The following is a 144,179-nucleotide window of genomic DNA, read 5'->3' on the forward strand; positions in this document are numbered from 1 at the left end:
CAGTTAAAGCAGTATCATCTATAATAAGCCCAAGCTTGTCACGTGTTATTAACAACACGCTGTAGACTGGTACATTTCCGGGTTATTTCAAAATTGAGAGGGTTAGCTCAGTATACATAGGGGAGAATAAACATTATCTAAAAAACTACCGACAAATATCGTTTTTTTTTATTTTTTTTTAATATATGAGTTCGTAGTAACCATCAGGTTGCAAAAAATTGTTTACTAAATATAAACACACACAATTCAAATGTGGCTATTAATCACAAAATCCCAATGTGGCTTCCAAAAATAAAAAAGAAATCAGCGGAATTAGTTCTCAGAGATAAGAAGGACAACATTTTAACCAACATAGAAAATAGACTATTCACGTTTGGTCTTTTCCACGATCTCAGTAAGGCATTTGGCTCAAAACAGCACGAATTTGACTTTTTAGGCTACAGTCATGCCGTGTACGTGGGTAGCAACTACTCTAATCCAATCGTAAATGTCTAATAGAAACACCTTGTTTGTATCAACAAAAATAACTTCTCAGATATTAGAAGTAAAATATGGTGTGCCTCAAGGTTCCATATAAAGGCTACTGTTATTTATTATACATATATATATATATATATATATATATATATATATATATATATATATATATATATATATATATATATACATATATATATATATATATATATATATATATACATATATATATATATATATATATATATATATATATATATACATATATATATATATATAATACATAACAACTATCCCCAACCCTTCCCATATGGCGATGTACGCTGACGATACAAACATTGCTTTCAATGTCATATCAAAAATAACTTTCAAGGCCAATGATTGCTTAGAACTCTCAAGTTGGCTCGACAAAAATCAACTTCAACTTAATTTCAACAAAACAAAATACATTATATTTAGCCCCACCAATGAGCAGAATAAACCCCCTATACAACGGCCAATTTATTATTATCCCCATATCTCAAGTACTAGAGCAGGAGTTATTAATGTTTAGTTAAGTGAGCAGTTGACCTGGACAACTCATGTAACTAAGCTAAAAGTGAATTATCCGAATCTGTCTGGTGTGTGCGCAGGATATAGAATTTAGATCCAACTGCCTTAAGAAGAAACCTATATTATTCACCGTTTTAAACGAATTTTTTTTTTTTTGTTGAACTCTTGAGTGGGAAACAACAGCAATGACAAACTATAGTAAAGTACATAAACTTCCAAAAATGGTCTTGTGCATGTTTCATAACTATTATGGCAATGTTCGAAATTTTCACGTTAGCCAATATCTTAAAAATTTTGAATTACTCAAAGCACACCACATGTATTACTTCAACCAGATGCAAGTAATTTACGAACAGAAGCTTCATTGAATAGATGGAGCCCCTATACAACAACACTATGAATTAGCCAATACAAAGTGAAAAAACGCCAAAGGTATGAACAAATTACGGAAAACAATAATTTATTTATCAAGTTCCTTCACTGCTAAATATATTTAACGTACATGCCAAATTTTCTCGATCATTTTATCAATGAATGAACCAAATAAAAAACACTCTTATTAACAACGAAATATGTTTTATGAAGCAAACATTTTGAACTTTTGTGATGTCAAAGATTTTTACACTGAACATATGCCAACTGCTCTGGTGCCATCATCAAGAATTTTTGTATTATTAATAAGAGTAACAATTTAAAATATTTTTCCGACAGTCTTTTTTTTTTTTTTTGCCTTAGCGTCAGCGTATCTAAACAAATTTTGTGTGCCTCGATGTTGAGACCAGTGTTTAGTTCTTTGTGCCCCAATGACCAGTAAAGTATTTATTGTGATTCAACAAATTATGCCTTTAACCTGACAATATTTTCCATAATTGTGGAATGAATACACCGTGTCCTATGTTTTTTGCAGATCTAAAAAAACGAGACGATGTCCATTTTTTCAAAATATTTAAAAGTGCTTTAGATAAGTGGTTATATTTATTACGCATGAATGTGTAAAGTGCATATAATGTTTCTCTTGTGTATTTTCTTCTATAATTATGTACTTATTGTATTCTACGTATACTCGTAGAGGGGTAGAGGCCTCGGTCACGCGGAAATGCCTTCTGTCTCTACCTCGCTGCCGGGCTTGACCCGTGAGAATTTGTTTTTAGAATTAAAAACACTTGTGTATGTCAGGGGTCTCAAACTCGCAGCCCTCGGGCCGCATGCGGCCCGCGACTCGCTGGGACATGGCCCGCAGGCAACCGGCTACAAGACCCGGGTCCCATTTCTCGAGTGTTAGAAATGGCGTGCGCCATAGACATCTCACCTTGTCGATTTATTTCCGCTCAAAAGTAGCTCTGCTGTTTTAACGTATGCACATAGCTTTTGCATATTTGTGCAAATTTTCCAAATGTTTTGCTTTATTTTTATTTTATTTGTTTCTCTTTGCTTGACAGGTTATTTTATTATGTACAGCAATTCCGCTACTAGGCTTGAAGTGGGAGTTATTCGTTGGAGGATGCCACTCGACTGTGCGAACTCTCGATCAGTAGGAACAAAGGCCAAAGATGAAGCAAGGACCTCGGGATTCTCGACTTTAAAAATTGATCCCCATTAAAAGACAAGTATTTTCTCAGAGTGTAGCAATACAAATCGTCAGAAAAGCAAGAACTGTCAAATTAGTTAATTCTTTTTTTTAGAGGCAGGCTGAGCTTGGTTCATTCCTAAATGAACTGAGCAACTTGAGCGACAGCATACTTGCTCTCTTGTTTCATCAAAATGGCAGACTGTTGGTAGGCTGTGTCACTTTAATTCTTGTTATCACACCAGGTCAGGGCCCAAAGCAGTCATATAAACAAATCTCATCTAAATATGTCACTGCCAAAATTATGAGTTTACGAAAAGCATAGAGCACAACGTCTCTTTTTTTTTAAGATCTTTGGACCCCCTCTTTTTTCCTCTTTTATGTTGTTACTCGAGCTTTCCAGTGTGTGATATCCCGCCCCAACGCTGAAATGAGTTTCAGGCTGGTTAGAGGGAACAGATGACGTCACAATAATTGATGCCACGTGACCTATTCACAAATTCAATTTCCCCCAAAATTTAGCGGGAAAATCGACGTCAAGTGTCCTGCACATAAATTTATTTCACCCACCAAACTTAGCGGGAAAATTGACGTCACCTGGCCTCAATACCAATCCAGTTTCCCCGCTAAGTTTAGCGGAAAAGATGACGTCGCATGACTTCGTGTTATGTGACCAATACACAAATTTTGTTTCTTCCGCTAGATTTGGCAGAAAAAGCAACATCACATGAACTCAACCTGAATTCAATTCCCCAAAAACCTTTGGGGGGAAAAGTGGTGTCACATGACTGCATGGAACCTGACCTAACACAAATTCAGTTTCCCTGCTAAGACTTGGGAAATCGATTGTGTGGATAGGAGTGAGTGGAGTTAATCTGGTGGAGAGGAGTGCAGACACCTGGAGGTGCAGCTCGAGAATAATGCTTGGAGTTTGCCAGCGCTAAACGAAGAACGTTTCATGTCGCAACACAATTGCAGGGCAATTTTTTTGTATCAGCCCTTTCTATATGGCCTCTGTTGTAACGTATTCAACGTTAGCATTATGTCATACAAATGTTTACAAAAATACGAAGGCGCCTCTCTTCTTTTTTCCTAGTCAACCTCTTTTTTTTTAACTATCTACTACAAAAATATCTTCTAGCCCTCGGTACGCATATATTTTTAAATTTTCGTTTGCTGAGGGCGAATTTAAGTTTTTGTCAGCTGTATCGCATATAAGCTTGTTGTGAAATGGGGGCTTTAGAAGTATTATTTATTGAGTTCTTTCGTCCACCTACCTTTCGGAAGTAAAAAACTAAAATGCAATGAGAGTTGAAAATTTATACTTCCCCTTCAAGTACGATATAAGTCCACTTTCTAAATGTCTGAAGGTTTGTTTACACAATCTTTCTAAATTATGTATAGTGACACACGAAATAATATATATTTCTAAGCTCTAAAAAACTCGATTAAAGGCAGTATTTAAATGTAATCCTTCCGCATCAACATTAAGCTTCTTTTTTACAAACATACAGTTATAAAGGAAAACGTACCTTAAGGCGCTTAAACATTTTGAAAACTGTAACTAAAAAAATGAAAGATGTTTACACCTCCCTGTAATGCCGAATTAGATCGCAGCTCTTGAGGACGAGGAAGGGAGGGTACAGAGGGGACGGTAAGCCCCTCCTCATCCGTACTTCTCCTCCGCCCTCTTTCTCTTCCTCCTCCCTCCCCCGTCCCGTGCGGTGCATTATGGGAAATGTGCCATACTGCAACGCGCGCGTCACCGCGAAGCATTATGGGACGTTTCCCGTAATGCACAGCGCGATTACGCCGACGCGTTACGGTTACGGCGACGCCGACGCGTTACGGTTACGTCAATTGCAACGGCGACGCCAACGCCGCTCAAACCGGAAACGGACGCCTAAGAGCTGCGCTCTAAAACCTATAAAGGCGCAAATATGAACAAATACGCAGGACTCTTCGTATGCAGATAAGCGTGGTCCACGCATGCAACTCCGTTCCCTGTGGTCTATGCAAAGTCTTACTAAAAGTACCAACGCGCTCGTAAAATTGGCTTCCCCTCGTAAAAACCAATAGCGCGGTGAAGCACGCTCTACAGGACGAGCACATCTCTGACGCCACTTTCGCTTTTAGAGTTTTTTAATACGCAGGTTTTATCGGGAGATACGACAGCTTCCTCATCTAAGATTGTTGACGGCCTTTTAGAAGACGAAGCACGCTATTTTGCATTGTGTGTTTTAGGACATGAGATATACAGCACACAAATAACGGAAAAGGGGGCCGACTGCACCCATATTAACAATCTCGGCTGCGGCTGTGGTCACTTCGCGGACAATAACATTGCGGAATTCGCCGAAAGAACGCTCAAGATCTAATCACGAAACATGGAGCGATGACATAATAAGCAACACCCATCGTTGATTAAATTGTCAGCGACTATACTTGGCGTAGAGAGGAAAAGAAGACAAGTTTCGATGAATAAAAAAGGTTCCAGAAACATTACACACGTAGATTCGTTTCAATGGCACAATAATAATAATAATAATAATAATAATAACTTTTTCTTCGTATTTTAGCAGTTTATAATTAAACCAGAAATCAAGTACAAAATAATTGAACCCGTAGGGGTGAAGGGAGAGTGATTGAATTGGCACATTTTGTTTTCCAACGAGCCAGGAGTATTTGTTTAAAGTATACAGGGCACCTTGTATGCTGAATTTCCCACTAATGACTGACTCGGTATCTTCGTCTGACGAGTAAAACACAAAACGAAACGAAATCATGCTTCACCGCGTTTCCGTTCTGGACAATTAGATGCCGTCTTTTTGAAAACAAAATATCGTCGCCATTACTTTCTGTTTTGTTTTTCACGACATTCACATTCTTGGGTTGCGAAGAAGCAATCTCATAAAATACAAATAATAAGAAAAAAACACCACCCGGACTACAATTAAAGACTTGCACGTAGATGGGGAAGCTTTGGAGGAGAAGGAGAAGCAAAAGAAGAAGCAATTTTGAAAACAGAGAAGAGCACTCAGTCAGGACCACTCCCCCAATTAAACCGAATTCGGCGCGGTCGTGCGCTGACAGTCGGGTTTCATCTTCCCATTTGTAACTCGCGCTTGTAAAGCAAACACAGAAATCGCAATCTAAAAAGAAATGCCCCACATTCCAGTATTATATAACGAGAAATTTAAGATGCAATACCTAGGCTTGTATTGGATATTATAAATAATGATAATAAGCAAACATACTCAGCTGAAATCATTAGTACAAGATGAAAAGGTGGGAAAAAGAAAAAAAAGCAAAGGCACAAAACCACAAAGGGGTCAATAAAACTCGCACACACCACTCTCTGAGAAATCGAGGCCCTTGTACGGACGCTTGCCAAAACCAAGGCGCACGACTGCGGCGAAAACCAACGTCCAGGAACGGACATTGACAGAAAACAAACATAGCACAGTGCTGAAAAAACAAAACAAAAAAAACTAGGTTTTCAAAGACGGTTATAAAAAGCAAACAAGAAACATCGGAAACGTAGAAAGGAACATCTCACAATGGCCGCGACGCGACGACGAACATGATCGAAGAATTTTCCAGCGTCGGAATCTCTCCGGAAGATCACATGAGAAAGAGTGTTTGGATTATTTTTTTTCTCTTTCTAACTCTCTCTCTTTCTTTCTCTCTCTCCTCTTTCTTTCTTTTCTGCTCTTCTTGCCCTCTCTTGTGCTTGCTCTTTGTTACCAGGCCTTTTTTCTCTGGCGTGCTGTTCGCCCATGAACGAAACTATTGTTCAACTACTCCATAACACGCGACGCGGTGATTGCTTGAAAGGCAGGCTCCATTCCACTCCATTGAAGGAGCGCAATATGACGTTGAAATTAATGTGTTTACTATACTCGAGACTTGGAACGTCGAAATCAAAGTTTGGTTAGAAAGAACTTAAAAAAAACGCAATTGACCCCGACTTTGCACAGTTCGCTTTATTTGTCTGTTAGCAGTTGAAGTATCATTATAATTAGTGATACGCAATACAAGAAAATGTGTTATATAATCGTAAGCAATAAGCTTTTGTATATTAATCAGGCGCGATTGAATGTAGATAAAAGATCATAAATTACGACAAGTATTTCATTCAAAGAAAATATTTCAAAATGGGTCAAGTAACCATCAGTAAAACAAACAAAAGTGTAATAATAAAGTTAATAAATATACAGCGATAAATAGGGAAATTTCTCCAATTACAGTTTCTCACGCAAAAAAAAAATTGGGTTACACATGTGAAAAATATAAGGGTTTACGGACAATCAAGAAGAAGTCAAACTGCATTTAGACCTGATTTGTTATATGATATTACTCTGCATTGGTTTTAAGGGCGTTTGTTCGAATAAAACGTCAAACACATTGAGAACATGCAGCTAAACTTTTTTCCATCTTTATACGCTTTTTTCTAACGAAGCGCTTGCAGCTTCAAGGCTGGTGACGCTACCCAGCAGAAAAGGTGACGGACGAAAGTAGGCAGATTGTGCGTATTCAAATACCCAAACAAACCCAAGACAACCTGATGGCTAAAGTATAACACGTAAGAACAAGAAGTAAATGCACAATATTCAATTTGCGAATAGTGGTTCATTTTCGAATCTTTAAAAAAAAATAAGACATGGCCAAACCTACCTGAACCTACAAGATTAACGTTGTTTATATAGTTTAAGTGAATGTTTCTTACCTGTTCCATATCTAGCGTTTAAGCGCGCTCCGCTTAAGCGCTAGAAAAAAAACAGTTTTTTTCTAAAAAAAAAGTTTTTTGGAGACAAATTTGGGCCTTATTGTGCGCTATTTCATAAATACTCCAATAATGCATTCATAATTATTATGTTAAACAAACCAGAGCAAAATTTTTTGTCTCTATTGCAACTGCCCGCTACTTCACTGGTCCTGGAAAACGGGTAATGTTCTCGTCATACATACTAAGGTTGACGACGGCCCCAAGGCAAGAAACCCTCTCATAAAACGAATTATGTTACGAAACTCAGTTTTGGCACCGGTAAGTCATTCATTAGGCGAAACTTTTCTGAGCCTTTTCTTTCCCGTAAAGCAGGGGACAGACCAGTCACGGAATTACGGGAGCATAAATATAGTAAATACGGAAGTACTGAAGCATAAGCAAAAACAACCTCTTCATGGGACAATGTGTATTGCGTTTCGTTTCCTATTTGCCCGTAGCGAATTTCCGTTTTAAAGTAAAACAACGCTTGCACCCGTTTATCCCTCTGTACGTGTTCTGTAAAAAGCCCTCACTGGGAGTTTTGTGAATAAGTGGAAGCACAGGAACGTTTTAGAGTGTAACGTTCAGTGCAACCCAGGGTGCAAACCAGGAGCAACAAGCGTTCTTGGAATAACTAGACGAACAGGTTTCTTTCAAGAGTATAATATTTACAGCAACCCAGGGTGCAACAGCTTTTTCGAAATAAGTAGACGCACAATTTTTTTCTTACAGTGCAATCTTCAGTGCAACCTAAGGTGCAACTCAGGTACAACAAGTGTTCTTGGATTAAGTAGACGAACAAGATTTTCTGAGAGAGTGTCACGATTGTGGACCAGAGAAAAGAAACCAAAAATATGGCAAGATAAACAACGTGTGATGTGCGGCGAAGAAAGGAAGAAGAAGGAGGGACCGAGGCAAAAAGAAGTGATGAGGAAAGGTTGATTCCATGGGGGAAAGAGGCCACCTCGTCTACGCTCCAGAGGAAGTCCAGCCGTAGCCCGCTCCCGAGAATCCGCCGTGAACCAACGAGCGTCCGCTGTCGACAAGCAATGGGGACAATTATCATCGGAAAACGAACAAGCGCGACTACAAGAAGGGACACCGCGAGGTACCGAGTGTACCGAGCTGAACTCTTCGTCTAGGAGACTAAGACTATACTGTGATATCTTTCTTGCCTCCCGCTTTGTTTACTTATAGAAATATAAGCTTACACGTTTGAATTTTGTAATCTCTTTGTCCTATTTCACTGATTTCGGGGTCCGTCGCAGTCTAAAACGTGGCAGAGCGTAATCTTTAATGCAACCCAGGCTGCTACCCAGGTGCAACCAGCCTTCTTGGAGTAAGTATACACACATGATTTATAGAGCATAATCTTCAGTGCAAGTTGCAACCCTGGTCACCCAAAATTCATCTTCCCTCTCCTGTTGCAAGCGCCACATCTAAAAGCCATTATTGCATTAAACATCTACAAAAATTGCGAAAGATCAGTTACATTCTGCATTGAGCAGAATGAACATAATAATAAAGCTATTCGGACTTTTTCATCAACAATGTGTACCCGGGTTGTGTGAATTCAGGCCGACACTAGAAGTGCACCTCTAAGCTTACTACAACATTTAACTCAGAATAATGTATGTGTGTGTGTGTGCGTGCATGCGTGTGTGTGCGTGTGCTTGCGTGCGTGCATGCATGTGTGTGTGTGTCGGTGTAAGTGTTCTTTTCTTTTTTGCTCTTTTGAGCCGCAACGCCGACAACAAGACTGATGCATAAAAGAGCCTGTGCCCCACGTTAAAGTCGTAAAATACCTTGTTCGTTTACGAGCACCCATCATCTTAAGTTTTTTTTCGACAAAAAATAGCGAGATGTGAGCGCTGGCACTGAGAATAAACAAAGAACGCGTTTCAGGGGAGACTTGATACCCACCCTTAGACATAATTCCTTGGGCAGGCTCGTAACAAAAGAAGACTTTACTGCGCCGAACATCGGAAGCGCATTGGCGGATGACAGAAAAAAATAAAAGGCGTCGAAGGCTTTTAAACTTTGAGGCGCCTGCGCTTGTACCTACGTAATTTTCTATCCTGTTACGCCATTCGGAGCGTGAAAGACACACTATCTATGACTAACGCTTAACCGTAAACGCACTCGGGCAGATGTGCAAACAAAACACGCGGTCGTCTCAAGTAGAAATCAAAAACAACAAGAAGAAGAATTAATCTTTTTCATAAGAATACATTGAAAAAACGCAATACAGAACATCGCGTTCGTTGTTTGTTTTTTTGCAATTTATTTACTTATTTATTTTTTGCTTTAGCGTCCGGGTGATTAGCCGCGTAGAATGTGTACCGGCTCGCCGATGTCATCGCTTACAAGGGGTTCGCATGTTCTGTCGAATCTGTCTACAAAATTGTAAGCCAAAAAGTGCCTGTTCGAGCCCTTAGCGAGGTCTAGCCGTTGTTACAGAAAATCTAAACAAGTAAAACGTCCTTGACCAAAGTTGGGAATCCCCAGGACAAAAGCTGGCTTTTCCGGAATATTTTTTTCTTAAAGCTCTACGCGCAAAAAGTGAGAGTGAAAGAGAGAGAGGGAGAGAAAGAGATAGTAGGAGAATGCGTGGGTCGCGCGAGGACGTCAAAACAGCCAGCTCTGCTTGGAATGATTAGTGGGAAGACAGAACTAGCTGCCTTTGTCTATACTCCCTGTTCGAACGCGCTCGAACGCAAACGCTGAACACCGGACGCTGGCGTTCGACATACGAACGCCTTCGAAGAATGATTAGAAACAAAGGAAGCTAGCTTTGCACCTACCCACTAATTATATACATATACATATATATATATATATATATATATATATATATATATATATATATATATATATATATATATATATATATAAAGGATGAAGAAGGTACCCCAGACTGCTACAAAAGGAAAGGAAGGAATGCTCCCCAGGATTTTTTTTTTGTTCGATACCAAAAAAGTTAATGCATATACGAGGAGTGCATCTCGTATTCAAACAATGACCCTCGCTTAGGCTGCGTTCGGATCCTGTAGGTGCTGGGTTAAATTATCCTTATAGTATATGCGCAATCATGGAGAAAATAAAGTTTTCGATATTTGACGTGGCCAGTAATATATATGTCGGATGAGTTTTAAGGTTATGCAAATTTTACTTTATGATTGTCATCTGGTGAACATAAATTTGTCAAAAGATATGATTCCAAAGTTTGCTCTCAGGCAATCCAAACAGTGAAAGCGTTCGTACAGCGTGCACTATTTGGTTCCAGATTTCCTTTCCTAGTTGTACGGTGCTGGTTGTCTTTGAATATAATTTCATTTTAAAAGAGACAAATCATAAATTGCGCGCCCAAAAGATACCTTCGTGATCAAGATAAAAAAAAAAAAGTGAAAGATAATTTGTAACCCAGCGTAGATCACCGGTTTTAAATATTCTTGTTTGAACGCATCCAATCCTAACCCATGCATCTGACGGTTTTCTTTCCTTCAAGAACATTCTTTACGAACGTAACAAATTTTAATCCATCTTCGCTGTAACGAATGTCAGGTGCATATTCATCCATAAAACACGATTAAATGAAGGGCTAAAAATAAGGTTATAACAAGAAAAAAATACACACACCAAGATACATAACGAAGGTATTTATTCCCTGCAGGATTTCAAGAACTTAAAGGTTTCTTATTTTTTTTTCAATTTTAGAAAACAAAACAAAATATTCCAATGAATTATCTCTTTACACTGCGATACGCGGGTGAGCTCGTTTTATGCATCCTTGCCTGATTCAAAATATTAAAAGTATAATTCTCATTTTCCCAACGCCATCGCAAAACCTAGAAGCCGGGTCGACATACGGGCAACTCAAACTGAAATTGCTCTACACTTTATATGAACTTTTGAGACAATCTCAAATCACCTTGCAAATTTACGTTGACTCAAAAATCCTTACACGCACAAGCTTTGCGAATCCGTACGAAAGGTCGCTCAGCAACGTTAGCGTTTTAAACAAAGCCCTCCTTGATCCTGTGTAATGAAAACACCCCGGCATGATAACATTGATTTAATCATTCACGTAATTTTAATTACTAGCACGACACGATTGCAGCCTCGATCTTCGACCCATCAGACCGGCGCGCTCCAATGCACGGAATAATTGCGTTCCTTGCTCCGAGGTACGGCGCTGCTGCCGAAAGCCCGAACAACAGCAACAACCGGCCACGGGTAAACAAATACACCAACACAAACGAACGCACCTCTCTTCCTCCCAAAATTCCCTTACTCCTTAAAGGTACAGCGTGGAACAGTCCCGAAATCTGAGCGATGCCGCCCTCAGCCGAAAAGCCTTCTGACAGAATGCCAAGGATGATGATTCCAAAAAGAATAAAATAATAATAAGATGAGGAACGATCGCCGTAAAAAGGGGAATGGGTGGATGGAAAGAAACTGCTATTTGGGGACGAAAAAAAAAAGAGAAAAGAGGGGAAAGAGTACATTCTTGGAGATTGCCTTCTACATCCGCCTCGCAAAAGGCCCGAGCGTCGACACTATATATCGATTGCTTCTTTGGCCAGATGAACGAACGGACGCTAGCACGAAAATAAGCGTCTTTGCCGTTATCTGCGAGACACGAGCAAAAAAGGAGGCGACCCCGAAATATCTCTTAAAGGAAAACAAAAACTAAAAAAAAAAAAATATTCCGCTGTCTTTCGTGGACCAAAAACTACAAGCTACCACGCGAAGGAAAATTTTCGTCCCGTTTTTCGAGTGATTTGCCCCGCAGTGCTCGGCAAAGCATTTCGAGGCTTGTACAGATCGAACCTCTCTTTGCCCAAATAAAAAGCGAATGCTTCCGACCTGACAGAACGGCGGAAATTAGAAAAACAGAAACGACAAGCAAACCGTTACCGACAACCGCGAACAAAAACATCTGCATCGCGCGTGAGACGACAAGACCTTAGACTTGGCGAAGCACCATCACGCGCACGCTCGGTGCCCGGTGCGAGAAAGACCGCTCACCTGTTATCCGAGACGTTGTCGGTCCTGTTCGTGTCACTGCTGCAGCCGCCGCTCAAGGCGAGCTGCAGATGTTCCGACGTCCGACTCTGTGGTCCATCAACGCGCGGCGGAGCGCCGTTGCCCTTTCCGTCGCTGGTCGAGCACGCAGGGCGCAAAAACATGGTCTCGATCGAGGACCACGGCCTCCGAGCGGCCTACCGTCCAGTCCGCCGAGGAATCGCCGCCGCGGGTAGCCATAAACGTCCGGCCTAGGCCCGGCTCGCGCAGCTCTCCAGGGCCAGTCGCCCTTCGGCACGGACGAGGGAAAAACCGCGGTGCCGGCGTGCTGCTGGTGCGGCCTTCGGGAGAGGAGGGCGCCGACTGGGGAGGAGAGGGCGAGGGAACGGGGCACGGAGGATGTGACGTCGGGGACGGCGCATGCGCGGCGGGAATTGGGGAAGTCGAGGGCTTCCGGTGGCGTGACGATCGGTCGCTTGCCGTCGCCCGGCGGCGCGCGGGCGTCGCTCTTCTCGACTCATTTTTTCTCGTTTTATTTTGCGGAGAGAAATTTGATTTCTGGAGAAGAAAGCGCACTATTTTTATCTGAAACTCTTCGTGTCTAGCAAATTCAGTACGTTACCCTCGGGATTATTTGCGCCCTTCGACTGCCGGTTGACACTGAGTAAATTGCAGATTGAGTAGCATGTTTGCCCAACTAATTTAAAAAATAAAATTTCCCGTCTTTAAAAAAAAAATTCCAAAGGCATTGTTCAGTTTCATTGTCTGGAACGTGCAGTTTAACCAAATTTTAAAATTAATTTCATGTGAACTGGAATCAAGCATTCGCTAGCATTCTTATTACAACTGGAAGCTTCAAGTTGAAAATTTTGAGCAAAAAATGAGACCTCATTTAAACATATCCTTCCATCGGAGTTCATAAACTAAATATGTCGTGCAACCTATCCGATTGATTTTTGCTTTTATTTTTTTTTTACAAAGTACATTATTCGCAGGATTACGGTACGTTAACCTAAGAGTAAAAGCCTTATATAATGTTTTACGCAGCGACTTTCAACTATTATAAATAAAGGGAACAACATAAGAAACAAGGACAGACAAAACGTTTCCCAACTGGCAGCAAGCGTTTAATGTCACTCCGGCAACTCCGACGGGCCAGGTCTTTTTTTTTTTTCCGAGGGAGCAGGAAGATGGACGCCCTATCAGGGAAAAGGGGAAGGAACAGAAGTAATCAAAATCGCATGGATGGCTCCCCATTTCAAATGGACTACCAGATCATTGTGCGTGTTGCGTTTTTTATTCCAAGCGCTTAATTTTTTTTAGAAAGAAACTGGAAATATCCTGTTTATCACTATCCGACGTCCCAGATTTTTTTAAAGTTATTTTGCAGTCCGAAATGAGCCACTGGCATATTTGTGCATGTGGCAAATTTTACGTGCGAGAGATCCTTACGAAAAAGTGAACTGTTATCAGGATAAAAACTAAAACAAAGCTATTTGTGACACCTGCAGCAAGAAAAGTTGTATTTTTTTCTCTAAAAAATTCGCTCGACAAAATTTTGTTTAAAACTATTATTAGGTTACGAACTGGTGATTTCTGCGAGCGCATTGGAGAACATGTAAGAACGAAAATAAAAGCTATAGATGAAAGAAGGACGAATATAAACATGCACCGTTTTCATCACTTCATTTACATGTCTATTTCCGTCCTACTCCCTTACATCTTTATCGCTTCCAGTTTCCTCTTTGTGTGATTTATAGATGTGTTTCGCGTTCTGGCAATTCCTGATTGACAAAGCGTCTAATATGCTGAACTTAAGCTCAGAAGAGGTAGGCTCAATAATTTTTTTTTTGTTACCAGGCATTCCTTTTCAGCAAAGCTGTATATGACTCTTTGATCAGTTTTTCGTGTCGGCGTCCTTACGAAAGAAACCATCAGCGACAGAGGCGAAAGGTTCACACATCATTTATGCAACACACAGCCCACAGGGGTTCTAAACTCCTCAAATAGAAAGTTGGGGCCGAAGTGCTCGGAGCGCACTGATTGGACTATCACGACAATGACTTCGCGCTTTTGTCGCCGCCGTTCAATCGGCGCGCTTAGCGAACTTGAGGCTTCAACTTTGTGTTTGACAAGTTGACGGCCCCTGCATTCGTTTCAATAAAGAACAAGCACAAAAGAAGCATCCGAACCACATAATATATGGTAAGGCGCTCCTGTCAACAATGCGAAGCATGTAGGGCTCGCTGCATAGGTTTCTTGATAAAGATTGCTGTCGCGCAAGCTGCCGTAGCCACGGAAGCTTGCGACGTGGGAAGTGACGTCACCAGCTTTCATATAAAAAAAGGAGAGCCCGCCTATACTCAATTTCACCTTAAGTCCGGACGCAGCGGACGGTACGAGCTAACCTAGCCAATCCTGTTCAATGAACGTAGCCCGTGACACGCTTTCCACGCGTCGCTGCGCTCCCTCTCCAAGGTCACGTGACACTTAGACGGCCTTGGATTGGCTCCGATGGCTCGTAACGTCCGCTGCGGTGGGACGGAGTATAGCAACTGATTTTATTGTTGTTGCAGCATCGCTATGGGTAGGCAACGCATGGTTTGGACTCCCGAGGAGCGGCGTGAATACAAGGAGCGGCAACGGGAAAAGAAACGGCAATGCGACCAGCTGCGGTATCTGGTATAGTGCAATGGGAAATCGTTGTAGGTGATACCACAGCTTCGCTGGCCAACTACCCTCACAGCGTAGATTAGAGCCCTAAAAATATACGAAGGAGTCAGACGAAGAGGACAGACAGGACAAACATCTTTCGATGTTTGTCCTGTCCGTCCTCTGCGTCTTACTCTTTCGTATATTTTTGAATTTATTACCAACGCGCTCAATCCAAGTTTAGAGAACTAACTTTTTAATATTTTAGTTACTTAGCGAAGTATATATGCTTCTTTATATATATATATATATATATATAGAAAACGAAGAGGGGAGAAGGTGATTATTGAATTTATTGCATTAAAGTTAGGGAAAGCCGCATGTCGGAAATAGCGCGGGCCTTAAATCAGCAACGGTTGTCGTCTACCCAGTTAAGCGAATTCGAAACTTAACAGTACACAGAGAGCTGGTCGGAAATTGAGTCCGCCGAAACCAGTGGCCAGGATGGTCTAATCGGTTAAGGCGTCGCCCCGGTCAGGCGAAGGTTGCGGGTTCAATCCCCGCTCCTGGCCCAATTTTTCGCCAGCTCTCTTTCCCTTTCCCTTTCCCTAACTTTAATGCAATAAATTCAATAATCACCTTCTCCCCTCTTCGTTCTCAATATTACTACGGCTGCACTTGTCAATCTTCATTGAATCCCATTATATATATATATATATATATATATATATATAATCAAATATTTGCATCATCACTTCGACCCGTGCAACGAGCAATCATCTGCCTTCCTTTCCCAACCAGGAGCAAGCATCTCTTGGACTTCGTGCCCGGGGTGCCAACCGCCTCATCCTGCACATGGGGAACAATGACCTCGCCACTGCCAGGGTCTCTTTAGCGTTGACCAGACACCGTAACCTGTTGGAACTGGTTTGTGAGCAACGTTCGAACATCGTAAACGTGTATGCAACCCTGGTTTTGCCACGTGCTCCTAACCGACGCTGCGTCTCTTCGAACAAAAGCTTGGTGGCTAGATTCAATTTTAAGGCTAAGGGCTTTAACGGTGGCCTCAGCCACCTGTGTTACCAGGCACAGAATACATCTTTCCTGGACCACAGCTTCGGCCGTCTTCCTGCGCCTCGTCATGGCGGTGGATAGCGTGCACGCGAGTTTCACTGGCGTGTCTTACCTGGCGTGGAACGGCCACCGACTACTCGGGCAATGTTGCCGTCGGGGCACCCATGCGTGGCGAGACCATGTCTCCTCTCGAGAGCTTATGAACGACCCCGGCTTGGAGACAGCCACAGGCTCCCTACAAGATGCCGCTCCTTCGGACGACTGCGCCCTTACACCTTGCACCTTCAGGCCCCGTCCCGGCGGACATGCTGGATCCCGGATTCGCCGGCGGTCTCGCAGAGTTCCCGACACTCCCGCTTTCGACGATTGCTCCCGAGTCGCCGGACCATGCACTTGCCTGGAGCTATTCGCGAAAACCACTCCTCCGCCGTCGGCAGACATCCCCAAGCGTCTAGACAGGAAGACCCGCCCTACAAAGCCCGTGAATCGCATCCCCAAGCCCACACTTCCACCCCGATATAACCTGCGCAAGTCGTTCAGCGACGTTGTACGCCCCCGGCGGGATTGACGACCACCACGCAACACATTAGGAGCTCCCCCTGTTCGGAGTGAGACCCACGCAGACCGCGACAACTTGTCTTGAACCTTTTTACAACTAAGAAATTTAGCTGACACAACAGTAAGCCACAATTAGCAGGCAGCATACCTTAATAATTACCTTGACGCGCGCATCGACCCTAAGGGTTTACGAAGTACCTAAAAACCTAGAATGAGTGCGGTGCCTCTGAGCGAACTGAAAGGGGGAAATACCGTTTTCACTAACGCGTCTCTCGAGTTGGTGAGGATACCTGATGGGCATTACGCAACAACTTCAACCGCGGTCAGACAAGCCGAACGTAATTCACGCCGCGATCATGATTTAGCACTGCATGAAACCGTGGCTTTAAACTGTTTGAAGATAGGAAACGGAGAATGCTCAGTGAGGTAAAGTAAAACAAGCTGGTTAGGGACAATGTTGAACCTCCTCTGATGAGAGTATGTGAACGAAACGTGCAGAGCTGCGCAGCCGAATCCCGTGACGCAGTTTACTCACCAAACGTAGAACTGCCCACTCGGGATCCACCGACGAGGGTGTGTGAACGAGAAACGCAGAATCGTATTGCCGAATCCACTAATATAGCTAACTTATCAAACATAGAACTGTCCGCCCACGAGTAGTCGCCCCTCTCGCGGGAGCTGAACTCCTGCCCCACAACATTCCGATATGACGAATTTTCTTCGCTCTAAGACCTAAATAATTTTGCCCGAAACCTTCGACTTCGGGAGTTCTTTTTTGAGATGTCCCGCGAAGGCGCGCCTACTCTTCCACCCACGTTGACTGGTCGGACTCCCAAAACTGTCAGAGACAAGCATGTAGACGTATTTATTAATGAAGTTCAGAGATATCGTAGCGGCATTCCGAAAACAGCATCTCAATCATTACAACCTTTCCGCTCCGGAACGAAAGGCACTGATGTTCCTTAGCGAAAGAGACGACATTGTGATAAAACCTGCCGACAAATGGGGCGCCATAGTCATTCTTAACACCAGCGATTTGTTTACATGAAGGCAAGAGAAAACTCAACGACGCAAAATGTTATTGTCATCTCAAAAACGATCCAACTCGGCAGCATGCCGACACTATACGGAGGCAGCTGGGCCAGCTAAAACAGCAGCGGAAAATTACCAAAAATAAGTCAAAGGCATTAACGGCTAAGAACACTGTGCCAGGTCGATTTTACACGTACGAAAAATTCATAAAGAAGGGAACCCAGGCCGTCTCATTATATCTGGATCGAGAACCCTCACCGAACCAAAATCTGGTTACATTGATAACTTAATAAAGAACATCCCACTCAGCTTCCTATCAGGACACGAACTACTTGCTTAGAGAAATTTATAAAATTAAAAATCCTATAAATGCTTTTCTTGTTAGTGTGGACGTGTCGTCTTTATATACGAACATCCCTCACAATGATGATATAGAGGTCCTTGTGAATGCGTTCGACGCTCAAAGGAGTGATGATTTATCAGATAACCATGTCCTGGCTACCCTCTCGCAAACTGCTGCTTGAGTTAAATAGCTTTGAATTTGATTGAAGTTTCTTCCTTGAAACTAGCGCTGCTACAATTTGAACGAAGATGGCAAAGAACAACCTATACTTTTTATGATAAATTTAGAATCCAACTTTTTTCATCCTGTTCACTCAAACCACTCTTCTGTAAAAGGTATATTCCCGATATATTTCTTATCTGGTCGCATTCGAAAGATGAGCTTCTCGAGTTCATTAGAGCATTTAATTTATCGCACCCCCCCCCCCCCCAATTTGTTTTACACATGGTTATTTAAAAAGGTGATATTACCTTTCTAGACAGAAGAGTGCTAATTAATAACTCTAAATCGGCCATTCAACTGCACGGAAAACCGACGGCTCGTAAGAAATATTTGCACTACGACAGCTGCCAGCCACGGCTCTGCAAAAATAGCACAAATAACAGCCAGGCTGCTAGGTTTAAACGTATACGTTGAAACAACGCCGATTTTAAAACAAACACCGATCAATTACGGCAAGTCCTGAAGGAGCAGAAGTATCCGACAGGATTATAGACTATGCGATCAATAAGGCACAGGCCCTTGATCGTGGCCTCTTGCTAAGTGAGCGTAGCCCCCACACAGAGGAGCGTCGGGCGAACCTCGTACTAACTTTTAACAATATGTCTCCGAATGTCGCACACATATCAAGAAAACATTTTCCTATTTTACAGCAAAGTGAACGCCACGCAAGAATTATCTCCTCCGTTCTCCGAGTAGTCTACAGAAGCTCACGCAATCTTAGGGACGCCACTGAAAGCAGTGACAGTCGTTTTTTTGCGGAAGACAATATTCTGAGGTGTATCAACAAGTGACACCCAAAACCATAATAGAGAGTACGAATGCCAATTTCACCTACATAATTCACGGAAACTTAAACCTCGGCACAAGTAATGTGATATTCCTCCACACTTTTAGCACCTGCGGCAAACAATTCGTGGGCCAGACCAGCACACCTTTTCGATCAATGATCTATCAATCACAGAGCACATGTGAAATCATTGCCCAAACTACTCCCCGTTTCAAAACATAGGATTTCACCCAACCACACATTTGACAAACTGGATGTTACATTCTTACAATCCAATTTCAAAAGCAACCGTGATCGCCAGAGTAGAGAATCCTATCCTATTTACACATTTAATTCAATCCGACCCGGAATCGATGAAGGTTACGGTATTATGTCATCTATGCATGCAATAATCACACTCGATCTACCTGTAACAGAGTGAATGCAGCTAGTTTAATCCTATCAGTTCAACCCCTGCATTTTCCCGTGTACCTTTCCGTATTACCCGTCGACGCCTTAGTATCAAGGAGTCAACGGGCCATGACCTTGGACAGCCATTTGCCACCTGCTGCTACTTTTTGGATGTTCTGAGACTGTCATCTAGACTATTGACTGTGCGCGCTTTTCCTTTTTCTTTTCTTTTTTTGAAGCAGGGAGGTTATTGATGCGCGATGGCAGAGTGTTTCCTCGGCTTACTGTATGCAGTTTTGTTTGGTTTTAAGTAGAGAAATTTTTTTGAGCGTTACCGAGCGTAATGACTTCCCGTCGACTGCGCCCCGTTTTGCCTTTCGTCCTGCCCCGGTGGACTTTGCGGGCCATCCGATCGAATCCAGCTTTGTGAACGTGACGGCACTTCGTTTCAAATATCACGAGAAACTGACACGGCCTTCGGTTGCCTTCGATGGTTCGTAGCGTCTGCTTCGGCCGGACGTGAGGTGGGGCAGAGTATAGCATTGTTGTTAATTTAGGCAGTTTGACACGTGATGTTACACGTGATGTTACTCAGGTGAGCAAACCGAAAACAACTCTGTAACTGAGTTCGGTAACCAGTCCTTAAGAAGGCTTGTCTCATGCGGAAACGACGACCCACTAAATAAAACACCAACAACGCTTCGAAGCGCGACTTCGTTACGTTATATATATATATATATATATATATATATATATATATATATATATATATATATATATATATATATATATATATATATATTGTGAGGGCGCTTCTGCGTAGCACTGCCCACGGACATCGTCGTCGTCATTTTTGGCTGTGGGTGGCCCGATCGGCATCGACAGCTGATTAGTGGCACCAATTTTGAAACGTTCGATAGCTATCAGACTCTGATAAAAACCGTCATCTGACCGACCTGTCTCTGTCTCACAATATATATATATATATATATATATATATATATATATATATATATATATATATATGTCATAACTTTGAAGAAAATAAAAAAAGATGGTAGTCTAGTAGGACATCATCATTCTGACCGTGACCTGTCCCTGTCGGAATCTTATTCACAAAAAGTAACAATAAAATAAATAATAAACGCTGAATAGTCAATCAATTTCTCGGCGCTTTTTTTTTTTTTTTTTGCCACAGACACGCAGCTTTTTTTTTTTTTTTGCTTTTTTTTTTTTTGGCGCATAATCATCAACGTTTTTCTGGCGATACCGGAACACAAAAAGCTGCCATCTGCTGAAGACGAGACCTCTTTCACTAGCGTGCTTGAATTTATTCAAAAGTTTTTGTTTTGTTTTTAGTAGCAACTTAGTACGTAAGCTTTCTTCCTTCGCATTAGATCCAACTAAAGAAAGACAAAATTTATCGGCCCCAAGACGGATTGCTGCCAAGTGTAAAGGAGGTTCCTAGGTAAAAATATGGACCACGGTAAGGTTTCTTCATAAAATTCACAGCTGAGAATTGGGTAGTCGGCTTAAAACTATTTGTTCTTCGGAGCATTGAGTACAGCCAGTTAGTGAATCTGCGGAATCGATATGCCTCCTCTCCCTGCCTTGCAATTAGGGTCAACATTCACAACAAAAGCAAAATATATTTTTAAAAAATAGTGTGAAAATAAATCGTTTTTTAAAGAACCATGTTATATCTGATACACTTAGTAATGTTAGGCCAATCGAATGCGATAGGAAATTGGGCTAGTTGGTTAGTTCTGGTGCTTTAACAACGTTCGAAAACACAAGAAAACAGAAACGAGGTGAACACGAACAAAGTGCTAACTGGCAACTATTTCCCATAAATGACACCTACGCCAAAATTTTACATGAACAGAAAAATATATCTTCTCGCACTTGTCCAGACGTGTAGAACGCACATTTAAACGCTATTTTTTTTAGATAGAACATATTGCAACCAATGGCGAAAAACCGATCACCGTTCTTTGAAGTTGATCGATCGTTCTCCGAACTCCCGAGCTTGCGTGTACATCCTCTGCAACTGCGTGTTAAGATGAGTTCCGCACACACCTAAGACAAATTTACGAGGTATAAAAAGAGCGTAAGCCTGAGATATACAGTCCCCGGCAATCTAAAGGACCCATTCGCCTCTTCAGATTCTGCGTTGGTGTTAAGCCCACACATGCCAGACACATCCAATTTTGAGAGAGAGGGGAAAAAAAGAGAAATTTATTTTGTCGTACTAAGAAATGTTGCCCTTGTCAAAGCGAATTCTGCAGATCCGCCTTAAAATGCATCCTCTAATGGGTCTCTTATATTTCTGGGGTGTGTACCGCCCACCTTTTTCTCAAAATGTGTCTCAATATTAGAGAAGTAGAGCAATGTTAGTATCTAATTCCGGAACACAGTGTTTGCAAACAAGCCCTTGTTTACCCGCACCGGAAGTGGGCGCTGCATGCGCGCAGAAACCAGATCCGGAAAGAGTGATGCGTCTGCCCGTGCGCAGTGCCGACAGCAGCGCCGCCGCAGTGAAGTGACCTCAGAGAGTTGAGTTGGTCTACTATCGATGATCCGCTCAACTTTAAGTCCGAGAGCAGCGTATACGCTTAAACGATCCAACGGATGCAAGTAAGCAGCGCCAAAAAAGGGTCATTGTCACAGCGATCGTTTTCGTTCTGTGGGTTCGCAGTCGCTGGCCAAACTTAAGAGTGTCTGAATGTGCACTCAGAGCTATAAATTTCATTCAGTCCGCTTACCGCAAGTGAATCTTGCGAGTTCCAGTTCTGATCTGGAGGTTCAGCCCGTGGCGGAAGTTATCAGTCGACCATTTAGGGGGTATGGGCCCGAAACAAAACAAAAAAGCTTATATAAAACAGACCCGCGTTACCACGAGTACGCACACGTATCGTTGAGTTAGGACCGAACGAAAGATGCGTTAATTTTATCTTTCAGAGCGCAGCTCTTAGGCGCCAGTTTCCGGCTTGAGCGGCGTCGCCGTCGCCGTCGGCGAACCGTGAGAACCCGTGACTCCTGTGAGATCGCGTGACCCCGGTGACGTCACGTGACCCCATGAAGTCACGTGACCCGGGTGACCGCAAGTGACCCCGTGAGGTCACGCGACGTCACGAAGGTCACGTGACCACACGGTTACGCCGACGGCGACGCCGACGCCGCTCGGAGGGAGGAGTAGCAGGCAGGATGAGGAGGTGAGGGGGTGGGAGGAAGGGTATAACCTCCCTCAGTACCCTTCCCTCCTCCTCCTCAAGATCTGCGCTCTAATTGGGCGTTAGAGGGAGTTGTAAACGGCTCTCATTTTTTTGTTTTAATGTGAAAGCATTGACTGGTCTCATGGAGTGAGCTGACGTCATCAGTTTGTAGCGTGAAAACGGCTCCTTGCTTCCGCGATCGCCTTCGGTTCCATTGGCTGGCGCGCGTCGACGGGGCTCCCATTGGCCGCTGCCTGCGCCATGAGATCCCGAAGCGCGCGCGCGCTAGTACGCAGCAGACAAAAAATTAAGCGGACGAGCGGCTTGCATGCTTTCGCATTCACAACTCATAAGAAGTGCTTAGGTGCACCTTCAGCTTTTTGTTTTCGTAATACATATTAGGACACCACTAATTTTTTCGCCAAAAAAAAAATTTACCGGCTCGTTTGCTCGCTCCGGTTGCGCTGGTGCTGCATCTCAAACACTTCGTCTCAAATGCCCAGCCTAACACTCGGCTTGGATGTGTTTCAAGGCGAGAGAGAGATAGATAGAGAGGAGACCGCGAGGAGCAAGTCACGCACCGCTCGGTACGAAGGAAAGAACTTTAATAAAACAAAGGCAGTGTTGCCACAGACCGGGAAAGTAGATTGAAGAGCTCACACGAGGACGACCGCTACACAGTACGCGCTTCGCTTCGACAGCAAAGGGCAGAGCCATATTGGGGATTGGGTTGGAGCGCGACTGCTGCTCCGCCACTCGGTTCTGAAACGAAGCTGGGGAGCTTCAGTACTCTGGAAAAATCAGCAACTCTAGCTAAATCGATCTCTCACAACAACACCAAAAAAATAAAAAAAAATCGCAGCATTGCGGCGCATTCCTCGCGCGGGATTGGCTTTATCGACGATTGCAAACGCACAAAGACAATGCGCGCCGCGACGCCGCACTTTTCCCGCCGCTTGATTGGATCCGTCGCATTATGACGTCGGTTGTGGTCGGACTTTGAGTTAAACGGAGTATGAACATAGAGTAATATAGTAAACCTAAAGAGAGGACACAGGAGCGGATTCGCGGCCCAGATAGTGCGTTTAATACCCTCCGCTACGTGGCGCTTTTCTGCAATTTGGTTAAAATTAATTAAAACTCTTTCTGTAAAAAGTATTTATTTTTTAAATGGCAATGCTTTAAAATTGTTTAAAGTACTTAAAACGACTAAATAGTTTAAATCAAATACGTCACAAAAACCACGTGATGAATGGCGCCTGCCATGGGCTGCCTGCCTGCACGCCGTCGCCTCTGCATCATTCTGCATGGCCTCTGCTCGTCCCTGCGTCGTTCGTCTGTGCCGTGCGTGCCGTCCATCTGTGCTTTCTGCTGAATCATGTTCGGTCGACTTTGCATCAATCAAGGTGACGCATGACCACCCGCGTGCTCGCATGCTCGGCGTGAATTCGTGGAGCCGATCGGTTCGAGCTTCTCGCGCTGTTGTTTCTGCCGGACTGTCTGGCTGTACTTGAACGTGTGTGCATATTGACTTTCGATGAGATTGTTTTAAAAAAAGAATTTAACTTACGACCCTGCACACGACATTGTCCATGGGTTTACAGATGACGGTGTTGAACGAACCTCTAGCATTGCAGATAGAGCCTTGGTTGTTATGCTGTCTGAAATTTCCTGCAGGTGCGTTTAGCCCCTTGCATACCCTGTTGTGCACACTCCAACAACGTCTTCTGTTTAACGCAGTCTCCTCACTTCTCTCATTCGGGAGCTTAAGACTGTTGGCTTCACAGTAAAGGCTGTGGTCTGTGGTTAGGGGGCTTCAAACGTAAGCTTGGTGTGTGTGGTAATAAGCCATTTTTTTTAAGTTGACAACGAACACGTTTTGCTTTGTCTTTGATGTTCCGCACCTTCCCAAAACAACCAAGAGCAATCTCCAAGCCCACAAACTTTGCATTGGAAATTAAGTCATTGAGTGGTCTTCTATTGTTGAACTTTATTGTTGTATCCATGAGATGAGCTTGCAATTGGCTCCGAAACCACTGAGAGACACATTTTTTCAAGAACCTTTCTGTAACGTGGAAGAAAATTGTGCCTCACAGGTACTGAGTGCCTCACTCTTTCTTGCAATAATATCCCTTGTTTATGCCAAGGAACTTCCTGAGGCAGCCATGGCTACAGCCTATTTCTGTGATAGGATGTGCATACTTTTTGATTGTCTAAATAGCTAAAAAATTCAAGAAGACAGGGCAGAATTTGCATCATGCCATTCTGAAGGGAGAATCTGAAATACTTGATTTTCTTCACCAGTAACTCGGATGGATTTCAGCATGGCAGTTCCAAAGTAGGAGGCAGCCATAAGCCATCATTGGGTGGCAAGTTACTATAAAAAGTGTCCTCATGCTCTGGGATGAGCTTTCAAGCAGCCATGACTTGAAGTTCTTACTTACACGACGCCTGCAGCAAGACACACTTGAGAACGTTTTTGGAGCTATATACGACAAATGCTGGGCTGCAACACAAACCCAAAATGTGCATCAGTTCACCTCAGGACTAAAACACCTCTGGATAAAGAAACTGTTCAAACTGTCGGAGAATGAAAATGTAGAGGTTGACAAGGCTGACCTCCTAAAAGAGTTTCAAATATCTTCGCAACATGAAAGTTTAATTTCAGACATTGTAGAACGTCTTCCAATTGATAACTTCCCGCCGCTAGAGGATATTTCTGAGCTGGCATCAGGCATAAGGTCTAACATAATTGATGACTCGTCCACTTTTTTATTACGTTTGGGGCTATTTGATCAAGCTTTTGCTTGAACAGACAACTTACAGCTGTGGCTGTTCCCAGCTGCTATCGGATGAGTCTAATAACTTGACCAGGCCTCACCAGTACTGTCTTGTTCTTAAAGCAAACCACGTGTCTGGAAAAGTCTTCGGGAACTTAGTAGTACCATCACAGGCTGCCTTTCATTTCATTCAGCAACTAGAAAATCACTTTCTTCCCATAATAGAGAGTGTGACACATGTTCGAGGAGTGTGTGCCGCCTTGTATAGCACACTTTGAGGTCTGGGTGGATTTAGCCTTTGCCCAGAGGAGTACCACAAAGGGTTTTTAAAATTTTGCAGAATACGCTTGTGTTGACATGTTTGATTTCTTAACCGGGATTTGGCCAAGTTCGGTTGCACTCTTCAGTGGCTAGTAAGAACGAGACAGGTTTAACTGTTAATAGTGTATTAACAGAGGCGGTTGCCAAACCAAAAACAAAAAGTGCTTATTAAGTGGGCGGTGCAGCTTGCTCTCCAAATATTTGTTTCCCCTTTTTCCAGCGAATGTGTATCACGGCTCCCTAACAAAAATATTTGTCCACTTTCTACAAAATGTCGATAGAAGATAGTGTATAGAGGCCAAAAATATTTGGAAGAAAATGTATCCACTTTTGTGTCCACTGTCCATAGTTTTTTTAGCCGCTTTTTTCTGAAGCCATATTTCTTTTCTGAACAATTTCGGGAAATGTTTATTGACGTTGACTCTTGTCAGAATTCGAATAGATTTCTCATTGTTTGGTAATGGCTGACCCGCAGTGAGTTTGAGGCTATGCAAATTGGTGTTTTTTTTTTTTTATATTTGCCGGAAATCGGGAATTTGTACTATCCGGCGTGTGCTTCGCACTGTTATTATACTCTTATGACTGGTAATGATAGCGAGGTCTTATTTATTTTTGCACTTACTTCCCGTACCCGAGTCGGCGTGAAAGTGAATGTATCATACAGCATGTTCTCCCTGGAAAGGTTTTGTTAACTTGGTTCCGCTAAGAATCTAGTGTACGATATGCCGAAGTCCTTCATATTCATTTATTTTTGTGAGTATCGATCTCTTTCGTATAAAACATACAGAGCTTCTGAAGTGAATCAGGTATACATAAATGTGGTCCAATAAAATGTGTTCGAACTACTTACTGTTGTTTACCCCAAAATGCTCCACCAGCCAGGAGTCAATGCGGCGATTGTGCAACTTCAATGCTTTACAATAGAAAAAGAACAAGAAATATATATACTTCTGCTTTGTGAAGTAAGTTGAAATATTGTTTGACACATTTTGCACGGACTCTATTGTAAAAAATAAAGCAAAAGTGCGTCAGTATTAAAAAAAAAACAAAAAAAAAAACACCGGCTTCGGGAGTTAAGGAGCTCTCGAGAGCCGAGCGAGGCGGGGAGGAAAGAGAGAGAGAAGGGTAGTAGAGAACCGGAGCAGAAACGCCCAAACCGAAACCGAAACTAACTTGACCGGAAACGGAATCAGATTATACTTAATACCGCCCGCTAGGAGCAATACCTGTCACTGGTCTATCTGGGCCGCTGGGGCATATGACAGTGTCCGCTCTTTACCTTGTGTATATTACGCTATGGTATGAATGCCCTCGATGAAAACTGGGGAGACGACGGCAAGAAATGAACCCGCGAGGACGCGGCAGGAGAGTTGGACACGTGACTACGCACACAAATTACCCCCCTTCGGCGGAAAGAGCGGTGGACGTGCCAGCGCTCAAAAATACCGGATGACACGGGGGCAAGCGAAAAGCCGAGTGTTTGTGAGCACCCTACGCCAACCGCGACCATTTAAATCGTCGCCTACTTGGCCGTGGAAAGCGTTCCGAGCATGCGCAGTAGCTCTTTTCTGCGAAAAATCGAAAGCCACGCGTGCGCCCACTGCCTAGTGACTCTGCACTCTTTTTGCCCAGAGTAATAATCTCGAGGAAGAAGTATAGACCGTTAAAATACTCGTCTTCCGTGTTCTGCCGTCTTGGTTCGCTGGCGCCACTAGAGGTCCACATATAAACTTCCTAGATAAGAGCTTCCTACAAGCAGCGACATTTTTCGAACCGCCGACTGCGTGACGGTGCAGGTTTTAGGAAACGAATGGCAGTGTGCAGCAGGTGCCAGAACTGAATGATGCCATTTTGTTCCAGCGGAATGCACTTTTTCATTTGTATTAGTTGCCGTCACTTGTAAAGAGAAGGACCGAGGGACTCCTTTCAAGTCAGCTGTGGCGAGAACAAACATTCACAACTCGGCCTTTTTTTACGCAACGTTTAGTTGACCTGGCTGAACGCTGCGCAGGCACTTGGCTGGTACTAGTCTTAAATCAGTGAAGCACAAATTTAAAGTAAGTTTGAAACGAATACTGACGCAGCACACGCGTGCAATTTATGCTCCGTGCTCTTTCGAGGTAGGTAGCGTAAGAATTCTATGCTGCCTGGAACGCAGCTCCGACCTTGCTCCGACTAGTGTATTGAACCATGGTTAAAAGCGCTAAAAAGACGGACACAATATAGAAGAGAAACACGGGCGCTACTCACAACTGTATTGGGAAAGGAAGATCTAAGTACATATATATATATAAGCATTTGATACACTTATCGTCACCCAGGCTACGCATGCGCGAGATACAAGAGCATAAACCCCTTTACATATATTTATCGAAAAAATGAATCTCAGCATTACACAATGATATTGACGTGTCGCTGACGCACTGGGGTCCAGTCTTCTTGATAAAATATGCCTCTTGCTGTTTGCGTGCTCTTTGAATTCTGTTTCTACCGAGAGTCTTGGTATCGCCGAAGCGTTGCTCGCATTTGCAGGCGCTACAGTGCGTGGGCAAATGTGCCCCGTCATTTTTCTTCAAATTTTGTGCGTGCTCTCTTAAACGGTCATTCGTGCATCTTCCCGTTTGTCCAACGTAAGATTTAAACACATTAGAGGGATTTCATACACGACCCCTGTGACGTATGCGATGTACGGCCTGGCGTGCTTCGTGCCACATCCTCGCTCGTTCCTGCTTTCTTTAGCAATACGAGGTAAATTCGAGGGGTTTTTCAATAAATATATGTAAACGGGTTTATGCTCTTGTATTTCGCGCATGTATAGCCCGGGTGATGATAAGTGTATCAGATATATATATTTCAGCGCGCCCAGCTGGCCAAATTGACAGCGCGCGAGTGGCCTAACGGCTATCGTACCTGCCTCTCACGCGAAAAGGCAGGGTTTGATTACTGGGAGCGGCGTGTCTTTTGTTTATCCCTGCAACTTAGTGTTCTGGTAATTTCGAGAACCCTTGTGCTTGTTCGAGGTCCGAATGTTCTATGCGTCGAACTTTCTGCGCCGATTATTCCAGAAGCCCACTCGTGTACATGGGGCTTCGCGTAGCGAGCCAGGGTCAGTTTCGCCACCCAGCGTTCGACTCTGCTCTTCCGCCGACTTCGACGCCCGCGACGCTCTGCTGTAATCTTCTGTTTCCTTTTTTTTGTTTTTTTTTGGCACAAGTTCGTCCCCATTACACTTTTCAGTTTCCCCAGTTATTCTTTGATTCACCTTGTCATTCGTGACATTTTGGTGGAGGTGCGGGGTACCGCATGTCTGTGCAGCGTAGCCCTCCGAGTTCCCGCAGTACAAGTCCGAACCTTAACTCCCGAAGACCCAACGAAGACCAGATCGAGACCCGATCGAGTCGCCGCATCCAAGGTCTACACCCGGAACACGGACTTCTGCCACCCAGGACCAAGCAGCCAACGAGGCCGACAATGGACGACCAGCAGTCGCAGACCCCGGCCGCTTCTACCATCATTTACCTGCCCGTCGCACCCCGGACTCCGACGCCTTTCCACGGGGAGATCGACGAAAACGTTGAGGATTGGCTACAACATTACGAACGAGTGGCCCGCCATAACTGATGCACACCGGAGCAGTGCCTTCAGAATGTCTACCTCGCTCTGGAAGGCACGGCACGCACCTGGTTCGAGAACCACGAAGCGTCGATTTCGTCGTGGGAAAAATTCCAGGCCGAGCTGCGACGGACCTTTGCCAACCAGCAGCGACGACAGCGTGCCGAAGAGCTTCTCCAAGCAAGACACCAAGGGCCAAACGAGAGCCTCACAAGCTTCGTCGAAGACGTTCTCCGCCTCATGAACCGCGTCGCGAAATGCTCCCGAAGAGAAAAAGTTGCGGGTCCTAATGCGGGGCGTGAAAGAAAACATTTTCGGGGGCCTCGTGCGGAGCCCGCCTACAACCGTCAAAGGTTTCATCACTGAGGCCACCAGCATCGAACGTGCCCTTCACGCACGGGCCTCACAATACCAGAGCCTTCCCAGCTTCGCTGACCTCTCGCCGTCCAGCTGCAGCATCCCTGATATCCGCGACATCATCCGGGACGTCTTCCGGGAGGAAATCAAGAAGTTCCTGCCTGCTGCCCACCAGCCTAGTTCGCTGTCAATAGCCGAAGTTGTCCGCGAGGAAGTTCAGCGGGCATTCCAACCTGAGGCTCCTGCCAGCGCAGCAGTACCCGAGGAGCCTTCTCTGACCTACGCCGCGGTAGCTCAGAGACCGGCTCCAGCTGCCCGGGAGTATTCGGCGCCATCTCGACGTGACCTACCAGAGCCGCAGACTTTCCGACGTCGGGAAGGGCAACCCCAGCTCGTCCGCACTGAACAACCGGCGCCTAGGAAGACAGATGTCTGGCGCACGGCCGATCGACGACCGCTGTGTTACCACTGCGGCGAGGCCGATCACGTCTACCGGAGGTGCCGGTACCGACAAATGGCCTGCGAGGCTTCGTGCCAAGCGACCCGCGACCTCGTCTTGAGAGCGACCAAGAGACATCGAAGAGTACCTCCGACGACCCCTGTCCCCGGTGCCGACTCCACCCCGCGGGCTCCCGTTCGCCTTCGCCTCGACGTGCGCTTTCGCCCTTCCGCCGCTCTCGTCGGGACAGCCTGTCCCCCCTATCTCGTCGGGAAAACTAAGTGCGGCAACACCTGGAGGTGGCGTTGCCGAAGACGACCAAAGTAAAGAGCCTCCAAGAACGCCGCAGCGCTCCCACTCTCCCGACGCCACGCATCGCAACGAAGCCCCTGCTACGGTGTCCAACAACCTAAACGTTGTTATCGACGGCTGTGGTTATCGACGGCACCGGAGCAGACTACTCAGTCATGAATGGGAGGCTCTCTCGCCGCCTGCGAGAAGTTACGACGCCCTGGGGAGGACCACAAATCCGAACCCCCGGAGGACACCTTATCACGTCTGTCGGAAGTCGCACTGCTCGCGTCGAAATTCACGGCGAAACGTGCCCTGCGAAATTCGTCGTTCTGCAAGACTGTTCCAGAAATGTCTTCTCGGCATATACTTTCTGTGCGAATACGGCGCCGTCATCGACCTGGGTGAGGACAGATTGACGCTGCGGAAGCCTGTTCCGCCTTCAGAGAAACCCCAAACGGCGTCACCCGCCGTCCGAGTCGCCGCCGAACAAGTGAACCTTCCACCGCGATCAAGTGTTTTCGTACCCGTCGTGGCCGATACAGCTACCTGCGGTGAAGTTGTCCTGGAAGGCAGCCTTCAATTGCTCCTGGGAAGAGGAATAGGCGTCGCAAGAGGAGTAGCTGAACTTCAGGATGGGCGGACTGTGGTCTTCGTGACGAACTTCCGAAATGAAACGCAACACCCACGAAAGGTGCAGCCGTCGGTCACGTCGAGGAACTTCGAAACACCGCCAAAATCGCCGTGACTACTGACGAAACCTTGCTACCTCAGCCAAACAGTACGTCTCCAGCGCAGCTCAATATTGACCCTAAGTTTCCGGGCCCGAAACGACGGCAGCTGCTTAACCTCCTCGCCAAATACCGCGTCTGCTTTGCGACGTCGTTGAAGGTACGCCAAACCGCCGTTGCGAAGCACCGCATATTTACCGTGGACGACGCGCGCCCTGTGCATCGATCGCCGTACCGAGTCTCCGTTAAAGAAAGGGAGGTAATCCAGGAGCAAGTTCAAGTGATGCTGAGAGACGACATGATCCAACCTTCAAATGGTCCGTGAGCCTCTTCAGTCGTGCTGGTTAAGAAGAAGGACGGAACGCTTAGGTTCTGCGTGGGCTGCCGGTAGCTGAACGCGGTGACGAAGAAAGACGTCTACCCACTCCCCCGCATCAACGACACTTTAGACCGGCTGCGCCATTTTCGATATTTCTCATCAATGGACCTGAACAGCGGCTACTCGCAGATCGATGTCGACGAATGGGACCGAGAAAGACAGCCTTCGTCAGGCCGGATGGACTGCACGAGTTCAAAGTGATGCCTTTCGGACTATGCACGGCGCCAGCAACGTTCCAGCCTGTCATGGACACTTTACTGGCAGGGCTGAAGTGGCAGAGCTGTCTCGTCTACCTTGACGACGTCGTAGAGTTTTGAACTGACTTTGACGAGCACTTGCGACGACTCCAAGGTGTTTCCAAGCCATGCAGACCTGCGGGCTCACCCTCAAGGCGTCAAAGTGCCGGTTCGCCTATGACGAACTGAAGTTCCAAGGCCACGTGGTTAGTAACAAAGGCGTCCGCCAAAACCCCGAGAAGACTCGCGCCGTCGCGGCATTCCCGGCGCCGAAAGGCTATAAGGCCGTGCGAAGATTCCTCGGACTTTGTGCCTACTATCGACACTTCGGGATTTCGCAAGGATTTCCGCACCGCTCACAAACCTCATGAAGCACGCCGATGAGTTCGAATGGGCCGAGGAACAGCAGCAGGCATTCGACGAGCTAAAGCGAAGATTCCAGACTCCTCCTGTCCTATGACACTTTGATCAGGATGCGGAAACCAAGATTTACATGGACGCTAGTAATGCAGGACTTGGAGCGGTACTGGTTCAAGTGCAAGAAGGCACCGAGCGAGTCATCGCTTAGGCAAGTCGGACGCTGTCCAAACAGGAGAGAAATTATTCCACGACTGAAAAGGAGTGTCTTGCGGTCGTCTGGGCAATAACGAAGTTTCGTCCGTACTTGCACGGGAGCCCGTTCCGTGTAGTCACGGACCACCACTCGCTCTGCTGGCTTGCGAAGCTGAAGGACCCGTCAGGACGCCTCGCTCGATGGAGTCTTCGACTACAAGAGTTCAACATGACTGTAGTCTACAAGTCAGGCCACAGGCACAGGGACGTCGACTGCTTGTCCAGGGCCCCTGTCGAAACACCTTCCGGCAGCAGCGGCGAAAATGACGACGAGTGCTTCCTAGGATTAGTGACCACCGACGACCTGCCACGACGTCAACGAAATGATCCTGAGCTGCGCGCATTAAATCAGCACCTGGAAGGGCGCGGGAGTACCGTGCCCCGTGTTTCCTCACGAACCCTGCCGACCTTCGCCATTCGACAAGGTGTACTCTGCAAAGAGAACTTTGGGGACAGCAACTCGTCGTGACTGCTGGTAATCCCGGCCGACCTTCGAGAGGAGGTCTTTCAAGCATGTCACGACGACCCTACGTCCGGACACCTTGGTTACAGCCGGACACTGGCCCGTATTCCCGAAAAGTATTACTGGCCCAATCTCCCCAAACCCGTCCACCTCTACACCCGACCCTGACACGAGTGCCAGCGTCGCAAGAAACCGCCAACGAAGCCGGCAGGTCTGCTGCAGCCAATTCCTCCGCCAACTGCACCTTTCCAGCAGATCGCAATGGATCTACTTGGTCCTTTTTCGCCGTCGACCCTGGGAAACCGGTGGATAGTCGTCGCCACAGATTATCTCACGCGGTACGCAGAAACGAAAGCCCTTCCTTCAGGGACTGCTGTTGAAGTCGCCAAGTTTTTCATCGAGTCCATCGTCCTCCGGCACGGCGCTCCCAAAGTTTTGATTACAGATCGCGGATCATCGTTCATGGCACAGCTGACCCAAGAAATCCTCCGGCTCAGTCACACCAGCCATCGTCGTACAACTGCGTACCACCCGCAGACCAACGAGCTGACAGAGCGGCTCAACGAGACAGTCGCCGACATGATCTCCATGCACGTCGACGTGGAGCAGAAGACATGGGGCGAGGTTTTGCCGTACATCACATTTGCCTACAACACGGCCGTGCAAACGGCCACCGGAAGGACACCCTTTCAGCTCGATCATGGTCGCAAAGTAGCGGCAATGCTAGACACGATGTTACCCCATGAACCGGCTGTCGACGGAAGCGACGACGCCCAGGTGGTTGCCCAACGGGCAGAAGAAGTCCGTCAGCTCGCCAGACACCGGATTAAAGCCCAGCAATGTGTTGACACGGGCCGCTTCAACCTTCGTCGTCGAACCCATACTCTGTCTGGGTATGGGTCTGGACACCGATTCGCCGGCGTGGATAATATATATGTACTTCCATCTTCCTTCCCCATACAGCTGTGAGTAGCGCCAGTAGCGCACGTGTTTGTCTTCTATCTTGTGTACGTCTTTTTAGCGCTTTTGACCACGGTTCAATACAGTCAACACGAACTAGCCCAACAACAAGTTCTTTTCCAACTAGTGTATTTGCCGCGTAAAAAAAAAGAAAAGAAAGAAGCGGTTTCTTGATTTTCGCCTGATGACGTCATTAAAGTGGCACGCTGTAGCCGGCTGCGATCCTGGCGGCGTCACAGCAGTGCTAGTGAATGTGGCCGACGCCTCTTGTGCCGCAGGTTGCTCACCAGCTTCACAGACCGCGGAAGCTACGCCAACCATGTGTTCAGACGCCGCGGAGACAGCGACGCTCGTGTTCGCTCGTGCTTTTCGCCGGCATTTCTAGGACCAACCGCCAGGATCGCGACATCCGTCAGAGTGACACTCCGACTTCTGTGACGTCATTTTGTTGCCACTTCGGGACTCCTTTCGGTGCACGAGGGGAATGGGATTGTAAAGACACCAGTCTGAGACGCGTTACAGGCAGCGTATTAATACAGCACATTAGCCTCGTGAATAGGGAGTTTTAGAGAACCGTTTTTTTCACATCCCATACGGTGCGATGGGCCGTCCGGGACGAACTGCGCATGTGCGAGCCTTATGCGTTCGCACATGCGCAGTTCTTACCGGACGGCCCATCGTACCGTATCGGTGTGTGCAAAAATGGTTCCCTAAAACTCTCAACTATATACGAAATATCGTAGGCCACGTATGCGTCCACAGCCCAGTGACTTGGCATTTTTCTTCCACTGTTTGATAACCGTCATAGTCACTGAGAACTTAAGAAACCCAGGGTGGTTGCGAGTCGCGATCATCTGAAATTCACCCCGCAACCGATCAGAGCGTCGAATACGCCGATACGAATTTCGGAATGGGCGAGTGACTAAACAAAAATTGCCGACGATGGGCCATGCCCCACGTTTTTTACGCTGTCCGTAAATACATAATCGCTAAATTGTCGGCTTTGAAAAAAAGATATTAGTTTTTATTTTATTTATTAGCGCCAAATATTAAAACGTGCAACTGATAATGGCTTTAATAGACGGTGTGGTGGGTGGATGTCATCCGCTGCGTTGAATGCAAAGAATGGAAGACAATTTTTCTTGGCAGCGCGAACGCACTTGCCAAATGATCGCCGACAGCGACACGTCCTTGCTAGCCTAAACTATAAACGTTTAAGCTCGGAGCTCAGGGTGCTCCAAAGTCCAAACGCGCCGTCCTAGAGACCCGGGAATGGAGTTCCTTCACACGTGTTATTGTCGCGGCTCTGTTTCATTGCATCTCTTTGTAGTACATGTTTCCTAAAGGGATGCTGATCCGAAATTTGGAGCTCACAAAACAAGGATGGAGAGATAGGCGGCACGCTGCAAAACCCAAAAACCTCACTCATACAGCGGCATCTCTAACAGAGGGTTGTAGTTAAGTGCGCTGTTGAACGATACTGACGTCGCCGACAATACCTGTGACGTCGTGATTGTTATTTTCCCTCCCTTTCGCTTCGTCCCGACCAGCAGGTGAACCGAAGTGAGGGGGAGAGAAGCGAGCCCGCTTCCCCTCATTCTTAACTATTTGAAGAAAATCGTGACGTCACATTCCTCGCTTGATCGCGCTCTCCTTTTACAAGAATACGGCCGTCCGTTTGGGCCATCGATGTATGAGTGATGTTATTGAGTTCACAGCGCCCCGTTCAACGCTTCTGCGGTCTTATTTCGCGAAAATCAAATTTCGGTTCAGTATCTCAGTAGCGTTCTTTTTTTCACTGGATTGACAAGTTTTGTTTTAACCAAGGATATTTTTTAAGTGTTTTTCAATACGTTTTATTTTTGTGTCTTTATAAGCAGTATTTTGTCTCTATTTTGTGGGTCGCCTACCAATATCGCCCGATCAGGCCGAGTTCCACTCGCTCCGAGGAAGTCACACGGGGAGCGCTATCATGGAGAAACACTTTATCAATACTCAAGTTGTGCGTCGGATGCTTCGGAAGGCCAAGGCTGCCTTGTAGTTCGGGTCTTCTGTTGAGGTGGCTGTCCCGGCACCGGCTCTTCTGTTCGTCACTGCCCTTGGAACTGTCTGTCCTCGCGCCCGCCACGAGCCTCGCCCTTTTCTTCTTCTCCCTCCTCTATCTTCCACAGTTTACAGAACATTAAGCGCCAAGCGCCGACACGGCAATGCATACTTGGTTTCTAAGGTAGAATAGTTCGTTTGTCATACTGTCACGGTGTCTCCTGCAACGCGTCTTCGACTGGTCTGTTTAGAGTCATACTCTGCACATACATCACAAGTTGTCATACAGTGGAAAAAAATGACGTCACATAAATGACGTCACGCTGTCGGATGTCGCGATTCTGGCGGTTGATTCTAGACGTTCCGGTAGGAAGTACAATTAAACGCAAATATCGCTTTCGTCGCGGCGTTTATAATCCCTATTCGCCGAAGTTTCCATGGACCGACCTGTAGCAGAAAAAGCCTCTGCCACATCCACAATCGCTGCTCTGACACCGGCAGGATCGTGGTCGGCGAGAGCGTGACACTTCCATAACTTCAACAGGTGGAAATCGAGGAACCACTTTTTAGGACGCGGTAAACGCACCAGTTGGGGACGCGTTCCAGTCACCGTAGATAACGCCTCTCAAGACTGACTCCCTTATCTTCAATCATAAACGCATGTTTTGCATTGAGGTAGGAAGCTCGTGACATGACGCCACCAGAGGTGAAGCCAGAACTGTGTAGGGATACGCACCCAACAGTGACCAAAATCACAGCTGTTTTGGACATCGTTGTGGTTGTGTCCCACTACACTTCTGGCTTTACATATGGTATCGCCACGCCGCCTCCGGAAGTTTCCTTTCACTATGAATGTTTGAACAACATTTCACCCGTCCAGATCGTTGCCGAACTCTCGGAAACCAAAACTTCTGTGAGTTAATTGACGATTCCAAGTCAAATTTTTTTCTTATTTGTCTTTTTATTTGCAGAGCGGAGACAAAAGGTAAAAGGACATTGATGTTGCTTGACTAGCCTCTATTTATTCTACAGTAGCGGAGAAGAAAATAATAACATGCACGATAATCCTAACGTTTCTTCATCATGGCTATGGCCCCTGACAGCTTAAAAAGCGCACGGCTTTACGAGTTCCAAGCATCTTATTATTGCTACGAGGCTAATCAGATTGCAAGATTAGTCGATGACAACGCCGAAGCCACTCCCTGCGTGTCTTGAGTTGTCGGTGGCGATATAATGTCGTACAGTAATGCCGCATTTCCGCAGTTTGTTCTCATTGACCCTATTCTTGGGAAAACCGTTATGTGCCTAATGCGGAACTGCCGCCGCAGGGTGCCGTTTTGACGAAGTGGTATACGAGAAAGAAGAAAAAAAAAATGTAACAGCCGCCGACACACGTCACTCGATGAAACAATAACTATCCTCAAAACTGAATAACCATCTAAAACCTAAAGACAAAATCGGGTTCGCGTAACAAACATCGGAGCGACGCGAAGCAGACGCTGACTGCATTTCGCAGCTTCTAAAAGAAAACAGTTTCGATATTTCTCTCCCTTCAGCAAATGTCCAACACGGGTTTTTTTTTTTTAATTTTTTAGTCGGTTAATGGGAAGTTGTCCTGCAATGCTTCACAGACAAAGCGCCAAATTGTGCCAGGGGGTGGCCACCAAAACTTTAGCTGTAAGGACCTCTCTCATAAACAAGATATATCTAGTGCGTTATGCGAATTATTGTGTAATTTAGATAAGAACGACAAAAGTAGTTCGTCCCCTTCTGAGTTACTACGTGCATCTACGGCAATATGAGCTAACACATTCAATTTGAACTCTTCGTATGTTTCCACAAGCTCGATTATGGCGCATTCACACTGGCGGTTGAGCTGCGTTGGCGAGGTGATTGCCGATGCCGTTTGCGAGCGACCCCGTTCCTACACACCAATACGCGGTTGGCGTTTTCTCGGCGATCCCGCGTGATCTTTTGAGATTTGCGTTTTGCAATCCTCAATCTAAACTCCACTTTGATCCACAATCCAAAGCCAAAATTGAGCTATTTTGTCACTCTGAAAAATAAGCACCTGCCTGTTTGCACACATCACGAGTTAAGGCACCGAAACGAGAGACATGGACCCGCACAACCCGCCTGCGATTCCCTCGACTTCGTCCACAAGCAAAGCCCAGCTAGGCGCGCCGTGCTAACTCCGAAGAAAATGCCCCCGACCCTTTCATCGACGTGGACACTTCCCGCATGAATAGCTGACGTTGTTTTCAAGACAGAGAGACAGTTTTGCCCCCTTGTCGTTCGCTTTTAGTAGGGAGTCTAAAGGCCCGTTCACACTCCTGCGACCGAGTACGACTGAGAGAGACGAGATCTCTTACAACTTCTTAAATGTTTCTAGAATGAGGAAACACACTGACATTGTGGCGCCATCTATGCGGTGACCCTGGAACTGCATTTCGCAAGAGCGAAGGTTTTGCGGGATTTTCGAGGTCAAATGTGCGTAATACCCATAGAAAGGCTCGTTTATAACATTAACAAAGGTTTTTCGAGCCAAGAAAGAAAGGATAATGCTCGAGAAATAAAAAAAATATGCCGGACCGCCGAGTTTACACTGCTTCCCAATAGATGGCGCCAGTGTGTTTTCTGGTTTAACAAGTTTTAAGGAACCCAGGTTTAAGAGGTCGCAAGAGTGTGAACGGGCCTTTAGAGCGCAGCTCTTAGGCGCCCGTTTCCGGCTTGAGCGGCGTCGCCGTCGGTGTAACCAAGGTCACCCCGAGGTCACGTGACCCCCCAAGGTCACCCCAAGGTCACGTGACCCCCAAGGTCACGTGACCCCTCCCAAGGTCACGTGACCCCTTCTAAAGTCACCTCAAGGTCATGTGACCCCAAGGTGACCCCCACGTGACCCCCAAGGTCACGTGACCCCTCCCAAGGTCACCCTAAGGTCACGTGACCCCCAGGTCACCCATGGTCACGTGACCCCGATGCCACGTGACCCCTCCCAAAGTCACGTGACCCCAGGTCACTTCACCCCTTCCAAGGTCACCTCAAGGTCACGTGACCCCCAGGTTACGTGACCCCCGAGGTCACGTGGCCCCCTTCCCGAGGTCACGTGACCCCCCTCCCCCCTCGAAGTCACGCGACACCCCCCTCCCCCCGAGGTCGCGTGACCCCCTCCCCCCGAGGTCAGGTGACCCCCCGGAGCATATTAAAGAGTGAGAAGAGGAGGAGGGGTCTACCCTCCCCTCAGTACCCTTCCCTCCTCCTCCTCAAGAGCTGCGCTCCGATTCGGCGTTACAGGGAGTTGTAAACGGCTTTCACTTTTTATAGACCGCGTCTCCCACTACGCGAAGCCCTCTACAACGGAGACGCTACTGCGAATGCGCGCCGATAGCCTTGACTTCAAAGTTCCGGGTATCGTAGCGGGTTGCGGAGAGCGTTGCCGGACAGCGAAAACGATCTACGAAAACTCCCTATTATTTTAGGTGTAGTGAGCGGCACTGGTGGAGCGTGGTGCGGGAAATGTGTTCGGTGCTAGCCGGTCGTGGCTTCGTTAGTGGCGGGCTCTCCTGTCATCTACTGTTTGTTTGACATGAAGCTCTAAAAAACGTTGTATGGATTACCTAAGCATTGTTTGGTAGGTACGTTTTGTTTCTCGAGTAGGTTCCCTTTATTCATTGTGATAGTAGTAAACGAAAAGGTTGAGCTATCGCAGCTACCCTGCCAGCTCCGCGGAAGTGTTCGTCACGGCATCTATGTCGGCCTTCGAGGTGCACATGCACGGTGTCCTAAGATTTTTAGTTGTTCACACGACTGTCCTAGTGGGTACAAAAGCTGTAATTTAGGTCGATGAAGAGCGGGCTCCGACGGTCTGCGGGCAAAGACTAACAAGGCAGTGAGCGACGGGTTTTGGCAGACCGATGAATAAACGAACTCTTAACCGCACAAAATCACCGGAGCGAAGCTCGTAAAAATTGCGAGTCAATTCTTTTCGTGGCGGATTCAAGTGACGGACGTGAGCATCACGTTTCTACGTTGATCTGTTTGCAGCAATGTTGGGACTACAGCGCCTAGGACGTCTGAGCAGCAACAAATTCCATCTTGTTTTGAAAGCCACCGACGTCACGTCAGTGTCGCGTTGCGATTAGTTGCCGCTTGGCGGTTCGCAAAAAGCTGTTGGAAGAAATCGGTCTCGAAGCGGTTGGCAAAAACGCGCCCCAAACGCTCGATTTCAGCCGCTTTGCGGTTGAGAACGCGTGGATCCGCTTAGCGCTTTGTGCTCCACTTGCAGTGTGAACGCTCCATTAGGGAGTTTCAGAAAAGGGCGCCCCCAAGCTTTGGGTCCTCCGAGATGTTAAATTTAAGGGACCGAAAGCGTAGGGACCTCTTTTTCTAAAACTCTGTTTTACCTTTTTAAAGTATGAAAGATTTGGAAGCTTACGTTCCAACGCAAGTTATCACTAAAGCTTCTTTAAAAAGACTGACAGGTAAGCCGAAGAACAATAGAGGGATGTTTCAGCTTATATTGTCAGCGGTAGTACTTCAGATATTACGCACTATACTTAACTTCAGCTTAAGTCCAGACGCAGCCGACGCTACGAGCTAATGGGGCCAATAAAGCAGCCTCAAAAGCGCAAGTCACTATACTCCGCGACAACTTTTCTTGGCAATGCAGTGGAAGGTACGTCCCGCGTCCCCTCTCCCATATTGAGTGTACGGAGGCTCTCCTCTCCCGTTTCCGGGGAGAGGAGGAGAGCCTTCGTACACTCAAAATGGGAGAGGGGACGCGGGCCGTACTTTCTACTGCATTGCCAAGAAAAGTTGTCGCGGAGTATAGGCCTTTTTACGGCGACAGATGTTAGTGGCCCGTTCCACGGTTTTTTGACGGCGTGAGCGTAAACGCCGTCAGATTCCCCGCTTAAAAGACCTTTTGCAAAATCCCCCAAGCGCCCCGGCCCGCGCGCGAGGAATTGTGGGAGAGACTGTCCCTCGCCTGGCCGCTCTGCCTTGAGATCGCATCGCCTCTGTTTTTCGATTCCATTACCTATTTTTACCTATTCCAGTGTATCTTTTATTGCTTCAAAGTGTTTCTATTTTCTTCTGCGCGCGGTATTTTTTGTATATAGTATTTGTGTCTTTATTTTGCTTTTTTCGACAGGAGTGCCGACGGACAACACGCCGCTTCGCGCGTCGTTCCCCGGGTGAGCACCGTTGCTACCGCTTCATATCGCGCTGTTAGCTGTTCATTTTGGTTCATTTGACCCGTGTGCAGTCAAGAGGAGCCGTTTATGAACACCCGCGCACATGTTATAGGGGTAGGCAGAGCTCTGAATCAGCAATCACGACGCGAGAGCCGAGTGCGACGGCAAAAACCGTAACTCTTAATGACGGAGCTGCACGTGATGTGCGACGACGGAAATCGTTCCGGCATCGAAAATTAGCTGGCGTGTTGTCCGTAACTTGCAACGGCAAAAAATCGTAAATCTCAATCACTAAGGTGTACGTGATGCGCGACGGCAGGAATCCTTCCGACATACAAAATTAGCTGGCGTATTGTCCACACCTTGCAGCGACTGCCAGAGCCTGTTGAACTGCTAGCTGCAGTGACTTAACAAAACGGACGTCTCAGTGAACAATACAGCATTTTACTGCTATATTCATTGTTCACTGAGATGTCCCTTTTGTTAAATCACTGCAGCTAGCAGTTCAACAGGCTCTGTCCGTCGCTGCAAGGTGTGGACAACACGCCAGATAATTTTGTATGTAGGAACGATTCCTGGTCGTCGCGCATGACGTGCAGCTCAGTGATCGAGAGTTACAGCTTTCTGCCGCCGCAAGTTACAGACAACATAATATCTAATTTTTGACGCGGGAACAATTCAAATTAAATATCTAGTGCCCACGGAATGTGACTAGTCTGTGTGCCCAAGTTACTTTCTGGAGTTAATGCCAGCTGCGCATCCCAGAGGTTAACAGCTGCTTAAACACTGTGTTAGAAATTTCAAGGAAGTGCACACAAGATACAGCATCAATTAAAATATGTTCATACCTTTATTCTTAAGAAATATTATGTAGGCCATGTCCAGCTTTCGTGTGGAAGGCAATCTCTAATTTCCAGAGTAATTAAGTCCATAAGAAGAATTACCAGAACCTGAAAAACAAAACAAAAAAAATGTGGAAGGTGGTTAGGTTATGAACAGAATGTGATGACAGAATAAACCTCCCGATTCTCGCAAACTATAAGTTGCATGTAAGCGCATTGAAGGAGCCTTAGCTTAAAGGGGTGATGCAACATTTTTTGTACTTTGCCCAAATACCGCTTAAAACGGATCCCTAACGGTAATGACCTATAAAACACGCGTTCGTTCTTCACCCCACGCAATAGAAGTCCCAGATAAAAATTGAAGAAAAACGAGCAGCGTTCACCCCCCTCAACTCGCAGCGAAAACAAACGGCCACGTGATCTGGAGCCGGTTATATGATCATAGCCACGCGCTGGGGTTGGCAAAGCACAGGACACGCGCTGAGTTCCAGACATTGTTATGGCTCGGCTATGGTCGTCGTTGCAGCGATTGGACACGGGCCACTACCCGAATGCTTCTCGAGCTAGTAATTATCACGAGCCCAAATCCTGTTCCCACGCATTGCTCGGGTCCAACCTAGAAACCGCATTCAAATATCGTCATCGGGGTGTACTGCGCTCCCCACGTTACGTCATCAAATTTTGCAAAGGAGAAATTCAATGAAAATGATCGCTTTTGTTCTTGAAAGTACACCGCAACAAATAAGTTTCTTGGCCAGTGGCGTTGCCTCCGAGTATCCTTGAGCCCCACTAGTGCCAGTAAGCTCGTGTAAAGTGAAAAATATTCCAATTGAATATCGTTGCAGCGCTCCTTTAAAGGAGCTGTGCAACGATATTCAGTTGGAATGTTTTTCACTTGACACGAGCTTACTAGCACTACTGGGGCTCAAGGATACTCGGAGGCAACGCCACTGGCCAAGAAACTCCTTTGTTGCGGTGTAATTCCAAGGACAAAAGCTATCATTTTCATTCAATCTCTCCTTTGCAAAATTGGATGACGTAACGTGGGGATCGCAGTACACCCAAGTGACGATATTTGAATGCGGTTCATAGATTGGACCCGAGCATTGCGTGGGCACTTGATTTGGGCTCGTGATAATTGCTAGCTCGAGAAGCATTCGGGTAGTGGCCCGTGTCCAATCGCTGCAACGACGACAACTGCCGAGCCATAACAATGTCTGGAACTCAGCGCGTGTCCTGCGCTTTGCCAACCCCAGCGCGTGGCTATGATCAACACTGGCGGCATATAATCGGCTATAGATCACGTGGCCGCTTGTTCTGGCTGTGAGTTGAGGGGGTCAACGCGGTTCGTTTTTCTTTAATTTTTTTCTGGGACTTCTAGTTCGTGGGGTGAAAAATGAAGGCGTGTTTCATAGGTCATTAACGTTAGGGATCCGTTTTAAGCGGTATTTGCGCAAAGTACAAAAATTGTTGCATCGCTCCTTTAACTCTGGCGGGCACTAAACAGTGAAACCAGCTTGTGACTTATGATACGAAACAATTTAAACAAGGGAAGTTCGAAAAATGCCTTTCAAGACAGAATTGCCGCGTCCAATGAGTTACTTCGAGCTTGTTGTCACGAGTTGATTTCAGAAGCTACTGCCAACTGTGCCTCCCAGAGATAATTAAACACGGTGTTAGTAGGGTTGTGCAAATATTCGGAATTTCGAACAGTAGTTTCGAAGAATACACTATTCTATATTCGCTTTGAGAAGAACTGCACTGTTCGTGTTTTTCGAAGTTTTGGTTGCGGCGGGCTAGTCCCGTTGAGTGCCCTTCTTACCGGGCACTGTTGCACTGCGGAAAAGCAATAACCGCGGAAGCGAGCTCTGCGGGTGTTGCTTCTCTGCATTACATCGGTGCTCGGTAAGAAGCGCACTCCACAGGATAACCCGCCACGATAAACACTTGGAAAAGTAGAAATATCGCAATTGCGTGCTTGGAAGAAAAGCATACATTGAAAGCGGGATGGTGCATGCGTGCCAGCTGTATTTGAAAATAAATGGAAACTTTGTGGATATGTATATCTACTTTCTAGTAAAAGTTTCAAAAATAAACTGACTGTTATGCAAGAGTATACTATGTTAGACAGAGATCTCCTTACAACCTGCGTTCCTCATGCGCGATTCATTCTTTTTGAGCGCAGCTCTTAGGCACCTGTTTCTGGCTTAAGCGGCGTCGCCGTCGGCGTAACCGCGCGTCGCATTATGGGAAGTTTCTCATAATGACGTAACGAGGGTTACCCTCGTGAGGGTTACGAGGGTTATCCTCACGAGGGTTACCCTCTCGAGGGTCACGAGCGTTACTTTCACGAGGGTTGCGAGAGTTAGTTACTATGGAAAGAGTTACACTCACGAAGGTCACGAGGGTTATAACAGTTACCCTCACGACGGTCACGAGGGTTGCCCCCTGAGGTCACGTGACCCCCCTTGATGTCCCGTGACCCCCTGAGGTCACGTGACCTCAGGAAGTCACCCATCCCTCAGTATCCTTCCATCCTATCCCTCCGTACCCTTGCATCCTCCTCTTCAAGAGCTGCGCTCTAATCCGGCGATACAGGGAATTGTAAACGGCTTTAGTGTTTTAACTCAAATTAAAGAAGGATTATTTGTAAATTCACTCAACTGGGTATAGTTGGCCATCTCTATAGAATTCATTTTATGTCAAATCCACCACTTACTTGCCATCCCAAGACATCAGAACTTCTGAGATCACTGTTCATAAATATAGATAAAAATACTTGGCTTAAAAACGAAAAAGTGGAACAACCTTCACGAGTTTAGCTGGGTTTTCCTCTTATCATTGTGCAATGATAGCAAAGGGCGTGGAAAAACTAATCGGTATTCTAATAAAAAATATTCGGTCAATACCTCTATTCGCTTCGAATTCAAAATCTAGTATTCGCACAAAACTACGTTTCAATAAAAATTTCAAGCAAGTGCACGTAAGATGCAGTGCGAAGTGAAACATGTTCATACCTTTATATTTGAGAAATAATTAGTGGGCCACGTCCAGCTTTCATTTGGAAGGCAATCTAACTGCCAGAGCAATGAAGCCCACATGGAGAACTACAGAACCTGAAAAACAAAAACAAAAAATAATGTAGAATGTGATTAGGTTATGAACAGAATGCGATGACAGAAGAAACCTCCCAATTTCTGCAAACGTGTTACGCGTAAGCGCATTGCAGGAGTCTCATCTTAATTCTGGCGGGCACTAAACAGTGAAACCAACTTGTGACTTATGACACAAAACCATTTTAACAAGGGAAGTTCGAAAAATGTCTTAGAAGATGGAATTTCCGCATCCAATGAGTTTCTTCAAGCCTGTTGTCACGAGTTAATTTCAGAAGTTTCTGCCAACTCTGCCTTCCAGAGAAAATTAAACACCGTGTTTGTGAGAAATTTCAAGCAAGTGCACGTAAGATGCAGTACGAAGTGACACATGTTCATACCTTTATATTTGATAAATATTTAGTGGGTCACGTCCAGCTTTCACGTGGAAAGCAATCTCTAACTTCCTGAGCAATCAAGTCCATATGAACAACTACAAAACCTGGAAAAAAATGTGGAATGTGGTTATGTCCTGAATAGAATGCGACGACAAACTAAACCTACCGATATCTGCAAACTATGAGTTACACGTAAGTGCACTGCAGGTGCCAGTGTGATTTAAGAAAGCTGTAAACCCAAATGAAATTACTCGAAAGGGGCATGGACACAGAAATCAGGAAAGTTAGAGTATCTGTTACATGACAGCATTATAGGTTACTGGACATACACGAAACATTTCAGAATATTTAAAACTCCAATAATTACAAAATTATTTTTGTAATATGTGTCGTTTTTATCTGGTGACCAAGATACCTTGACACAACTCCTACTGTGGCGACGGCAGCTCGTCCATGAACCACGTGACTCTGATTGAGACGTTGAATACAGTCTCTTTCGTTGTTCTCTACCCGCGTTCGCCACGCCACGCATGTCCGTTGCTCAGACTCTGTACCTGTTTCTTCCTCTGTCGTCTCCCTCCAAAAGTAACGTTGAATTTTAAGCAGCAAGCTGTGACAGATATTCCAACTGCCAAAACTTGAGAGGAAAAAGCGGGATAAAGGAGCACGTTGGGGCAAAGGATGCCTGGGCGCCTTCTGATCTATGCCTGGAAGTGTATACAAGAGATCTACGAGTGGCACCGCCTCGCCGCTTGGGACTGACTAGGGACACTAGAGGGACAAGGCAGATGTTGTCACCGACGCCTGCAAAGATGGCTGGCTCGCTGAACAGGTGGATCTGAGGGTCCCGCAACAACTAAATAGAATTTTTGTGTGAAACTGATGCGTTCTTTCATAAACAAATTTGGCAGTTTTATAGTAACATGTAATGGGCTTCAGTGACATACTTAGATGTCATTTTTTCCATTCCTGAAAAGTCTAGAACCAGTTGAATGCTAAAATAATTTCTACAGCTGTTTTTTTTTTGTTTTACACGTACACATAAACAATTGTTTATGTGTACGTGAAATTAATGCTTAATTTATTTATTATGTTGTTATTGCCGCTATGAATCCTTGTTTCCCTTTCATATAATGCATTCCACGAGAATGCCCTTGAGGATAATCAACCTGAACTTGAGTTGAAGTAACTCCCATGAAACATAGTGTGGATTTTTATGGTGCTCCAACAACCAAAACAGAGCCACAAATGATCCTATTTCTCAATATAATTAGGATAAAAATCCATGATGACTAAAATTGTAGTTTGGCTTGTTGATATGTCACAAAGGAAACATAAAAAACAGGTACGGATAGAAGTGACTCGGCCAACAAAAGGATCACTCTCATTGGAGGTTTGCAACCAGGAATTAAAAATAAAACACAAAACAGAGAAGACAACTTAAATTATATGGCACCACCTACCCCACATGGATATCAGTTTGTGTACTAACCAGAGAAGGGGAGCGAAAAAAAAAAAAAAACGTTGGAAGAGGAGACACCTCTAGGTGCATTGTGTGGTTCGAACAATATATGATCCGCTTTTGCATAGCCTATTCAGGTCAAGCAAAGCCCTATATCTCAAAAACAGCCCTCGGTGTCGTGTGAACATTTGGCAGTACAGTTACCAGATGCGGTTGCATGACAGAGCTCAATAAGATCAAATAACTGCAGGCTATTAGGATAGAATTACAAGGGTATGTGGAAGCTGGTGAGATTTCGGCTCGTGACAACGACAACTGCTTCCTCATCCGGTCCATCCCTTTGTTTAAAAAAAAATATCGAGATTAACTTCAACCAATAAACAAAAGCAAGCATCCTCAGCATTCACATCAAGTAGGTGGCACAGGGTGATTACTTGTGTACTACGTGCCATAGAAATAAACCAGAGAGGCAAATGGTGAACTGTAACTTAGAAATAATGTGTCACTTCAGTCTTCTTTTTTTGTTCTTTTTTTTTAAATCAAATTATTTACAGGCTTTTGTTATCTGAGCCACTTATATACAGCTGAAAATGGCGGGAACCAGATTTGTGAACACACGGAAAAAAAATGTATTTTCCTTGTACCGAACCACACTCCAAGTACAAATCTTAGCTTATAGAGTAGCCTACAATTGAAATAAAGTAGTGCTGTATCCTGCATGCCAAAAGATGCAAAAAGGCACTTACTTGCCCAGTATGATGCAGATGGGCGCTGTGGGAAGCTCTTAGAGTTCAACATTGGAGATGCGTGTTGCATTCTAAAAGTAAACAATGATGCAGTTGAACTTCAAACCATATCATTACCTGAGAATGTTTCAAAGGCTGGAAAGCGCAAGTGGCTAATGTTTTCATGCATTAACAAACAAAATGTAATCATCAGTGGTAAAACTTACGAAAGAACTGCTTGTAGCAGTTTTTGTAGCAAAAACATGGCTTTTGTAGCACGGATTTCATTTCATTTATTTCACACTGCAAACTTAAGGACACGAAGTCCCGAAACCAAGAGCACACGCGACGAACACGGCACAACCAAGCACTGGGGCAGGATGCCACTAGCAGACAATAGTTGCTTGAACAACGGCCAGCTGAAATATTCAAATAACGAAATTGCAGCAAATACATGTCCGAGCGCTCCATCATGGCTGTGGTAGCGAGCCTCGAATGACTGGCGTGGCATAGCGGCTTGTGTAGGGGCATCGTAGCTGAATACCAGTGTTGGCAGGCTCCTAATGCTCCCAACTTGAAATTCACCAAGATGGGTCCCAGGAGCCACTGCTTTCCCGTGTATAGCTCCAGAACGATCAATTCCGTGGCGTCCCGTGGTTCGTCCAGCATATGGGACCCGTCATTGCTGGCGATGCTCGGAAGTATAATCTGCAGCAAAAAGATACGTAAGTGCTTCATCACGGCTGTGGTAGCGTATCCCCCACATTTGAACTTTTGTAGCAGGTGATTCCGGTTTACCACATTGTAGAAAGCGATGCAAGTACTATAGAAATTCCCGCAGTTCCTCAAAGTGCCATAAAAACTATTATAACTGCAATTATAACACAGACAATTATTTGCAGCAAAAAGATTGTTGTTGGAAGTGTTGTAATAAGCAAAAACACAGAACTTTGGCAAGGACCTCATTGCCTTTAAATCTCGATGCAAGTACTAAATCAGCCCCAGCTTCCATAACTGCAAAGCAACAAAAGCATTTTAGTATAGCGAATAAACCACACATGTCAAAACATGCATTTTTCCCTAAAATGAAAATAATGGGAGGAAGATTCATACGAGTCTTCCTCAAGTAATCGGTGCCACCGGAAAAATAATTGACACCGCTCTTCCTCCCACGCAAGGCCTCAATAATCGTTCCAGCCAATGAGAAGCTACTATAAAAGGGAAACTAAGGGTTGGACACTCTTCTAAGAAAGTGGCCACTTTTTGCTTGAGAACACAATTTAAATCGCTTTTACGTGTGCAAATATAAGCGAGTAACTCGAGGTTCCTCAATATCTTGAAAGAACAAAATTGTCAATAAATCATAGCGGCAAAAGCAGGTGGCATGTCGTCGTCTGCTTCCAGCCAGCATGTAATAGAGAGCCTCAAGTAGGAGTGTGTTAAACTGCTAGATCGGGGCATGTGTTTATAGGCGCCATTAAATTGCAAAATTTTGCTGTGGGTTTAAGGGGCTACGGGTGATTTTTTAACCTAAATCCGGTTATCAACACATGCTTGAAGATTTTACGCGAAGAATAAAATAACAATTTTCTATAGACACCATTTTTGTTCCGATAGGATAGGCATTTTATACACACAAAAAAGTGTATAATCCGCCATCTCTAACGCCGCCAATAAATTGCAAACGCTCTCCATGGTTTAAGTTGAACGCACTCTTACTTGAGGCTCTCTAGCATCTAATGACGTCGGTAGTGCCATCCCGTGGTATGTTACGCACGCACGGCCGTCGTTCGCCCGGTAGGCCTACCTCACTGATCTCTGATATAGGGGCCTGGAAGGCGCTTAGCCTCGCTCCGAGTCGGGCGCGAGTGAAGCCATCGGAAGTTCGATGCTTGTCCCGGAAGTCGAGTGTTTGTCGGGTTTTATAGTGCATTTAGTTAATGTTTTGGTTCACGCTTTCTTGCATTTTCACGTGGGTTTTAATAATCCCTTTTAGTAATCAATTTTGAGAATGAGGCATTTGAACTTGGAGCATGTACACTTTATCAACCAGAATCTCGAAATTCTCAGGCATCAAATGGCTTCCAAGAAGACTCCTCGGGCCTGCATGAACTGTTATCGCGCTACAAGCAGGCTCCCTTGATATAACAAAAGCGAATCAAGCGCCTTGGACAGTGTTTGGACCACCGCTCGTAAGAGTGGGAAAGCATGTCAAGCGCTCACTTCCGGGACAAGCCGCTTACTTACGGTGGCTTCGTACATGTTTGCTCAATGCGCCATCCAGTCCTCTAGTGGAGATTAGTGGCGTACTACGAAACAAACTGCCATAGACAATAACTTTTTTACACGTACCTCTCCCCCCCTCCCCTTTTCCGTCGCCACTTCGTTACAAATGCAGTCGTCAGAGTAAAGTAAAACGCTGCTCCAGAGGCACAGACGGCTTCAGGCACATTGCACTCGCAAAACACATCCACACGGTGTCGATTCTTGACCGGCATCCAAGCGTGCGAAGGCATAGAGATGCAGCCCTTCGGCGTGCCAAGGAAGCTTCGACCACGCTGCGAGACCGGCGAAACTTGCTTTCGACGAGTTGTGCCTTTTTTTGGCAACACTGCGCTTCCGTAAAAATTGTCAGGTGTTCTCAACGGCAAGTCTAGCTCACGTCTTACATAGGGTCTTAAAGAACTTATTCGGTGAATGACGACGAACGAGTAGAAACCGTGTCTTTAGCACGCTGCCGCCAGCCTCCGCAACGCTCCAAAAGCGCGATTTCTCAACATGCAGGATTGCCGTCCGGTGGCCGCACTCGGGCTGCAGCGATCAAGCGGCGATACGCGATCCAGCAATTGTCCCAAACATCAGTGTATAAACTAGAGAAAACACGACATGCTTCCTTAAATTCAGTATGCCAGAGCGCTCATTATAATTATTCAACGAGCGCGGTTCAATGTTTCATGTAAAATTTGATTTCTCCGGTTCTTACCGCGCACGAAAGCGAAAGGGTGACGGCGCCTGAAAGCAAAAAAAAAGGTACGAACAGAAAGAGTTCGGGAGAGCCCACTCAGCCCAGAGCAAACCAAAGACCCATGGCATTGAGCCCTGTGCACTGCCTGCACACGTCCATCGAGTAGAGTCTGATGCGTGGATACTAGTGGTGCAAAACTATCGATAGTACTATCGATAGTCGACTATCGAAAAACTATCGATAGTACTATTGATAGTCGGCTATCGGAAAATTCTTGTTCATCGACTATTAGAAAACTATCAATAGTCGACTATCGTAAACCTATCGATAGTACTGTCGGCAGTTTACTATCGATAGTTTTACGACACTAGTAGTTTCCGTCATTCCCTCTTCTCTTTTTCTCGCTTTATTTTTTGAAATGGGACACCAACTAGCCCAAGCACTTACCATCCCAACTTTGGTTCAGCTTTCAGGGATAACGAAGACTGGATTTTGGGCGAAGAGAGGAAAAAGGGAGGCGAGCGGCGGTGCGGCAACTGTGTTCGCTCTAGTGGTACAAAACTATCGATAGTACTATCGATAGTCTCCATAGCCGCCAAAAATCTGACTACCGATAGTAAAAAAACTATCGATAGTACTACCGATAGTCGACTATCGAAAAACTATCAATAGTACTATCGATAGTCGACTATCGAAAAACTATCTATAGTACTATCGATAGTCGACTATCGATAAACTGTCGATAGTACTATCGATAGTCGACTATCGATAGTTCCGCGATACTATCGATAGTTTTTTCAAAACTATCGATAGTATCGATAGTCGATTTATCAATAGTTTCGCATCACTAGTGGATGCGTTTCCCTCGTGCAACTGAGTCGGGAAGCTAAAGCAAAATATTTAGCGCGTTTTCTTACTCAGCCCGCGCTATTGCGTTAAGTTGCGTTAAGTTACGCCTCTTTGATTCCTTCTGCACTTCGGTTATCTCGCAAGGCGCATGCGAGAATCAGCTAGCTTACCTTTTTAGGGCGGTTGAATGGTGACAGACGATCGCGGCGACAACCAAGAGAGCTGTCGCCCTCACCGCCTGTGGTGGTTCACGCGCGAGCGAGCGTACGGAGACCGGGCGCAGCAAGTAAACATCACGTGACGGACGGTCGCTCCTGGTCGCTCCTGCTCGCTCCTCTCGCTCGCATGTCGTCGTCCGCGAGCTGAGTGCGCCGGCTTTGGGGTAAGTCTCCCTCCGCCGCTCCCCAAAGTGATTTTCCTATTCGCACGAATGGCACGTTACATGAGACATCTGCCAACAAGAAAACTGTCCCTAGAGGAAACGTGGCGGGTGTTATGTGTTTTTACTTGAAAGAAAAGGGAACACAGATCAAACTAAGAAATATGAGAAGCCATACATTTACTGACTCGTGCCGTCATGTTGCCTCTATGGCGTTTTGCCCGTGCGCGACTCTCACGGCGCTTTCCAGTTTTGAAAAAGGCTGTTAACTTACGGTTTTTTTTTTTTTTTTACAGTGTAGTATATCTTTCTGAAATCGAGGGGGGCTGTTGCGATCGCCCCTACCCTTCCACCTTTATGCGCCTTGCCCTTTCTTTCGATGCCATTGGGGGAAGGGGGGGGGGGGGGGGGGGGGGGGCGCGGGACGTGCACTCCTCTTCGTTCCCGTGCTTCGACGCTCCTGCTTATAGACGTTCCAACTGCGCGATAACAATGAACAGCACAAGGTGCATTTTTTCTCGAAATAACGGCTCTAGTGGTTCTGGAATTAAAATGGTTCGCGTTCAATCAGCTCACGAGCGGCCATGGCAGACTCTCAAGAGAGAGGCTCGTAGTGTACAGGCGCGTTCGGTGGCGTCCTTCGGAAGTTTTTATACTCTTGACGTCAGAGCCAGGATTATTAGTTGTGATCGACACAATCAATGGTTCGTGTTCGAATCGACGGTGACAAGTTCGATGGTGTTCGATTGAGTCTTAGGGTCATCGTGTTCTTAAAACATTACTGTCAATATTGACAACCTGACACTACTCTTAATTCCGTTCATGAAAACAAAATTAATCAGTTTTGCTAATCTTCGAAAGCCGACCACACCAACGCTTTTGCTTGCATACGTGGCCAATATGTAGTCCTCAATTAGAAGAAAGCAGTAAAATAATTTTATCCCGCCGATGGGAGGGACAGCTGCCCGGAGGCGAGATCCGCTCGAATGCGGACAACGCTACTCGGCTGGTTCTGACCAAGTCACGTCGGGCTACACTTTGATTATATCCAAAAAGCCGAGAAAAATAAAAGAAAAAGAGAAGGACGTTTTTTTATTGTTTTTATTAATATAAGTTTGCTTTATCGGCAGAAATAAGAACGATATCAGACTGTCAACTTCGACGGTGTTGAATTTAAAATGCAATTATCCCAAGCCTCCGCCGCGCTTTTTAGAGACTATCAAACCTGTTGGTCGCAGCTGATAATCTTTGTCGTGACGTCACACGTATGAACCACGGTCATCTCCGCGCGCTCTCTCGTTCTGTTTTTGTTCGGCGCCTAGGGAATGTATGGATTTTTCGCCCCTTCGAGGAAAAACGTCATGACGATAAACGGACCTGCGAGTTTGTGAGAAAAAAGAAAACTTCGTGGCAATCTTTCGGCTCCTACCCCCCCCCCCCCCCCCCCTGTTATAACACAAAGCATATTTGTGCTTGACAAGTTTAGCGACCCTGATATTTTGCTCAGATAGTGGTAAGATGGCCAACCTCCCTGAGCCCACCATCGCATCTTACATCGCAGTCGGCGTCTGGGCTTCGAGCCGTACGCCAACACCTTGTAACGTAAGACGAGAGACCGTTCCCCATTTTTTTAGACCACCTGAGACTGGGTGGAAGAAACACGACGACGTCTCGAAGTTCCGAAATTGCGAAATTTCGAAATTGCGACACACGTACAAGAGTGCAGAAACTGCACAGCCGAGTGGTCCCATACAACGGTAGTATGCAAAGAGGTCAATAGAGAGTATTAGCTTACCGCCTAGCGGGCGACCGGGGGGTTACCGCGACCGTCACTGCAGAACTGCGCATGCGCCAATTATGCCACGCTACTCGGTTTACCGCGTTTACCGTCAATGGCGACTGCCGGGCATCGGCTCCGACGGCCGGCGTAGACTAATCACTTACTGTTTTGGAATGGCGGGGGAGGCGTCTAGAAACAATCGTCGCACCACATAACATGGGAAAGGGCAAGTGAAGCGGCTCTGGTTGGCCTATAAAGGCTTTCGCCTACCCGAGGTCCATAGCAAAAATCCGGGCTTCCATGGCCGCCGGACAGGCCGGTTGAATAGATGGATGGTAACTGCTATGCCCCTTGTTTCGCGCGGCAACCTGAGCCACCTAGCCGACATTAGAGACTGGTGCTCATGGCAATGGAGCTGCGAATGCAAACAAGCAGCGTACAGGATGATGCTGTTTGCTTGCATTCGTGGGAGAACGGTGGCCGAGTGGGCTAACGCACCACAGCTCGGAGCACGTGTAGCGAAAGCTCGCGCTGCAGAACTCAGAGCACTGGGTTCAAATCCCAGTCCCTGCCCGGTGCAAGGTGAGCACACGAGACGGCGTCGGCTAGCCCTCAACGGATGCGTTTGGCTTGAGGCGCGACCAGTATCCAACAGCTTAGCTGACAAATTAAGTTACCTGGTCGTATACCAAGGAAGTACCACTATAACTACTCGTAATGAGGAAAATATTTTTTAAAAGTGGCTTTTTATGCGGCATTTGTCCAAATAAATGTACCGCTTTAAAAACGAACCACGCCGGTATTCACTATCATCATCATGACTTTATCCAGCCGTTGGAGAAAGAGGAAACTTCCATAGGCGCGGTCAGGCGCGGTTACGGTATGCTAAAACGTTCTTTACCCGCTACGCTCTCGGTCCGGTACCGGCTCGATGGTCGCGGTCGCGGTAACCCCGGCGGTCGCCCGGTACGCGGTAAGCTAAAACTCTCTAATGATGTCAAAACGGTTGTGAAAGAGACAGTAAAAATTAGGTCGATCGGCAATTGCATAAGCCAGGTGTCTATGCTACTTAGTGATAGCGCGAAAGCTTTTCTGCGAATATGAATTGAACAGGTCTTGTGTTTTAGCGAGAGGTAGCCCCTGTGTCATCATCTTGTACCGTTTATATGCGTACGCAAGGGGAAAAAAAGGAAAAAAGAAAGGAAGAAAAACAAAAAGGTGTAATAAGCCGATGAGTTCGAACTGCAGTCGGTAGTCGATTCCGTGTGGTTCGCTTGTTCGATTTTTGTAAAGATAAGTCTGCGAGATCAAAAATGTACCCTTTTGCTGATGTTTTGATGAGTGTATCTTTTGTTAATACCAACTGGTTCGTGTTTTTTTTTTCTTTTTTCTTTCTTTCTTTTCTGCGAGGTTAAGGCGTGTCTTCTTGTCGCCATTGTTTGGAGCGTGTTCTTTCTGGTGATAATTTTGGGTTAAGGATGTATAAAAGGAGGGAGCACTGAATAAAGTGGTTAGCTGTGTTTGAGGCGTCGTCGCGTTTCTTTCAATGGTAAACCTACACCAGCTTGCCGGCGCCGATACTGTTTTTTCATGAGAGACCGTTCGTCGTCTGACAACGAGACTAGCGGCGACGACATCAACGGCGGCTTGTGCGGGCTCTCGACTTCGTTGCACAAGCCCAACGGCAACAGAAGATAATGCCAGCTAGGCGAAGCACTTGTTTTGTTTTGTTTTTATCCCCAGAGAGCCAGCGGACCAGTGGAACACACCTTGTCTTGATCGACAGGTTGCTCAGCCGGCTCGGCTACAAGCTCGACCGCATGTTGGGAGACTTCAGGGCCCGCACCCGCGAAGGCCGCCGCCAGCCAACACCAGGACGGACTCCCTGCGTCGCCAGAAATTCGGCCGGCTTGTCTGCAAGCCTGGTAAGCAGGGAGGTTTAGCCAGGCGCTCGAGACCGGCCAGCTGAAAGTCAGCAGCGTATGGCGGTCCCGTAAAGACCACCATTGCGAAGACCGCTGCTAGGCCTAAGGCTTTTCACCTTTTTCAACCGCAACATCAACCCCTCAACATCGTCCACAAGCTCTATTTAAGCCATCATCATCAGTTTCTTTGAACGAAGCGCCGCGGGCCCTCAACGTGTGGGCTACTTGTCTTTTTGCGTCGCCGCGGCTCTCCTCAACCGAAATATATATCACTGTCTCTCTCCCTATCTACCTATCAGTAATTTACAAATTAATGATTCATTTTTCACAGAATCATGTGTTTATTAGCCACTTGAGAACAGAGACGATATGTCTAAGTAGAAATCAGATCGAGGGAGTCGTAACAACCACCGTAGGTACACAGTTTTAATTACATACAAAGCTTAACGTCGTACGCAATAAAATGAAAAGTTGAACACTTGTCTATTCAGGTTTGCTGTTTATGAGCATATATTCCTTTATTTTACCATATTGCGCAAGGAGCTGGTTGTTATTTACACAATTATACATTGAACGTACTATTTTGGCGGGTAACCTACAGCCGTCACCTGAACATTAAAACGACAGTGAAACTGACTGAATATACATTTTTGTGCTTGCAAAAACAAGCAAAATATTGGGTGATGAACATTATTAAACTTTTTGCTTTACAACGTATCTCAAGAAATATGTGCAGCATTGGGATGTAGGCGCGCAGTATGTGGCTTCAGGAAGGACCCTTCACTAGTACTGATGTAATAAAGTATGTTTTTAAACTTCCATATACAGTGCTCACCAAATTGTACAGAACACATGAATTATGTCTTTCCTTATGGCAACACTATTCTGGAGGAAGTTTAAGAAGGGCTACTTTATATAGTATTTCCGGATGTGTTGGTGAGTATCACGTCCCGAAATCTTTGCTCGGCTGCCACCAGGATAGTTCTGCCTTGAGAAACGACACAGCTTGAGTGTTTCTTATAAACTTGGAGAGCACTAAACTCATGTTCCGAGTTACACATTCCTAATGGGCAGTGCACATTGTGCTCATGATTAAAGATGGGCCAGTGAGCATTTGGAGACACTGTGCTGTTGCGTTTTGATACAAGACGATGAAGGTGAGGAAATAAACAGGAAGCTACCAGAGATGCTCCGTGTCATTAACGACTATCAACAAAGACATTTGATAGTTAGACTAAATCATGTTTGTAGCATCAAACAGTGGCCTCTTCGAAAAATCCAGGCCGGGGTTTAGCCGCACTTGAATATTCATTTCGGAGTCCCACCAAAGAAAGTGGTCGGAACACACTTTACCCACGCTTGCGCCGATGTCGTCCGGACAATGGCGGCGAATGGCTAAAAGCCACAGGGCCCTACGATGTGGCTCGCGCAGCAGGTTATGAAACCGTATGTCGTCTGCGCTACTGTACGTCTTGCATACAGTGTTCTAGAGAGTTGTAGTGGCAAGAGCGGCGGCCGCCGCGTGAAGATTTTGCGCGTAGACGACACCGTAGCGCAGGTGTTCTGAGCCCCAGGAACATGCCCCCGTCAGCCTTGTCGTCGGCGCTGCTCGGCGTGTACTACTGTGGTTCGACTGGAACTTTTCGCGACGCAGAACAATTGCTGATGTGAAAAATTGTATGCTTTCCTTTGGACTAATGCCTCTAGAGTGTGTGCTAGCTATCCTTTACTTTTATTAGTCGCATGTTTTTGATGGAGATCATTTGACTAATACCGACTCCTCCCCCCCCCCCCCTATCCCAGTACTGACAGGTCGTTCAGCAACGCTATCACTTGGGCTGCAGGCTTAATAGCTGCGAAAGAAACCACGCGATACTGATATAACAAGAAAAAGTAAACAAACAAATCTCAATAAATCTTTTACTTTTTTAATGGTGAGAGAAACAATAAATTGGTGAAAAAACTGTGAGTGCGCAGGCGAGCTGGTGGATGTTGATCATAATGTAGAAAACCCGAGACTGTGGTATAAGCAGAGAAACGGTGTCGGAGAAGAAAGACGGGAAAAGAACGTCTCACGTGAAACGTTCTTTTCCCCTGTCTTTCTTCTCCGACACCGTTTCCCTGCTTTTACCACAGTCTCGGGTTTCCTACATTATGAATAAATTGGTGTATTATTTTTTCTCATCGTGTTGCTGATGCGGCGACCAGCGTTGTGCTAGGTGCAAGACGGAGCGCGTTTGGGAACGGCCAACGTGTTACTGCGACTGCCGAGCACATAGCAAATTACCTTTTGTGGAAAACAGTCTATAAAAAAAAAAAAAAAAAAAAAAAAAACCTTGATTGGGAGTGCATGAAGCATTAAATAGAATATGAACACAAACTTCAACAACCCCTAATGAAAAAAATGAAAGCCGTTCACAATTCCCTGTAACGCTGGTTAAAGCGCAGCTCTTGAGGAGGAAGATGGAAGCGTACTGAGCGATAGGTGACTCCTTGAGGTCACGTGACCTCAAGGGGGTCACGTGACTTCAGGGGGTGACGTGACCTCAGGGCGTCACGTGACCTCAGGGGGTCACGTGGCCTAAGGGGGGTCACGTCACCTAGGGGTATCATATGACCTGGGTGGGTCACGTGACCTCGGGGGAGTCACGTGACCTCGCGACTACGTTGACGGCAACGCCGACGCCGCTGAAGCCGGAAACGGGCCCCTAAGAGCTGCGCTCTAAAACAAATTATTCTTAACTCACTGCTTTATGACTTCTCAAAAGTGGTAATACACTTCATCGACATACACAGCAAGCACATGACAGATATCCAGCAACATAGTACGCAAAAAGACTACAAAATAGTCATAATATATTGCGGCATAGAATCCTAACCTCTTCGCCATTGACGACGTGCACATAGTCCCGAAGGATAAGGCGCAATTCAAAATGTCTCTCGCACACCGGTGATGTCTCGGCGAGGCGCTTATCTTATCGATTGATATTTTTTTTTCCCCACTGTAGTCTACGCGACTCCTCCTTTGGCGCACGAAACAGCGGCGGCTTACGAGCGCTGGTGTCCGGCTGCCCTTGTTGACCGGGCAGCCCGACTTGCATCCCGGCGCGAAGCAGTGTATGTGTCCGTCTTTTTCCTTGCATTTATGACCGAGACGGCAACGGAAGGGGGAAGACTCCCCACCACTACATCACAAAGAAAAGTGCTACGGTGCTACGTTCTAGAGAAGCGTACCGCCTCAGCTTCGTCGTCTTCTTCGCTCATCGCACATCTGCCATCTGCCACAAATTTTCCTAGAGCTCGGAACTCCAGCGCCACTCACGGCATCTACGTTGACCGTCTTCACGCGGCCCATTGTAAGCGGGCGCCGCTCTTGCCACTACATTCTCGAAAAGCTGTAGTCTTGCTGCACTGTCTCACAACGCACACGGTTCGTATGGCGGGTTCTGACACGCGCCCACAATACACGCGAACGACGATAAACACAAACTACAAGCTATACTCTGTTTCATACTTAGTGTGCAACGCTGTCAAAGCTACTGGCGCGAGTATGGGGCTTGATGTCGTTGACCGTTTGCACGCGTTCTCGCTCAAACAAAACCGTAGATGAAGCCACGCGCTCGTGCCAGTAGCTTTGACAGCGTTGCACGCTAGGTATGAAACAGAGTATAGACATTCCGCGAACAGAGGACGAGGAGCCGAGAAACGACAAGCAACCGAGCACCCGACAGAGCCATCGCAATCACCGTTGCTATGGTTAACAAGCGGCAGAAGACCTGGATGCATTTTGAACCGAAACAAAATTGCATTCAGGTGATGCAATAACATGTTAATAGTACGAGTGTCAATAAATGGCAAACTGTTTTTATCGTTTTCAATTTGTTGTCTAGACATTGAATGAAGGTGAATATCTCTTCCGCTTTATTTTTTTTATGATGACGTCTTTGTTGCCTCTGGTTCCCACGCATTGTCGCATAGTCGTTGCGGAATCTTCAAAATGTATTACCGTAATTAGTTTTAAACGCGGTTTGTAAAATCCAGACGCCACATTTGTCCGCAAAACTTAGGAAACATTATATGTGGCCTTTAATGAATGTAAGAAAATTAAGATGAGGTCTTTACATTTTCTTTTCACGACCCCGTTAAGCTGAGACTGTTTAAAAGCAGCAACCTCGTGCTCTCGTGCTTGTAGCTTCGGCTGAGGTCTCAGCTTAAAGATGGGGTTAGTGGGGTCATTCACCGGACGCCATATGTGTGGGCGCTGTTCAGAGCGCATGCTCAGAACGAGCTCACATTAATAGGCTGCTAAGACCGGCAATCACGATGATGTGGAATGCACGTTTCAAAAGAACTGTGGAATCTCGCCGTCAGCACGTGCTCAGCAGTCGCGCACTCAGCTATGGCTGCCAGGGAATACTCCTTATTAAAGGCGAGATATTTCGGTGGCGCCCTCGTTTGGCTCCCTTTCGTGACGTCATTACCTTGCAAACAACAAGTTCGATGGTGTTTGGAATGAGCATGGTGAAAACCTGAAGTCATAACGCTCTCAAATCAACACTGCCAACACCGTCCAAATTGAAGTCTCTTATTTGCGCCGATGAGAGATCCTTTGCTGACGTCATAGTCAGAATTTGGCCAATTGTGGCGGGCTGACCACAGCGACGCTTTCGATCGCTCACGTTGCCAATAGGGATTATTCACTGGCGGCCATATCCGTGTGCGCTGCTGCTGAGCGCGTGCTGACGGCGAGCTTCCGCAGTCCTTTTGGAGCGTGCATTTAGCACCATCAAGGTTGCCGGTCTTAGCAGGCTATTAATGTGAACTCATTCTGAGCATGCGCTCTAAACATCGCCCTCAAATATGGCGTTCAGCGAATACCTCTTATGAGTGCAGACACCGGAATAAGGTGCTTTCATAAACGCTTCTTCGCTCTCTCTATCTTTCTCTCTCTCCTAATAGGTTGGCTTTTTCTTATAGTGGGTATAAATGCGGGGTATCGTCCTTACTGTTTCAGTTCGACCAGCTTGGTCAAGGACGGGTCGGTTCACATTAGATGCCGACGTCCACTTCGCTCTTTACGCTTTTCCTCTCTCCCAGCTTTCTCCTATCCTCTACAACTTTCCATAACACGGCTCCCCTGGCCGCTCAGTAGAGGAAGGCACAAAGAGGGTTATCTTAGTTGCAGAAGACCGAGCTTGTACGCCTGCCATTAACTGAACTAACGCAGAGTAACACCATCCTCGGCTACACTCCCTGGACATTTATCATACATTCTTAGAGCTGGGGTAGTTCTGCACCCTGACACGAAGCAGCATACACACCGAAGACCTATCGGATAGTAAGAAGATACGCTGGAATTCTGCGAGTTGTGGAGTCCATGAAACAACAGAACAGACTGTATGACAACGCGCGAAGTACGGTCGACAGCGAAAGATTATGCAACAAATACTAACAAGAATGACCGCTTAGTGCCTCTTAAGTGCCTGGTGTTTGGAACACAAAAGGCACATTTGTAAACGCCAATGCGGCTCTGGCGACGTTATTAATCAGTACGCAAAGCGTATGCACTCTAAAATTGTGAGATACGATGTATGTAACTTTTGCATCATCCCATGTTCATAGCCATTCGTAATGTATCATTTACTTTTTCCTGCAAATTCATAACCATATATATTGATTACTTTCACTGACAACCGGAATATTGATTTTTTTGTTATTATACCAAACGACTGAAAACTATTTCTAGGGATCGCCGTAAGAATATCAAGCTTGATATATGCAGATACTACGTATCTGCAGAGAAAAAGGCATTATTTTCGAAACGCATAATTTGGAATGTCCGCCCGAATTTACGACGTAGTTAGCCAAATGGTGCATCTTTTTGGATGACTTCAAACAGGGAGTGTCGTTAACCTTTCTCTATTCCTTTCACATCGTTCATGGGCACGCACACGTGCCGCCCGGTCAACTGCGAGAGTATTTCGCTTGTCCTTTTTTCGCATACAGACGACGCGTCATACAGACGACGCGTCCTTTTCTAGCAGTATTAGTCGGTCTAGAACTATTTTTTTAAAAAGTAAGGAAGAAAACGACGTGCAGCAGACCTTGGTAAGCGACGTGATGGGTGATGTCGTAAAGGGGCTGTGGGAAGCTCTGCCCCAGTACTACCAAATCTAAAAGTAATGTGCTACAAAAATTTCCAAAAGATGAAGCCCCAAAAAATGCATCGTTGGCTGCAATCTCCAAAGAAATGCTGCAGGGGCCAGTCTCATGCCCCTTTATCTGTTCTCACTACTTTGTTACTTTGTTGACGAGGTCTATCTAATGTATCCAAATCGAAGGGTGTTGGATTCCAACCTGAACTGAAAAGATCTCTCTGCACCACTCAGCACAGCCGCCGGGTGCCGACATCTTGAGAGTATGAAGAAAGAGCTAGGAGACGGCCGATGTTTCGTCATTAACACTTCCGGTGTCTGATGTTTATTTTCCGAGGCCAGCAGGGGGGTGGGTGCCTTTACAGTCGTCGTAAAAAAACTTATCTAATACATGACAATAATAATTATTACAAACATGCAACTTGCGACAACTCTCAACGTTTTCAATAATGTCTTAGCCACTTACATCACTAAAAAGAAAAGGAGGAGCTGAAATTGGGGGAGGACGCAAACATTAACAAGCACTTTCGCGCGCAATTTTTCTTTTCTTTTTGTATTGCGACAATTTTTTGAGAAGTTTGGGACGGTAAAATATAGCGGTCTTGGGGCGCTCAGTGGCCCTTTAATCCTCGCACATATTTGGAAACAACTGGTGTTTATGTAAATGTCTCTGTCTTTCCTTCTCTCAGATAATAAACTCTTCACTTGGAAACTCCTCAAAAGTTGTATAACGGTGTTGCACGTCATCTCTGCAGAGTCTTTGACTAAAGCAATATATTAGATCAAATGGCGATGAGTGGATATTAATTTTTTACCTTGTTCAAGGCAGTGTGAAGGTCTGATTTTTGTTCTCTTCTTGCAAAGAGGTGGCGTATTAGGCTTAGGAAGACAGTTAATGAGTGAATAAACGCTATTTTATGAAATGATAAATAAAAAAAGTAAAAAGCATTGTAATATTTATTGCGTTTTTGTTTATTCATTGGTATCGGGTTTATAAGGCAAGACGATAATTACATCGACATACCACAACATGGGTAAGCCATGTTACGCAACAATGACTCCGCAATAACTTCGGTAGTTCAGTAACATAAACGCCATCCTCAAAAGTCTTTAAAATCCCTTCTTTTTTTTTTTTAAAGGAGGCCCTACAAATCACAGACGCTTGCAGATAAAAATAATAAACAATAATAATATATAAAATATTACGCGCTTTCACCGTCGGCGAAAACAATTCAATGAGGCCTTTTTTCTCGCAAGTTTTCATTGCAGCTTGTCACGCCTCGGCAATGACTTTGCCGCGTGCGCGCTGGTTTTTTCTTTTTTTTCGTTCGCCGAGGAATTTAATGAGAAATGTGCGCGGTCAATACCCTCCCTGTTTTCATAGTTCCCGTTCCCGTTTCTTGCAACAGACACATTTTAAACGTTATTTAACGACTCCTTTGAAGCTCAATCGTAGCTTCTCTCGACGTCTGGCGTAAACCGGCGTGCTTGGGCGCCTTTATCAAACACAAATGCATAATCTAAAGATTTTTTTTATTATTCTTTTGTTTTGGTGCTGTTTTTTTTTACATTTATTACCTTAGGGGTAACAACCCCTCCCTCGTCAGGGAAGTCAAAGTAGACAGCAAAACGGCATGTATTCTATTATCGATAAAAACTGAATGCTAACCAAGACGCTTAGTCTTTCTCTTTATCTACTTGAATATTCAACGAGCGACCAATGCTCGCACATGGTTTTTCAGCAATGTTATAAAAGGTCTTTGCGTATCCATCCACACGCGTTTCAAGTTGTACATGTTGTTATATGAGAATGCATGGAAGAAATAAGCAAAGCGATGTTCGCTGTAACACCGAACGAGAAGAAGTGCCCCAGCCCAAATGAAGCCCTTAAATAGAGATAGTTTATTTAGGTAATTGTTTGCTGCTAGCCGGCATTTTCATTTTTTTTTTCTTTTGTGAATACAGATATTGTGGTGGGATGTGCTGCAGGAATTGGCGAGAAAAAAAAAAAGAAAACACACACACACACACCGCAAGTCGATGCCGACGGCTTGGAGGTTGCTGGTCTTGAGTGATAGCTCAGGCATTAGAGGCACCGCATGCCTGTTTTATACCTGTTATTTTATATGCTACACCTTTGCCAGTTTTCTAAGCAACATAAAAAATCGACACGCGCATTATAAAAATAAAGAAGCGTTCGTGTTCAAAATATTGATTGATTCACTACATAAAATAATACCTTATTTTAGTGGACAGTGAATCAAGCTTAAAGATTTGGTTGGCAATACAATTTCATGGTGACATTCTCTATCAGCTATTTATGAATGTATGCATCGGAGGTGGGCTTGCATAGCGCCATAAACAAATCAAATACCCCATAAGGTCAGGATGGGTGGCCACTCTCCCCAACGTCGCAAAGTGGATGGAAGCTTTTGTAATAACAAAGTAGAAAGGTGGAGACAAAAAATGGTTTACGCGTAAGTCTAGGGGGATTGATTTATCATTTGTTTTATTTTGCTGCAGACGGCGGCCACTTAGGGGTCGCTCGATATACCCCCCTTCTGAGCATGCTACCCCTGGGCCCGTTTGCTCGAAGCCCGTTAACTTTAACCGCGGTTAAAAGTTAACCGCCCTTCCCTACTACGTACCCACAAATACCTAGCCAAGTTTGACGAGGGCTGGATGAGCGATAGCTCAGTTTTTATTATAGGGTGATAGCTGGTGTCCCCTACTGGTTGTAGCGAATATAAGTAGCTTCCGTGGAAAAGTTCTCGAAAAGGGGGAACCCGAAAACGCGCACTACCGGGTTTTCGCGGCGCAGCGCGCCACACATTTGAGCACAAGAAACATTTTTTTTTGTGTTGCTCGTGGTACAGATATTGGGTAAGGTAAAGCTAAATTAACCGTTGTTTTCAAAATTTCTAAATATTTGGCTGTCTGAAGTGAAGACAAGACTCGTTGAAATCTCCTTCCAAGTTGGAATGCGGACGACGAAGTTCAGTCCTAGAGACGATAAGGAAGAATTCAGCAGTGAAAGGCGAGTAGTACACCGGCAGCATGGTTGGCCAGCATTTAATTGCTGTATATAACACCATCATAAATTGAAAAACCTGTAATTCGGCTCCAGTGAAAATAGACCTATGAGTAAATTACCCAAGCACCGAGGAGAACGCTGGAAGCGTTCTCCTCGGTGCTTGGTACGATCCGCGAGCGCTGGCCTTCCCCTTATAAAACATTCGCTTTGACGTACGCGCGTGCAAGGCAAAATTTGTTTTAGGCTTTTTGCTTTAGAACAGTTAGTACTTCAGACGCCAGCGAGTGCAGCGCGTGCTACTATACTCTGTTTCCTACTTAGCGTGCAACGCTGTCAAAACTACTGGCGCGAGCGTGGGGCTTCCATCTCGTTCATCATTTGCACGCGTTCTCGCGGACACAGAGCCAGAGATGAAGGCACGCACTCGCGCCAGTAGCTTTGACAGCGTTGCACGCTAAGTATGAAACAGGGTATAGACTCTTAGCATGCACCTCGGTGCTTTGTAAATTTAGCAAAAGGGCTATTTGGACGCTGTCTGCTTTTGGGTGCTATCAATGCCCGGCCGATGGAGTCAAGGCAATCCACTTTCCAAAGACGTTGCCATGCCGACAATTATGGCGTTCATTTAGGCTTAGGGATGGCCAGAATCGAAATACTATCTAAAAAATGCGGCGAGGTCATTGCTTATGCTTTGCGATTGAAGTGAGGTAAGCGAAAGCGAAAGCCTCCTGCACGGTTTATTGCTGACTAACGCGCCCGATATTGCAGCTCCAACAACATGTTAGTTCTAAAGCGAGCAGCGCTCACTCATCGAGGCAACGCCATGTTTCCCCGCCGTCCTTACACTGCCGGTCACGTGACCTAAAATTCACCCTCGTAGGGAAATGCGGTTAACATATAACCGCGGTTAGAGTTAACCAGCTTCGAGCAAACGGGCTCTAGAGCTCAATACACTTGCACCAGCTGCGTGCGAGTCTTTCCATGCCCTGCCGAATCCACGTTCTGGAAGTACATTGCACCCGGGCATGGACAGCTGTTAAACTAATCAGTGGCCGCGAAATAGACCTCCTCGTAGGATTTGTTTCATGGCCTCCGCATTGGGAATACCGACTGGGGGTCAGATCGGGCTGTTCATATACATGACGAAACGCCCGGCAGGTCGTACGGCGCATCGGAAGGGTGGCTGAACCAGACCAGGCCTCCGCCAGTCACGGTTTCACCTGAATGCACGCAACGCCATTAAAATCAGCCTATTCCTCAATGTGTTTATCACCGAGTCTCGAGACACGTGGAGGTAGCGAAAACGGGAGGACAAGCAGATGAGGTTTACCGAAGGGTGAGTACCTAAAACGAGAAACGCTGGAGGCGACAGTTGAGCCGAAGGTTGTAGGATGGATGGAATCGAGGTCGTCAGAGTTGGAGTCGGTACGGAATAAGTGGAGCTTCGGCCCGCAATGAAGACGTAGCCTCTACAGAGATAGACGTACCTGCCATAAGGGGTGTGTGTAGAGTTCGGCTCAGGAGATTCAGGTCGTCGTCCTTGTTACCGGAAGGTTGCGGCGAGTGACGTCTCAGCCGGAAACACTAGAGCTAGAGGAGCCAAGGCCGCGCCTTCACCAAACCGTGGAGGGGGTGGGGAGGAGGTTATCAAGCATTTACCAGACTGATTACATACCAACGTTACTGTAGCTTGCTCCAGTAACGTTGGTACATACACCTTTTAGAGCGCGGAAGAAGTCTGTTCTGTTTTCACTGCTATTGTGAGGGTCTCGCTATATTTTGATTTTAATCAAGTTTCTCACTGCTCGGGCCAGGGAAAAACCATACGATATTCTAATTTGACGCATCACTCATCGACCATGGCCGCGGAGGGCCTTCCTTCCGGCCAAGCTGCCACGCCAACCGAAATGGAACAGGATTCAACGGGTATGTCGAGCTCCTCCAGCACCATATCCTACTACGAAAGTATCTCTGATGATTAAGATATGAATTCAGAGCCATATCAAATGGTCCTGGGCCGAAAGAGACGCAAACCATCTACTAGCTCAGACTGCAGCAGTAAGACAGTCAAAATCATGACCCAGGCTCATCCCCGCCTTACAGTGATAATCAAGCCCAAGGATCCAGTAAGTATGATTGCAACAATTAACCCGATGAAGATTACAGAGAAACTTGAAATGACTGCTCCAGATGGGGTTATCTTGGTTAGGCCCAATCGAAGGCTCAACGTGCTAGCGATTGACACAAGAAACACTGAAGCCACGAAAGCGCTTCTTGGACTCACCTCATTAGGTGGAATACCTGTCATCGCTTATGAACCACTTCCACGGGAATTGGCGGCCGGAGTGATCTACCAGGTACCAGCAGACATTACCGAAGCCGAGCTACAATCGGCAGTCCGTGCAACTGCACCCGTCATCTCCATTTCTCGACTGGGTAAATCTGAGTCTGTCAAAGTCGTCTTTAGCACGGACACACTACCAGAATATGTCACCGTGGGATACACAAGGTTCAAGTTGCAGCCGTACATAGAGAAACCACGTCAGTACTGGAAATGCGGTCGTTTTGGACATGTCCAAACCGCGTGCACAAACGACGTGCGCTGCACTCGCTGTGGAGGAGCACACGACCGTATGAAGTGTGAAGCGGCTGACCTGCTCTGCACAAATTGCGGTAAAGCACATGACTCGACATCGCATCTGTGCCCTGTGTACCAAAGGGAAAAGAAAATATATCAGTACAAGAGTGAAGCTAAAGTTGGGTACACAACAGCAAAAGCGGCCCTACTGTCATCGAAGGAGAAAGTGTCCCAAGGTCGCTCTAAAACAGATGGTACAAAAACTAAACAAGACCTGGGAGCTCACCAACTTCTACAGGAGGGAATTCAAGATCCACAACCCTCCTCGTCAACACAGCTGTTAAACGCTAGACAAATCCAAACACATGTGAAGCCAAGAGACGCCCAAGTATCCACCTTGGAGTTGAAGAATGAAAACGAATTTCCCAGACTCCCCAATTCAGCTTCAACATCTGATGTAGAAGTCAAAGAAAACAGGCAACCCAGGCAGGACAAATCCAAGGCACCAGCCAAAGATCAACCGTCTGTTACTGGGGACAAGCTTCAAACAATCGTCAATGTCATCCGTAGTATCCTTTGCACATGGGAGTCTCCCCTATCCCAAGCACTACTAACTGTGATCGATGCAATACTTCCACTTATCAAGCTATGGTGTCGTTAGAGAAGCTTCGTGGTGAAGCCACCGTCCTTCAATGGAACGCGAGAGGTCTTCGAAACCGACTAGCGGACTTTCGTCAATTTGTGTTTAAATATCAATTTCTTGTTATTGCGATTTCAGAGTCGCGAGTGTCTCACAACACCAGGTTATCAGGATGTGAACTGTATCATTCTCACGGAGGAAATGAACTCAGCAGAGTTTTACTCGGCGTTCGGAAGGATCTGACATTTGTTCAACATAACATCCCGCCACACCCTACAAATGAGTATGTCGCAGCAACTATTAGAAAAGCAGAAGTTTCCTTCACAGTTATTGCTGGCTACATACCGCCTCGAGCACCCTTCGACGTTCAAAGGCTCGATACTATTCTACAGCAAACCCCATCCCCTCATATTCTGACGGGCGATTTCAACAGTCACCACGCATCATGGGGAAGTAAAAAGAATAACACTCGAGGACACGCATTACTTGACCTCACTCTAAAACATGATCTTGTAGTACTCAATGACGGAACTCCGACGTATTTTAGAGGGGCATCTATGAGTAGTCCTTTAGATGTTTCGTTCGCATCTTCAACCCTCTCTGGGGAAACAACGTGGTTTGCTGATATTGAAACCCACGGTAGCGATCATGTTCCTACATACACTACGATTCAAGGAATGCACTGCACGAAGCGACGTACCACAATGTGTTATACTGACTGGGATCTCTTTAAAACCAAAATGGAATCCGCATGTATCGCGGTAACCGAGCCAAAAGGTCTTGCAGAGGCTGTAACCTCTTCAACTTCTCAGGCGACAAAAAATGTCAACATGACGAAACCTCATACTGCAGTCGATGGTGAATATGAGCGTCTTCGGGCCATTCGTCGACGAGCAGAACGCCGGGCAAGAAAGACTAAGAATGTTAAGGATGTTCGGGCTTCTAGGCGAGCGCAAAAGCGTGTTCAACGCCACCTGGACAAACTTTCCAAAAGACGCTGGAGGTCACTTAGTTCCAACCTTGACCCAAGAAAACCACTCGATCGAACATGGCGAATAATGCGAAGCCTACGTGCAAGGCCACAGCAAATTCACCCGTTCTGCGCCATCAGTCTGAGTCGCCAAGTAACAGAAACAGTCGTCGCTGAAGAGTTCTGTACCAAGATCACTTCCAGCTCTTCAAGGCCCCATGACAAAGTCAGTGCGCAGGAGGGACATGTATCCGTAAGTGTATGCAAGGCTATCGAGGCATGTTTTACCTTAAAGGAACTTGATATGGCGCTCGAGATGGCTAACGTTAGGTCATCCCCAGGCACGGATGGTGTACGGTATTCAGCCTTACGCCATTTGGGGGAGGGGGCGAGGACCGCACTGCTACACATTTTTAACTCCTCGTGGGAAACGGGTTCTGTACCGAAGGAATGGAAAATTACTCGGGTTCCACCAATCTTAAAACCTGGAAAATATCCTTTAGACATCAACTCTTACCGTCCGATAGCATTAACAAGTTGCATAGGCAAAGTAATGGAGCGAATGCTGCTTACCCGTATGGAATGGGATCTAGAAAATAGAGATCTATATCCTTCGTCCATGAATGGATTTCGACGCGGAAGAAGCAGCATTGACAGCGTTATTGACTTAGTAACTAGTATTGAACAAATGAAGGTAGTAAATAAAAAAAAACAACAGCTGTATTTGTGGACATAAAGGCGGCTTTTGATTGCGTAGAACACAACGCTATTCTTCAAGATATGAAGGCCATTGGACTTGGAGGACGTGTATACAAATGGATAGCCAATTACCTAAAAGAAAGAGAAGTCTACATATCGACACAGGACGGCAACACCGGTCTTCATCATATTACTAGGGGAGTACCACAAGGAGGCGTCCTCAGCCCGATGCTTTTTAGCATTTCTCTCATAGGTCTCCTGAAAATTCTCCCAAAAACCGTTCACGTGTCTATATACGCGGATGATATCTGCTTCTGGACTTGCAGTAGATCTCTGTATATCAACAAAGCAAGACTACAAAAAGCCATTAACATTACCGCACGGTACCTACACCTCCGAGGTCTGCACATATCGCCGGGAAAGTCAGCAGCGATGGCATTCACAAAAAAACACACGGACAAATACCCAATTGAAATAGACGGAAAGAAAATTCCATATGTCACGCAATATACCTTCCTAGGTGTCACTCTCGATAGGCAGCTGACCTGGAGCCCCCATGTAAAACGCCTTAAAAAGAAGCTCTCCTCTTTCATCTACATAATCAGGATGATTAGTGGAACCAAATGGGGATGCTCCGTCTCCGCACTCCTTGCCTTTTATAATGCCTTATTTCTCGGACTTCTGCGCTACAGCCTGCCTGCTATGCATAACATCTCACGTACTCTTCTAAAAGAACTCGAGAGTATTCAAGCACAAGCTCTCCGCACATGTTTAGGGCTTCCTAAAGGCACTTCTAATTTGGGATCTCTTGCGGAAGCACAACCGATTTCACCAGCCGTTTTAAGAACGCAAGAAACGTTAAGAGCCCATCTTCGTCACAAATCTCGTACATATAAGCATCACCTCACAAATATGGCAACAGAGAGACCATCATCTGGCTTTGCACAAGTTATCGCACTCTTGGAGGATTACATCCCAACTTCTTTCGAAGCTGCGGTAATTCCAAGCTATCCACCATGGAGTTACCCTCACTTAGAAATAAGAACAAGTATTCCGGGAATCGCTTCGAAGAAAACAATGCCTACCCCCGTGATTACGCAGACAGTGCTGGAATACATAAACCGAACTTATGCCTCATTTAGACATGTCTTCACCGACGGATCTACAATGTCAGCATCATCGACCCTGGGAGCCTATATTCCGTCTCTGGACGCATGCATACAAGCAAGGTTGAGCCACGTTACGTCGTCAACAGCATCGGAACTCGCAGCAATTCGAGCAGCTGTTGCTCGCGTGGGAGCCGAGAGTCCTAGTTTTTGGGCTATCTTTGTGGACTCTAAAACTGCTCTACTCACCCTCTCTACGATGAAGAAATGTAGCCCCAACTTGCAACTCGCACAGGATATTCTGGAAGCAATTCGCCAAGCTTCATGCAAAGGGCACCAGTTTATTATACAGTGGATTCTTGGTCACTCTGGTATAACCGGAAATGTTATCGCTGACAGAGCCGCTCGAAACGCTCATGAGAGCGCTATTACTGTGCCAATCCCGTTTTCTAAATCAGATGCAAATAACTTAATTAGAGATATAGGCCAAGAAATAGCATCTTCCCTTTGGAGAAATCCTCAATATCATTATTCCTATCTTTACAATATCGATCCCAAACTTAGATTTCGGGCACCTCGGGGACTACCAAGGGCAGCCGAGACGGTCCTACATCGCTTGAGACTGAATGTGGCATACACCAACAGCTATCTTTATAAAATCGGCAGAGCTGAGTCTTCTGATTGTGCTTCGTGCGGAGTCACCCATAACATCGAACATGTATTGTGTGAATGCAAGGACTACAGCCGTGAAAGAGAGCTTATGAAGAAAGACCTGAGACTACAAAATGAACAAGACGTAAGCATTCGTACTCTGCTTGGTCCATGGATCTCTGCTGGTGAGGGGTATAAAGCTACGAAAGCTCTGCTGAAATTTCTAGCAGCTACTCGCTTACAGAAGAAACTGTAGGGGAGTAGATGAACAGCAATGGCCGATGACAATTTCCAGTAAAACATTTTCGTTAGTTTTTTTTTTTTAGTTTTTAATACTTTGGTTTTGTGTGTTTTCTCCCTCTGTCTTTTTCTGTTTAGCTTTCTCTCTTCTATCTTTTTCTGTTTACCTTTCTCTCTTCTATCTTTATGATTTTCGCTTCCGTTCATTTCACAATGTACAAACCAGCACCAGGCGCTGGTTGACATCATTGTTTAATAAACGCCTACCTCTCTCTTTTAGAGCGCAGCTCTTAGGCGCCCGTTTCCGGCTTGAGTGGCGTCGGCGTCGACGTCGCCGTCGGCGTCGGCGCAACCATGAGGTCACGTGACGCCCCCCCCCCCCCCGAGGTCACGTGACCTCCCCCTTGAGGAGGAGGGGAGGAGGGAGGAGAAGGAGGAAACGAGGGGAGGAGGTTGAAGGATGAGGAGGGGAGGAGGAGGTGAAGGAGTAGGAGGGGGAGGAGGAGTAGCACGCAGGATGACGAGGTGAAGAGCAGGGAGGAGGGTATACTCTCCCCTCAGTACCTTTCCCTCCTCCTCCTCAAGAGCTGCGCTCTAATTCGGTGTTACAGGGAGTTGTAAACGGCTTTCAGTTTTTTTTACAAGGGCGCCACCATCTTGAATGTCGTCACTTTAAGTATGGGCAAAAAGTGTTTAGCCGTTGCCACGCCAATAATGGACATTAAGGCCACGGTCCCACTGAATGTAGCAGTTTAGGTACTTTTTGGCAGGTCATTACTCATCTCCTTTTAAATACTGTTTTTTGGGATTGACGTCATTCGAAAGGCAATGCAATACTTTTTCCCTGATTGACAACTTGGAACAAATAGCCTCGTTGACGTAAAGTGTCCCCGTTCCAAAAGATTCTTGAAGCATACTTAAACCGCAAAGGAGTATGAGGCGAAAAATAAAAAAAAGGAGCCTGTTGTGAAAGGTCCAAATCACCCACCGTAGCTTCTACTATCAAATACAAGGGCAGTTAAACAATACACAAAGAGAGTTTTGTGATTTAGTTATATTTACACTTAAGGGCATTGATATCCAACGTATTCAGAGAGATGACACCTCCTGGTCAACAGCCATTACTCCCGATCTGGGAATCCCTCGATCTTTGTTCGTAGGCCATATTATCATGAGATCGAGGGGTGTGGCTCTTCGTCCGTCGAATATTGCTTCGGCGGGTTTTTTTCCGTGTAAGATGAGACCGTCGCGTGCTGCGTCAACAAGAATCTGGCGATTCTTCACGGAACTGCTTCTTCCGTAAGCTTCAAAAGGGCTTTTTTTCGTTTCGCACACCATCTGTTCTGCTTGCCCGTTAGTTGCAGGATGGTATGGTGTACTAATGTAATGGCTGATGCCGGTTTTTTTTTTCTTCAAAAACATGTTTATTTCATTTGAAGCAAGATTTCGCGCGTTATCAGAGAAAAGTATTTTCGGTAGGGCAAAAGTAGGTAAAAGAGACCGTAGAACGTCAATGACGTGTTTGGACGTCGTGGCAGGCATCGTGCAAACTTCCAGCCACTTAGAGTACGCATCGCCCATGACTCTGCAGATGTGGATACGTTTCGCCACCCCCCGACTTAATAGTGGATCGTTTTCAGTTACTGTTCATGATGGCGTTGGACTCCAGGAAGACTTCGAGTCTTTCCACAAAGTTAGCCCAGGTGCCAGGACTTTTGTTGAAAGTGGTAAGTGTTCGAAACGTCGACAACGTCGGTAGCCACGAGTTGTGCTTGACACTGGACACTTACCATTCGCAGAGAAGAAACTTGCTTGTTCGTCTGCCATGAGTCGTCCGATATCAGGTCATCACCGCAACACCATCTCCCGACAAAACGGGTCTTCATTGTCCGCATGTCCACAGCTAGAAATCACGTCAACTTATAAATTCCCGAATGCTCATAACTTGCCGTCACTAAACGCCGTTCATTCATAGCGTCTTCATTGCAAATAAACGTCTTCCTATTTCTTCTGATGGCTTTCATCATATTCCTCCTAAGCTGTACTTGCAACACTATGTGTGTCGGTACTTCTGAAAATATTGCGACGGCGTTTGTTTTCTGGGAACCCTATAATGTAACAACCTTTACAACATCTTCCGGACCCCGTGAAACATAATATTTCGTGACCTTTTTTTAGTCGTCATTAAAATGGTGAGGTAAGTACCGTAAATAGCGAAGCAGTTTACTTGACGTCCACTCCCAATGGTGTCTTAGAAGATTGAGTCTACTGAGCGTGCATTCCTGCAGCGGAAATTTTCATTGATAGAATATTGACACGTCAATCAACATTTGATTCCTTCTTGATAAGATTTATTGCGAAAGCCCGTTACAACCGCCGAACCGCATGTCCCTATATCAGAGAACAATTTATACCCAGCCTGACATTCTCGCATACATCCGTTTGATGGGCCATGCTACTTGAGCTAGCTGAGCACAGCTGGCAGAGGCGCGAGCAAGGCCACGAGGGGAACGTGATGGTGCTCAAGCCATCCCAATGTGAACCAATGTTTCGACCACCCACGGGTGCGTGTCGCCATCTATTGGTTGACCTAACGCCTTGTTCAAGATGGCTGCCGTGGGACCGCAACCTTAAGCACATAAGTGTAACCGTCACCCATTGTCGTTTTGCCTCACCTATATTTTTTGTTTACTATTTGCAAGTTTCAATGTTTTATTCGTTTTTTTTATATATTGGATATGTTTACCAGGTGGTTGGGATAGAAGAGTAAACAAAAAAAGTGTATTTTCGCCGAGAACACAGACAATCTTCTAAACGTCTAAACACGAGTTTGATCACGCCCCAGCACGTGCTGCATCTAGAGCCCATCGACGCCCAAAACAAAAGCGTGGAGTGTGATACTTCTCAACATTATTCGAGGTCAGAAGCTCGCTAAGGGCGCTTCTCTTTTCATTATTATAGGTAGTGCACATGCTACCCTCGCTGTTATATTTTATTTCATAGTGCACAGAAGCTTGGCATTGCACGTTCTTGCACCGGCAGAGGAAGCTGAAGTTTCCTTACTTTGGTTTGTGAAAAACTTCCACCAGGTGGCGATGCCCAAACTTCTTGCCGCGAATAAACAAGAGGTTCCGACCACTGATATTTACGACTAAAAAAGTAGCGCCATTGCCTTGCCTACCTGCTAGAAGGACACAAACGGATACTAACATATTGCCACCCGCAGAGCCGAGAAGGCAACGCTCGGTCACGGTCTTCTAGAAGTCAAGGAGAAATTGCTCATTTCATGGACCAAGATGGCGACCACACGCGGAGCTTGGCGTTACTTTCCCAGGATCCAGTGACTTTATTTACGGCTATCTGCTGGATCGCGTTCGCCCGCCCCGCAAATGCTGCCACGGTCGTGCCATCGTTTTGGTAGAGGAAAGACCCGTTCACTCATTTGCAACCGAGTACGACAGAAATAGACAAGACTGGTTTTTAAGGCTCTTGCGACGTCTGAGGACCGGATGCGCTGCTGCGGAGCTGGTCGCCACAAGCTTAAAACCCGTCTTGTCTTTTCCCGTCCTACTCGGTTGCAAATGTGTGAACGGCGTTTATATTATCTCTAGCCACACCATATATGGTGGCGCAATCTACCACCCGTTAGAGAGGGTACAGCTGGTACAGCCACTATCATCCATCCATGGCTGAAAGCGTTCTGGCAATTGTAATGGCTGCGGTGGCAGGCTGCCATAAAAATAGACGTTGGTGATATTTCGTGCTTGACTGAACACGTTCGACGAAACAGATGGTTGACACACGGCGTGAAGGGTAGCCCGACGTTTGAGGACCCGGCGAAAGTTTTACGAACGCACACGTCAGAGCAGGTTGAAAGACAAATTTATTTACAAAATGGCAAAAACTTTAGATGATTGCAAACATGGCGTTTAACTGGTGCACCATGCTTGCCAGCACGTGTTACATGTTTGTGAAGGTGGCATTGGCATGCTTAGAAGTTCACGGGCTTGACATCACGAGCAGTGGAATGGCAGAGGCAAGATGCCCCACTTGCAATGGACCTTTTGGCGAATATGTGCTGCCACCTATGGGGCGATGGACGAACCTGAGGCGCACTGGGTTGGAGAGTATTTGTAGAGAAAACAACGTCCACGTTAGGCTTCTTGTGTGCTACCGGTTCGTTTTCTTTTTGCTGCTCTTAGTTTTCTTTCGCTGCTCGCACTTATACATCGACCAAACTGGCCGATGTATAAAAGATAGAACAAGGGAGCACGCAGCCTCGGTGAGAAGCACATCAGCAGGACATTTGTCAGCTCATTGCAGGACCTGTGGATGCGATGCCGAGCTCACCAGCATAACCGTCCTTCATAGGAACAAGAACTCCTTCGCGCGTGAAGTGCTGGAGGTGTACGGTAGCGCCACTAACCTAGAGTTCGCCACGTGTTTGTTAAGTTGGTTATAAATAAAGCCGCCGGGAGCGAGCTGCTTCTTCTTCGTCACCGGCTCTCGGACCCTGCGTGTCGTGTTCCACTACATGGTGTTCCACTACATGGTGTCAGAAGTGGCGGCCCGCTCCATCTTGCGCCTTCCAGCCGACTGCGGCAGTCTCGATCCTTTCGACGCCGACGGTTGCACTACGGAATGACCAGTGAGGAGCAGAAATCTACAATGACCGCAGCCAGCAGCTTCGTCGTTCAGCCACCGCAGCCGTTTGATTTCAAGAATGCAGGTCTATGGCCGCAGTGGATCCTGCGGTTCGAAGACTATTCTCTTGCTTCGGGGCTCTACACGGCAAAGGATGAAGTGCGCACTCGGATGTTGCTGTACTGCATGGGTTCTGAAGCCCGCATCGCCTTGACGTCACTCGGGCTTGGCGAGGACGAGCTCGGAGGTTACGCCAAGGTCAAGGAAAAGTTCGACAGCTACTTCCTGCACCCTGTGAACGAACTGTACGAAAACGCGCGTTTCCACAGACGTACTCAGCAGTCCGGTGAGTCAGCGGATGCTTTTTACACGGCACTTTGCAACATGGCGAAGCGTTGTAACTACCGCCCACCGGAAGTCGAGGACCGTCTGATAAGGGACCGCTTTGTTGTCGGACTGCTCGATACTAATTTATCAGACCGACTCTGCCGAAACTCGAAGTTGACGCTCGAGGAAGGTCTAGTTCTAGTGCGTCAGCATGAAGATTCGGAAACAGAAAAAAAACTCCGAGAGTCAGCGGTATCATCGGGGACCACTGCGCTGAACATCGATGCGGCTAAGGTGAAAAGACACCGCCCGCCGAGGCAAGCGCGCGCACAGGCAGCAAGCGGGTCAAGTCCCTCTCTCTGCGTCTACTGTGGACGGTCTCCTCATCCGCGCACAGAATGTCCCGCGAGCAAGGCTTCATGCAACCTGTGCCACAAGAAGGGGCATTTTGCAGCCGTTTGCCGCTCAAAGAAAGGCAAGTTGGCATCAATTGAACTTGGTGCTGTCAGCACGGCGACCCGCCCCAGAAGCAACTTCGTCGAAGTCAAGGTCGACGGACTTCCCCTGAGCTTCAAGGTGGACAATGGTGCTGAGGTGTCCGTCATTCCAAGTACGTTTTCGGGCATCCCAGCACATCTTCAGCGTCCGGAAGGCGAGCTGACAGGCCCTGGTGGGCACGCGCTGGAAGTTCTAGGAACGTTCATGGCCAGCTTGTCATGGAAGGACAAATGCGTGACACAGAAGCTTTACGTCGTACGTTCTCAAACTGTGCCTCTTTTAGGGTTTCCTGCGATTCAAGCCCTTGGAGTTGTGAAGTTTGTGGACCATATTCCGGAAGTTCCTCTGTACCAAAACAGGGTAAACGTCCCAGCCGAGTTGTTTCAAGGCCTCGGGGAGGTTCACGGTGAATATACCATGAGGCTGCAACCTGACGCGGTTCCATTCTCGTTGGCGGTCTCAAGGAGAATTCCGATTCCGCTGCGAGACACCGTCAAAGCAGAACTGGACAAAATGGAGAAGGACGGGGTCATCCGGCGGGTCCTCAACCCAACGCCGTGGTGCGCTAAACTTGTTGTGGTCCCGAAGTCGTCGGGGGGCTACCAGCTATGTGTGGACCTTACCAAGCTAAACAAAGTGGTCCTCCGGGAGCGCCACATTCTCCCTACGGTTGACCAAGTCTTGGGCCTTCTCGGCGACGGAAAGATATTCTCGAAGCTTGATGCTACGTCGAGCTTTCATCAAGTCAAGCTGACACAAAGTTGCCAGGAATTGACAACTTTTATAACACCCTTTGGGCGTTATTGCTTCCGCCGTCTGCCTTTTGGCATCACGTCGGCGCCGGAGTATTTCCAGCGTGTGATGACTCACATTTTGGAAGGGCAGGCAGGCGTGGCCAATATAATTGATGACATCTTGGTGTTTGGTCGAAACCGTCCTGAGCATGACCAACGCCTAAAGGAGGTGCTGCAGCGGCTGAGCAAGGCCGGACTGACGCTCAACAAGTCAAAGTGCAAGTTCGGCGTGACAAGCGTCGACTTCCTTGGTGTCGTCGTGAACGAGCATGGGATTTCACCAGACCCCAAGAAGTGTGAAGCGGTTTTGCAGATGGAACCACCCGTCGACGTTGGAGGCGTCCGGAGACTTCTGGGAATGGTGAATCACGTGGGCAGGTTCTTGCCACACCTGTCGGACACGACTGCACCTCTTCGAGCTTTGCTGGGCAAGAATAGCGCCTGGACCTGGGGACTCGATCAGCAGTCTGCCTTTCTGAAGCTGAAGAAGATGCTGTCTTCAGAGGTCTGCATGGCAAGGTACCATCCGGCGCTGGCTACTATTGTGTCCGCTGACGCCAGCTCGTTCGGACTTGGTGCTGTGCTCCTGCAGGACCAGTACTCAGGAGAGCGAAGAGCAGTGGCTTTCGCGTCTCGGTCCTTGACCCCCACAGAGCAACGGTACAGGCAGACCGAAAAGGAGTCCTTGGCGGTCACCTGGGTGGTTCAACGTTTTGATGAGTACGTCCGAGGCTTGCAATTCTTGGTACAGACGGATCACCTTCCCTTGCCGTCTTTGTTTGGCAGCATGGATGTGGATGTCCTCCCGCCAAGGATTCAACGTCTCCGCCTCACGTTAATGAGGTACCAGTTCAAGATACTCCACGTTCCTGGCAAGCTGTTGGCGACAGCCGATACCCTATCCAGGGCACCGTTGGGACAAGCGTCAGCTGTGGTCGGCACAATAAAACTCTTCGTGGAGAATGTGGTTCGTGGGATCCAAGACACGTCACCCGTTGGACTCGACAGGCTCCGTCAGGAGCAGGCTAGAGACGGCGAGTGCATGGCGCTCATGAAACACTGCAACCATGGTTGGCCCGCAAAACCCAAGGTGGGAGTCAAACTTCTGAAGTACTGGAAGCACCGTGGCGAGTTTACAGTGTGCGATGGGCTGCTCCTCAAAGGGAGTCGCCTAGTCATCCCGTCGTCGCTTCAAGACGAGGTCCTCCTGATCATCCACGAGGGTCACCAAGGTGTTAACCGCTGCCACGATCGAGCGCGTGACTCTGTATGGTGGCCAGGAATCAGCAAGCAGATCAAGTCTATGGTGGAGAACTGCGAGCAGTGTGCGACTACACGAATCCAACGTGCAGAGCCTCTCTTACAATCGCCTTCGCCCGAGCTCCCCTGGCAGCAGCTGGGAATTGACTTGTTTCAATTTAACGGCCAGGACTTCCTACCGATCATTGACTACTTTTCACGATACCCTGAAGTGATCACACTAAGAAGCACAACGTGCTCATCAGTGGTCAAGGCGGTGAAATGTGTAGTGGCACGCTTTGGAATTCCAAAGCTCATCCGAAGCGACAATGGCCCGCAGTTTGCGGCTCAGGAGTTTGCGGACTTCGCACGTGACTGTGGCTTCAAGCACGTGACGAGCAGCCCGCGCTATCCTCAATCCAACGGGGAAGTTGAGCGCGCGGTCCGGACGATCAAGGGCGTCTTCTCCAAGAACGACGACCCTTTTCTGGCGTTACTGGTCTTCAGAGACACCCCCGGGCCGTCTGGGTGTTGATGGGATGACTGTTGATGCTGTTGATGGGACGACGGCTGTGGACGAGCTTACCGAAGAGGTCGGAGAAGCTGAGACCCGAGTGGCCATCGACGGAGGTCGTCCTCAACAAGGACAAGGCAGACAAGCGTCGGCAGGCCACCGACTTCAATCGTCGACATGCGACGAAGGAACTGCGTCCGCTCGCTACAGTCGAGGATGTCTGGGTCACGGACGTCCAGTGTGGTGCCAAGGTTCTGAGCGAAGCACAGCGACCACGTTCTTACGTGGTGGAGACACCCCGAGGAGTTCTGCAGCGGAACCGGAAGCATCTGGTGCCGTACAGGCCTCTAGTGGCGCCTGTTCGAGAACCTCCTGATCTACGGCAGTCAGACGACTCACTTGCTTATGGACTTCTTGGTCTGCAGCAGCGGACTCCCAGCCTTCCAGCAACACCTGACGTCGTCAAACTGAGACCCTTGGATCCTGAGTCTGAAGTAGTTCAGAGGTCCCGATATGGTCGGGCGATAGTCCGCCCCAAAAGACTAGACCTATAACTATGGTCTGTGTACTCTTTCCAACGTTGTAGTGGTGTTGTGGTGTTGGGAAGAGTTGATGGTTTTAGGGTTTTAGGTTTTAGACTTAATTGGTATCTTCGGTCTTTGTTAGAAGGAAAGATGTACAGTAGCGCCACTAACCTAGAGGGCGCCACGTGTTTGTTAAGTTGGTTATAAATAAAGCCGCCGGGAGCGAGCTGCTTCTTCTTCGTCACCGGCTCTCGGACCCTGCGTGTCGTGTTCCACTACATGGTGTTCCACTGCAAGAGGCCTTGGCCATCGAAGGAAAAGGAGAAGATTGCGGTCTGCCACACCCCGTTGAATACTAGGCTAAAAGGTTTTTTATAAGTGTTTATTCTGCCGTTAGACGAAGAAAAAGAAAGAAAAAAAAGGGCCTAGGCCGGGAAGAAGACAAAGTAAAATTCAGTTGATAGTCAGCGTTGTTTTTGTCCAGTTCTTTCCTTCGTGTCCTTGTTTTTTCGTGTTCAGCTGACCTGATTGCCAACAAAAGGTTCTCACCTTGGGTTGATGATCTGGAGGACCAGCGTTGAAACCGACCAAGGGCTGACGGCCGTGGACGCGAGTAGCTAAACAGTGTAGGGACACAGTCCGGGTGTGCCTTGTCTAACGCCGGCTGTGATCATCGCCGCACTTCGCAAAGCTCTACCGCTTGCAAAAATTACAAGTCAACTTACCTGTAATAAAATGGGCGCTACATAGTCTGGACAGCTGACTCGGCTTCCAGTTCTTCGAGGGGTCGGACTTGTCAACTCTCCTGACGGCACGAATCCAGGCCGCCCGCTTAACGGGATGAAGCTTAGCACACGGGAAGCGAAAAAAGCTAGTTCCACAACCCGGGCGATAATTGTTCCGACAGCCGAAGGCTACACAGTTCACCGGCATGATTGCGGTGCACGTCGTAATCTAGAACGTGCGTCGTCAGTACGATGACTTGTGTTCACCTTGTTCGTAACATCAAAACTTGAGCATCGATGGTCTCCAAGGCGCGCAAAGGCGAGAAAAGCAAGATGGCGGATTGTTTAGAACTAGATACTCTCGAACCCAGGCGCATCAAATACTCCGCGCATGCGCACCGGGTATTTCTACAAAAGGTCCATTGTGTATAGGTTTGTTTTACGTGACGTCGATCCGCCATTTCGTTGCAAGATCCCACCATAGTTTGACTTACAAGCTTCTGTGCAATACGCATGTGATGGTGTTGAAAGAATCGTTTGAGTGCCCGCCTTTGGCACACACCAGGGGCCCTATGTTGCGCCCTTTGAACTCCCACGGCGACTAGGGAGACGGAAGTGACGTCAACGACACAGCAAACGCAGATTGGATGTTAAAAGAAAAAAACAAAATCAACATCCAATCTGCGTTTTCTGCGTTGTTGACGTCACTTCCTTCTCCATAGTCGGCGTGGGAGTTCAAAAAGCGCAACATAGGGCCCCAGATTGCCGATAACAATGAAAAGATCATATAACTTTTAATAAACTAATGGATAATATTTTAATTTTGAAAGTACCTGACATTAACTTTTTTTACATAAAAAATATGTTTTTAGAATCAGAGTTTTTAGATTACCTTGAGGAGGTCTGTAGGTAGGTTTAAGATGGCACATTCCCTTAGGCGCACAATGCTCCCCGTCCTGTCAAACCATTTTACTTCAAAGCGGTCCGAAGAGACTACGCTCGTCTCTGAAGGCTCCTAGTTCAACCTGCCGACGTTTTTCACCCACAGCTGAAGGGTCGCGGGGCGACTTCGTGGAAATCTTGAGATCAAATAAATATTTTTCACGGCACATATCTCTGTGCCCCAGGATAGCCACAAAACACTGAGTATTTACCGATAGTAAGCTTTTGTCTTTTCGCGATCGGACCGATTGGAACAGCGCGTCGCACAACATGTCGGCATAGTCGAACTTCCTCTGTCGCATCCACTGAGTTTCAAGAATCTGCTACTTCGAGCGACTTCAATCAAGCACAATATATTACTCACGCTGCAGTGCACTAGACACACGGCTAATGGTTTGGCAGCCTGCAGCCACAGCGCTGTCCGCCTTATAGCTATGATGGCCCGAGATAATATAGTTGTACCAAAAAGATGACCGACCGTGTCCACATTCCTGGGCACACCTGATCCAGCAATTAGTCTTAGGGATCAGTGGTTGCGAAAGGCTCCTTGCATCCTAACATTTAAAAAAAAAAGGCAACTAGCTTCTCTTACAGCGCAACCTGAGTCATTTTTTAGGGCCCTCCCTTGTTATTTTCGGACACAGAACAGCCAGTGGCACTACCCAAGGGCTTTTAATTTAACCACCCCCGCCCCATCAGTCATAATTTCCTTGCCTTTACCAATTTCTTGCAATACCCAAACAGCGAGCGCCCCAAAAAAAAATTGCCGGAGCATAAGCACAGGCGAAACAATTCCCACCGGTCACGCGGCACCTTTCCCCAAAACAAGCGATTACCTACTTTTGCTCCCTTTTTCGTTCCCTTCAGCGCCCGACTTATTGGCGCCTTTTGTTTATCCACTTCCCCTTTTTTTTTTTTCGTCTTCTTCTGCATCCAGTAGGTTCTTTCCCCCTCTGAAATGAGTGCTCCTTTGGTGAGTCGTCTTCTCTATCTCCCGAGTTCCAATCGTAATTAGGTTTTGTTTAGATGTTGGTCCTGCATGTTTCGTCTTTCTTCGTCCTCCTCCTCCTCCCTCTCGTTCGCTTTCCCCCGTGCGGATCGAACCTTCTTACTCTTTTACGACCGAGATTGTTTCGTGCTACCTGCTTCTTTTTTGCACTTCGGAGAACCGCCTTTCAGAACCGAGCCAAAGAACACGCACATACTTCTAGTCCAACAGCCCGTCGATTGAGTTTTTTGGGGGAAAGATACGCGAAAAATGTTGGGGGTCCTTTCTGCCTCAGGCGGTGTGTGTCTGTGTGTGTGTCCGTGTGTAAGGCCAACGTCCTCAGTAAGTCGCCAAAACGCCAGGCTGGCTACCGGCCGGCGCCGCTTACTCTCTTTCCAGATTTCCAGTTTTCATCTAAATGAAAGAAGGTTTCCCGCAACGTCTCTAGAGGGCTCCCGTCCAGCCATAGATTCACGTCCCGCGGATTTTTTACCCCGGGCGTCACATCCGCGAGAGGCGGTGGTCAGGGTGGTCAGTGCATCGAGTGGCGCTTGCACATCGATCCCAAGAGCCATACTCGTTGACAGTGCGGTGGAGGCTACGTGCACGTTGGACAAGTTGTGTGTCGATCTTTCAACACGTGATCACAGTCCCGCCCTTCCTCACGCGCTGAGAGCGGTTTCAGGTGTTCAATGGTAGGCGGTTGATTGGTTCGGTGACCGCATAGCCCCCACTGCACTGTCAGCTTAGGGACGAAAGGAGCACAGCGAGGTTTCGCTTTCCGCTCTCTCTCTTTTTTTTAACCCTCTCTCTTTTGTTGTGTATGCGTGAGTGCGTTTATGTGCGCGTGCCTCAGCTATATGCATGTCGGCTCTTGGACGCACGCGATCCACGAGTGCGGGCGCTTCTACGAGTGGAGTTTTGCTTTGCGTCGCCCGCCGCTGAATCTTTTCGCAACACCCTCTCCCTTCGTTTTCTTTTTTTTTTCGTCTCTTCAATTCCTGACTTCCTTTCCCCCCCCCCCCCCTTTTTTTTTTTTTGTGAGCTTCCCTTTAGGGAGCAATTCGGGGAGAAAAGGGAATATAAAAAGGGGAAATCCCCACCAAGTTGATCCCGGAATCTCAAACCTGCCGCGCGCTTGCTTCCCTTGAGCGAAGTCCCTCCGCGTTCCTCGAATTCGTTTCGTAGGGTACGAGGCAAAAAAAGAAGAAGAAATGTATCAAATGAATAAATAAATAAGTGCTTGCCGTGAAAGATACAACGGAATGCACTTCCCAGAACTGAGTAAAGGCTTGCGCGAAGTTTGATTCTTGTTTTTCGCTATGAGAGGCTGCTGTTTTATTCATTCGAAAAGAGGTCATTGACTCGCTCTTTCGATCAAACCAAGCCGCCTCGTGAACCGATAGGGATTTGCTCTATACAGTAGAAGACCTAATTCTAAGACTCGGACGGTGTTCGCAAATATACTCTTAATGCTCATTACCGCCAATGTTGGGAAGTACTTGAAGTACATTGTACTTCAAAAATACTTCAAGTATGTTTAGGAAACTTGTACCTTACTTGAAGTATATTCTCTGAATAAGTATTTGAACTTTACTTAAATTATTTTTTTCTGGTAATTTCCGAGGAAAGTACAATTCCCGACTTCAAAGTACAATCCCCAAATTTGGTTTTCTTATATTTGTATTTCAAAATGACGCTTTGTCAACTCCGAAGAAATACCTGGAGGAATATTCGACTCTCACCAGAAACGTGAGCAGACGACGCATCGCTCCGTTTGTTCTGGGGGCGGCTTCCCCGTAGCTCTTTGAACACTCGCTACTTCTCGGTCGATCAGCGCAAGGGAGGAGGTTCAAAATGTTAAGAGAGCAAAATTAGTCATAAAGTAGCACGTGAGACTGTGGTGAGGAAACATTTAACTTTCGAGTCGAAGAAAAAGACAACCGAGGAGAACGTCACAATGTTTTGAGACATTCTCTTTTGTCTTTTCCTTCGACTTGAAAGTTCTTTAATTTTTTTGCACCCCAATCTCAGGTGTCACATTATGATTAATTACCACCAGTTCGCTCGCACGCTCACTGTTTTTTTTTTTTTTTTCATTAAGGAGGGGACACTCCTTTGTGTGAGGATTGCTTGCGCAAGCTACAGGGCTGACGTCATACACTCTCCTAGTACATTTAACCCCCTTGGGTGCAACAATCCAGTGCAAGAAAATCATTATACAGTAATTTTCTCGAATTTAGCTCAATTAATGAAAATAAGTACTCTGTGGCCACTTTATCAAATATTCGCCGCTGTTTTTGAAGATAAATCATGCAGCCCTGATTACCTTTGGGCAATGCATACCAGTTAAAAAATAACTGTATAGGGCAATTAAGGGCACCATGAACGATTGTGTTAAAATGCTTGTACTTTACTTTGAAAGTACATTGCATTTATAGTACTTTACTCCAAATACAATGCACCTAGTGTAATTACTACTTTACTTGAAGTATATCACGTCTAATTTACTTTGTACTTCACTTCAAGTATTTTTTAAATGTACTTTACCCAACACTGATTACCGCACAGTATCAATAGACTTTTTTTTTAAATGAGGAGTCCCCTCATTATTAGTTGCTCTCATAACATAGAGTACTAATTCTTAAAATAAATTATGAAAAAACGAAGGCAACTTATAAATACCGCTCTCGTTGCATACAAGGAAAAAAAAGAAGCTTTTTATACCTTCTTTATGATTGTTCGCAACTGGAGGATGTTGGTAAACACCTCATTCCTTTTTCTTGATATTATTTTATTCCTTTAGAAGTCAGTTTTATCAAGATATAAGATTAACGCTGGCATTTAATCCCTTAAAATAGGTAATATGGCAAAAAGGAATACGACCAAACGTCATGCGGGGTTTCAGTGGCAAAAGGGGTCAACGATTTGTTTCTGCAAATGACACTTCAACTCCATTAGTGCGCAATATGGCTCGCCCCATCTCGCCCGCAAGTTGGAAACGATAAATAAATTATTGTTGTTTTGAGTGCATTGTGAAACTGTTACACATGTAGGCATTTCTAAAACCACTGTTTGACGAGCAATTGAGAAGCCCTCAGAAGGACGGCTTTTAGAGAATCGGCGATTCAGCTAATAGCATCGACGGTGTGTGCCAACTGGTGTGAAATGGCTCACCGATCTTTTAAGGGAGCTTTATATAATATATTTTCTAAGGAGGCCCTTTTTAAAAAAATTTACGTGCTTCTTGAAGAAGGAGTATTGAATCGTATTCTCCATCTCTTCTACTTCCATGCAGCGGTTTGAGAGTCAAGGGCGAAAGCGGATAGTAATAGAACGGGGTCTCCAAACCGCGGCCCGCTTGAAAGATCAGGTCCGCGGATTCGTTGCGGCTGGCCCGCTGATTGTCACGATCTTTCAAGTGCCGCCCGGCCCACTGCTTCCAGCGCAAGACTAAACGAAAAAAGAAAACAAAAGATGCTGCGACGCGCCTTAAATTTGCTAACAAATATATCAGAAAGAATCATTTTAAAAATCTACAGCAAAACGCCAGTTCTCGCGTCATTTTATTTGTTGTACATTTTCATCACCAGCATGACTATTCGTAGTCTCCCGCTTCATGTCTGTCCAACTATGTGTATAATTTATTCATTAAGACTTCGAGTTGGGATAGTTGGTTCTCATCCATAATGGGGGATACACGACCAGAAAGTTAGAACATGGTGATGAGTAGCACAGAGGACATTGCGAAACCTTCAACTAAAATTTATTAGAGTGCGCAGAAAAAAATTGTAAAACTCCACATGCGCAAAGAGGATACACTTATATTTTTCCGGTAAGGAATGCGCCTTCATATCCTCAGTCATTCCCCAGTGTCATCGGCTTTATCGGGTTTTTAATCTAAGTCTAGGCTTTTTCCGCATGTGCAGATCTACCACTATTATATATGTATTTCAATAAATAAATTATTATGGACACTAAAATGTTTCGTTCAGTATCCTTCTAAAGGGATACTGTATACTAAACAATTTAGTGTCCTTAATAAGTGGCGCAATTCTTTCCCCGAGCCAGCAGCCGCCGGTGTGCGCGAGCACGCGCAACGAAATTGACGTAATATAGTCCCCCATTCGCGCTTAAGACGGCAGTGAATTGTATGGGCTCTGGTCCAAAGGAGAATAAAGACTGGCTTTTCATCTTCACAAGTGAAAGTTACGTGCTTGTTAGACCAATCGATCGCCTACCTTTTACGCCGGACTCCACGGTGGAGATGAAAAGCTTTTCTTTGTTCTGCTTTTCCCTGAAGACTACACATTTCACTCTCATCTAAAACGTGAATAGGGTACTATGACGTAAATTTCGTTGCGTGTGCTCGCGCAAACCGGTGGCTACTGGCTTACGGAAAGATCGTGCGCCATTTATTATTGACAGTTTGGTTCAGCATCCCTTTAAAGCCCTGATCATCCTGCTCAAGCATCAAGCCATAGCCTCCTCTATATTGACAAAGCCTGCCAGATCGCCACGAAAAGCGGCCGCCGAAATGGAAAAGCTGGAGCGGCAGACAGCGAATCAGCAGAGCCATTTAAACTGAGAGAGTTTGGCCTTATTAAGGAGATTTTGACAGCCTGGCAACCACAGCAGCGTAGTCTGACAACCGGGGGATGACTACTTCCGTCCGCCATTTTGTGGCTCTGACTCATAAGAGCTCTATGTGATCTTTTAGGAATAAACAAGGCAAAAAAGTAACGCCAATTTGTGTTATCGCGAAATCCGTTGGTTCTAGCAGGCAACAACCTCCGCCCATTGGCCAAACTTTCTCAGTATAAAGGGCTCTGCTGATCAGAGGAGAGCCCCGTGACTGGCACCCCGCTGCGGCGAGACGCCGAAACACACCTCTCCTGAGCGAACAATTGTGTTTTGGGTGCTCGCCTCTGCAAAAAACAGCTGTGCGCTGACGTCTAGGTTCTCCGAGAAATGGCTCTTTGATTCACTGTGCCACCACATCCTTGGGCTCCAAATCTGCAACCGGGCACTCTATGGCTCCGTCGGCGAACTGCCAGGCTTTATGCGTATAGGAAGTATTCATTGGCGGCCATAGCTGTGTGCGCGACTGCTGAGCGCGTGCTGATGGCTAGCTTCCAGGGTTCTTTTGCATAGTGCATTCCACCCCGTCAAAATGGCTCGTCTTAGTAGCCTATTAATGGGGGCTCGTTCTGAGCATGCGCTCTAGACAGCGCCCACCAATATGGCGCCCAGTAAATACTCCTTATTAGCGCCGAGATGTTTCGGTGGCGCCCTCTTACGGTTTTCCTCCGTGACGTCACGACTGGGATTTGCCTCGCCCTGACGTCACCAGTTGTTATTCTGGCAACTTACCATCGGGTGTGACGACGAGTTCGATGGCGTATTTAAAAAGCACAGTAGAAGCTAGGAGCCATCGCAATCCGAAACTAACACCGTCAAAGTTGACAATCTGACGGTGCTCATATTCCCAGGGTTTGGCCAATCGTAGAAAGCTGACCGCAGCGACGCTTTTGGCCGCGCACATCGCTAATAGGGGAGACTATGATCACACAAAAGACAGGACACAAACATGAGTCACCGCAATATTCGTTGTTCCAACGCCGCGTGCCATGAATTTCTTCTCAAACTCAACGCAATACGGCATTCGAAGCACGGATCTCTTGCTTATTCGTGTTCGAATCTGTACGCAGACTGTCTTTTGTACGATATATAGGCAGTGTGAGGGCGTCTTGCTGAAGCAGAAACTTGATTGCCTTCCGTCGTTCTTTGGGTGCGCGTGCACGTTCGAAGCTTGCGCGAGACGCCGAAGCGGCATCGAAGCCAGAAAGCTCGCATTGAATGCGGAATCTCTGAAAGACCTCCCCGCCTCGTCTTCATCCTGACTGTACCAATTTTCCGCGCTCTCAATTGAACAGAATATGGGGCACTGTCTAATAGCACCCGACACTAAGTAACCTAATGAGTTCGAACAGACGCAACTTCCTCCAAAGCGTGCGCGACACCTCAAAAGTTAGCCCGGCTTTAGAGGGGTTCGCCAGCCGCGACGGCGCAGCCTCTGCGATTCGGAGAATTCGGGCCGCGCGGTGATTTGCATATGCAAATTTACATATTGCGTGGGGCGCGCGACAATCCGGCGTGTTTCGTGGTCGGCCGAAACAAGATCGCCGTTTCCCCTCGCATCAAGTAAACAACCACGATGCGAACGTCCGCGAGGAGACTCGAACCGGGCTGCGGTGATTTATGCTCAAAGAAATAAACTCTCCAAAAAGACTGAGCGCGCACTTTGCGCCGCCTGGAATGCGCAGATTTTCGGTCTCTAACCCAGTTCATGGATATTTCGGAGCGCGAACAAAAAATTCGGGTGACCAGAAAAAAATAATAAACAACACCCGTTTTTTTTTATTGTTTGACAACAATTAAAATTTAGATTTAACTGTTATATTTCAACTCAGTCTATATTTTTTTAATGCAAAGAGCGCAATTTATTGCCGGTTCATTACAGATAATGCGAAGTTTCGTTATAAACGAGCCACTCACGTAAATACATGTCAGAGACTTTCAAGTGCGTGCGTGGAATTCTTATAGAAGTTTAGTATTGTTAAATAAATAAAACGAATAAAAACCATTTATGCACACATCTCGGTAAAAAAAAAACACAATAAAATGCGCGCAAAAATACTACAGCGCAAAAAAAAAAAAAAAAGACAGAAGGCACGCATTGGAAGATTTAAAATGATTACTCAAAACATAGCCACCCTCAGCGAGGGGTGTAAATTATATCCCAAGAAAGCGGGAGTTCTCTGCTCTTTTTTTAAGTATTCATAAACGTCATCACAAAGAGTCATTTGCGTCACTCGCAGTTGCCCACTATAATGCATTTCATTTGTTTCTATGTGGTATCAGGGTATTAAGCAAATACATCATGCTGACTTATTACAATAAGTTTATGCTCATTTTGCCACGTTTTCTTCGTCATTTTTCAATAATCTAAACTTTCCTGCACTTCAATTCATGTCCTTATGAGGCACTGTAGAAGGTACGGGCGTACATGCGCGGTTCATTGCGCCGAGCTCCCGTACGAATAAACCATTTAAAAGAAATACCCTCTTGGTACAATGTATTTAATACGCTGTATCACCTTGTAAGTTGAACTAGGCAGCTGTCATCATTGACGTAGTTCCAATATTTCAATGATATTGCGCTGATGTTGTCTTCTATTTTACAGTGACATTGAAGTAGTGCCATAATCATGGTTAGCACCGTTAAATTTTATCGATTCTGGCCGAAACAATATTGTCGTTTCCCCTCGCATCAAGTAAACAACAACGAAACGAACGTTTGTGAGGAGACTCGAACGGTGCTGCCATGATTTCTGCTAAAAAAAAAATTAACTCCCGAAAAAGACTGAGCGCGCACTTTGCGCCGCTTGGACGTTGGGGTTTGGGTTTATTTATGGGATTACGACTGATTTTAGTGCAGAAGATGTTCCTGAATGACGAGGTGTCATTATTATTATTTTTTTATGCCTTGTGTAGTTTTTGTAGATATTTGGTCTCAAATATTTTTTTTTCGGAGGTCTATGGTGAAACGGAAGCTATATATAGGCTCAAACAAGTACCAACATCAAGGGGAAAATTAGCAACGCTCCACGAGGGGCCAAATAGACGACTTCCAAAAACCACTGTATGCAGCACTGCGCGCGTAGCATTATGGGGACCTTTTAGGCCATGAGAGGAGTGGTATGGTTTCGATTTCGATTGCCGCGTTAACGAGGTAGTGCATCTCATGACTGAGTTTAAATGAAGCCAGCACTCGCTTGCATTGCTCCCATTCATCGTCGTGAGAGTCCCCGCTCAAGCACGGACCACCAGCGTCCGTATGGACCTGTCTATGCGGAGTACAAGTTCGTCTGCTTCTTTTGCAGGTATTATAATGACGTCAGAACACCGAGCTCTGATTGGCCCCCGTTGAAGAAAAGGAGGTAGAGCTCAAAGCAAGATGCCATAAGGTCTACCCACTATGCTTCAGTCAGAGCCAATCAGCTTGGCTTTCTGACGTCACCACAGCCCGGGCAAAAGACGCAGACGAACTTGCGCTCCACATAGACTTAGCGAGGTGTAGGAGTAAGGCCTGCCGCGTCTCATGCTTTTTTGACGGCCCGGCTACTACTCCAGAGTGCAGCATCACCCTCCAGAGTCACGGATCATTTAAGAAGCTTGGGATATTGAGGCGACGGCACGATGATCGGCCCAGTACCAATTCTTCTTCTTTCTTTTGTTTTCCTGGGCACAAACTCTGGTACCTCGGGATTCCCCGAAAAGTTCCCCATTATTCTATCCGTATTGGTATTTAATACCATATATTTCAGGAAAGTCACACATTCGAAAATGCGTGCATTGTATTTGGTCGTGACGGGATGGCGTGATTTCAGCTTGGCTAATTGAAACCGAAACGGTGGCCAAAAGGTTCCCAAGATGCTTCGCGCGGTTTCGAATTTACGAGAGGTCTATTATCTTTCGTACAGTTCTTGAATTGAAAACGGGTATACTATAGCTTACTCGTTTTCTTAAGTATCGTTAAGGAATCGCAATACCATATTCATTTGATTGCTACACGGTTTTGGCACATATTTTCGTGCTTGATATTTTTCCTCACACATTCCTTTACTTTCTCTTTCCACACGGGAAAACGTCGACGAGCGAAAACGAGAGATCGAAACCGCAACTTATAAATTTCAATACCCTGCCGTCGGAGTTTATTTCTTCTATAGCGTCTCTCAATCGGGTTTCTTGCGTCCGCAAAGGACGACAACCCTCGCGTAATAACGGTTCCTCCGCGCTGCACGCTCGCCTCGCACGTAAGTAACTGCATTTTATTCGAGCGTCGACAAGAATGTCCCTCTCGGGCACCCAAAGCCACGGAAGTAACCAAACTATGCAATTCTTTCATTTTTTTTGGTGCGGGTTTGGGTTTATTTTGTTTATCGAGCTCGCCGTGCATGCTACTAAAGCGCCACAAAACAGATAACAGCAAAAAAATAAAGAAAGGCGAAACCAAAATTCCTGAGCAGGAATGATCGTTTGCATCTTTTATAAAGATGGCGCCGGCCATCTTTTTCTCGTTTTCATTTTTTTTTTTTCTTTTTGAATCTCTCATTTTGTCTTTCTCTTCCTCTCTCTATCACTCGCCTTTTCACCTAACAATGGACCACAGCGGACGCTACGAGACGTCTCACCCAATCCAGCGCTGCGAACGATTCACGTGACTAAACGCGTCCCGCGCGTCGCTGAGCTACTCCGGAAGGTCACGTGACACTCGCAAGGCACCGGACCGGCTCCGATGGCCTTCGGCGATACACTGCGGTCCATCTCAAGATGAAATGGCGTTTAGCTGAAAGGCAATCCGCAGATCTGGCTATACAACATACGCACGCTCGCGCACATACGCATGAAATATATATGGCCGTTTGTTTCCGTGGACCGGACTTTTGATAAAATGTGGCGCGTTTATTTATGCAAGGAGGCAATATGGCGTGTTTCCGCTTCCGCGCCCTTTCTGCCCGCGTCTGTGTGTATACGGCTGGATGGGTCAATGCTGCTCGCTGCGTGCTTGGGCGCGTGTATTGTTCGTCCATCTTTTTTTTTTCTCACAATGTGGCGTGGTGGTTCCAGCCAGCCGGTGTTAAGGATTATGGCATCCCTCCCACTCTATACTATATCTGACTTGCGCTCGTTTTAATGTTTTTTTCTTTTTTTTTGCGAAACGAGACGCGGGGGTAGTCAGGGGCTTAACAGAAAATAGAAGACACTCGAAGGAAAAAAAAAGAAGACGCGTCAGCATTATATTTATTTATAAAAATAAAACGAAACAGAATTGCGAGGTGGGGCAGGAAGGAAAGCGAGAAAAGTAGATTCGTCTCAACTGTGGACTACACGAACTGCTGGGTATCTGACTGGAGCGGGTTTATTGCTCCGCAACTACTATGTTATCTTAATGCGCTTCTTTCTTCCGCTCGTTCTCCTTAAAAATGGGAAGGGGGGGGGGGGGGGTTATTGTAAAAGCAGGAGCTTTTGATGCGATCTCTTGTATCTGTGCTTTTTCTTTTCGAGACGTAAGGAGAGGCGACGTTAATGCGCAGAGTGGAGCGGTTCTGTGGTGGGGGTGTCAAGTTTTCTTCGCGTCGTCGCGTTCAAGTTGCGAATTTAATCGATCACAACAACGACGTCCCCACTCACGATCGATCGCTTGGCCCGAGCAAGACGGACAAGAGTGTGTGTCGGGTTTCGCTTTTCCAAGGCCTACATTTCAAGCTGGAGAGATCTCCCGTTACTGACAACTTAAAGGGAAGCTGAAAAGGCCCTCGAATTCAAACAGTCAGTGAAATAAAGAGAGGCTAAACCAATGTAGACACCAAAAATTATGTCTTAAGTTTTCTTTCCATTTTACTGGTCGGAGCGTTGTAATAGCCCATTAAAATTTCGACGTATACCTGCCCTTTGCGGCACGCCGAAATTGAAAAAGCGCGAGAACGGAGAGGAAAAACTAGCAAACGTGACGTCATCAGTGGGGTCGGATCCTGCTGATGACGTCACTTCCGGCTGCATAAACATACACAGAACAATTTGCGGGGATGGCTCATCGATGACGTCACGACGCTGTGGACAGATGACAGGCGGCAGAGAGGATCGCCGCATGCCCGGCGGGAATTGCTGCTGCGCGTATTTTTCAAAACAAACGCGGTTTACCTTTATTTCTGCCCAAAAGAAGTGCGATAACTCAATTCACGAGATTAATGTCTATACACCGACAGAGTGTTGACAAACCAGCCCGCTTTGCCCACGCCAGGTGTGGTTACTGCGCATGCGCAGAAACCGAATTTAAAAGGAGTGAAGCGTCTGCGCACGCGCAGTATACCGACAGCAGCAGCACCACATTGGCGTGAAGTCAATGGGTGGAGTTGGTCTATACAAGCCCGCTTCTAAGTAAAATTTTTTGAAAAGTGCTTCAGTGTCCCTTTAAGAAACGGAGAGCGTGGCAAGTCCCCAGCATCTTATCACCGCTTTGCGGCCAATGGGATTGCGGCGTGAGCAGATGACAACGACGACGAACCAACCAGGAAGCAAGAACTGTGGCCAGAATGAGCCACGCCGCCCAGCGTTTATTAAAATGTCCGTGACTATTGACCCTTTACTATTTACATATACGAGCAATCAGTTAACCCCAAAATGACTACCCATCGCTCCATTTTGGCTAAACTTTAACACTGTCTCGTTCTCCCGCCTTGATCCTGCTGTCCTGTTTCCTGGCACCGGCAAAACTTAGACAGAGTGAAGCTTCCAGATGTGAGAACTACAAGTCCTTTCTCTGGGCAAGCGGTGGGCGAGAATACCAGAATATACATAAATATTTTACTCAGATTCTTTAGCAGGTTATATCGAAAAAAAGTGAAAGCCGTTTACAAATCCCTGTAACGCCGAATTGGAGCGCAGCTCTTGAGGAGGAGGAGTGAAGGGTACTGAGGGGAGGGTAGACCCCTCCCCCTTCTTCTCCTCCTCCCCTCATTCTTTAATATGCTCCGGGGGGGGGTGTCACGTGACTTCGGGGAGGGGGTCACGTGTCCCTGGGAGGCGTGACCTGGGGGTGACCTCAAGGCCACGTGACCCCAAAGGTGACCCCCACGTGACCTTGGGGTCACGTGACCTCGGGGGGTCACGTGACCTCAGAGGGGTCACGTGACCTGGGGGTCACGTGGGGTCACGTGACCTTGAGATGACCTTGAGATGACCAAGGTCACGTGACCTCGGGGGTCACGTGACCTTGGGGAGGCGACCACGTGACCTCGGGGGTCACGTGACCTCAGAGGGGTCACGTGACTTGGGGGTCACGTGACCTTCAAAGGGTCACGGGGTCTTGGGGTCACGTGACCTTGAGATGACCTTGGAAGGGGTCACGTGACCTCGAGGGGTCACGTGACCTTCAGGGGGTCACGTGGGGTCACGTGACCTTGAGATGACCTTGGGAGGGGTCACGTGACCTTGGGGGTCACGTGACCTTGGGATGACCTTGGTTACGCCGACGCCGACGCCGACGGCGACGGCGACGCCAACGCCGACGGCGACGGCGACGCCAACGCCGACGGCGACGCCGCTCAAGCCGGGAACGGGCCCCTAAGAGCTGCGCTCTAAAATAGGAATACATCTAGAGAGGAGCAGAAGGCGGGGGAAAGAAGAGTGGGTGGAGGAGCATTGGACGAGGCCAGGAGCACGGGAGGAGGAGGGGAAGGTGAGAGCGTACGAATGAGGAGGAGGGGCATGTTATGTTCTTTTTTGATGTTGGCAACGCTGCATATATCGTAACGTCATCTGGCAACAAATCACTGACATAAAAAAGCACTTTTCGTTCAACGTTCGAACGGACGGGTCGGCCCTTTCTTCGTGTCCTCAGGACACCACATAATGGCGACGAGTGAAGACCGTTGAGGAACCTTGTTGGGCATGCAACTGCCTCATGCAATTTCTGCCGGTGAGCGGACGCCATGTTCAACTACAGTCCGTCACCACCAAGTTCCTCGCTCCGCCGGGACCAGCCTGCGTGTCTTGGCGGCATTGGAAATTAGCCTTCCTCAACTACTTGGAAGCCGTTAGCGGTGATGACTTTGCTCTGAAGCGCAAGAAGGCTATCGTGCTCACTGCGCTGGGCCTGAAAGGAGAGCGGATCTACAATAGTGCGGAACAGACTACTCCGGCACAGGCCATCAAAGAAAAAGAAAAGGAAGGAGTCACCAAAAAACATGACGAAAATAACGTATTCGACGAGGCACTGGCCGTGCTGAACAACCACTTCTCGACTACGACGAACGAAGTTATTGAAAGACATCGTTTTCGTCAGCGCTGTGAAATGCCAGGTGAAGCCTTCGAAGCCTACGCCACCGCCCTACATGCGTGACTTCTCGTCGGACTGTAACTTTGGGGAGACAGCTGACAAGACTATACGCAATCAGCTGTTGGAGGGAACAGCATCGCAGCATGTACAGGGTGTCACAAAAGAAAATTTACACGGTCTTTTTTACCGCAAAAATAAACTAGGCATCGCCGAGCACTCATTCTCCGCTCAAAGGTAGCGCTAGAGGTCACAACCAGATGCCAAAGTTTCAGCCTGATCCGATTACTTATTCAAAAGTTATAAGTACTTTTCTGAAAATTTCAATGGGAAAATGGCGGCCGACGGAGTTTTCAAACACATGAGGTTCTATGGAACCAGAAACCGAAAACGGGCAAAAATGGGCTCCATTCCCCCCCCCCCCCCCCCCCCCCCAATTGAAATTTTCACAAAAACACTTATAACTTTTGAATAATCTATCGGATCGGGCTGAAGCTTTGGCAACCGGTTGTGACCTCTAGCGCAACCTTTGGGCGGAAAATGAGTGTTCGGCGACGCCTAGTTTATTTTTGCAGTAAAAAAGTCCGTGTAAATTTTCTTTTGTGACACCCTGTAGTGATTATGTTTAGGGATGTCTTGCATTCAGAGATGGCCCCACCTACATTGCGCCGATTGCACGTGTCGCGTGTTGTAAAAACCCACAGGCCACGTGGCGCCAAGAAATGGTTCGGTCACCAAAAATATGATAAATAAATCGGCTCGAGGCGCTCGCCTCAGATCTGCCCTCGTCACCGTCAGGATCGGTTGCTTGTCGTGTCATTCTCATTAGCAAGTTCTGGCCCGGAGCCCGCCGGCACCTTCCATGTAAGCGCGCATCTATGTTATAGTTCCCGTTCACAGTGACGTCCAAGGCGGGCAAGGCTTGTTTGACCCCACACGTATCTTTTGGAAAGATAGCACAGGATAATTACAAAATGGCGACGAGGATGGGATATTAGAATGCACATGCCCATATATGCCTACTAGGCAATGACTCAATCAACATTGACTAATATCGCGGTGACGATTCCGCCACCTCCAGTTTTCTTGGCCGTTCCCGGCACGCCTGTATAGGCCTGGCCGGCGTGAATGGAGGCTTTTCTTTCGTAAGTCCACGCTACCGGTATCCGCGACGTTCCGCCGGCTCAGAAGAAACATTTCCTTTTTTCAATGTTGGGAGTAGAATAGCAGCGCATCGTCTCTGCCTTTCAGTTGAACACCGTGCCGGCCACGGAGCATCTGAACGAGTTTGAAGCGTCTTTAGCTGCGCTCAAAAAATACTTTGAATTTTCGGGATGTGTCGCCATGGAACGTAAGAAACTGCGCGCTAGGACTCAGCTGCCTGGGGAAAGTTTCAAAATTTCATGCCGCTCTTGGACATCAGGGTCTCTTCTGTGCATATGGTACTGCGCTACACGAACGTCTGTGCGACGTGTTCCTTGAAGAGCTCGATTACAGACGAGTTCAGGACCGTATATCCTACATGAGTGCGTTGGCACTGCGGTGCCTATAGTTGACCGCGCAGTACAGCTCGCTCTACAATTTGAGCAACTGGCTCGGACTTCCGAACAATTTCGCCAACGCCAGGCGTTGGTATCGGGGACATCTTCCAGCTCCGGTGAAGTCCAGTACATCGAGCAACCCCGTTTGGAACAGGCGCACGCACCAAAACGGGGATATTAAGATGGTCAAGGACGACTGGCATCCCAGGGACTCAGCCAAGATGACCACCCGGGTTTTCCAACCTGGCCCTATCGTCAGTACACACCAACACCAAGGACGGTTCCGTCCCGGATGGCTCACTGCCCTCCAGCCGTCAACCATGTACCGCGGCCGCAAGCCCGAGTGGGTCCTCAACAGTGTCGTGACGTTCCTTCTTCACGAATGCGAGCAGGCGGCCCCGACCTCTGCTGGTTTTGTGGACGTCGCAACCATGCGCGTGACGTCTGTCTGGCACTCCACGCTCAGTGCTTCCGTTGCTTGAAGATGGGCCACTTTGCCGCTGCTTGTAGGAGCCGCCGACCACCGTCAGATTCCTTCGTATATGATCAACGACAAGCGTCACTTCCTTCCCGCCACCACGCCCATGGATGTCAACAGGGCCCTTCATCTTCGCGGAGATCCGGTCCAGTCACGGTTGGAGCGCACGACGACTGCGACTACCGGTATGATGTCTCGTCCGTCGACGACGTCCCTGTGCGGATTTTGGAGGGTCCTGTGGTCCACCGAAGCCGACTAAATGCCTTCATCGCGGATGTACAGGTAAATGGACTACCTTGAAAGCTCCTGATTGATACCGGATCCCACGTCTCGATTTTGAACGAGAGTACCTTTAAAGAAGATAATCGTTCCCAACAGATTCAGTTACATCCACCAGCACGAAGACTTGTTCACTACATGCATGAAACCATTCCTGTCCTTGGAAGCTTCACTGGCCAAGTCGTTTTTAAGAACCGCTCTGCACCACTGGAGTTCTATGTCTGTTAGAATGGACGTCCTTTACTCGGCATCGATGCTGTGCGTGAGTTACAAATTACTCTGTCGGGAGCTGATCACAACTGCTCTTATGTCAATGCAGCTGTCGGAAAACCGGACTCCCAGCAAGATGTGACGTCGGTTAAAGTTCCACAGCGACGGCCGTTCACTGTTTTGTCCCGCCGAACACCGCACTAGCCAAGTTCGTCAGATGCCCCCGGCATCATGTTTTCTTCACAACCGGGTGTTAACCTATCCCAGCCACATCTGTCACCCGACAACCAAGTGGACCTAGAAGTTTCATCGAGGACCCCACAGTCGACAAATGTTGCGCACTCCGCATCTTCGCCTTCGCGGGACGTACCCCAGCTTCCTCCCGGGTTCGAAGACTTCCAGCATCTTTTTAGCCCGGAGCTGGGTTTGGTGCACAATCACGCCCATACCGTCAAAGTGCGGTACAACGTGCCACCTGTTCAATTTAATAAGTTACGTCGGTTGCCCATCACGTTGCGTGATGCGGTGACTGAAGAAATTTTCAGGCTGGAACATCGAGGCATCATTGAGCGAGTCAGTGCGTCTGAGTGGGTCTCGCCCATTGTTGTGGTTAGGAAACAGGATGGCAGTATTTGGTCTGTGCGTGGACCTACGTGCGCCGAACCAGGCCATCGTCATCGACTCCTTTCCTTTACCACATATCGAAGAACTATCGAACTCCCTGCAAGGAGCCTCCCACTTTTCTAAGTTGTACATGGCCTCAGCTTACCACCAAATCCGGCTTGCCCCGGAAAGAAGGGATTTGACCGCTTTCATCACTCATGAAGGCCTTTTTTTATTTAAAAGAGCCTGTTTCGGAATGGCTTCAGCACCTGCGGCTTTTCAAGACATCATATCCAAGGTTCTGAAAAATTGCAAAGGTGTTCGATTCTATCTTGATGACATCATAGTGTATGGCTCGTCGCAGAGGGAACATGACGAAAACCTACGAGAGGTATTGTCCTGCATCTCACGGGCAGGAATGAAGCTGAACCGCAAGAGTGTTTTCAGGATTGAAGAACTATCGTACCTAGGACATCGTCTTTCCACGGAAGGGCTAGCTCCTCTCCCGTCTAAGGTAGACGATGTTCAAAACTTTGAGGCTCCTTCTGATCCATCGAAGCTTAAGGCTTTTTTAGCACTTATGGAGTACCACAGTAAGTTTATTCCGCATTGTTCCACTTTCGTAGAGTCGCTTCGTCGGTTACTCAGCAAGGACGTTCCTTTTGTCTGGTCCCCAGAATTAGAGGCCAGCTTCCAGAGAGTAAAGGGGTGCCTTAAAAATGCACCAATTCTCTTCCTTTTTGATCCGACGCTTCCAGTCGTGGTATCCACTGACGCTTCCATGTATGGGTTGGGTGCCGTGTCGCAACAGCAGATAGAAAATCAACTACGGACAGTAGCTTTTGCCTCACGCTCACTTACTAATGCTGAGCGGATGTATTCCACTGGGGAGAAAGAGGCACTGGCATGCCACTGGGCCTGCGAAAAATGGCATGTCTATCTTTGGGGTCGTTATTTCGTAATTCGCACTGATCACCAAGCCTTGGTAACGTTACTTTCTAACAGAGGATCTGGAGTTCGACATCTCCGGATCACTCGGTGTACGCCAAGGTTGTTAAATTATAACTTTACAATGGAGTATCAAAAAGCGACGGACAACTTGGTCGCTGATGTTCTGTCCAGACTTCCTGCGTTAGACACAGAAAACGGTACGCAGCTCGAAGAGGACGTATTTTCCTTTGTTATGCTTCCTTTAACAATAGCGGATTTTGAAGAAGCTACCACCACAGATGCTGTCCTTCCTCTGTGATCCGATATACTCTTTCGTCATGGCTGGATGATAGCTTCGCTTTGACCGACCTGAGACCTTACTTCAATGTAAGAGATCAACTCTCTTTACATAACGGGATTCTTTTCCAAGGGAAAAAGATTGTGGTACCTGAACAGTTACGTGACCGCATAGTCCAACTGGGCCGCGAGACGCACCAAGGTATTTCCCGCACAACGACCATCATGCGAGACAAGTATTGGTGGCCTCGAATGTCTCAGGAAATCAAAGAACGGATTCAACATTGTACGGTATGTAACTCAACTGCCAAAACTGCAAAGAGAGCACCTGCACCATTGCAACCAGTGGAGTTTCCCAAACAACCGTGGGAGAAGCTGGGGCTGGATATTGTGGGACCGTTCGAACACGCACCTCCAAGTCAACGTTTCTTTCTCGTACTAATAGAGTATCACTCAAAATGGCCGGCAGTGCAACCGGTGGCATCAGTAACTTTAACAACTGTTATTAACTTCCTGAAAACAGTTTTGCCCGCGAGGGTCTTCCTTGCGAAATCGTTTCGGACAACGGCGTCCATTATGTTTCACAGGAGTTTCAAGAATTTTTACACCAGCATGGAATTAAGCATACCAAGACATCTTTATATTACCCTCAAGCAAATGGCCGAGTGAAACGGTTTAATCGCGTATTGAAGTCATGTTTTCAGCTAGCCGTCGTACAAGGACGCCCTCTGCAGGATGCTGTGCGGGTCTACCTGGAAGCTTACCGACGAACTCCCCACTCGGCAACAGGCCAAGCACATTCCCTACTGCTTCATGAACGGACCCATAGGCCCAAGTTACACATTCAAAGGATGTCGACCCCCGAAGCTTCGGTTGTCTCGTCAAGCCGGACTGATCGTCATGCGAGAGTGCGTAGTTACCAACAGAAAATTAAGTCATACTCGGACCCTTGAAGGGCTGTTCGGTGGCCGAGGTTCGTCGCTGGCCAAGCAGTCTGGATTTTTTGACCACAACACAAGAATAAATTACAAACTAAGTATTCAACGCCACAAGTTATTCAAACTTAAGTGGGCCCGGCCACTTACAAATTCGCTGACGGGTGATTATAAAACGCCGACAAATTAACAAGAGCGTTCATTCCATTTGAGCAGCAGGATGCAGATCTCTCCTGGGATGATGATGGAAACGAACTTCTCCGATAAGACACCATTCTCCGTTGGGCAACCCTGCTGTCACGGCTCCACCCGATCCTGTCTGCAGTCCAGCTACAAGTAGGGCTAGTTGCAGCTCTGAACCTGCTGTGCCAGGTCCATCCTCGCATGTGCCTTGGTCTAACTCTCAATTGAGCAGTCCTGTGCTCCCAAGTCTCGAGGTTCAAGATCCTCTTCAACCGTTCACCTCGATGGCGACCAGCAGCCTTGCTGTATCTAATCCTGGAAGACCTTCCTCCATGCCCCCCCCCCCCCCTTTGAAGAGAGTGTAAGCGGTAGCAGTACTCACCCTTGCGTCCCGGAAGCAACTGTGACTACGCCAACTCCACTCTAGAGTCGGCCAGTACGTACGTCAAAGAAGACTTCCACAGCGACTGAAGGACTACGTGCTTTCATTTTATGGAAACAGTATTCTGTTTTCTCCATCTGGCAATTACCATGCGCAATGAACTAAAGCGACTTTTTCTTATTTTTTTTAATGTCACCTCTCACGAACAAAACTATTTTGCACAGTAATGGGACTTTCCACGCGGTTATGCCTGAACTGAACAGTGTTGTGCCCAGCTTAATCTAGCAACGATGCCTGTTTTTTTTTTGTTTTTTTTTTTGTTTTTTGTCTAGTGTATTATAGACAATTTACTACGTTTATCGTTTTTGAATTGTTGACATTTTCTTTGTTACCGCTGTACAGTTTTTTTGTTGTTTTTTAATGAAGGGGAGATCGATGAATTATTTATGTACGCTCTAAAAAAATTACTTTTTTTATATACTATGTGCCGGTATTTTTGTTGCTATGATTCTGTAAATATGTCTTCTTCCTTTGAAGTTTCTTTCTTTTTTTTTTTTTTGTAAGGGGAGGAGAATGTAGTGATTATGTTTAGGGATGTCTTTCATTCAGAGATGGCACCAACTACATTGCGCCGACTGCACGTGTCGTGTGTTGTAAAAAACCACGGGCCGCGTGGCAGCAAGACATGATTCGGTCACCAAAAATATGATAAATAAATCGGCTCGAAGCGCTCGCCTCAGATGTGCCCTCGTCACCGTCGGGATCGGTTGCTTGTCCTGTCATTCCCATCGGCAGGTTCTGGCCCGGAGCCGGCCGGCACCTTCCATGTAAGCGCGCATCTATGTAATAGTTCCCGTTCGCAGTGAGGTCCAATGCGTGCAAGGCTTGTTTGACCCCACACGTATCTTTTGGAAAGATAGCACATGATAATTACAAAACAGCAGATACGCGAGCGCCTGCTCTTTTCGATGTGCTCGGCAGGCACATCGAAAAGACTCAGCGAGAGCTGAAGGAGCGTGCTGGAGACCCCGCCGTCCAGTGAGTTGTCGACAAGCCGACGAGTGGGAGTACCGGAAACGTGACGATTGCGTCGTGCTAAAGTTGCGTTTCGGCTGCGCACCGCACGAATGCGAAAGAATGCCCGGCCAGAGACAAAACTTGTAGCAACTGCCACAATCGGGGGCACTTTGCTGCGGTGTGCAAGTCGAAGCGGAGGCAAGAAGGTCGGCAGGAAAATCAGGCAGCGAAAGAATCGTCGACGGCCACAAAATCTGTCACGATTTTGAACCTGAACCCTGACAACATGCGAGGGAAAGGGATCTACGTCGACATCGACGTTGACAACGTGATGTTGCGGTTTCTGGTCGACACCGGCTTGTCTGTTTCACTTCTGAGTGAAGATATCTTGCACAAGCACTTCGCTGGCCGCTCGCTGACTGACGCTACGGTGACGCTGCTGGATTACTCCAAGAAGCGCATCCCAGTTAAAGACTGTTTCTTAGCTTACGTGGTCTACAAACACAGACGCACGTGTGTTTTGTTTCATGTTGTATAGCGTGGAAAGTCACTTGTTGGACTAGATGCCATCCAGAACCTGCAACTGAGCATCCACGGCGACACGCTCAGCTGTCTATAAATGGTCGCGCAGTCAGCGGAGTTGCTACCAGTTAATCTACGCGGTGAATTCTCGCATCTTTTTTCGGGCAAGCTAGGTCTTTCGTTCATCACGTCAAGGTCCGCATGTCGGCGAAGCCAGTCGCCGCGAAGCTACGCAGATTGCCCATTACGTTGCGCGAACAGGTGTCTCAAGAGTTGCTACGATGGGAAAAAAGACCTCAAGGCTTCTAGCATTGAGGTTTACCCACTTTCCTTTTAATTAAAGCTAATCAGAGCTTGGCGTCCTTCTGACGTCATCGCAACTTCTGCGCATGAAGAAGACGTCCTGCTCTCTGCATAGTAGACATTCATTGGACGCCATATTTAAGGGCGTTGTTTAGAGCGCATGTTCAGAACGAGTTCACATTAAAGGTATACAGACCCGAATTTAGATGTCGTAAATAAGGCCGCATTAGCGTTGAACGGGACGCTTCGAACTCCAAAACATCACTCATACATCGATATCTCAAACGAATGCCCCTATTTTTGGAAAAGAAGGGCGCGATCAAGCGAGGTCTTTGACGTCATTGTCCTAATGCAAGATTTGAGAGTGGAGGGAAGCGGCCTCGCTTCTCTCCTCCTCGCTTTGGTTCACCAGCTTGACGGGACGTAGCGAGGATGAGAGGGAATGGGATTCGTGACGTGACTTGTCTCGTCGGCCTCGTCAGCCGTCTTTAGTCGCGCACTTCTTTTTTAAAAAAATACAGCGATCCGTTAGAGATATCGCTGTATCAGTGATGTTTTTGGGTTTTCCAGCGTCCCGCCTACCCGTCCAGCCTTGTTTTGTGAGCTTGAAATTTCGATTCAGTATTTATTAATAGGCTGCTAAGATCGGTAATCTTGATGACGCGGACAATGCAAAATGCACTATAAAATATAAATTAAAAACAAAAAAAAAACTGCGGGAGTTCGCCGTTAGCACGTGCTCAGCAATCGCGCACATAGCTATGGCTGCCAGAAAATACTCCCTACAACCGTTATAGTAAAACAAATACGACTTTATCTTTTTTTTTTATTCTTTTTACTTCTACAGCTGTTAGTGGTTTGTTCCTTCGTTTTGCTACGGCGCGAGCGTAAACGCAAAATTTCCCCGCTAACTTTGGCGGGAAAATAAATGTCACGTGACAAGACGTCACGGGATCTACTGACAAATTCAGGTTCCCCACAAAGTTTAGCGAAACAATTTACGTTACGTGACGCATGCCCCGTTAAATTTAGAAGAAAAATTGATGTCACGTTACCTATATGCACCAGTTCAGTTTCCCCCTCTAAATTTAGCGGGAAAATTGATGAGATGGGACTGAATGTCACGGGACTTACAAACAAATTCAGGGTCCTCGCTAAATTTAGCGAAAAAATTGACGTCAGGTGACCTATGAATCCATTAGTTTCCCCGCTAAATGTAGCGGAAAACTTTTTATGTTACGTAGTCAAAGCACCAATTTACTTTTCCCGCTAAATTATGAGGAAAAATTGATGTCACGTGACCTGACGTCACGGGACCTACAGACAAATACAAGTGTGCCGCTAAATTTAGCGGAAAAAATTGCGTCACGTCAGCTAGGCACAGACTTGGTTTCCATGCTAAATTTAGCAACAAATTGACGTCACGTGACCTATGCACCAATTCAGTTTACCCGCTAAATTTGGTGAGAAAAATTTATGTCACGTGACCTTACGGTACTGTACTTACACACAAATACAGGTTTGCAGCTAATTTTAGCAGAAAAAATTACGTCACGTGACGTATGCACCAATTCAGTTTCCATGCTAAATTTAGAGAAAAAAATTACGTCACATGACCTATGCACAAATCTAGTTTTCCCGCTAAATTTGGCTGGAAAACACATCACGACCTTAAAATCATTTATTCATTAACAACGTATCAAAGCTAAATGAAAGCAACTTCATTTCAATATCAGATCACCGTCTGACGCACGATCGGCGAAATGTCAATCCATCCTCAACGTCATATCGTACAATAAGGAGCTTAGCTGACGCTGTCTAAACGCATCACGTCATGCGATCGTCGCATAATTTTTTAGTTAGCCTGAGAGGCTTTTTTTGTGTGTGTTTAATTTTTTTTTTTTTTTTACGTTTTGATTTTTTTGCAATAGGACGCTACGTAAGTGACGAACGAAGGGGTAGGTAGAAAGAAAGCTCCATGATCCGATTTGCTCAAAGGAGCATTGCTCTCTGCTTCAGTTCAGCCTGATATAAGTCTTTCTTGCTTGATGATTCTTTGACTTCACGACAAAACAAATGCACAAAAAACTCATCAAATGATACACGAACGGTAAATAATATTTTTCTGGAGATTATTTTTGCCAGTAAGTTATGATTTAAATCGTTAGAAGGAAACTTGTTTGATTTGAATCAGGTTTACTTCATGATTAAAATCATCGTGATTTTTATTCTACGCCCAACCATAAGCGACACTTTAAAGTATGCCATTTAAAACACTATATATTTTAGTATTCCAGCTTTTGCAACCATTCACGAAACTGTAAATAGGTATCGGAGGGTACCTAGAGAATTCATGAGCAGCTTTCTGGGCGAAAAGGGCAGGCATGCCTTACGGTCGTACAACAGACAAGCGACACTTCGTAAATTTTGTCAACATGCGCCAGGTAAGTGTTTTATGTGAAGTCTTTACCAGTAACGATACCCAAATAATGTGTACGATAGACATATTTGATTGGTGCTCAAGTGCAACAAACCTGAGGGCACTTTTGGGCATGTAAGTAAATACTTAGAGGCATATAGGTTTTAGCGTGCTCCAAAAAAATGTTTAGTTTTTTTCTAAATTGATATTGATAAGGTTCTAAGCAAACCAACTACTAACTCGCGCAATATCTCACTGCAACTGATGTACCGCGGTACCTCAATTCCAATGGTTAAAAACCAGAACAGTGTCTTTAGCGTATTGGTACACAACAGAATATCGAAACGAGCGAGAAATATATAAATATACATGTTAAATAATAATAATAATAATATTAAAAATAATAATAAGAAGAAGAAGAAGAATCAAGAAGTTGTTTTATTCGGTGCCAACCAACCGCCCTGCGGAATAGATACTGGAACACCCAACAGAACAGAGTTCACAGAGACTACAGTATAAATAATAACGTAAATCAAAATTGAATGAGCGTACATACACATTGCCGCATAATATTAGTAAAATGATCATACAAAAATACTGTAAATTAATAAAAAAATAGAAGCGCACACACGTCAAAACAAATAGAAATTGCACATCAAAATATTAATGCAGGCATACCATAGACCCTACATGATACGTATATAAAGAAAAGTCGACATAAAGCACAATTTTAATGTGATGAACAACATTGTTGCATTACCTGTGAGGAGTCAAATATAGTGCGCATACGAATTTGATGAAACTTGCCTGGCACCTACCAAAAAACATCTAGATCCCCATGATGACCGCTGTATGCCCTACTCATACGAGACGCTGAATTATAAGTACCCGAACGGGAAACACTGAACAGTGTTGGAAAGCGTGTAGCCGCGCATGTAACATTTGTAATATTTGAGTCACCAAGTGAGGAGAGTCGATATTACCGTGAAACACTTTGAACAAAAATAACAAATCGGCTTTGTCACGCGTTAATATAGGCCATATAAATTCAAAATACATATAACCGGTGAATTGAACAAAATATATGGATTATCGGGACAATAGCGATGTCGATAGATTGATAGAATTATATTCTGCACGCCTACTTGGACAGTTGCCGTTCCGGACTGTGGAGACATGATCGAATTGGGACCACGTTAATGCGCAGTGCAAAATAAGTTTTCGAGAAAAAATTGACGAGTAACTCTGCAGGTAGCACACAGTGGGCGCAAGACAGAGACGATTAATCGAGAAACATGCGCATCAATGCGTAGGGAGGAGTCAGGCGTCACTCCCAGACCCCGAATCTCGCTGACACGACACAGGGCTTCAGCATTAATGTTGTAACACATCTATCTGAAGCATCTCGCAATCGTCAACATAATGAATCTCACGAAAGATCTTAATATCATATGCATAATGGGAAACTGAAGAACTTAAAACAACCTTAGCATCGTAATTAACAAAGATTAAAAAGAAAAGGCCTCAACATTGACAACTGAGGAGCCTCTCGACGTGACTCCATACTTCAACCAGCATGTGCCATTGACGCAAACAATGCATTCTCTGCACGACAGGTAGGACTGTATACCATTTATACAACGACCCAAAACCTCCATATTGATACAGTTTGGGCGGAAAGATACTATGATCTGCTACAAGGGTGGCCGAATGGAACTACACAAAGAGTCATAAAAAGCGCCATTTCAACTAAAAATCGCAAAAAAGGATAGGGCTTGGCTTTTTATTTTTACAACTTAATTGATTTCAGTTTTTTGTTACAGTGATCGAGCTTCATGGTTTCAGTATTCGGTCAATATGGTACTGAACTTGATGTTATTTATTCGCTTGGTCTGATGTGTGCATGATAGCACAAAGCCGCCAAAATGCAAGTCGTCTTTTTATTATATATATTTCCTTCTGTTCTAGAGGGGAGGAGGGGCGGGGTCAGCTAGGCAATCCACCTTCTTAAATAAGTTGTCCTGTATATTTTGCTCCTAATATAACTTGGGGTGTACGCTTACAAACGAGCTGCGAGCCGTACAGAGGCCCCGAAAGAACCGCAGTTTGGGCACTCCTGAATCTATTGCGTAGAATACTTGCTGATATTAATGTATACGGCATCCACCTGTCTCCTATTAGAATTTGAAACAATAAACATAAAAGAAACAAATTCGTCGTCCTTGAGCGCACGGAATAAAACCCGTGCTAGGTAAACGCAGTTATACTATTGAAAAAAATAAGAGATGGTTTTGTGTATTACCATTTCAAGAAGTTTTGAAAACTTCAAAAGTGAAGATAGCGGTCGATAATTAGATACATATCCCTTCTTACCTGACTTGTGCACAGGAAGAACGACGGCTGTCTTTCAGGTTGAACTCAAAACAGATTTAACCAACTCAAACAGACTGAACTTCTGTTTGAGTCTGTGCGGAGCTAAGTAACACAAATTGAACAAACTGATGGCCTCAAAACTTTTGCATGCGTAGTTGTTTCTTTTTGATAGATATGAAGTGTCTTTACGGTGCTGAAAGGTACTGAACTCAACACTATTATTTTCTCTCGTGAAGCACCCTACTCAATATTTTGGACTTATGTTCTATGTTGTAAATGCCTTAAATTCACTTGTCAATATGCGATAACCAATGATTCACGGAAATAATTCTAGGAGAAGGGGAACAACAGGGACAAAGAACAAACACAAATCTCCAAACACAGATAGGTGCCTGGTGCGCCACTGAAAAAATCCGTCTGGTCCGGGTATCGAATCCGGGACCCCTCCATTTCCACTGGAGCGCTCTACTAACTGAGCTAACCAGGAATTAGACGTCAGTTGAGCAAACGGGTTTTATCAGCTGCCACCAGTCTAACGCCAACAAGGGTGAAGCTTGCAATTTAAGATGCATCATCTGAATGCACCATCTGTGGGCAACGCCGCACAAAGCCGTCGCGCGATAGGTTAGGAAACAGAATTTCGCGGTCGATATGAAGAGCCTGGCCTTTCCTTGAATCTCCCTATACTTTAAGGCTTGCAATTTAAGATTATGATTATAATGCAATTAAATGCAAAGGTGCAAGCGAGCTGGACATGAATGACGAAAATAATAACTTGAGAAAGGGAACAAGAGGGACAAAGAAAAAACACAAATCTCCAAACATAACTAGGTGACTGGTGCACGACCGCAGAAATCAACCAGGTCGGGGTATCGAACCCGGGACCTCTCCATTTGCAGTGGAGCGCGCACCAGTCACCTAGTTGTGTTTGTCCTTTGTCCCTCTTGTTCCCCCTCTCCGGAAAATATTTTCGTCCCTCATGTCCAGCTCGATTGCACCTTTGCGTTTAATTGCATTATAATCATAATTTGAAATTGCAAGCTTTAAAGTATGTAGCCTTTCAAAGTAGTAAACTTTGAAAGGCTACACGGTTATAACAAAATTCATCTCCTTCTCTGCGCGTGTGCTGAAAATGTTATTGCTTCTCATCAATATTAAAGCACCGGAATTATTTTTAACACTGCAAACTTCCAATGCACCATCAACTGTCTGTTTTTTTCAATTTCATGATTCTCTGATTCCTCAGGCTTTATGTGCGCAGAGGAGGCCCACGACACTATCTAAATTATTGTTCGTCCTAGTTTGATACAGGATTACCGATTCAGAAATCGCGCGAGTATTGGGCATTACAAGTGTGTCTCTTTAGACATTAATTTAATTTATATGTACCGAGAGTTTTTAAAGTCAACGAAATTTAGGTGCTGATGGCCCAAACGAACAGCACCCATGTAAGTGATCTTAGAGAAAGGTCTCTCTCAAATGATTCACTTGCTGTAAGCGCTCTCCAAAAACTTCGCAGAGATAATTTATGTCTCGTTTCTTTCGCTGCGTTAAGGAACCTCATTGTAAACTCACTTTGAACGCTTTAAAAAGAATTAAAGTAAACATGTTATGCATTTTTTTTAGAATCCTAAGCGAACATGAATCGCGTTAATATATAGAAAGATATCTCTTTGGTGCACTATGAATTTCTCACACTTATAATTGAAAGAAGTCACGAATTCGGACACATCTAGATTAGCCTTTCGGTTCAATTCCGGACTTGATGGGAATGGATCAGGCCCGGTTCTACTGCCGCGCTTGGGGAAACCTTAAATCAAAAGAAACCCCGGTGAGCGTTTCAGTCGGATGGAGCGGGCCTGGAACGGACGATGAACTGACGACGACTGGTCACGACGTAACCCCCTCTCCTCCCCAATTTACTTCCACCCTCGCCGTCGCCAATTAGCCCATTCTTGGCTTCCCTTTCCCTTATCCACGTCCTCCCTCTGCCTCTTTCGTGCCAGCCCCTATCGTGTATCTGATATCTCTGCCTCTCTTTTTATTCCCGCTCAGACAGGCGAACAGTCTGTGCTTGTGTGTGTGTGTGTGCTTGTGTGTGCTTGTGTGTGTGCGGGCGTGAGCCGTGCTCGTCTCGCTGAAGATGTATCCCCGCGAGATTGTGTGCCGTTTGTATCTCGGTCTCTTTGCGTGTTCCCGTGTGCCCCGACTTCCGGTGCACTTTGGTTTTCTACTTCGTTTCACCTCACGATGGACCGCAGCGGGTGGTACAAGCCGTGCCGGCCAATTCGGCGTAGCGAACATATCGCGTAATCGCGTGACTTTCGCTGCGCGCAGCCCTTAACTCCAGCGTGCGAGATGCACCCGCGGCATTGAATTTGTTTCGATGACTCGTAGTGCCTTCAGCGGTCTATCATAAGGTCAAAGGAAGTATAACCCGGTTCGCCCTGAAGTAGAACCGGCGAAAGCTAAAAGTCATCTGAGTACCCCCCGCCCCTCTTAGCCCCCCGAACCTGCCACGTGACCTCTTGGTTTGGTGCACGCGAAGCGTTTGGTGGAGTACTAACCGAATGCTGCGCAGCACGGTAAGTAAAACACGACATACAATGTCGAATCTTTTTTTTTTATTTTACTTATACAGATTAAATTTGCCCAGACATGTATACGTTACTGAAGTAAAGGAACCAAGTACAGATCGCTGCTCTTTACTTGCTCAGCAATTAGTTAAGCGCGCGGTACTCGTTACTGATGTTCGAAAATAAAGCAGTACTTCGGCTCAAAGTAACTTGTTCCTTTTTTCGTTACTCTGGATGTGTCGTTTTTCTGAAGCAGTAGTCATTTCTCAATATTTTGTGTCGTTGATAGCGCCTATCTTTTCAACAAATGCATTTTTTTTTCGTCGCTTTTTGTTGTTGTTTCGAAAGGCGCCAGCTGGGAAAAATTCAAATAGGGTAACCGGTGTAGTACTGGTTCCTTTCCAGAAGTAGCTGAATACCAATACTCGTTACTTTATCAAAAATATCTAAAATACGTTACTCGTTCCTTCTCTCTCAAAACAAAATTACCAAGTCGTCACTTTGTAACAGAAAAAGTAACTAAATAAATGCAAAGCATTACCTCTAACGCGTTACATACAAGGCTGGGTTTGGCGAATGACAACGTTTGATGTTCAAGTTGGTGGCCAGCTACGCTTCAGTGTAATTACACTTTAGCCAGATTGATGCTAAAAACTATTGATGTTAACAGCGTCCCAACGTTGGTCCCAACAGACTTTTTTTCTAAATTATTCAAGCACCGCGAGGAGAACGCTGGAAGCGTAATTCTACGGTCCACGCGCGCTGGCCTTCCTCTTATAAAAGATTTGAAGTTAAAAATCATAATAAGGCTTTGACAAACGCGCGTGCAAGGCAAAATTTGTTTTAGACTTTTTTTTTTAGAACGGTTCCTATTGCAGACGCCAACACGTGCGACGCGTGTACAGTAACTACAGTCGTAGCCTGCACCTCGGTGCTTGGATAATTTAGAAAAAGGTCTGTTGGGACGTTGTCTGCTTTTGTGTGCTATCAATACCCTGCCGAATGAGTCAAGGCAATCCGCTTTCCAAAGACGTTGCCATGCCGACAGTTATGACGTTCATTTAGGCTTAAGAATGGCTAGAATCGAAAGACTATCTAAAAATGGCGGCGAGGTCATTGCTCATGTTTTGCGATTTAAGTGAGGTAAGGCAAAGCGAAAGTCTCCTGCACCACTCGTTGCTGACTAACGCGCCCGATATTGCAGCTACAACGACATATTAGTTTTAGAGCGAGCGGCGCTCACTCACCGGGGCACCGCGATGTTTCCCCGCATCCCTACCGAGCCAGTCACGTGATTTCAAAAACCCTCTCCTAGGTACTGCGGCTAACTTTAGCCGCGGCGGGCCCAGGTTAGCCGCGGTTAGGCAAATTTCACCACTTCAGTATAGTCTTCATCGGAATAGCCTTTCAGCTGTTAAAACAAACTATAAAAATACTGCCGACTGCTTGTTTTGTGTAAAGTGTGTCATGCTTGTACATCTGTATCGGTCTCAATCGCTCTCAATATCGGTATTTGTGAGGCATGTCACAAACGCACGTACACGCATATGCGTGCACCTGCCCAGGGTATAATCGACTCCGATAACTTCGGGGAATGAGTAGCGAGGAGGCCGCAAAAGGAAAGTCGAGGAGCGTTTGTTTTAACAGAAAAAATATATATATTAAGTTCAGTTTGCGTTCCTATTATCATGGGATACCAATTAGCCAGCTTCCAAGTTTTCAAGTGAAAAATATAACATCCACAATTTGCCCTGCGCACGCAGCACTGTAGTATGTAGGTATATTCGTCCTTCTGTATAACCAAATGTGCAAGCGACATCGCGCATTAACCCGACCAAATAGATATAGTTTAGACATCGGATCTCGAAAAGAAACATAGAGCAGAATAGCCGCGCCCTGTGAACAACACACAGTATACATGACGAGATGTACACCCACAAAGGAATTAACCGAAGAGAAATGTCCAATCAGTGATGACTCAGCGATCGTACCCAATCAGTGAACAGCGTTTAGACCAACACGAATAATGTCTTGACAAAAAGCAATTGAGCACTCCTGTGTTAATTTATAGTAGAGTCATAGCCATAGCTGCGATACGTCACGGCAAAACGTCTTTAACCATCGGCGTCGCGTTTACTCACCTTGCGTGATCTAAAGCGTTCATTTCTCTTTTTTTTTTTTTTCGAATGTTTTTGTTTACTTTTGGTTCCGGAGCGCGTGAACGCTTGTCTCCGGGCACGAGCTCTTGGCATTGACATATACGACGAAACTTTGTTATCGGATATTTCTCAGTATTTTTCCAGAGGGCGCGTGCAGTGGGCATCGTACTACGAAAGCCAGCTTTATTGGCGACGTGAGCGATCGAAAGCGTCGCTGTGATCGGTCTTCCACAATGGGCCGAATGCTGACTATGACGTCAGCAAAGGATTTCCCATCGACGGAAATAAGATGAATCGGAGAACTTCAATTTTGACGGTGTTGGCAGTGTTGGTTTGGGAGTTTTATGATTTTAAGCTTCCACCATGCTCTTTACAAAGACCTTCAAACTTGTTGTTCACAAGCTAATGACGTCACAAAAGGTAACCATGGGAGGGCACCACCAAAACATCTCGCCGCCAATACTGACAAAGCCTGGCAGATCGCCACGAGAAGTGGCCGCCCAAATGGAAAAGGTGAAGCGGGGTAGACAACGGATGAGAAGAGAGCCACCGGAAGCGGAGAGCGGAGAGGAGAGCGAATAGCGGCGCGGAAGCGGCAGCCTCTCGCCGCTGCCGCGAGACGCCAGGACCCGAAAGTGTGTTTCGGCGCGTCCTCGCCGCTGGAAAAGCTGTGCGCTGACGTCCAGGTTCCCCTAGAGTAACTGTATATGCTCCGCTTGCGGAGCAGAGTACCACAATGGTGCCATTCTGGAGCCAAGCACTGCGGGAAGCCACGGTCGGTTTTTGCAGGGGCACGAAGGCGCAGACGCGAGGCGGCATGCTGTGGCGTGCTGCGGCGCGCTGCGGAAAAAAAATAGTGCGGCGACGAGCCGCGTATGCGCCGTGATCGTTGTCCCGTCGTTTCCTGTTTCCCTCTCGATCGCAAAAAGCGCACTCCCTGCTTTCAAACGGGAGCTCGTCGACTAGCCAAGATGGCCGGATGTGCCAGTCGCGTATCACTCCGCGAGAGCCGCAGACGCGAGCAACGCGACCGTCGACCGTGTCGTCTGCTTCACATACGTTGAAAACGGATGTCCCAAAACATCGCTCGCGTTATAAAGAACGGGATTGTACTGTACCCCAGTTGATACACATAATGTTCAATGACTTAGGAACCTTTCGGTTCGTTCGATTTTGGTCTAGGGTCTATATTTTGCGAACGCAAAGCGGAAACTATGTTGCTCCCGAAACGCGGCGCTCTGGAAGGCCGCTTTCCCGCACGAAGGTCGGATCCAGTTCTACCCACGTGAACACTCCTCCGCCAATGCGAAGATGGCAGCGAAAGGAAAAGGAACGCGATACTCTGGCTCTGCAAGCAGAGCCTATACAGTTACTCTAGGTTCCCCGAGAAATGGCTCTTTAATGCTCTGTGCTACCCGATCCTCGCGCTCCAAATCTGCGACCGGGCACTCTATTGCTCCGTCGTCGAACTGCCTGTCTTTGTAAGTATAGAGGAGGCTATGGTACTACCGATACCAAAAGCTTCTTTTTGTGTGTGTTATTTTTTGTTTGTTACGGAGCGCATGAAAGCGCGTTCCCAAGCAGGAGCTTTTGGTATTGACAGTTCTGGTTCTAGAATATCATTTTGCTAACAACTTTTTTTTATTTTTTTTTTTTTTTACGAAGCGCATGCAGTATGCCTCGGGTACCACAAAACGCGATAGGGTTATCAGGCCCTGTTTCGCATCGCCTTCTCATTCGCTTCTCATGCTCTTCCTGCCAGTGAGCAGGGGGTGCGGTGGACATGGCCCAGTCAGTAGCGCGTCTGACTCGCAACCCAATTGCTGTCGTGGTTTCCAATTTCGCCAAAAAATTCTTCATATTTTTTTTAAGGCAAAGGAATTACTTAATAAACTCAAACCACTTGAGACATGCGGCGACCTTTACCATGCCTCTATTCACTTACCTTCTACGCGTGACGTCACATTTCACATGAGCGTTGTGGGATGTTTGAAATTCCCACGCCAGGTGATGTGGCTGCGACGTCATGACCCCATTAGCCAATCAGAAGTTTCCCATCTCAGCGCCACCGACGCCGCCGCCGGCTTTTCCGCCACATGAGCTCCTTAACACTTTCGCGTTAAAAACCCAATGCATACACCATTCCAATAGAGAGTTTTAGTAGATCGTTTTCTTTTTCCGCTCCGCTTTAAGCTGTCAAACAGCGCATGCGCAGTCCGCTACACTGGGATGCGGAGCGGAGCTCCTGAAACTTGTTTCGGTAGACCGTTTTTCTTTCACCTTGAAGAGTTTCGAGCGTTGGTTTCGAGAGCGATCAAAAAAGCCGCGTGCACGGCCCCACACGCGGCCGTTAACAGTGCTACTGAGATAAGAAAACAAAATGCGAACAGCAAGGGCGTGACAATATAGCATGTTTATTAAAGAGGCTAATATGGCGCCAAGGGCACGGTAAAGTATACACCTTTGCAAGCGGGATCCCGGCTTAACCTCGAACCGCGCGCCAAGGTGAGGCAGACCTACGCTCCAGCCAGGACGTTCGCTGGTTGTCGTACAATGTTGCCAAGCGTCTCTCGCCGAAGCGTACACCACTGAGCGCAGAAAGAAATTTAAAAAAATAATTATAAAACGTACACGTGTCGTCTTCGACCGCGAAATAGCAAGGACAATTAAATAAAATGCCTAAAGCGGTAAGAAATCAAAAATTTTCAAAAAAATCTAAAGTCTCGAGGTGCTCTCTACAGAATGCGCCAAAAGTCGCATGGCCTTTGCATCAACGATGGCTGCGCTCGCGGCAGCTCTGGCTTCCACAACATGCAGGAACAGAGGCTGCGATCGTTATAAAGTCAGCTCCAACCCTGAAAGATGCCCCGTCCTACAATATGTGACGCTACGATTCTGTGTGGATACCTCCTCCTGCGTTCCGAGACAGTAAGTGTGCCGCTAACGTAAGCCATCGGCGATGCAGCAAACGGCACCATCTTGTCATCGCGCACCCCAATGACGTGCCCCTGGCGCACCCCAGCAAGGCGGAAACGGTACGGGGCGCCAGCATCGCTCAAAATGGCAGCGCACAGAAGTTTTTCTTGCAAACGTGTATTAGCGGCGAGATGTTTCGGTGGCGCCCTCGTTCGGTTACCTTTTGTGACGTCATTACCTTGTAAGCAACAATTTCGATGGTGATTGTAAGGAGCATTCTGGAAGCCTGAAATCATAGCGGTCTCAAAGCAACACTGCCACCACCGTCAAAATTGAAGTTCTTACATTCCTCTTATTTCCGTCGATGAGACATCCTTCGCTGACGTCATAGTCAGCATTCGGCCAATTGTGGTGGGCCGACCACAGCGACACTTTCGATCGCTCACGTCGTCAATAGCCAACAAAAAGGAACCACAGGCGTGCGCCCGGACAACTGACGCGACGGGGGGGGGGGGGGGGGGGGGGGTGTCTTGTACGGGTGAGAGGGAAAGATTAGACATCTTATTTTTTTAGACAAGGAAGACGCAAATGAGAGATTCAAAAAAAAAAAAGAAAACAAAGAAAGACGAAAGCTGTATGATTGCTAGGCTAGGCTAGCAAGTCGATATAATGCAGCGCCGCAGTTCTCTGCCAAGTAAATTTTTACTGGCCAGGTTAAGCTGACGAGAGATCGAAGATGTGGTTTGTCTGAGGAATGCCAGGAAGCGCCGTAGTTTTCTCTCGAAACGTGGGCTGTTAGACATCGGCAATATGCAAGACGAAACCTTCAAGAGGCCGTTCCGCTTCCGTAAGGAAGACCTCGCTGCTCTGCAATCGGGCCTGCAGATACCAGCGACCGTCACATCGGCGCAGGGTGTTGCTGTGCCCGGTGACGAGGCGCTCTGTATTGTTCTTCGCCGACTGGCGTATCCGAACAGGCTCTTCGACCTCGAAGGAGTGTTTGGTCGGCACTGATCTACGCTGTCGAGCATCTCGAACATCATCATGGGCCACATCAACGAGAGGTTCGGCCACTTGCTTAGCAACATGAATAATCACAGCTGGTTGACCCTCGCAAAACTGGAGATGCGCTCGCAGGTAAGACCGCTCTTCTGCACATCTGTTTATATACAGGGTGTCACAAAAGAAAATTTACACGGTCTTTTTTACCGCAAAAATAAACTGGGCATCGCCGAACGCTCATTCTCCGCCCAAAGGTAGCACTAGAGGTCACTGCCAGATGCCAAGGTTTCAGTCCGATCCGATAACTTAATCAAAAGTTATAAGTGATTTTCTGAAAATTACAATGGGAAAATGGCGGCCGACCGAGTTTTCAAACACATGGGGCTCTATGGCACCAGAAACCGAAAACGGGCAAAAATGGGCTCCATTTTTCCATTGAAATTTTCAGAAAATCACTTATAACTTTTGATTCAGTTATCGGATTGGGCTGAAACTTTGGCATCTGGTTGTGACCTCTAGCTCTACCTTTGGGCGGAGAATGAGCGTTCGGCGATGCCTAGTTTATTTTGGCGGTAAAAAAGACCGTGTAAATTTTCTTTTGTGACACCCTGTACAAGTCAGGAAGGATTGCCATGTTTGATGCCTCAGCACCACTGCACATGTGCAGCTCGCTTCGAGTTTGAGCGTAGTTATAAGCACGACCAACTCTATACTTACGACCACTCCATGTGGAAACACTTTAGCACGCACCTTTCGGAGGGGGTGTAGCCCGAAACAACCCCTTCCCGTTTGAACCCGTCCCATTTCGACCCATTCCCGACTCGACCTTCCCGTTTGAACCCGTCCCGTTTCGACCCATTCTCGAAACGACCTTCCCGTTTGAACCCGTCCCGTTTCGTCCCATTCTCGAAACGCCCTTCTCATTTAAACCCGTCCCGTTTCAACCAATACCCAAAAGACCCTTTGCGTTTGAACCTGTCAATTTTTATCCCATTTGTGTGTAAGACCCTGCACATCACAACCTTTTCGCGAAAAGTCTAATCGGGTTAACCCTGGTCTGCGCACCTTTTCTGCTTAAGAATATATGTTCTGAAATATTATTGCATGTCAATGTATTTTAAAAATTTGCACCTCTTTCAGGCAAGCTTGGAAGTAATATATTTTTCTTACTTCAACCACTCAAAGTATTTTTTTTTCTTTTTTTACTTTAAGATGATCCCCATAACGTGCAACCACGAAACGGTCTATGTACAGTACACTCTGCGACACCGTTACTGCAAAAACCACCTTGTCGTTTTTTTTTGTTTTTTTTTTTTAATTGTATTTCGAAGTGGCATTAGTAGGCACCAAATTTTAGGTCTTAGAATACTCTCTGAGATGAGCACTTCCAAGGCCAGTAATGGTTTTTATGGCACCATTTTAATTCTATGAGATAAACAGCAGCACCGCCGATCGCTTGTTCGCGCTACGTACAATAATGAAGTCTTGCATGCACAAGCACATTGGGTAAGCTAAAATTATCATCGCCATCGCGACGCTATTTTTAGGGTACCCAAAGTCCTTGCGTACGTTATTCTAAAACCTCATATTAGTGATCTTGAAATTTTGGAGAGCGATAAATCAGACAGGGTGACAAGCTTGTGATTGCGACTTTCCTTTGTTTTACAATTCCAAACACTGAACAAAGAAAACATCATAGACCAGAAAATGCCCTCGCCTTGTTGAGGAAGTCAAACACGAAAATCGTGCCATCAGAAAGGCGACACTCCAGTTCTGAAAGTTTGCGGGTCTTGCTGACCCACTTGTGCCTCCTGACCCGCAAGCCACCACTATTTGCAAACTGCTGCAAAGATACCTTTGTCAAAGCACCATCCCGTATGATAAAATCGATGAAGCTGTAAATGTTCGGGTGAGCCCTCCCGGACACGGCGTTTATCTTACGGTGCCATGTCTCCAAGGTTGTTTCAGGAGACGGAGAAGTAGGTTAGCAAGGAGGACATATTTTGGACACTTGAACCTAATTAACTGCTAACGAAAAATACAAACGAACCGACCGAACTGATAACAAACGATGGCCGAAGCGGGAAGGTTGTTTCAGGATAGGGCGAAATGGGAAAGGATGAAACGAGAAAGTCGTTTTGAGCCGGGTCGAAACGGGAAGGTACAAACGGGAAGGTACAAACGGGAAGGTTGAAATGGGAATAGGTCGAAACGGGAACCACCCTTCGAAGGGCCGAGTTTCAGCGGCGCCTCGTGGCAAGGCGTGGAACTCTGTATATTTTTTCGTATTTTCCGCGCTGCGGCGCGCGGTCGCAGCCAATACCATCTGGTGTTGACTGCGCAAACTAAAAAAAAAAGCGAACTAATTAACGAATTTGACTCCTTCAGTGTCATTTACATAACGAAAAACATTTTACATCGTGACCACGTTTGAAACCAGAAAGCGCGATCAGCTGGCACGCACCCACGGATAACAGAAGAACCCGACGAGGTAGGAGCATAGAGATCATATGGTAGGAGGACCAAGTTTTTGTGCCGTTTAGTGAGAACGCCTCTCACTAGACGGCGCTAAAACTTGGCCTTCTGCCGGGAGCAGGCTCTTCCATAGGGAGCGCTCAGATGGAGTGGTCGTTAGTATAGAGTTGGTCGTTGTTATAAGAGCGGAGCGTCCGCTTGGCTTCACAAGTTGCAGAGCGGGGTGCCATTTACGCATTTAAGGTCTGTTCACGCGATGCAACTTTTAGGCGCGCAACAGTTTCGCGAAATGTGCTCGTTCACACGTACCGCTTCACGTGCAGCAACAACACACACCGATGCACCATTTTGAGTGAGCTCCGAATCAGATCGCTATTTATCTGGGGACCTGCTTTGCGCATTTTATGCAGTCAATTCACTTTAACTTTTTTTTTCTCACATACTGCTGTAGCGACACTCAAAGCCAGCCTACGCCACGAACGACGACGACAAGGTTCAGCTGCCTCTGCAGCGCGAGCAATTAAAGCACCAGGGAGCCAACGGCGACTCCCTGGTGTGTGGCCTCGTGATCTTCGGAAAATTCGCGAGAATTTTCTTATAGGCCGATGATGGTGAAAATGCTCGAAGTCCTGTTGCCGTGGTCATGGAGAGCCCGCCGTTCACGGAGAGACGTGTCGTCTGATCGATGAGGCGTCGTGAATAGATGTCGACGGCCAGCTTGTAGAAACTGAGAAAGGTCGCTCCCAGGATAGCCTCCTTGATAGCGGCAACGATGAACAGCCACCGGAATGTGCGGCGCAGTCCAAGGTTGCTCGTGAGGGACCGCTGACCGTAGGTGGCGATAGGTGAGTTGTTGATCGCTTGGAGCGGGGATGTCTTCTGATTGCGTTGTCGGTCCAAAAGAGAGGCCGGTAGAACGCTGACCTCGGCTCCTGTGTCGACAAGGAAGCGATGGCCAGCTACCTTGTCAACGACATAAAAGAGGCGGCTTTCCTGTCGACCGGTATCACCTGCCGCCGCCAGTGTCCGGTCTTCTAGTTTTCCGCCGAGGCGCAGGGTTGGGTGCACTTGCGGGCACGGTTGCCGAAGGTACGGTGGTACCAACACCTGCCCGAGTCAGTGTCGACCTGACTGCTGTTGGAGGAAGTGGTGCGCTCTACCGAACGTGAGTGAGAGCGTGGGCGCCGCTGGGAGTGGGACCGTTGTTGGCGACGTCGTGATAAGGGTGCGAGGGTGGCAAGCTGCCAACTCAGGGCCTCGATACGGTCCTCAAGGCGCGACAATCTAGTCTTCTGATGTTGTTGCGGGCGTTCTATTGGCGACAGCGCTGATGCCAGGGGCCCGCGAGTAGTCGGCGACACGGTCGGCAAGCTCAGCGAGCTTGTCGAGCGGCTTGTCTTCCGCGGCCGCCAGAACCGGGACCATGGTCGATGGGAGCCGTTGTAAAAACAACGCACGCAGGCGGTGGTTGTTGGGGTCTTTGTTCTGGGTTCCCAGCAGCTGACGCATTCGGTGGAGAAGCTGGGACGGTCGTCTGTCACCGAGCTCCTCGATGTTAAGGAGTTGCTGAAGTCTGCTGCGCTCCGACTCGGTCTTGCGGTCAAGAATGGCGGCCTTCAGTTGGTCGAAGAGGCTGACCGGATCCGGAGAGGCCAGAATGTCGGCTAGGTTCTCAGCGACGTCGGCTGGCAAGGAGGACACGGTGTGAAGGTACCGCGTCTCCTGACCTGTGATGTGCCGGAGACGGAACTGGGCCTCGACTTCCATCAGCCACACGGTTGAATTTTTCGGCCCAAATAGTGATAGCCGAAAATTCTGTACCGCTGCCAAGGTCGACTGGAGGGCGTCGCTGTCAGCAGCGTTGGACGCGCCGGAATGAGCCACGAAGCAGCAGACCTTGAAGGAGGGAGTTCGATTCCGGGTCATCAAATCTGTTGGGAGCTGGGACGAAACGAACCAGCTCGGACAGCGTTTTGGATTCGAACTGCTGTAATTGCTCGCGCTGCAGAGGCAGCTGAACCTCGTCGTCGTCGTTCATGGCGTAGGCTGGCTTTGAGTGTCGCTACAATGCACTACTTCATTTCATTTCATTTTATTATACCTCAAAGGCACTTCTACCGAAGTGCATTACATGAGGGGGGATAAGAATACAAACTCACATAAAAACAAACAAAAGCAAAAGTAGATTCACAAACAAAGATTCACAAAACTTGGAGCGATCTCGCGTGTGCGCTAAGCCGATTGAGGCGGCAACCTGTACGTGCAGGACATGTGCCGGCGCCGAGCTCGTACGCAGCCAATTCATTGCCAAAGCTCCTATCAATGCACATGGTATTCATAGAAACGCTACGTGCCCACTCTGGTTACTTCTCGGCGCCCATGCCTGCCCCGAGTTTACCGTGCCAACTGTTTCAGAGAGCGCACATGGTTTCACGTTCGCTTGTAAACAAAGAACTTTGTTTCAGTTTACTCGATGGTCTCTTATTCAGCGGTATCGTCGCGACAACAACGCTATGGGCACTATTCTAATCTCGCCAACTCCCGCTAATTGTCTTCGTCCATCGCTGGATTTTTTTTCCGATATTCTATTCACTTTTCCTTGAGTGGTGCTTGACGTGCTTGCGGAAGCGCCGGCAGTATCCATCGTCCGTGGTTTCGTTTTTATTTTTTTTTTCAGATTTGGCTCCGCTACAACATTGGCAGTGAAGTGGTCTTCTCAAACAGCTCGCTCCCCCCTCAAAGGCCACGTGAGAGCGTTTCTGAGCGGCCATTGGAGGCGCTCTCAGAGAGATTGACAGGACTCGGCAAAGTTTCAGCAAAAGCTTGCTCCAGAAGCGAGGTGTGCGCGCAACCTTTTTTTAGATGCGCGCGTCATTTTCGGACTCGTTCAGACAGCGCAACCATTTCGCGAAACTACATTTCGCGACGCTAGATGCGTGAGAAAAATGCACCGTGTGAACGGGCCTTTAGCGTGAACGCCATCTCGGCATAAAAGAGGTCGAGTCAGAAAAAAGAATCTGACGTCCCCCACAGAAATTGTAACCTACCGGTGTTAATTCCAGCTTTATGCAATTTAGAACAACATATCCAAATAACGGGAACAAGCATACTTCTAAGCGAGCACGGTTTGTCGGCAGAATCATTGCGTTTTTGCGTTCTTCTCTGGAGCGCGGAAACATCACCCAGAAAATTGTGCTTCTCCAGATCGGTGTAGCCCTCTTTATCCTTCCTTCTGATATTTCTTCCACTTCATTGTTTCAAGATCATCTAATGGGCTAGTTGATTTAACACCTAGCTGATTGTTGATTGTTTTAGTCAGATTCAGCAAGGATTGTGGTTTTCAATGGACCCTTTCCAAAGTGCATCTAGTCACACTGCTCCTCGTGGACGCGATCACAAACGTATTGGGCATCGGTGCTGGGTCGGTGTTTGGTGTGAACTCGTGAACTCGAGTCCAATCACATGATTCTCTCTGGAAGCGGGAAGCGTTTGATGGGGCTTCTGCGAAGGCTCCTTCTAAAATGACCAAAATTAAGTTTTCACATCAATATTGCCTGAGACGAAAAGAGCCACACAGGGCTACAATCAGTATTACTGCTCTTGAAAAGCGGTGCTAGAAGCGCTGTGCAGCTTTGTTAGAGTGCCTTCATACACACGCGCTGGTGAGATGACATCTAAGCCGTTTTTCCTATCGGTCGTTTGTGTTTTTGGCAGATGCACGCGCTCTTGCATCTCTCGGCGCGAGCGACGAGCTTTGCTCGGTGCTTTGAAGCCATTTTTCTTTCCCAAGTTTATTTATATGTTAGCTTCGGCACGCGCTGGCCACACGCGGCGCCACAATGTTGTCTTCATCTATAACACATACGGTCGTTGAGGCACCATATTCTTATTGACACGCTGACGCAGAAGCTCCATCTCCAGCACGTGCTTGTTGCTTTCTGTCGAGTTCGGCTGCTCTTGCATGCCTGTGTTATCAGCCGTACAAACCCCACTCAAGAGGCTGAGCTTCTATCGCAATATTTACCTGTCGCCAACCATAGGTGGTATTTATTTGGTGTCAAGAGACACCATATCTGTAGCGCGCTGTTTACAGCGCGCGCTCAGAGCGAGCCCCTTCTTCAGATGACTACTTCGATGGGGGTCAGGAAGCATTGCACAAGCTCCTATTAGCACGCGGTCAGCAACTTATGCCTCAACTATTGGCGACGTGCGCGACCGAAAGCGTCGCTGCGGTCGGCCTTCCACGATTGGCCCAAAAGCTGACTATGACGTCGGAAAGGGTATACCATCGACGGAAATAAGAGGAATGAAAGAACTTTAATTTCGACGGTGTTGGCAGTGTTGCTATGAGAGCGCTATGATTTCAGGCTTCCACCATGCTATTTACAAACACCATCGAACTTGTTGTTCGCAAGGTAATGACGTCACAAGGGGGAACCATAGGAGGGCGCCACCAAAACATCTCGCCGCTAATGGCCGCCTGTGCATACTGAAACGTTTCGGGTCTTAGGAGGTCCACTCCGCGCTCTGGGATAGCGGGCCTCGCAAGCGCCGTTTGGTGGCCTCAAAGCATCGTGCATATGTCTTTAGTTTACAACACAGTTTTGTTTTTGCGAACATATACATGTAAATACAATATTTCCTTCATGGGAAATGCGTCTCATATCTCATAACGTTTTTTGGTTGTGTTGTAACAATGCCATGATGCCATGTTGTAAAGTTCTTCTTTCTGCATTAGGCAGTCAGCAACAAAAGAGCCCCCTTGGACAACTGTTGGGGCTTCATCGACGGCACGGCCCGGCCTATATGTCGTCCATCGAAGGACCAAAAGCCATATTTTTCTGGCCACAAGCGGTTACACGTCGTGAACTATGAGACCGTGATGTGCGCTAATGGCATAGTCTGCCAGCTGGACGGACCCTACGACGGCCATAGGCATGATGCAGATAGGTTGAACAGTCCTGCTTTCTTTCTACTTGGGCCAATAGTGCAACGACTAAGCGAACCACATTGAATCCCATCTAAGCCTTCCTACTGGACCAACTACTTGTGCAGCTATATATAGTCACACATACAACTACTTTATTGGAAAACACTAACTTGCTAGGGCCATTTTAGCTCTCTCATCTCTCAAGTGCGCGCACGATTATTGCCTGGAATATCAGTGTCATTTCTGTCTTCAACACTGTGGATATGCCCGGCAGGCCGGGCCTAGTTTCCATTGGACTGTCAAGTGCAAAGATGACAGAACCCTAGTGAAGAAAGGTAAAAAAAACACAGGCGAGCTGGTGAATGGTATCCATAATAACCCTGAGACGGAGGAAAAATAAAAAAACGGAGAGTACAACGAAGTCTCTATCTCTAACACAGCTTGAAAATTTATTTAACCATCGTCTTATATACACGTCACCGACCTCCAAAACAGTTCAAAAGACCTCCTCGCCCACTTTACAGAGTACCTTCACCCTCAACATAAACTGACAAACACACACAAAGCAAACACGCCCAAAACACAAAGGGACACTAACTCGAAAAGGTAAAGCAGGAACTTCAGCACTTGACAAGGTCAGACCGAACCAAACATCACTTATAAACTCTTTTGTTCCCCTATCAAAAAAAAAAAAAAAGCTTAAAGGAAGAGAAGAACCCGAACCACGAAACAAGTGACCCAGCACTTACCAAAAAAAAAAAATCATAAACCTAGAAACTTTTTTGCTCCCTTATCAAGAGCTAATGAAGGTTGACTGATACAGTTTCCGAAGCTTAAAATACGTAAAGTTTCCTTTAACACTCTCGTATGGCTATTTTTTTCTCTATGCACGACTTCTGTACCCTCTCACTCTGGTACACAGTTGTTACACTCGCCTACATGTTTAGCAATTTCAGACAGAACCCTATTCGGTTTAAGGATAGCCTTGTCTAGAATGGGAAAGCCAGACATCGCCAAGAGAGGCGGCCGCCAAAAGTGGGAAAGGAGCAGTCAGGAAAACGAAGCCGTAGCTATAGCGCCGACCAAGCTCAAGCGGCCCAGCTTTAAAACTCTCTCTCTCTCTTTCTTTCTTTTTTTTCTTTTCCTTCTGGAGAGGAGGAAGAGAACGCCGCAGCGTTCTCGCTCCTAAGCGCGTCGGTGTTTCGGAAAGCCGCCGCCACACAGTGTGGTGCGCTCGGTTCCAAGCTCACACACAAAGGGTTCTGTGCTGCGTGTTCCGCGCTCTTCTTTTTCTCCGTCCGTACAATCTCTTGCTCCGTCGGGGAACTGCCAGAGTTTCTCTGTATAGAGGAGGCTATGGTTAGGGCCACTGTTCTAGACCACCTACTTCTCAGTCAAAATCCAATTGCAATGACGCTACAACGAAACGTAATTAATTTTGTTATTTAGTATCAAAATTTCAACCAGTGAAATAAAGGTGAAAAGCTTCATCAAGCAAGTGCTCAGAAGTCCCAACTTTAGTACTTTACAACTTCAGTAGATGCGGGCAAAAATTAATTATTTCAGACATGTTGGGTTGTAGTTTCAAGTGCAAATATAACTTATATACATACGAAGTAGACGAGTTATTTGTCGTGCATCCGGGCATGTGTCACTTACCGGACTTACAGCGATACACCTGAGTGAAATAGAGGCTCGCGAGTATGTAACCGTTGCGCCATGACGAGTTTGTTTGCAAATCGTTTAACCAGAAATATTTCCAGCTTTTGTGGAGAACACCATGCATGGTAGCTGAAGAGAGTGTTATAGGGCTGCCTCCGAACACTTCCTGTAAGCCCTCCTCCTTAATGGAAGTGCACCGCACAAATCGTCAAGAGTACGAGACAAGAATCAGAGCAGGGAGGAGGGGGGAGGGGTGAAAGCGCTTGGTTAACCACTTGCACCCTCTTCAGTTTTAGGTGCGACATTTAAACCCATGAGCTAAACAGCTGGGCACGCGAAAGACAGTTTTTAATCTGTCAAGAGGTGAGGAAGAGATGGAGAGGAGAACAAGCGCTTGCTTCGAAAGGAACGAACAGACACAAGGTGGAAGTTGTTGTGTGCGACAATTCAAAAGACGCGACCATCACGTTCCACTGCCGCTAATAATTGGGCTGTGTGTGTGTTCATACAGCCTAGAACTTGGTCTGCCTCACAGGAGCGACGAGTCTCCCAGCTGTAGATGAGAAATTTAGCCAGTGCGGTACAGCCGCTAGCCTGGGGTGTTTAACGTGCATCACGCAGTAGTGATACACGACCGCACGCCGGTACGATGCTCATCCAGATCGAAACGGGCAGGGGTGGGGCTCGAACCCAGGATCCCAGGGTTCTGCAGCGCGAGCTTTCGCTCCACGTGCTTCGAGCTGGTGTGCGCTGGACCACTCGGCCACCGATCCCCCCTTCCACTGCCGCCCGAACGCTAGGCTTCGCAGGGCATTCATGCGGAGATGCGGTTTCGAAGAAGCTGATGCCAGGCCTCAATATCATACATCGTATGCTGCCTTTGCCTTTTCACAATAGTAGGGGAAAAGGGAACTTTTCACGACAGTGTCAGCATTCTAGAACCACGAGCGAAGTTAATTGATCTGGAAAAGCCTACCTATACAAAATCTACACTGGCAACAGACATCAAAGTTGCCTAGGTGTAATATCATGTTGTGCCTTCTGCGGTGTCCAAAGTACTTTCAGCGCAACAGTCTCGGCAAAGAAGCTTCATTTCGAGATACATAACATGTCATGTTACATTGGCAATTTAGTTTAATATGGCTTCTTCCTTTGCAGGTATGCTCCGCATCAGTGGTTTACTCAAGAAAATGGAAACACTCGTACAGGACCGCTCGTTCGTCATTTATGGTGACCCCGCGTGCCCAATGATGCCCCTTCTCCTCAAGCCTCACAGAAGAGCTGTGCTCACACCATTAGAGGTTAATTTCAACAAAGCTATGAGCATCGTACGACAGGCTGTTGAGTGAGTATTCGGGGAAATGTTAACTGAGTTTGCCTTTGTAAACTTTAAAAAAAGAACCAAAAGCTTCTTCTCCAATCAGTGCCACTGATGTACAAAGTTGTGACATTCTTGGCAAACTGCCATACATGTTTATACAGCAATCAAGTCACAGAGTATTTTAATGTTAACCCGCTCACATTTCAGGAATACTTGCAACCACCTGTTCTGCTGCAGTCTCAATCGCCACAGTGTCACAGGTAGCTTTCCATTGTCCTCTAGGTTAGAATACTGAATCCAGTCGTGTAAATAATGCTGCGGAATGCACGTAAAAAATACCGGGTTAGCTTTTCAAAAGCATTGACACTAGAACCCCTTGGAGAATGTGTTTGTGGTTCTTTCTGAAGCCGTCTATGCCAAAGACAATAGGTTCTGTTTCAAGGAACACTTTTTTCTGTCTATACAATCCTCCGTTAAGTTTTTTTTTTTTTTTGTTATTCGCGTTTATCACTAACCAAGTGCGTCATAATTTTTCTTTGTTTTCAAAATGTCTGGCCTGCGGAGTTTTTGACATTGACTAGAACGCACTTACTGGTCTGCCTGTAGTCGTTTGTTTCTATAGTTATGCAATTTGTTATATGTGCGAGGATTTGTTTACTTTTTTAGGAGACAAAGCGTGTACATATGTCGCACTATATTTAATGATTGTAAGAATGTCCCGCAGCAGGCGCTGCATACCGGCTGTCTTAGTCTGCGAGCCATATTGTTAAAGCACTTTGTTTTCTCATCAATTCATTTTATTCTTAGATGATTGGTCAAACTATTAAGTATAATTTCGTAGATATTTCTGCCAGCAAACTACTGTAATATATTACATTGCAGCACTGCTTGTTCATATTGATATGATGTTCCCCTTTTCAAGACGTTACTTATAAGATGTAAATGCGTTGATGATTGCTAGGCCGATTATTTGTATGCTTTGAACTGAAAATTCTGTTTGCATAGAAGTCTTTTTGTACTGTTTTACGGTAGTTCAATTATGAAATGAAGAGTGTTTCTTTTTTTTTGTAATGTATTTTTAAAATGCCTCTTTAGCGTCATAGCCACCTTTTGTTGTGTTGTGTTAGGACAATAATAAAATCAGTACATATCTTGAATGTTTTTAGTTTATTTCCCCAATGCATTGTTTCTGTCCCCATTTTGCTTAAGTGTTACCAACGCTTAAATTGCAGTAAACAGACCCCATTTAGTACTTTCACCTGAGTCGAAGCCGCTTATCTTAGGATGAAAAAATCTGAAAAAAAGGAACACACTTGCTTTTGAGTTGTCCTATGAGTGCCTAATCTGCCTCTTACACATTGCCCTTAGATGATACGTTTATCTCAATATCTCCCCCCCCCCCCCTCTCTTCTGGACAGAGTCCTTGTACAGAAATAACATCGCGAATATAAAAGCTACCGAACTTATTACTTTGCGTTCAGCTTAAGAAGGAGCTGGATTTGGAGCTCCTGCTATGCAGCCAGCACACGCCTTTCTTCTGCTGCTGCCCGTCGCACTTCCAAGGTGACTCTGCGCTCGTCCGCCTGCTGCTGCCTCTCCGGTGCCTGTGCGCGTCTTTCCTCGGCCAGCGCTCCCCGCGCTTCTGCGCGGGTCTGTGCCTCTTATAGTACTTCATCTCTTCAGGCGCCATCCGACTCTCTTGAAGGGCCATGCTTCTTTCGTCAAGAGTAAGACGTCGGTCTTCTCTTGTCAGCTCCTGCTCCGCCAGCCGTTCTAGAAAGTCCATCTCAGCCGTCTGCTGGCTCTTTTTGCCTGCGCGCAGAAAGTAGTGATTCAGGGGTAATTTGTTGAAATCACTGTTTCATGATTGCGCCATACATAGCATTTGAAACCAGAAGTGTATTGACTTCGTACCTCCAAGTTTTACTTTAATTGCAAGATTATCCGTCAGCACACTCATAACGAGCTCGTTTGTAAACTATTCAGTTGCACCAATAACGAACACAGTAAGAAAAAAATGTACATTTGCATGATTGTGTAGCTACTGAAATGTGCAAGTGTAATGAATCTTTGACGTTCATAATTAATGGAGGAAGAAATCGTTAGTTTTTCTCTCCCCGCACTAGCAGTTGCTAATAAAACAAGCGGCTGTCGCCGCACGCAACCAAAACTAGCGGCCATGTGATGTGGTGCGGTTTTTGTGCGTTGCCAATATTCGTCATAGCCACGCGATAAAATTGGCGATATATAGGACACCTGCTCTACACCGGTCATGGTTGGAGCTTGGCCACCTTTATAACCGCAGTAATTGGACGTTACACTAGCCCGAATGTCCACGAGGCACTCGTTGTCGTCCGAACCCAGCCAGCGACGATGCTGTACTCTCGCCCAACTTACGTGTCACCATCGGCTGACATATATGTCAACACTAACGATGGCTTTGATGCGTCTTTTTGCTGAAAGTGCGCTCGCGATAGGAAGACATGTTTGAAAGCAAAGAATGTGGCCTAGGTCGGGCTTATGTAGTTTGCTGCATCAATATTTGCGAAGCCGAGAAGGAAATAAATAGTCGGCGTATACTCTTGAAATTACACATCCACGGAACATGTGGCTCATTACCCCACTGAAAAATCTAGTTTGTACGAGAAATTTCTATGTCCAATAGACACATATGAATCACACAAGAGATATAAGAACAAATAAAAACCATAGGAAAACTATATATATAACAATTATATAAGATATATAAGAACATATAAGAGACTTCTGAGAAGTTTCTTATAAGTTCCTTTTGTGTTCTTTATATGGTTCTTAAATGTTCTTATATAACTTGTAGGATTCATATGTGTTCATTGGACACAATACATTTCTCATACAAATGGTTTTTTCACCAAGGTAGCGTAACGTACGAGCGTGCTTCTGTCACGCTAGTGTTAGTGTACACAATACGCTCGTGTAAAGTACCTAAAATTGAAGCTCGAAATAATTTTATCTCCCCGTTTAAGTCATCTTTACTATAAAAAGGTTACTGGTGATGTTATGGTCCTGTGATTGGATATATCCTTTTACACTTACGCCTTGCATTCGCCGCCCTTCTGGATTCCTCATGGCCCGATGCACCAGCGGTAGCGCTGGCAGAATCGTTGTGCGCAGCATGGCCCTCGCGTTCCTTGTCTACTCCTTCGTCATATGCTTGTAGTAGCAGCTTTTGGGCTGGCGATTCGTCTCCAGCAGAGGTTGGCGTCACTACAAAGAAAACGCTTAATTGAAAAGTACATCCCACAAAAGTCAGTCGCGCAAGTAAGTAAAGCAGACGTCATTGTAAATACAGCTAATTGAGACTTGTAGATTTGTGGTTTATTTTATAAAAAATGCACGACCTGCTGTAAAGCAAAAACTTCAAAGCTACTTGAGTAGGCGTGCTGTATAGATTGACGAATAATTGAATATTAAGCGGTAGAGAGTGATAAAGAACGTCAGAGACCTGTTAGGAATGCGTTGCTTCCAGTTTTACATAAGGCGGGAACTTTTGTACCAACCGCAGCTTCACATGTTTTTCCTAATTACATGGTTAATGGCGTGCTTTTAGCCAAAATATAACATGTATGATGAAAGCTAAATCATCGCAGCACATAACTAAAATTGTAGGCCGGCTTGATGATGCTGACAAATGCCAGGAAAGCACAGAATATGTTGAGCTGGGCGTGGTCACGATCAATCTATAATGGCCACGAGACCCAGGGTATCATGGCCACGTAATTACCCGACCACCATCGTTCCGCTACTTTTAGCGTCGCCCTGTGGTGGTGATGAGGCGGACAGGACCGCGCGGACAATGGTCACACGACCGCCCTTGGACTATGGTAACGTGACCCCATGGATTTTGGTCACGTGATTATGTGACCACTATTTGCCCACTATTTCCAGCATGGTCACGAGATGGACGTGTCGGCGCGTTAATGGTCACGTGACCACCCATTGACCATATGGTATCGTTTCCTTACGGATCATGGTCACTTGACCATGAAACCACTATACTTGCCCGCTATTCCCGTAACGGTCCAATCAGGCGGTTAAAAATCGGGAAAACCGGCGTATAAACGCGTTTTGTGATCAAGAAACCCCGAAATCACTGCGTTGATTGTTTTTAAAATACGAAGCATTTCTAGAGAACTGATCAACCAACAAGAAGGTCAACAAACCGGGAGAACTAACCGGAGCTAGACGACGTTGTTGGGAACTAGAGAGTGGGTGGAGGCTCTAGGAGGTAAGGCGGGATATAGTTCAGAGGGATGCGAGCGGGCTGGGACGTCCCCACCAACCAACAAAATCGGGGAGGAGGGGTAGCCAAAAAATGCTTTGGATAAAGCAGTGTCGCAACGGAGTCACATTCTGTTACAATAACGTGTATTTAACACACTCCTCCAGACTTTCATTAGGGCCGGTTGCCGGCATCGATGACGTAGAAGCACAGACCCGGTGGCTGCATTTCTTGCTGCCTTTGCCGCACGTAGCTTGGCAGCAGCTGAGGTCCCTCCTCTTATAAGGCCCTTTGGAGCACTCCTTCCGGTGCTCCCTTTCCTTGGCACGGTTTTCGTGCGGTGGCCAAACTCCCTCGCCGGGTCGGAAACCTCCTGGAGCAGCTGCTCTTTTCCCCGTATCGTTCCTCGGTGCCTGACCTAACGGAATGAATAGGATATAAAATACTATTAATAGATGGGCTACTGGGCACTACCATTCAGCTCGCGCGATCAAAGAAGTATGTCTGTGCACAAAGTAAATCGAAAAAGAGTAATCTTGTTAAAAACATAAGAACAGACTTGTTGAAAATGTACTATAGATTGTACTTCGTGTACAAGGCTAAGTTATATTATAGTGCTGCAGGAGTTCTCTGCTGTATCGTAGTTTACAAAAGTTTACATCATCATCATCATCGTGGCACAAAATCAGGCACTTGTTGATCGGAAGCGTTGTGTTAAGGTTTCAGTCAAGCAAAGATTTTAATGCGATAACATTATCTGTCTCATGAAGCGAGCCGACGTCATCAGCTTTGAAACCATGAAAACGGCACCTTATTGAAACCACGCTGCGCAAAGCTAGCCAACGGCACCTTTTACACTTCGGTCCCATTGGCTGGCGCGCGTCGACGAGGCTCCCATTGGCCGCTGCGCGTCAGTTTGTGTGGTGTCACCCTGACTGTGTTATCACACTGTTGTGTTATCACTGATCACCGCGTTCGCTCGCCTCTTATCGGTAGTACGGCGCGTGGCAATATATACGGCGCATGGAATAAACCAAGGGGTTCCAATGGGTTCGTTCTACTGGAAACTACGTTGCTGTCTGCTACTTCCTCGCGCCGCAAGGCACATGACAGTTTAAACTGTCGCTCATCCGATGGCGCTGCGTGTCCGCGAGCCAGCGGCTCCACCGTTCCACGCCCAAGGCCAACGCGTTGTACGCCGCAGATTAAAGAAGGGAGCGAAGAGCGGCGTGAGTGCTTTCGCATTCACAACTCATAAGAAGTGCTTAGGTGTACCTCGAGCTCTTTCTTTCATAAGCTGTGATTCCCAAGAAAAAACAAGTCTTATGATGCAATGGTGAGCGTGCACGCTAGCTGGTGTAATTTGAGCACAGTTGTAAACTTGAAACCGGGGTAGGGACAAGGAACGAAAGCACAGAACGTCCATGTCGTTCTGTGTTTCGGCCCTTGTCCCCATCTCCAATCTAGGGTTTACAACTATGCTCAAAGTATTATGGAATGTTGGGGTGGAATGCAATAACTATCAAGTCATTTACAGAACTGTACTCAGTGCCTTCATATTTGAATGTGATTGGCAATGCAGGACCATTGAATTTCACCTGCGTTTACTGGAGTTTTGGAGCCCGACGGCAATTGTCTTTCCTTTTTCACGTGCTCCCGTGCAAGTTTGATAAAGATGTGTTGCGACGCCAAATGATCTCACCCCACCCCCCAAAAGCGGACCGGTACGCGCGTACATATCGAGGTATCCCATCATGAACAGGAACATGCAATAAAAAAAAAAATTCAATTCCTCGCAAAAACTAAATAGTAGGGACGTATAAACGAAACACTCACCCTCGTAAATGTGCGGTGTCCTGCTGTCTGAAGTATTCCAAAAGAAGATCGGCCCGTTCTCGTACCGCTCTCATCGTAAAATCACGCCCACTAACTGTAACAATTAGAGGACGCTTAGAATATCTGTCCATCGTTCAGGCGCCGCGAAAGGATTGCGGCCCACAATCTCCCGAAGTAGGCAAAGGTCTTCGGTCACGGCAAATCGCTTTCTCGAAGATGCCGGCATCGTTCCAAGCGAAGGCGTAGCCATCTTACTGAAGCGTGGCTTAGTGGCTCAGATGTACAGTACTGCACCGTGCGCGAGCTTCATAGCATGCAAAGTGGCAGTGCGTGCTACCTTTACGAACATGTTTCCACAAAAACACCATCTACAAAGACTTCGCCGAGAGCGGAACATGCTTTCTCAACCCGCTCACTTCGATAACTACGGTCGATCCCAGAGCGAGCCGCGCATGCGTAGTGGAGACTCCGCTTTCCCTAGAGCGGAGCGGACGTAGAAAAACGGTCTACTAAAACTAGTCCCTTTGCTAGTCCTCAGCCCAGCCTGCGACCTCCCCCGCCCAGCACCCGCATCTTTATCGCTTCGCAAAGCGAGCAAATTACGCGCCATACTGCACGGAGACTGAAAATAAAACTGGCCAGCAGTCCTTTTTTGGAAATGTCTATAAACAATTGAAAGCATGGCGCCCGACTGGGGCCCCATGCGTGCGAACACGTGCACCTTGCGCGGGAACATAGCTTTCTGAAGCTTGCAGCTGTCCGGGCTTGTCCGCACGAGCTGAGACATGGCGGTGGCTAGTGCCACTAAATAAGCTACGCTTCAGACTAACGACACTTGGCCATATTGTGTCTTAAAATCATGGCTGCCAGTTATCTAAAGCTTTATCTGAAATCACAGGAAATGCTTTTCCGCACTGCACAAATGTTTAAACCGTTCGCGACAGATCAAAGCAATATTACATGACCTTCCCAACACCGAATCTATTGCTGAGGAAGTCACACTTTTGAATCATGACGATCGGCCGTTGCGTCTGCCCTGCATACGAACCAAAATGGTGGCGCCCACAACAATGTCGGGGAACGGAGTGCCGATACTCTAAGCGCAGCTCATTTAGTGGCTCTAGCGGTGGCCACTCGCCTTGCTTCCCTTCCTTGCAATCCTCTATAGACGACTGCAAGCAAGGCCACTGGCCGCCGCCATGTCTCTGCTCGTGCGGACAAGCCCGGGCAATCGCAAGCTTCCCAAAGCTACGTTCACGCGCAAGCTGCACCTGCTTGCACTCATGGGGCACCAGTAGGGGCGCCATGCTTGCACTGTTCTATGGACGATTGCAAGCGGGGCGGCTCGACTGGTGCCCCAGACCTGCAATTGAGCAAGCGCAGCGTGCAAGTTAAACTTGGTTTTATCAAGTTCGGCATTGCACGGTTCTGCCCGAAGTAGCAGACATGGCGTCGGCCAGTCGCCCCGCTTGCAATCGTCTGAGTGGGTTACGAGGGAGTTTTGAAATAGGGGTCGCCTCCTCTTTGGGGCCCCTAAGCCATAGGGGTACTCAAGCGCAGCGATACTCGCGCTGCCGGCTTATAGAGTAAGGTTTTCAATACACAGCGTTACAGTGTTCTAGAGGATGTAGTGGCAAGAGTGGCGCCCACTTACAATAGGTTGCGTAAAGACGGTCAACGTGGATGGCCGCGAGTGGCGCTGGAGCTCCGAGTCCTAGTAGAATTTGTGGCAGATGGCAGATATGCGATGAGCGAAGAAGGCGACGAAGCTGAGGCGGTACGCTTCTCCCGAACGTAGCACAGTAGCACTTTTCTTTGTGGTGGGGAGTGTTCACCGTTCCGTCGCAGTCTCGGTCATAAATGCAAGGAAAAAGACGGACGCACAGACTGCTTCGCGCCGGGATGCAAGTCGGGCTGCCCGGTCAACAAGGGCAGTCGGAGCATCAGCGATCGTAAGCCGTCGCTGTTTCGTGCGCCAAAGGAGGAGTAGCGCAGACTGCAGTTAAAAAAGTCTTAATCGAGAAGATAAACGCCTCGCTGAGACATCACCGGTGTGCGAGATACATTTTAAACCGCGCCTTAGCTTTCGGGACTATGTGCACCTCGTCCATGGCGAAGAGGTTAGGATTTTATGGCGCAATATATTTTGACTATTTTGTAGTTTTTTTGCGTAGTGTGCTGCTGGATATCTGTCATGTGCTTGCTATGTATGTCGATGAAGTGTATTACCACTTCTGAGAGGTCATAAAGCAGTAAGCTGAGAATATCTTTTTTTTTTCATAGTAGGGGTTGTTGAAGGATCTGCTCATATTGTATTTTAATTCTTCATGTACTCTTAATCGAGGTATTTTTTCTTCATAGACTGTGCTTCCACTAAATACAGGGTGTCACAAAAGAAAATTTACACGGTCTTTTTCACTTCAAAAATAAACTAAGCATCGCCGAACGCTCATTCTCCGCCCAAAAGTAGAGCTAGAGGTCACAACCAGATGCCAAAGTTTCAGCCCGATCCGATAACTTAATCAAAAGTTATAAGTGATTTTCTGAAAATTTCAATGGGAAAATGGAGCCCATTTTCGCCCGTTTTCGGTTTCTGGTGCCATAGAGCCCCATGTGTTTGAAAACGCCGTCGGCCGCCATTTTCCCATTGAAAATTTCAGAAAATCACTTATAACTTTTGATTAAGTTATCGGATCGGGCTGAAACTTTGGCATCTGATTGTGACCTCTAGCTCTACCGTTGGGCGGAGAGTGACCGTTCGGCGACGCCTAGTTTATTTTTGCGGTAAAAAAGACCGTGTAAATTTTTATTTGTGACACCCTGTAGAATTTTCTATATGTTCGCCAGTTGCACGACCAACTCTATACTTACGACCACGTCATCTGAGCGCTCCCTATGGAAGAGCCTGCTCCCGGCTGAGGGCCGAGTTTTAGCGCCGCCTAGTGAGAGGCGATCTCACTAGGCGGCACGAAAACTCAGTCCTCCTAGCTCGCTGAGTTCTTCTGTTATCCGTGGGTGCGCGCCAGCTGATAGCGCTTTCTGGTTTCAAGCGTGTTCACGCTGTAAAATGATTTTCTTTATGTAAAGGATACTCAAGGAATCCGATTCGTTAATTAGCTCGTTTTTTTTTTCTTTTTAGTTTGCGCAGCCAACACCAGATGGTATAGGCTGCGACCGCGCGCCGTCAACACCATAGAGGCCAAAACAACCTGGTGCAGCGTGGAAAAGACGAGAAAATATACAGAGTTCCAGGCCCCGCCACGAGGCGCCGCTGAAACTCGGCCCTACGTGAGGTGCGTGTTGAAGTGTTTCCAGGTGGATTGGTCGTAAGCATAGAGTTGGTCGTGGCCAGTTGCAGTGGCACCTTAGCCGTTTCAAAAACGCGCTCGGCCTTGCACCTTACACAACGTTGGTCCCCGCATCAGCAACACGATGAAAAAAAAACAATACACCAGTTTTTGTTCCTCTCAACATTAAAAAGTAAGATTGATTGAGATTTATTAGTCTAATTTTCCTTGTTATATCAGTGTCGCGTGGTTTCTTTCTCAGTTATTAAGCGCGCAGCCCAAGTGATAGCGTTGCTGAACGACCTGTCAGTACTGGGAAAGGGGGGGGGGGGAGAGAAAAGCGTTAGTCGAACCACAGTATACTCCATTTCACCTTATGACGTACCGCAGGAAAGCCTACAAGCGCGAGCTCCTTGCTCTGAGGCAGATATCGGCGGCACAAGCTCTCGTGACTTAAGAGCAGCTGCCAACGCTATGAGCTCGCGCTTCTAGCCTTCGCTGCGGTACAACATAAGGTGAAACGGAACACGCCGAGCAGCGCCGAGGACGAAGATGACCGAAGCACGTTGGGTTCAGAACAGCAGCGCTACGGTGTCGTCTACGCACATCTTCACGCGGCGGCCGCCGCTCTTGCCACTACAACTCTCTAGAACACTGTAGCAGCGTGTCATCCGTATGTTTCTCGCTTGCAGCGTCAATACGGCTAAAAAGCGAAAGTAATAAAGTGAAAAATATAAAAAAATAATATATTTTCGCTCAACAGGAGAACGCTGGAAGTGTAATTCTACGTTCACACGCGCTGGCCTTCTTCTTATAAAAGATTTGAAGTAGAAAATTATAATAAGGCTTTAACGAACGCGCGTGCACGGCAAAATTTGTTTTATATTTTTTGTCTTAGAACGGTTACTATTGCAGACGCCAGCACGTGCGACGCGTGCAACTACAGTCGTAGCATGCACCTCGGTGCTTGGATAATTTACAAAAAAGGTCTGTTGGGACGCTGTCTGCTTTTGTATGCTATCAACAATCCGCTTTCCAAAGACGTTGCTATGCCGACAATTATCGCGTTCATTTAGACATAGGAGTGCCCAGAATCGAAATACTTTCTAAAAAATGCGCCGATGTCATTGCCCATGCTTTGCGGTTTAAGTGAGGTAAGTCAAAGCGAAAGCCTCCTGCACCATTCGTTGCTGACTAACGCGCCCGATATTGCAACCACAACGACATATTAGTTCCAAAGGGAGCTGCGCTCACTCACTGGGCACCGCCATGTTTCCCCGCATCCCTACCGAGCCAGTCACGTGATCTCAAAATACTTCTCCTAGGTACTGCGGCTAACTTTAGCCGCGGTTAGTGCTTCGAGCAAACGGGCCCAGGTGTGATTCCCGCGGGTGGCGCGTCATCTTTTACAAGAAGTCTGCAACATCGGCGACGGACGCCCTGCATCGCCATCTAAAACATGAACACCAGCAACAGACGTCATTTCCAATGGTGGGAAGAGCCCATAAAAGCTCTGATCAACTCGCTTGAGGCACTTTAGACGGCCAGCAAAAATCGGTTTCTTAACATATCGCGCTGAGATTTACTACAGAAGTGCAAGCAGGGGACCTATGTTGGACCTTTGAGAAACTAGAAACAGAAGTGATGTAGCGGCACGAGGCGCCTAACCAAGCAACGGCGCGCACCGCGAAACCGCCCTCTTTGACGCCGTGACGACATGGCAAGATTGGCGTCTGTCACTCACTTGAGAGGCGTCAAGAGCCAACCCCCGAAGAGCAGAAGTAGCTACGCTGTCCCCCTGCCGTACCTACGCTTTCCCGGCGGTACCTATCTGGAACCTAGTTCCTACGCAAGCGTCCGTTTCTCTGGCAACCGGAGGAACATTTTCTGCTTTTAGGCAAGCGAAGGCAGCCAATCCCTCGTGGTGGCGACCTTCACATCGGCTCTACTTTAAAGAAACTTGTCAAACTAACAAAATACACGTTTTCTATTGAAATAAAAAAACTGGTTTTGTAGCGGTTCCAGAAAATATTAGATGGAGTAAACTCGCATAAAAGGTTAGAACAACATGCGGGACGCGGATGAGCGCCTGGTTCAAATTACTGGAGCTGATGACGGCTCAAGAAACGGGAGGATGTGGCCTCTCTGGTACGCGGCGCAACTGAGCTGAGCCCGGCGCTGTCCAGAGACGACAAAGTTCGTCTCTGGAACGAGCTAACCTCCCGGCTCAACTTCCTCGGGCTTCCAAGGAAGGAGCCGGAAGGTTGGAAACGCTACTGGGCCATGCGGGTGTCGAAGGCGCGGGCGCGGGCTACGGAGCTGGCGAAACAGGCGAGTTAATTTTCGTAGTTTACTCATAGTGTGGACCAAGCTATTGAATTACTTCCTTTACTCGCAGGCAAACAGGGGGCAGAGGCGCCCGGGTGCGCTCACTGGAGTCATCATACTCACGTATTTTGACGCTGGGTTTTTCTTTAATTGAAACCAAGAGGTCTGCACAACTTGCCGCCCACCTGTAACTGGCCTCCGGGTTTGCCATTTTTCTTATATCGCAATAAAGTGGAGATTTGGACCAGTTGGTTCATTGAAAACAAAAAAGCGCCGACAAAAACACAGGGACGCAAACGAAGGGAAACAGGACAGGTGCACTCACAATTGAAGTTGAATGTTCAATAAACTTCAGTTGAGAGTGCGTCTTGTCCTGTTTCCTTCGTCTGTGCCCCTGTGTTTTTTGTTTGTTTGTTTTCTTATATCATTGTTGATCTCAACATTCCTCTACTATAGAATCTGTCATGCTTCCATGTGTGACAAAACACACACGAAATGGCAGTGTGCTGAATTAAGTGAAGTGTAGTGTGAAATAATGTCTGTGATATATCCTGGATAATGACAAAGAATTTATGCGGTGTTTAATATTCCATGCTCAATTTCAATTTAAAGAAAGTATTGCAACCTGTGCTTTCAAACATGTTAATTTTTCACGTTACGGCATTGTTAAAAAAAGGAAAGCACTTTCAAAGACAAAATGCTTGTTGTCTTCTTTATACATTCAAACTGACACAAATCCAATATGCGATTATCGAGTAATACACCTGGCTCTGTGGTAGCCATAATAGATTGTAAAATGGAACAGGGCAATGGAAGTGTAGAGAAAATGAATCGGTGTCCAAACCCGATACAACCAACATATTGCAGTAAAAGAGACAAAACGGGTCTCACCAGTAGCCCCATTGAGTTATCCGTTTTCTGCAAGGGCAAGCCAGATGCCCCTTTGGCTAGCTACATAACCCTACAAAACCTTCTGTTATTGTCCCACGCATTTTATGCACCCTGCTTGCAAATTAAAAAAGGCTCTATTAACATCACCGTGATGCACTGAATAGCATTTCGGAGGCGGTACTACATGCCCGTAAAGATAACACGGTGGTTGCGCCACGAACTGCGCAAGGCATTGGAGTTGACATTGTGGAGCTTATGCACGGCCACGACTGTGGTGGCGAGGGCGTCAGTCGAGGTGAGGGCGACGATGGGTTCGCTGTCGCCGGTGGCGTCCCTGGTGTGAAGGAGTGCCACCGTGGCGAGGACGATGAGGGGCTCCCTGTCGTCGATGGTGTCCCTGATGGGCGGGATCTCCGTTATGGCGACGGACTCCTTGGCGCTGGCGGTGTCCCTGGTGGGCGTGACTGCCATCGTGGCTTGCGTGGGGCTCCGGGGTGGGCAAGAGCCAGCCTCTCGTCATCCGCCACTGACCCCTCCGAGCTCGGCCCAGACTCTAACCCTGGCTCGTGAGGGTCAGAGTCTGGCTCCGGTTCTGGCTCCCTCGATGAAAGGCACATATTGTGGAGCACTGCACACGCCGATATAATGACGGTGGCTGTTGTTGGATGATAATACAGAGTCCGGTGCCTTTGCAGACACTGGAATCTGCTTTTCAACAGCCCAATGAAGCGCTCCACAACGGACCTTATCGAAGAATGTGCCTTATTAAACCGGCCGCAAGCGGTGGAGGTCGCGTGGAATCCAGGTACAGGGGTGATGAGCCAAGGCTCCAAGGCATAGCCGCTGTCAGCTGCAGAGTCAGAGAAGGAAATGTATGATATTAATGCTGTTCTCTTTAAAAGAATACTTCAACGACAGTTGAAATATACCCGTCGTGTTCAGAAATAGGCTGAATATGATCCACAATACCCGTAAATGACAATTGCACATTTGTATTTTGAGCCTGATGGCTGTATTTTTCGTTATAAACAGCCCACACTGGCAAGCGCTCGGAGAGCAGCCAGCTGAGAGCACGTCACATCCGGTGCAATTGCGATGTAGTTTATCTCGGGATGAGCAAAGCTGCGGCGAGGCAGACGTCGTCAGGATGCCCTAGCTGTTCCAGCAACCAAAGCGGTCGAAGCACGCCAGCGATCGGGCCACCGCAAGTAACCCCCAAAGCTGCTTTTGTGTGAATTTTGAGTGACGGCTTAATCTTCTATCATCTTGGGACACACAACAGAAAGTCCCGTTGAGTGTGCACGCTTAGAAAAAAGGGTCAGTATAGTCCTCCCTGAAGGGAGGAACGCTCTTGACACATATGTTCCTTCAGAAAGGGAGAAACTTTCGTCACTTAAGCAGGGAGCAAAAGTTCCTCCGTCGATTGCATCTCATTATGGCGGCCACGAATCGAGCAAATCGAGCTCGATAAGGCTTAACGAGAACACTAAGTCTATTGTACGAAGCGAGAGGAGCAGCAAATAAAAACGTAACACGAGCTTTCCGCGAACTGTATTTATTTCCGAAGTTTCTTTACCCCTGCAGGTAAAGAAACTTACGTTTCGAAAGCACGCAGTCACTCAGTCTTCTCATCGTCGGCACTGCGATGTTCAACGGAGACAACCGGCACCCGGTTCGCGCACTTTATGTCTTACCTTTGCTATTCCTCGAGCCACAATTCCTTCGTCAACCGTTGCGTCAACTGCACATCACGGAGGAGTGAAAACCATTCGCCCGCAAAACCAAAAGCCGCTCTCCAAAAAAAGCAAATCCGAAGCAACCTCTTGGCTTACCTCAGCACGGTAAGACGAAATTATGGCGTAGCCGCGTAGCGCAAAAAGGATGCTAAATCGCTTGCCACCAGATGGCAGGGTCAAGCAGAGTAATCGCAAGTAGCTAGGCTAGGTGGCGCTAGGTACCGCCCAATTCATGTTTTACAAAAAAAAAAATATTTTACTTTCTTACGCCACAATTGCGCTTCCTTCTCTTCGGGAATCTCTAACACATGTAGACACGTTACGCACACTACAAGGCTCAGGTGAGCATATATTGAGCGTATACACAGGCATCGAACATACAAACATCAATACAACAGGATCGCTAGGTTGGACATTTGAGAAAAGGTACATGGAAGTGACGTAATGCAAAGGAGGAGCGTATCCTAGCAACACTCATGTGGCGGCTCTGCCCACTTTGACGCCGCTACGTCATCGCAAACTTGACACCCGTCACCCGTTTCAGTGACGTCCGGAGCCAACCACCGACGAGCGGATCGAAGTAGCTACGCATTCCCTGAGGCGTCCCTACGCGCGGGATACGGGGTAGGATTTACTACGACGCGGGGAGCAGTTCCTGCGTTTAGCGAAGGAACGGCAACCAATCTTGTGCGTCGCTGGCCGTCGCATCTGTTCTAGTACAGGTAAAAGTATTGAAAAACAATCAAAACCTTTTGGGCGTCGTTAAAACAAACCGCTTTTTTGTACCCTTTTGCAATACATTTAAGAATTAATTGGAGAGAAACTTGTTCCAATATTATGCGGGATGTGCGCTACGCGCCTTCTTCAAACCAAAATGTCGAACCACGAGGAGCCGGGTGTGCCGGGGGCAGCGGAGGGGTCGGCGGAACCAACGGGGAGCGCGCGAGTGACGGCTGCTTTAGTCAGAAACAATTTTTTTATCTTTCGAGAACTTGCTATTGCTGTGCTCAAATAAGAATGTTTGGCGCAACATCTGTGATAATTCTTTCAAAGTGGTCCAGTGTTTATATGGTGGTATGCTAGTCAGAGAATATATATATATTTTTTTTCCTTTCGAAATTTAACTATTGTGCTCAAATAAGACCAGAGTGTTCAACAAGATATCTGTGATATATACTTAAGATTGCCCAATTGCTTACATGGTTCCAGTCGATGCTCAGTTTTACTTCCAAGATTGAAATATTACATTCCATGTTATCACACTTTTATTCATGAAGTCACAGGTTTTTCTTTTAGAAATAAAGCAATTTTTAAAACAAACTACATGTGCACTGTCTTGAGATAACACAATCACCTAACTTTGATGAAGTACCATAAAAGAGATAATAAAATAGAGCAGAAGGCGAGACGCTTTGAAGCATTTGTAGAATGAAACAATGTCCATGATAACAATATCCCTGGTTCAATCAGCAACTAAGAAAGCAATCTCTGCAAAAGCAAGCATTTCTTTCTAGAGGTAGCCTAAATTATTTCTGAGTTCTTTGCAGGGGCAATCCAGATGACCTGTTGGTCTGGCAACTAAACCTCCGAACCTTTTCTGTCACTGTCGACTGCGTCTCGTGCCTTCTGCTCATAAAAATAAAAAAAAAGGCTGTATCGATTTCACCGCGATGCACTCGACACGTATCCCGAGGCAGCACGCTGGCTGTGCGACGAACTTCACAAGGTATAGGAGCTGAAGAGAGTATGTAGCTTGTGGGCGGCCATGACTGTGGAGCAGGAAGCGAAGTGTGCACTTTACGGCTTCCACGGGGAGGGCTTCACTGAAGGCAAGGATGTGACGGGGTCCTTGGTGGTCAGGACCTCAGTCGTGGTGGCGAGAGGTTCCCTGTCGCTGGCGGCGTCCGTGCTGGGCACCACCGCAGCGAGGGCGCTGAGGGGCTTCCCGACGGTGTCCCTGGTGGTCGGGACTACCGTCGTGGCGGCGGACCCCTTGCGTGTGGCGCTCCGCACGGGCACGTCTGCGGTGGGTTCCGAACCGGGCGACAAGGCGCTGCCTCAGAGCCTTCCCCCTGTCCGAGAGGCCGACCGGAAGGCCGACCGGAGGGCCGGCAGGAGCCAGCCACTCGGGAGCCGACGCTGACCTCTCCGAGCTCGGCTCAGAACCGTCCGAGCTCGGCTCAGACTCCAACTCTGACTCTTCAGGGTCGGAGTCTGACTCCGGTTCTGGCTCGCTCGATGCAAGGCAGATGTTGTGGAGCACTGCACATGCCGAAATAATGGCGGTGGCTGTTGAAGGGTGGTAATACAGAGCCCGGTGCCTTTGCAGACACCGGAATCTGTTTTTCAACAGCCCGATGCAGCGCTCCACAACAGACCTGATCGAGGAATGCGCCTTATTAAACCGGCCGCAAGCGGTGGAGGTCGCGTGGTTCCCGGGGACAGGGGTGATGAGCCAAGGCTCCAAGGGGTAGCCGCTGTCACCTGCACATGTAGATGATGGAACATATTACATTCTTTACTTTTTAAAATAAAAGGCAAGAAAACAGTTGTGTGCAACTATGTCAATTATAATGTAACTTAAGTGTGACTTAAAAGTGTGTTCATATTTCTGCACTACAGTATTAGTTTACATTATGATTAATTAGCACCAGCTTG

This window comes from Ixodes scapularis, unplaced genomic scaffold (genome assembly GCF_016920785.2).
Source record: "Ixodes scapularis isolate PalLabHiFi unplaced genomic scaffold, ASM1692078v2 PGA_scaffold0__279_contigs__length_252992795, whole genome shotgun sequence".
NCBI lineage: Eukaryota > Metazoa > Arthropoda > Arachnida > Ixodida > Ixodidae > Ixodes > Ixodes scapularis.